Source organism: Nilaparvata lugens, chromosome X, assembly GCF_014356525.2.
Source record: "Nilaparvata lugens isolate BPH chromosome X, ASM1435652v1, whole genome shotgun sequence".
NCBI classification, from domain to species: Eukaryota; Metazoa; Arthropoda; class Insecta; order Hemiptera; family Delphacidae; genus Nilaparvata; species Nilaparvata lugens.
In genome coordinates, this window is record NC_052518.1 from 24,757,874 (window position 1) to 24,902,052 (window position 144,179).

The following is a 144,179-nucleotide window of genomic DNA, read 5'->3' on the forward strand; positions in this document are numbered from 1 at the left end:
CGCCCTTGTACGTGCATACAACAAGCTATAAAAAGACATTCTCATAATAAAAGTGGATAGTGCTGACTGAATGTCTGGTTGTGTACATGTTTTACTACTACTTCTAGTGAACTGTGTATAACAGGTGAGAATTGAGAACAATTTTTATAGAATAACAAAAAAACTATTTATTGAACACTACTGACACATACATATTAACATGTAAAGCATGTTAATGCTAGATGGTCACTGACATAAAAAATGCTAAATGCTAATTTAGCATTTAACAATTTTTATGTCAGTCATAAAAGCATTAACATGCTTTACAAACAGAGATAAGGTTTTGCACTTTAATTTGAAATTTTCAATGTCTTTCGTGCTCAAAATCCGGCTAAATCTTTCTGGAAGATAAACATCTGTTGTACATAGTCCGGGTACCCGGATTTTGAGCACAATTCGCCACCCGTGCTGGTTGGACGCCTCTCTCACATCACATATCGGATATGGCAACCCCTCTTCCAACTCGCGGAGAGGTGTCCATGGCTTCTCGGTGCGGCTATTCAACAATCTCAGGAAGTCCTCATCCTCTGTCTCCACTCCCTCCTCCTCCCTCAAGAGAGGCACGATCGAGCTGTCCTCTTCCGGCACACGTTTCTGTTGAAAAAATATTTCATTAGACTCTTATTTGTTTCAGATTTTTCATCATCAAATCATACGAGAGAGAGAGAGAGAGAACTTGCTCAACAGATTCACTACTCAAAACTGAAAGTAAGTAATAACTCGGAAATTCTACGATTACTTGAACTCAATTCAAATAACAATGTATTATTCAAATCAATATTTCAGTTCATTACATGCACATTTTTATCAACAATAATTTTGTTTCACACGAAATATTATAAACAGTTTATGCATGTGATCGGATTTTTCATAATTCAAATAACAATGTATTATTCGAATCAATATTTCAGTTCATTACATGCTCATTTTTATCAACAATAATTTTGTTTCACACGAAATATTATAAACAGTTTATGCATGTGATCAGATTTTTCATAATTCAAATAACAATGTATTATTTGAATCAATATTTCAGTTCATTACATGCTCATTTTTATCAACAATAATTTTGTTTCACACGAAATATTATTAACAGTTTATGCATGTGATCGGATTTTTCATAATTCAAATAACAATGTATTATTCGAATCAGTAATTTGATATAGTAAGTAATAATAATGATATATAAGTAATAACTCGCAAATTCTCCGATTACTTGAACTCAATTCAAATTGCTAGATAATTGAATTGTTTCAGTATAATCTTTCATGCAACATATTCGAATTTGTTATCGAAATTACTAAAACATGTTTATTTTGAATTTTTATCCAAATTTCAATGCAACCATCATGAAAATTTATCTGTGTTCGGATTGTTTTGATAGCACAATTAGAAGTCAAGCTCAGTCTTGACTTTGCTCACAGTATAAGAATCAGTAATGACTTGTAATGTGCACAAAAGATTTTATCCATTGGAAATTAGTTTTAAAAAAACTAATTCACATTTTATAAAGATTTTGTGCACATTACATGTTAATACAATAATAATAATAATATTTCTTTAAGCTAACCTTTGATTGAGTGAGCACGCCCTCGTCCTCGAAAACTAGCCTCCTCTTCACCAGCTGCTTGCTGGGTTGAGTTGACAGCACCGCTCGTCGCGGCGCCCAGGTAGCCGGTGTAGATTGTGGCAGAGGACTGTCCGGAATCACGATCTCCTCACCCCTCTCTCGTTGAACGAAGATTCCCTGTCTCTTCAGGGGTGAGGCGGAGGAGGAGCCAGCGGAGACAGCAGAGGTGGCAGCCGAGCTGCGAGCTTTCTGCTGCTGCTGCCAGTAGTTGAGCTGCTGCTCTGTTGGTGGGCTGTCTGCTATGATGAAGCTTGAAGATGATGATGAATCCATTGTGTAGATGATGATTAGGGAGAAGTTCACGTAGGGTATATAAGCTCACTTAACTCTTCTCTAACGTAAATGGTGATTTTCCTCTGAGGCAACTGATTTTATACCAAGTCGTTTCTCTGTCTGTTGCAGGCTTGTAAGAGTGAGACAGAGCATACGAGGGGGCGTGTGCAATTGGAGCGTGCTGTACTCAACTCCCCAGAGGTTTACCAGCAGCACAACGCTGACATTTGATTGTATGTAAGTATAATCCGTTACATTCTGATATTTTTGAAATAACACTTACTTATTGATTTCTAATATTTGGTTGCAGTTATTAAATATTTCATTGTTTTTCACAGCATTTTCTCACCTCACAACTCGGTTTCCGCTCTCATAAGCAGTTGTGCTCTCGTGAGGGAAACATACCTGCATCGAGAGAAGCATAGCCAGGGAGCTAGCTAAGCTGAGACAATACCTGAGCTGAGACAACCACAGTCGAGGAGCTACCTGAGCTGAGAGAAGCATAGCCGAGGAGATAGCTGTCATTTCGTCAAATCAACACATGTAAGTTCATTTTTACTTTAATTTTATCCTTCGAGGACAAAAATCCTCCCCTCCGAGGACAAAAACTGTCCTCCGAGGACAAAAATTGCCCTCTGAGGACAATTTTCCTCTTCTCCGAGGACAAAAATTGTCCTTCAAGGACAAAAATTGCCCTCGAGGACAATTTTCCTCTTCTCCGAGGACAAAAATTGTCCTTTGTTCTCCTCCTTTGTCCTCCTCCTCCTCCTTTGTCCTCCTCCTCCCCCACTCGTTTAGCAGGAAAGAAAAAATGAGAGAGGAATGCGGAGAAGGGGGGAGAGGTAAATGTCAACAGTCAATGTCACAATAATTTTCTTTATTTTTAAATTATTATACATACATCAAACCATATCTATGGACAAATCAAATACAGAAAGTAACTCTTTCCTTATTCCTACTGGGTGTATATTTAAAAACATCTAGCTTGATTCTAATTTTATAATTCAAATCAATGTTAGAGCTCTCAAATTCCTCCTCTAACCAATAGTTTGACACATACAATTCTTCCAGATTTTCAAACTGTAGAATATACCGAGTATTGTTTCTATTGTACACTTCTTTTACTGCAATAATGACTAACTCTATACCTTGTGGTAACTCTTCTAATCTTTTACACTGTCCTACTTTTACTTTCCCTTTAATTTCCAGCATTGTGATGTTATTATACTGCTCCACTTCTTTTTGTGTGAAGGGAGTGTCTTCCAAGTTTTTCCATACATCTGACAGAAACTTAAGTGATTCTATTCTAGGAAATGTATGACCATTATAGCTTGTCATACCATTGACTGTAATTACACAAATTTTCTCTTCCCTTGGTAGACAAATAATTTCTTTTTTGTCAGTGTAAGGGATTACAAAATAACCCTCTTTCTTAAGGTCTTCTCTTGCATTGTATGCATTAATAAAAACATTTTTATGGCACCCCTTTACAAAGTAAACATTTTTCGAACCTTCCTTTTCTCCTAAAACACCTACATATGCAAATTTTCCTTTATTATTTACAGTAAATGCAGTCACATTGTACACTCCACTTAGATCAAAATTTCGCCAATGTGAATGGAAATATGGCTCAAGTTCCTCTCTCAAATTTTCTATTTCTCCCTCAAATTCTTCTAGCTGCTTATGCTGTGCCCTAAATGACTGTGTGGCTTCAAAAAACTCAGTTTTCCTCCGTTTTAGATCAATTTCATCCAGTTCTAGCTTACGCTTCTTGGCTGATAGCACTGTGATAGGAGACGAGGGCTGTATCTCTTTAACAGGGTATGGGAGAAGCTTACAAGTTATGTTTGCTCGTTTTCTTAAGACTTGTGGTATCAAGTTACCTGTTGCTACAAGGCCCAACTCATCTAGGTCAACAACTTTGGATATGGTAGAGAAAACTGTGGTTGACTTGGAGAAATATGTCTCGCCACTCTTTGTGCGCTTTTGTGAGAAACTGATATTATTTTTGTTTGATGGATCCTCAAAAATCTCTACATAATTTATAGGTAGTAAATTGAAACTGAATGCAGAAATAACATAAGAAATTATTTTATTTCTATGTTGTGGGTCAGTGGGGAGCTTTACTTGTACTCCAGTCAATTTCTTGGTATTGCTATTACCCCAGTAAACATACTATAGAAGATCATTATAGACCAAACAACAACTATTTTTTAAATTATCTGTCAGTTTTCTCCACATTTTAGCCAAGGACACAGAATAAATTGGGGCATTTTGGAAATAATTTCTACTGTCATTTAAGAGTGACAAGCTATCTTGAATAGGGTCAAAGATTTTGCTATTGTCTCTATTTGTTAAACTATAGTTATAGATTGTAGCTTGCAAACGTGTAATACCATGCATTTTAGCCAAGTCAGAGGTAAAGGTTTCACATAATCTTGTATCTGGACAGGCAATAAAGTCTACAATATGGTTACCTAGCTGCTTATTTACACCAGGGCTTGTCATTTGACAAATAAACTTATTATAAATTTTTACTCTCACATTATTATTAACCCAAGTCAAGCAATCGATCCCAACAGTTTTATTGTTATCTACTATCATATTATAGTCTTCTTTATATTCTCCTTGGAAACAGAAACAATGATTTGTAGTTAGAAAGTCACACATTCCATTCTTGTTGAATATTCCAGCAAAGTCCTGTGTTATGCCCAAGTCTAGTAGATAGAAGTGCTCCTTCCTCAGCTGCTCCAATAATCTCGGTAGTTCTTCTATCAATGTAGCAATTGGGACATCTGCAAGCTCCACTTTGTAAGGTATCCCCACTGGTTCCTGGTATTTTTGTTTCACCTCGTTGTAATCATCTTTACCAAGCACTTGTAGAATCTTTTGAGACATATCACTTCCACTGTCCAATAGGTAAGCCAGCTTTGCTTTGACTCCATGATTAGCTGGCACCATATTAGAGAATTTGGCTCTTAAATATAAGTTGAATGCACCACATATATCCTTTTTTAGAACGAAGCGTCTCTTATCCATTGGCTCACAATCATCCAAAGCACAGATTTTCACAAGCATTATATTGTCACAAAAAGGTTCTGTTATAGGCACAAGATTTGAGTCATCCTGCACTAACAGTTCTTCTCCAGCAGTGTAATCAATATTTCCAATGTCTGTCACAAGGTTGTCATCACACAAGTTTTCTGATAGAAGCCACAAACCAAACCGCTCATTGGTAGGCTTGATTTTATTACCACAGAGCATATGCACATTAAACACCTTAGAAGTATCCATGTTTACTCCACCGTTGACACTATCAAACTGAACGAATGCAGATCAATGCAGTGGTATTTATAGTAAGATAGTTGAGAAATGACGTCATACAGAATTATTGAAACAAGATTTGGATGCTGACAAAGACTGGTCATGTGATATGCTGTGTGATCATGTGAGAGGCGTAGGAGGAGTGGGGGTTGTTGAAATAGCCTTCGTTGAAATCATAGCAAGGTGATTTCTTACCTATATGAAAAAATCTTAGGTAAATTTTATGAACAAGAATTAAAGAAATCAGAGTTAACTTTAGATGAAATGCAAGTTTATCTTGTAGAGAGAATATTAAAAAAAGTTGGAAAGCGTTATCTCGTAAAGTGGCTCGGTTTTAGTGAACCGTCTTGGATAGATAAGAGTCAATTACTAACTAAGTAAATATTTTACAATTGATTATATACGCTGATCATTCCAACTTATAGTTTAATATGTTTTCAGATATGAACTATCGAACGGAATCATTTGATGAATATATAAGCTCAGTATATATTATAAATAGACATTTTAATGAATTACGTAAATATGATTCTGTTTCTTTAGAAAAAATGGCGAGAATACAAAGTTATTGTTTGAACTAACTGAACTATTGGAGACGCATCAGCAATTATTGGACCAGTTAGCAGAAAAAGGATGGACAAATATGAAATATCTAACATTTGTGAGAGACTATGAAAAATTAGGAGTTTGGCATAGTGATAACTATAATCATATTTCAGTTTGTGATTTATACGGTACATCATATGATGCTTACAGGGGAAAAGATTGCGCCGATTCATGGAGATGTGATTGTGCACATCTTAAAGAGTCTATCAATAAAATTAAAAAATGTATAACAGAAAAAAATAAACATTTAACAAAAGAACAATTAAATGAACTTATCTGGAATTTTTTATCTATTTGTTCAGATGAGAGTGGGCTAGAACAAGATTGATAGCATATTATGTTTAATTTCAGATTGGAGATGGATTCAAATTCATTTGATAAGAACTATTTTTCGAATAAAATCAATGAAAAATATAGATGTTGTTATTTCGAACTTATTGACAAAACAATATTAGAGTTGAATAATTTCGGAAAAGAAGGACTAATGTTTGAGGAATATTTAACATTTATAAAACCTGGTAAAAGTGAAGAACAGAAGTCAGAACATATAAGTGTATGTTATATTATAAATAAGAATATAGTTGATAGACATCGAAGATGTGAATTAAAGGAAATTCCTGAATTTTGCTATTGTAATTCATTAGATTGGTTGAATATTCAAATGTATTATTTCATTGATGATAGGTTAACAGATAAAAACATTGATAGTGTAAGATTTACATTTGAAATTATGAAAATGTGTGGCAAATCAGCAATGTTGTACAAACTATAACTTTAACTTTTTTACAGAAATCATGATGAAATCGTTAATTGAGGAGAGAATGAAACTATTAAATACTAAAAGCTTTGAATGTGAAAATTAATTGTAATAATAATAGTAATACTTGTAGAGGTTTAAGGAATAAATGTATTAGTTGTAAGTTACGAATAAATAAATGCAAAATTATTATAACTATTGACAAAAGTTTGAAAAATAAAGACGATATTATACAAATTTTTGATTATTGCATACCATATTTAATGAATGTGAACTATATACTTGAATTATGTAAAGAATTATCAAAAATAAATGCTGTATAATGTTTCTCATTCTATGTTGATTTATTGAATTAAACCAAGCTACTCTAGTTGTAAAGGTATGTGTAAGTTAGAATAATATATGAAGCCGGTTTAGTCTGATTAAGTATGTACACATATAATTGATTGAACAGTAGTAAGGAAGTCTTCATACCAACAACATAGAATATTATGGTAGAAGAGAAAGATATTTCAAAAAATAAAAATGGATTAGCTATTGTCGACTTTGATGAATTGGTTATTAGTTCTTGTTCCACTGAACAGGAAAATAAAAATAAACATGGAAGTTTATTTCCTAGCAATGTTAGAGCATTAATTGTAGGCACATCAGGATGTGGAAAATCGAATCTAGTATTGAATTTAATTTTTAATACTGATGGACTTAGTTTCAGTCATCTATATCTATTCAGTAAAAGTTTGAAACAGGATAAATACATATTTCTGGATAAAGTATTTTCTAAAAACCAAAAAACTGGATAAGCAATCTAGACAGTTTAGTTCGTGATTATAATGCAACAACGCATTCATCCATTAGAATGAAACCTAAAGATGTGAGGAAGAAAGATTGTAATCATGTTTTAATGTCATTGAATTCTGCATTCAATAGACGATATAAATTGAAAAATTCAAAACCAAAATTTGAGCTAGGTGATATCATGCGAATCTCGAAGAAACAATTATTTTTCGATCAATCTTATAACATAAACTGGAGCACAGAGTATTTTGTGATTCACTCTATATTTCCTTCTAAACCTATAACCTACTCACTGAGAGATCTAAACGGTGAAGTAATTAGTGGTCGGTTTTATGCAGAAGAAATTAAAAAAACACAATTAAACAAATCGGAGAGACAAGTGTATTTGATTGAAAAAATATTAAAACGTGATAAAAAAGGATTGTTAGTGAAATGGATTGGATTTTCAACAGCTAGTTATATTAGTAAAGATCAATTATTAGATAAAAAATAATCTTTTGTAATCTATTGTAAATATCATGTACATTTATTGTAAATAATCTATTGTAAATATCATGATGTACATTCGTTGAAAATATAATTGAAGTATTATTATCAAACATTGGTTCTCATTTCAATCCATAGTTTCATTTCGTAATATAAGAATCTTTGCACACTCAATAGCTGATAAGCAGAAAAGAGGGTGAGGAACAGAGAAGGTAGATACATCCATCCTCTGTCTGATGATGATGACAGGAGGTGGAGAGTGATGTCTACATTCCAATCTCTTGATACGCCCCTCTATGCTAATGCATGTGTGCTCAGTCATTGCTCTCATTCATAGCGACACTGATCTAACTTTTGTAAAAATTTTTAGTAGCTTATCAGATCACGTTCTGTACGTTTGTAATCATGAGTCAAATACCAATTGTTAACTTTGATAAATTAATTACAGATAAAGAAAAGCCTGCATTTTGTAAAAATGGAGACTTACTTCCTCATAATGCAAGAATGTTAATTATTTCTCCCAGTGCTGGAGGAAAAACAAATCTCTTATTTAATTTAGTATTTGCTGAAAATGGCTTAAGATTTAAGCACATTTACTTATTTAGCAAGAGCTTATATCAACCAAAATATGTTTTTCTCAAGAAGGTATTTGCAGGTTTGAAAAATATCGGATTTCACATGAAAGAGGATGTGAGCCAAATTCCCCATCCGAACCGTATCCCCGAATATAGCTTAGTAATTTTTGATGACTTACAACTGAGCAATGTGCCACAGATAAGAGAATATTTTACTATGGGACGTCATCGAAATATTGACACAGCATATTTAATTCAGAGTTATGGAGCTACACAGAAACATTTTACTAGAGACAATGCAAATATGATTATAATTTTTAAGATGGATTTATTGAGTCTCAAATTAATTCACAGAGATCATGTTGGAGGAGATATTTCTTATAAAGATTTCAGTAAACTTTGTCATACAGTTTGGAATCGTAAACCGCATAATTTTGTTACAATTTTGAAAGAATGTGATATAAAGGAAGGAAAATATCAGGATTCACTGGACACGGTTCTTTCCGTTCAGTAGAGATTAATTCTTTGTACAGTGATGTTGTCTAAAACATATAGGAGGAGGAGAGGAAGGAACATAGTAAATAACAAGAAGGAGAGTTTAATCGAAAAGATTAAGAAATTGAGAAAAGTAATCAGCGACAAGCATAGAAGCCTGCTTAATTTTGAAAAACGATCGGAGGAATACAATAGGAAAACTCTATCACCATTGATAGAACCTATAATTGAATTGGGAAAAACCAAATCTAGTTTTCACTCTGGTGTAAAAAAAGGAAGAAGTAAAAGAGGAACAAGAGAGTATGGAAATTGGTGATGAACACTCAAGTTATGATAAAAGCTATGAGAGTTCAACAGACAATCTTTTAAGCTCGACTAAATTTGAAAACAGTTTACTTGGTTCTAGCAGAAACGATGAGTTGTTGAACCAATATCTAAAAACATTTCATGCGGAAAAATTGAATAATTCAATCAGTTATGGAATTTCATACAATTCTAAAGATGACATGTATTATATTGGAAATCAGCAAGTAATATTCGATGATGGTTATATAGATATTAATAATGAAAGATTTCGTTTAACACATGGTCTACTTGAGTTATTATTCAGTTCAAGACCGAATTCGAATCTTTATAATCAGAGAGATCTGGATAAGTATAAAAAAATCTTAACACTTACAGGCATACATTTAGATCGAAGAGGGTATGTTAAACGAAATCAGGGAATTAAATCGCAAATGATTCAGAAGTTATTTCCCAGTAAAAAAATTAGTAAAAAGAAGGTATGGGGTTTATTGAAATTTGCAAAAAATAATTCTCATGATAGAATTTATCAATACTTTGATAATTTTGACGAATTAGTGGAAAGATTAAATTTACTCTATTCCTCAAAAGCTTCTGGCAACACTGGACATGATATTGAGATCGCGTCTATAATTGAAGAGCTAAAAGAAGCAAAACTAATTGTTTAGTGTTACGATGACTCTGCATCGATTCGGTTGAATTGATACACCTAGTGCTGGGGCTGCTGTTGCTAATCTTACGTGTGATATTGACTCGATAACGCAGAAGATAATCGAATCGATAAATCAACAAGGAATCAGCAAAGCTGTGGAATTTTATTTAGATTCGCAAATAACCAAACTCGTTTCGGAAAATACAAAGAATATTGGAGTGAGCATAATTGAAAGAGAACATATTCTAAGTACATTAAAAAATTCTAGTGCTAATATTGATAAAGCTATTGGAGAGAGAACTCTAACTTTAGAATCTGCTCTAGGAGAAGTGAAAACTTTAACAGACAGCTTTTCATCCCAGTTGGTGAGTATTAACAACAATAAAGTTGATAAAGCTTATTTAGATGAGAAATTAAAAGCCATATCAAATAAAATTAAGAATTTGGAGGTGCTGGACAGAAACTATCTCAATACTAAATTAAAACAGCTTAGTACAGAAATTTTTACTAAAGTAAATGAAACACAGCCATCGCTAATTGATAAGCAATATTTAGAATCTACTTTGCAGAAATTGACTAGTTCTTCATTAACAAAGGAAGAGTTTGAAAAACGATTATCTGAAATGGTGAGTGCAATAAAAGCTAATATTATGGACGGTATTGAACAATTCATTACAAAAGATGCCATTGCTATTCTGATTAATCAAATTGCAGGAAAGTATGCAACTAAAAATGATATTGGATATTTTATTAAGAGAAACGAGATGGAAGTCGTTGTGAAAAGCATTCGTGATGAAATAGCTGAGGGAATTAAAAATTCGGAAGAGGGTACTGTCATGAGACTGCAGTGTTCGGCTCCATTCATAGATTATCTTAATTTATTCATACACAGGATAGCACATGATATCGTGTCCAGATATGCCTGGGTTAGTTTTCATATGAACTGGATAGAAGCCAAACAACATAACCTTACAGAAAATCAGGTAGCCGAAATAATTACAGAAAAAATGGGGCTAGCACAGTACAAAGGGGTTGTATTGACCCCGAAAACATAAAATCTCAAAAAGACTGGTAAGCGGTGTAACGCGTAGCTGCAAAGTAAAGGATTCACTTCAATCTGTCAGCATAGCAAAAAGGATTCACTAGTACAGTATAGCAAAAAGGATTCACTTCAATCTGTCACCAAGGGAATTTTTCCCTCTCAAAGGGATTTTTTCCCTCATCTAGCATTCACTTCAATCTGTCAGTATAGCATTAGATGTAGAAATATGGATTCACTTTAATTTGACAGTAGAGAATTTATCCCTCACAGGGAAATTATTTTTTTCCCTAACAGGGAAATTATTTTTTCCCTCACAGGGAAATTATTTTTTCCCTCACTGAGAGAGAGAGATCACTCTCTCCTTCTTCATCCCCCTCGTCCTCACTGGGGGGAGGGGAAGATTAGATTAGATTAGATAAGATAAGATTAGATTAGATAAGATAAGATAAGAGAGAGAGAGGGGGAGAGGGAGAAGGAGAAGGAGAGCGAGAGAGAGAGAGAGAGAGAGAGAGGTAGAGGGAGGGAGAGAGGGGGGAAATCTATTTTTAGAACACCCCCCACCCTCCGGGCGGGGGGAAGGGGAGGCGGGATAGACGAGGGGGGAGAGGGGGGAGGGGTTTTTGAGCAAAAAAGCTTCCTTAAAGTCTTAGAATCCCTCTACTAGCGTGACAAAAAATTCTGCTTGGCTAAGAGATGTGGGTGTCCAATGATGTTTGCAGAGTACAAAAGGCTTAGGAATCGTTGTAAGCTGAGGATACGAAATTCAAAATCCCATTACTTTCGAGACTTACTGACAGATAATCGTTCCTCTGCAAGTGTCTGGAGAACCATAAAAAGTATGGGGTTGGGTAAAGAGAAGTGCCTAACATCACTCATAGCCTTGAAGAGCTCAACTCTTTTTTCTGCAATATCCCAGTCAGTGATGAGGGTGCCCGTGCATATGCCGACACTCTCCGAGTAAATGCTCTAGAAAATTAGTTCGAATTTTCTGAAGTTTTGGAACTTCAAGTTTTCCACTGCCTGAACAGGATCAGAAGCAATGTAGTTGGTGAGGACTCTGTTCCTATAAAGTTCATACGAGATACTCTTCCTGTCACTCTTCCTTATATAACACATTTGTATAACTTTTCACTTCTATCTTCCATTTTTCCAACCTACTGGAAATACTCAGCCGTCTTACCCCTCAGTAAAATACCAAATCTCATTTCACCTTCTGACTTCAGGCCCATACATATTCTCTCACCCCTTTCTAAGGGATTAGAGAAGGTAGTGCATCAGCAGGTTAATAATTATCTTACAATGAACAACTCTCTAAGTGATTTTCAATCTGGTTTTAAAAAAGGCCACAGTACCACCACTGCATTGCTTTGTGTGACTGAGGATATTTGTAGAGCGATGGATGGAAGACAGGCTACTCTGCTAGTGCTGATAGATTTCAGTAAAGCTTTTGATTGTGTCTACCACCCTTTCCTGTTGAAGAAATTGAGGAATTTGGGGTTCTCCACTCATGTAGTGGATTGGTTCAGTTCCTACCTGAGTAACAGGTGCCAATCTGTAAAGTACAATGAGTTCTCATCTGGCTATCACATTTTAGGGAGGCGCTTTCCCCAGGGGTCTGTACTTGGGCCTCTTTTGTTCAGTATTTATATAAATGTATCCAATATCTTCAGATTCTCCAAACAGCACCTATATGCCGATGACCTGCAGTTGTACATCCACTTTGACTTGAACGACTTTACTGCTACAGTTGACAATATGAATAGTGAACTTGATACTCTTACGGACTGGACTGTGAAACATGGACTTAGAATTAACGAAACAAAATCCAAGGCAATAATTATTGGCTACACTAAACTCATGACTCACCGAGGTTTCAACTTTGATAATGAACCATACATCAAAATAAACAACAAAAATTTGAATTACAGTGACTGTTACAAATCTGGGACTGACAATAGACAAAACACTTGACTGGACGACACAAATCAACACCACCTGTAATAAGGTATTTGCAGGTATCCACTCGCTCAAGAAGGTTAGTGACTTCATTCCACTTCATGTGGAAGTGATGCTGGTTAAGTCATTGATTTTCCCATACTTCTCTTACGGTGGCATTGTGATCAATGACATGATTGTGGCCTTGTCTGAGTGACTGCAGAGGGGCCAGAACTATTGCATCCGGTTCATCGTCAATCTAAGAAGAGATGATCATATCACCCCATTTTTCCAGCAACTACATGTGCCAAAGCTCAAGCAAATGAGGGAGTATCACATTCTGATGCTGCTTCATGACCTGTTGCATGTAAAAACCCCAGGTTATTTAGCTCATAAATTTTTTTCTATTGGGGATCGTAGTGTGAGAGGTACCAGGCAGGGCTCCCAACTATTGGTTATTCCAAACCATAGAACATCTATGTATAATAAATCATTCCATGTATCAGCTTGCCGGATCTGGAATCTGTGTCCTCCAACTGTGAAGAGTATTGTCGATCGAGCTCTGTTTGGCGTGGCAGTATTGAATTAGCTGGGATATGGTGGCACAGATTAGGCTTGGGTCGGGTTCAGCTCTATTTTTATTGTCTATTTACATTGTATCAATCTACATAAATTTAACTCATTTTTACCTTTTATGCAACTACCGATACAGTATATTTCATCTTATATTGTTTTATGATAATTATTATACTTTGTAAAATCTTTGTTTTGTGTGCATGTGTGAGTGAATGGCAACTTGATTAGATCTTCATTTTCTTCATTTCTGATAGGTTTTCCTATATGATTTATCAGGTGGAATTTGAAATATTGTTTCCAATTGTATTAATAAATTTAGTTTAAAATTCTCTTTTATTATATGTAATTGTATTTTGATTAAGAGTTTTATTTACTTATATTAATCTTATGTAATCTTATTACATTTATGTAATCTTATTACATTTATGTAATCTATTTTTTCTGTTTTCTTATGTGAATTTTTCTTCTATTGTGAAGGGTTGTGTGGTAGAGAGGACCAGGAGTCCTAACTCCGCCCTAATAAAGGCATATAATCAATCAATCAATCTCTCTCTCTTTGACAAGAGTCGAACTGACGATGCATCCATTATGCACTCTCTCATAAAATGACAATGACTTTTATGTCACCTAGATTAAGTAATTTTAGTTTTAATTCATTTTTAAACTTCATCCTTCCTGTCATGCTCTGCCCTTTGTTTGGACTAATTTTGGTCTGCTTCACCAAAATGCTAAGCACTAATAATGAAGCAGCTCGCTTGCTCTCAATCCATAGCAATCTGAACGACCATGTTAATAAATCTAAAATTGACGAGGGTGCCTTGTTATCAGATAAGCTTCAGCCTTACAATAAACTTCTCAAGATCTTAATGTTCAGTCCCTGAGTTGTCACATCGACGAACTCAGAGCATCTCTTCCGTTTTCAGGACTTCAGTATAATAGGTATCTCGGAATCATTCTTGAAACCTAGCATTCCATCCAACCAAGTTGCCCTGCCTGGGTATAATCTTTTCCGTAGTGATAGATTGAATAAAGCTTGTGGGGGTGTAGCAGTGTATGTCAAAGACGGTATAAAAACAAAAATATTACTCACATCAGAGCCAGTATACTCTGCTAGACCTGAATTCATGTTCCTTGAATTAACTTTGTCCAGATCTAATAGATTACTTGTTGGAATTTGCTATCATCTCCCGAAAATTGGTCATTTTACTGATTTTTAAAATGCATTGCTTTCTCTTATGCCATCTTATAACCGTGTCCTTGTCATGGGTGATATAAACACTGACCTCAACATGACTAATCGCAACTTTGACTATTATCAGGTCACTAACATATTCCAGTGCCTCAACTTGACTATTCTACCACTCGATCCAACTCACCATACAAATGAATCTGACACTTTCATTGATTTTCTCATAGTTAGTGATCCCATCGAGGTTGTTCAAACAGGACAAATATCAGTCCCAGCTATTTCTGGACATGACCTGATTTACTGTGTGCTCTCTCATAAGCCACCAAAACCAGCACAGAAATTCATTACTTTTAGAGACTAAACATTTCAATGAGTCCTCTTTTTTGACTGATGTAGCTCAAACTCCATGGCATCACATTGAAGCCTCAACTTCAGTTGATGAAATGGTACAGACTTTTAAGAATTGGACTCTTAACTTATATGACAAACATGTGCCTTATGTTACTCGGAGAATAAATAAAAAACGACGTGTACCGTGGATGACTGACGACATACTGAAAATGATGGGTAGAAGAGACAAAGCTCACTGGAAATTCAGGGAGACATTCGACTTAGACAGTCTAATTGAGTATAGGAGCCTTACAAAAAAGTAAAACAACAGTTACGTAACTCAAAGATAAGGTTCCTGAATTCGTTCATGACTGACAACAAACAAGACTCTTCATCACTATGGCGTGGTATCAAAGAATTCGGTCTTGGCAAACAGAAATCCCAAATCCAAATTGACTTACCTCTAGACGATATAAACAATCATTTCATTTCACATTCAAATCAGCGTGATGAGTCAGCAATACGAAATCATTACAATGACCTTAATGATCAATTAACAAACCTCAACATAGCATTGGAAGATCAATTCCAGTTCCATCCAATTTCAAAAATTAGAAGCTTTCAAAGCAATCCAGCATATTCATAGCAATGCCCCTAGGGCTGACAAAATTCCAATCAAATTTATCAAGAAAATGCTCTTTGCTGTTCTAACAACTATCACATTCATTTTCAATAAGTCTCTTGAGAACTGATCTTTTCCTTAAAGCTGAAAGTTTGAGGGCTGCTCTAGTTCGTCCTTTGAATAAAGTTCCATCTCCAAATAGAGTTGAAGACCTCAGACCTATCAGTATTCTATCTGCACTATCAAAAGTACTTGAAAGACTTGTACATGCACAAGTTACTGAGTTTCATGAGTTTCAGTCTGTTTTTTGTAAATCTCATTCAACAGAAACTGCTCTTCTACGTGTCACTGATATTAGGTTGGCAATGAATCAAAGAAAATGTACAATATTGACTCTTTTTGACTTTTCTAAAGCATTTGATACTGTTGATCACAAAGTTCTTCTCAAAAAATGAGCTATTCTTGGTTTTAGTCATCAATCTATAGTTTGCTTTAATTCATATCTCACAGATAGGAAACAATGTGTCTCTCTTGGAGAGAACAGGTCGAATTGGTTGAATGTTTCAGATGGTGTTCCTCAAGGTTCAATTTTAGGCCCTCTTCTTTTTACTCTGTATGCAAATGACCTCCCCTCTTCTATAAAGTTTTCCAGTTTCCATACATATGCAGATGACCTTAAAATTTATGCAAGTTGTCCCATCACTAAACTAAATGGAACAGTGCAAAAAATGAATCAAGACATAAGTTCGATAGTGGAATGGACAAGACGAAACGGCTTTAGACTCAACCCAACCAAAGCACTACCCATAATTATTGGTTACTCACATTTAGTAAACAATATCGATTTCAACTCGATACATAAAATAACTGTTGATGGTAATGTGATTCCCTACTGCAACTCAGTGGAAAACCTAGGCATCATTATGAATAAAAACCTCGACTGGTCAGAACAAGTCAATGAAACCTGTAGAAAGGTTTTCTCAACAATGCATTCACTTAAAAAATTATAAGATGTCCTTCCTAGAAGTATACGATTACTACTGGCCCAATCTCTTATTTTTCCACATTTCATGTACTGCAACTCTGTCATCAATGACATGCAAGTTACACTCAATGATAAAATGTTATGATTGTACAAAAATCAGTTATGATTGAGACTTTGAGCAGCAAGGACGCTTACTACTGTTGCTCTCGTTATCTTTTGTAGTGCTATTTTCAATAAAAGTGTTCTTGTTACAGTGTGCATCAAAGTTAGTTCTGAAAATCTGTTTCATTCAATGTTAAATATTTTTCATAATATCATGTCTGATAGCTGTAACACCTGTCTGAAATCGCTTAAGGCCGTCAAAGTGAAAGTGTCATGTTGGGACTGCAATAAAAACTTCCATGGAAAGTGCGTTAGCCTATCTGCTGAGGACGTCAATTATTTAATGGAGCAGGGCGACTTGTGGCGATTCAAGCCGTGTTCCCAGCAACATCGAAAGAGTATGGCGCTAGAATCCAAGGGAACTGTAACATTTGATGACGTTATCAAACTTATTGAAGAGCTTAGGGAAGACTTTAAGCGTGTGGAAACTAGTCTCGGCGTTTCAACAGAATTCTGTCTCAATGAAGTTGCAGAAGCTAGGAAGACGGTTGAGGAGCAGAAAGGAGAAATCTCCAAGTTGGTGAAAACGGTGGATGAACTGAGAAGTGAAAATAATATGCTTCAAAGGAGGATAGCTGATCTTGAGCTGAGGATCGAGGATTGTGAGGAGTACTCGCGTCGTAACACAGTAGAAATACATGGAGTGCCGCTGCAGAAAGGAGAAAAAATGTTGTCACAATCGTCAAAGATGTGGGTCGTTCGCTAGGGTATCCAATAGAGGACACGATGATAGACGCATGCCATCGCCTGCGTTCCAAGGGGGGGTCTGACAAGCATCCTGGTATCATTGTAAAAATGGTACGGAGGCTGGATTCAGAAGAGCTACTCCAGAAACGCCGCGTGAAGCGCAAATTCAACATGCATGACATGGGTGGTCTGACCTCAAGACCCGCAGTGCCGATCCTGTCACCCGCCTGTCACCCGTGATGAGAGCCTGTCACCCGCTCGGCGTAGCCTCTACAATGCGGCCCGACAAGTGAAAAAAGATAAGAACTTTGAGTATCTTTGGGTCAGAAGTGGTAAAATTTTTCTAAGAAAGAAACAGGGATCAAATGTGATAACTGTTAGGGAAATTGAAGACCTGAAAGATTTGTAAGTCCTTTTGTTACTTTTATGTTATTCTATTATTTTTTGCATCGTTTTAAATTGATAAGATATATTTTTATTTCCATTTTTATACTCTTGTTTTCGTTACTCTTACTTTTGTTGTCACGGTGAGACCGAAGTACCAATTACTTGTAAGTATTTTTATTAGTTTCTTTATTCAAAGACATATTATTTTAAGAAAATGCTTATCTCTTTCACATTATTCAATCTCTTTATTGTTTTACATTTCTTTTGATCTCACTATTACTAAATTGGAAATAAGATCAGTCTCTGTCTTTATTGCTAGAAGGCAAGCTCACAGAATGAATATAAAAACAAAGTTCTTAGTATCAGTTCATTCTACAATAATAATAAATTTGTCACATTCTTTCAATGTCTGATTCTAATCATGTTCTAGTTTTTATAAATCAGAATATCTGTAGCCTAAGGCAGAATTTTGATTTGTTTTTAGTTGAATTAAATAACTTGGAAATGTCTCCAGACTTTATAATACTAACTGAAGTATGGATATCTACCGATGAGATAAACTTGTTTCGCATTGATGGTTACAATGCTTATGGTTGTTGTAATGATAACTATCGAGCCGGAGGAATAATAGTTTACGCCAAATCACAATACAGATGTAGCATTTTAGGTAGCTCAGATAAGCGGTCAGCCGGCTGTTTGCAGCTTAGTTGTTGTGATGATAACATTGAATTCATTGTTTTGGCAGTTACCGTTTACACAAAATTCCGATAACGGAATTTCTCGATGATATCGATTGCATGATAGCTTCTCTAAAAGGAAAGAATATTATTTTCATCGGAGATATGAATTGTAATTTACTGCATGATGATACAGTAGCCACGGATTAGATTGCCTTATAAATGAGCCTACAAGAATAGTTGGTGATAATCAGAGTTGTTTAGATCATTGTTTCATCCGATTCAATTAAATAAAACAATTAGTTGATTACAATGCTAAAGTACTGCACCTTGGAATTACTGACCATCCAATGGTACGTCTAGAGCTAGATATAAGAAAACGTTATCATGTTAAACATGCCACGGAAAGAAGCAGCTTGGTGATGGATTTCGATAAACTGAAAGTAGAGTTACAAAGTTTGCAATGGGAGAGCGTCTTAGATAAGAACCCCGTCTCAGCTGCTTTCGACTCGTTCACCAAGCTATTATCAGACTCAATACATAAGTGTAAATGCAGTAGACCCAGAAAAAGTGTTTTTATCAATAATAAATCAACTCCATGGATTTCTGACTACTTATTTAGAGGAATCAATAGAAGGAAAAAACTGTACAAACTAACGATTTCAAGACCACATGATTTGAATTTGAAAGAATATTACAGAACATTCAGAAATAAATTAAAATCCGATCTGAGAAAAGAAGAGAGCAGTACTACTTGAAAAAATTGATATTTGCTCAGGTAATTTGAAAACTCAATGGAGAATAGTAAACAGCTTGATAGGAGATCGGGAATCAAAGCATGATAAGCATTATAATATTAGCATTATAGGATTAGAAATCAATTCAGAGACAATCACTGATAAAAAACGTATTGCTACAGAGTGTAATTCATTTTTCATTAAAATACCGCAACAGTTAGGACATTCAATTATTAATGTAGAGAATAATGCAGAATTGAATTCCCGTTTCAAATATGAAAATATTTTGCATTCCTTGTTTTTCATTCCCACTAATGAAACTGAAATTCTTAATATAATAGCCGGTTTGAAAAACAATACAGCTCCCGGGCTTGACAATATAAGCAGTTACATTGTTAAGAGAATTTCCATTCAGATTGCTGGTGTTTTGAGTAGGCTTTTCAATTGGAGCATCATGAGTGGTGGATTTCCTGACTGCTTGAAGGTTGCTATTGTAATCCCACTTTTCAAACAGGGCAGCAGAGAGAAACCAAATTGTTACCGTCTAATATCTCTATTGTCAGTTTTCACCAAGATTTTTGAGAACATTATAAATATTAGATTGATAGGTTTTTTCAAAAAAAGAGATTATTTTAGTAAAAATCAATTTGGTTTTAGAGAGGGCCTGAGTACCAAAGATGCTTTAGTTTCATTTTTTGAGGATATCTATAAGAGTATAAATGAGGATAAAAAATGTTGAGCATTATATCTAGATATCACTAAGGCCTTTGATACAGTGGATCATTCAATTTTATTAAATAAGTTATATGCAGCTGGGGTACGAGGCTTACCATACACGTGGTTTCATAGTTATCTTCGAAACAGAAAGCAGTGTGTGAGGGTAGGGGGTTGCTACAGTAGTTTCAAGAATATAGGATATGGTGTGCCCCAAGGTTCAGTCTTGGGACCTATTCCTATTTCTTGTTTATATAAATGATTTATGTGATGCAAAATTGAATGGAAGGTTGACTGCTTTTGCAGATGATACTGCACTCACATATTCAGATTTAGCATGCAATAAAATATACACAGGAATTCATTACAACCCGGTCGTGTGTTAATGGGAACTATATTCTATGGGTATATTCTTAGAGAATCGAGAATTATTTGTTGAAACACCGCCGATTTATGAAGTTACATCACATTATTATATTATTGTTATTCTAATTGCATTCAATTTTTATTCTCATTGATAAATTATTTATACTGTAAAATTCGTTGAATAACTAGCATAATCGTCATTTAATGTAAATTAGTGTATAAGCCAGTAAATATTGTAACAAACATAAATAAAGAAATCTAATCTAATATAATCTAGTCTCTCTCATTCGACTAGCCCTCATAGTGGCGTCTCCAGGTTACTAATATCTCCTGAGAATCTGATATAGAATTATTAATTTCCTTAATTTTATTAACTAATTAAAATTAATTTCCTTCTTCATTAACAAAATTCTGGATCTTTTTCTCAGCTTTTCTTCTCAACCCTCTTATTGTATTTCAAAAGATCCTTTTTTGGAAACGAAAGTTTTTTCCCAATTCCTTGCCGAATTCCTCCCATCTTTCAGCTTCTACCATTCAGAGTAATCACATTCCATGTGAGAAAACGTATTTTATTGCATGTCCTGTTATTATTCCTTAAATCCAGTTCTGTTCCGAGGGTCGTTATAATTCACTAAAAAAGTCCAACTGGAAAGTGAAAATGCTGAATTGGAAGGATTTTGAATTAAAGCCAAAGATAAGCCCAAGATCGGCGGTTTTTTGCGTTTTCTAGCGTTCTAGACCCTAGTTCAGGCTCTGTATGTTTTCTGGACGGATATGAACGTTACCTATCAATTAGTCATCGAAAAAGTTGATACTCACTCTCCGTGTTCATGATCACTATTATTATGCTATTATTCTATATATTCCCCCCCCAAAAAAAAATTTTTCAACATGAAAAGCTTTGTCATTACATTTGAGATCGTCGTGAGAGCAGTTTGTGTCAAGCGACTCGCACTGCAATATAAGTGAGTGTAGTTTTGTTCTAACCGCAGTCACAGGCAGCATTATCCTGAATGTGTCCCCAGCATATCAGGTTTTATTTACATCTTAATACTCCTTTATTTCGTAGTCGATTTAAATACTTCCAAGTTGTGAAGGGGAGCTCACTACCACAGCTTGCACTGTCTTTCAGTTCCAAGAGAGGATTTTGCAGTTTCTCTTGTCAACCTTCGTTGTTCAGGTATAGTAGTAAGAGGTACTGCTGTTGACTGAATAAAACTCCTGCATAACTTAAGCCTTGATGCTATTGGCTGATGGTGAAACAGAGGATGAATTGGTCACTGATTTGATTTTTGCACTCTACTTCTGCTGCAACGGTTCTACGAATGGGTGGTGGCGCTATTCCTATGATCGGGAAGATTTTTTCAACAGGTGTGGGTTTAAGGCAGCCTAAAATTATACATAATTATGTATAACATAACAGCATAGTTGTGTATTAACAGCATCATGTATATAGTTACTATGTTGTTTTAAAAGTATTTTGGTAATACAATTCCATAATTTGTTACAATGGACGACGAGGAAGAAACTGTAGCCATGTTGTGGAATTTTCTATAATTGTTAGACTCTAAAAGTGATAGAAAGGTTTGGGCTCACCCTATTAACGAAAAAAGAGATATACCTGTCTTCATTACTGAACTTAGGTCGGACCCTGCAAAGTTTTACAACTATTGTCTTATGACAATGTCAACTTTTGACTACATATTGTGTTAAATTAAAGATAAGACCCTGAAGCAAAATACAAAATGGAGAAAAGCCATAACACCAAAGGAGAGACTTCTGATAAGGTTAAGGTGACGTTTTGAAAGAAAACTATATCAATTTTCATATCATCCATCATCTATTAGAGTTGAATGTGGTTGTTCAAATTTCCTCCGTAGCGCATGCGCAGATTAGATTGTCTGACAGCTTTTGCTTTGAAGGCCAAACTTCGGCAGACAGCGTCAGTCATGAAAACACCGTTCGATCGTGTTTTTTGTCTTGTTTTGTCTTTTTCGATGTGGTGTGCTGGCACTCCATATCCCTACATTATAAACTCCTCGCATCAGTCAAAATGTCTTGTCGTGCTCTGTTTTGTTCGATTGAGTGCGTCCGGCCTAAGTCGCTGGCGGAGTCAACTTTTTTGACAGATTTTTAAAAGCAGCTTTTGAGCGAGTGCGTCGATGACAGCTAGCTTGTAAACTAGCAAAGTGTGATCGACCCATATGGAACGCTGAAAAAACTCTACAAAACCGCCGATTTTGGGCGGATCTTTGATGTTATTTCTATACTCCTCCAATACAAAATTTTTAGACTCAGCTGAGCCTTTGTACCAAATTTTAACATATTTTGTCACATCGTTCTTGAAAAATATGAAAAACGCACGAACATTAAGTTTGCTCTCCACTAAAATATTTTTAAATCTCTCAACGCCATCGTTTTGAGCTGATTTAAGCAACTTTTATTTCGTTTTGAGCACCCACCGTTTTCGAGATGTGACGTCTCAAAAATTGGAGAGCCAACTTTAATGCTAGCTCTTCACTTTCCAAAATCGAAAAACTAAACACACCATCGTTTTGGGCTGATTTGAGCAACTTTTATTTCGTTTTGTGCTCCCACCGTTTTCGAGATATGTCGTCTCAAAAATTGGAGAGCCAACTTAATGCTAGTTCTCCACTTTCCAAAATCGAAACTAAACACGCCATCGTTTTTAACTCGTTTTGAGCTGATCTGAACAACTTTTATTTCGTTTTGAGTCCCCACCGTTTTCGATAAATTCCCACTCATAGTTCACGATGGGCCATAATGAATAAAACCAAAGCATAATATGCTTATATAATTATAATTGATAATTATTATATAATAATTAATATAATATTAATAAAGTCCTAACTCCGCCTAGTAAAGAATTTTTTCATTTCATTCCATTTCATTTCATTTCATATATGCTCATGAGCATGATCATGGAGCATAAGGTTTTGCTCATGAGCATTAGGTAGAAGCATAAGCATTTGCTCATTTTTATATGAATAAGCTTTACCTTATACTCTTACCTTATGCTCCTGAACTCTGGAGCAAATGCTCACGTATTTTAAAGGTTTTTCATCAGCTGATTCACCTTTGTGGCCTTACTTTGTTTTGTTTTTATAGCTCACGTAAGCGCTAAATATGCAAGTAGGGAGACACCGCTTGTGTTTGCGACGTCAGCTCTGTTTTCTATTTATGAATATATGAATTGAGTTTTGGGTTAGTTGAGTTTGGAATTTTGAAATAATAGCGTGAAAAAATGTCATCTCTATGATAATCTTCAGCATAATCTTATAATATCAATATACTTCTTATAATCGTCTATACTCTCATCTTCTTAAATGTCTATTTGCTATTTTGTGATGGCTATCTTTATATCAGATAGTTATCTTTTGTATTCATTCTTTTGTAGGAATAATGGTGATATATATCATGGTTGAACCTAAAAAGAGTTTTATAGTTCTCAACTATTGGTTGTGATCGTATCTGGTATAGTTTCCTCTTCCTCATACGAATTAGTTGAGCCATTTTACTATGAGCAAAAGGTGATAAGCTGCTCTAGACTAGACTCACCTTTTTTAAGCATTTGCTTCAAAAGTTGAGCAAATGCTCTTGTTTATTCATGCAATTTTGAGTATAAGCTTTTACTTTTGAGCAAATGCTCAAACTATTTTTTTGATGAGCATGAGCAAAAGGTCTTGCTTACGTTTATTCATAGAAAATGAAGCAAATTCTCCATATTTTAGAAGTATAAGCAAATGCTCAACTTTATTCATATGGCCCCATATGTATTATAGGGAAAATTGGGAGAAAAAACTCCCAATTAGAAGGGCTCGAAACGTGAAAACCTGCATGAGGGTAGAGTACCTACTAAGAAGCTGCTTCCAGCGGAAATTGACATTTTGAGCCATCACAGTTGTTGAGAAATTCCCACTCATAGTAAAAAATACATTAAAATTTGATAATATATTATGATCATGATGCCAAACATAATTATACAAGACATTTGAGGAGATTTTCATGATAGAAGATTACATATAAATTTCCACAGTGTATCCCTCTTTAGTAATTAAACCTGTGCGGATAATGGCTAGCACTATTAACAAGAAATTCATCAAGTATTAATATTCCACGAAGCTGATATTGAATTAAATGAGTTAAATAAGTATGAAAAAAGTAATTGGTAAAATAAAATAAGTAATAATATACGCAAAATAAGTTTATCATGATTTTCATGAACTACAATGCTTGTAATTACAATTTTCACATGAGGAAGCGAAATCTTGCTGAAGGAGGCTCAGTCATGACAGCATCCAGCATTTTGCTGACAGTGGAGACCAAATTCATTTGATATAGACCTTGCAACAAAGGGGTTTATTCAAAATATATTTAAGCACCAGTGGATAAAACTCATTTGATTTCTAGTTAAGAAACTGAAGGAATGTATCAGTAGCTATAAGAATGATATGATCAGTGAATATCTCAGAAACCTTGCTACAGATAAGAACTCAGATTATCCACTCTGGAAAGCTTCAAAGTACTTAAAAAACCCTCAGTTCAAGGAACATCAATCAAAACAATTAATGGTGAGTGGGCAAGGAATAACGAACAGAAAGCAAAGCTGAACGTTTTGCAGAATACCTGGAAAGTGTCTTTCAACCTCATCAATTCCAAGGTGGTGTAGAAGATGATGAGATGAGAATATCACAGGATATGAGAGAGATTCCAGCCTTAACAACAAATGAGCTGATAATTATCATCAAGACAACCAGTTGTAAGAAAACTCCAGGATATTATCTTATTACTGGTGAAGTTCTGAAAAACCTACCAGATAGAGCTTTGAAAAAACTCACAGTTTTCATAAATGCAGCTTTGAGGATGAAGTATTAAGCACCACATGATGTATCATCTTATAGACCCATATCTCAATTACACATAATGGCCAAGATCTTCAAAAAAGTTTTGCTCTCCAGATTGAAACATGTGATAGAGAGTAGACAACTCATTCCTGATTATCAGTTTGGATTTGGAAGAAAACATTCAACAGTTCAGCAAGTCTGTAGAATCACTCATGTAATTAAGAAGACTCTAGAAGAGAAAACATATTGTGCTGCTATCTTTTTAGACGTCGCTCAGGCATTTGATAAAGTGTGGAATGTAGGTCCAATTAAGAAACTACAAGAAGTTTTACCTCAGCATTATGCCTCATTGCTAAAATCTCACCTGTCAGACAGATTCTTCAGAGTGAAACAAGGTGATAGCTACTCAGGACTAACACCAATTAAAGCTGGAGTACCTCAAGGAAGTGTATTGGGCCCTACTCTGTACCTGCTCTACACTATCGATCTTCCTGTGCCAGAAAATGACACTATTGCAACCTTTGCAGATGACAAAGCTGTCTTAGCAGTTGGAGAAACTAATGAGGAAGCTACAAGTAAAGCACAAGAAGCCATCAAGAAAGTTGAGAAATGGACTAGAGCCTGGCGGATTAAGTTGAATGAAAGCAAGTCCACACATGTTGTCTTCACAAATAGGCATTATGTGTACATCCCAATAAGATCAAACAACGAAAAAGTTCCATTTGCAAATGAAGCTAAGTATCTTGGATTGACACTAGATGCAAAACTACGATGGAAGTCACACGTCATGAAAAAGAAAGAAGAATTGGATTCCAAATACTCGAAAATGTACTGGTAATTAGGGAGAAATTCAAGCCTTTCAACCTACAATAAATTACTATTGTATAGACAAATTCTTCGGCCTGTGTGGTTGTATGGCATCCAGCTGTGGGACTGTGCAAGAAAAAGTAACATCAACACCATCCAGAAATTCCAGAACAAGGTTTTGATGAATGCTGTCAATGCTCCATACTTTGTCAGAAACTCGGATCTCCACAGGGACCTGCAGATGGAAGAAGTCGATGTCATGATCACAAAGGTCAGGCCCGGCCCCAGGGGTGGGCGGACCGGGCGGCCGCACAGGGCGGCAGGTTTTGGGGGCGGCAAATTTAAAGGAACGGAAAATTTTAAAATACAAATAAATAATAAATTCATAATTTCAAATGTGAATGATAAAATTATATAAGAAGTTTTTCAACCTCGAGCTAATGAAGACTTTTCTAAGATCAACAATGTCCCAGGAACGTCTGAGTGGTATAGCGAACATAAAATAGTTCAGTCCCCAGATCTTGAAGAATTGGTGAAGGAATTGCAAAGGTCAGACGAGTTCTACTTAATTAAACAGGTGTGTTAAACAAACTTGTAGAAATTGTAGTTCTAATTACTTAGCAAGTTAAGTAGGCCTAATACTATGTTGCAGTCTACGTCTTAAGGCTGTGCAAAGGCTAAAAATAAACTTTCTTGTACTGGTAATATTTTTCAAAGTTTTTCGATTTGTACCGGTATATATCAAAATGAGAAAGTTTTCTTAGGAGAACATTCTCTTCCAATCATTACTTTTTGAGATATGAACGCCTAAAGTTTAAATTTTTGGGACAGGACATTTCAAATTCGGTAAGAGATAAATTCTTCATGGTATTGTTGATTGAATAAAACAAGAAAATTTTGAAACATTTTCTGAAAATATTAATTTTTGAAAAAGTTATTCAATTTACAAAAAAAACTCAACACTATTTTTGGTCATTTTTAGTAAATTGAAAAACGTTCTCAAAAATTGATATTTTCAGAAAATGTTTGTTTTATTAAATCAAGAATACCATGAAGAATTTATCCTTTGAATTTTATGGATTCATCTCGTACCGAATTTGAAATGTTCTGTCCCAAAATTTTAAACTTTAGGCGCTCATGTCTCAGAAAGTAATGATTGAAAAAAGGAAACTTTTTCATTTTGATAGCTTGATCCTTAAGCGATCCTTGATCGTGTCCTCGCGCGCCTCTCCACTAGGAAATACTGAAATGAAGTGCAACTAACGGTTGCTTCTCATAGAACATGATCTCATGAGCTTATATCATTGTGCGAAATATCACTGTGAGGACAATATAGATGGTGATGATGGTTGAAGCTAAAAATGCACAGAGGGATTTTGAATTTTACATCTAGATTGTAATCGGGATATATTGTTGATCAAATACTAAATATGATCAAAATTGATTTTTTCCCTTAAAATATCACTCATATTTGAAAAATCATAGCTCAGTACTCATTGGAGATAGAGAGTTCCGAATGATCTCATTTCATTCAGAATTTTATGATCTTAAAAAAGGCAAGAGCAAATTCTTCTGTCCGATCACTGATTTTGCCGGAAATAGCTGAAAACTGGAAAATGAACCTAAAATACGAACTTTTTGGGCCACTCTGTTTTAGCACAAGGGAATTTTACATGAAGAATTTGGTTCTGAACCTCTCTCATGTATCCAAATAAAATATTAAAAAATCAGAACTACGATATAAATTGCAAGCAAACCCCCATTTTTATGTCTATATTGACTGGACTTTACTGTTCCCCAATATTTATAATTGTCAAATATTTGTTTAAATGTCAATAACTAGTGTTAAACATAACTTTTTAGAGTTTACTGAGACTCTGTGGTGTCGCATCACAGCGGAGACACAATAGTAACGCTGGTTACACACTGGGCGGTTTCTGCCGCGGCGGCGAAACTGCCGTCGCAGCCTCGAAAAAAAGTCAAGCTTACACATTCAGCGGAAAAAATACCGCCAAACATCGAGCGGCAAAATATGATCAGTATGATCGTATGATCAGTAGCCAAAATAATTGTTGTAGTTCTTCATCGCAAATGTGTTGTGACTTCACTGTTTCATGAGTGTTCAGTTAATTGTATTTTGCACATTTTCAAAAGTATATATTATTAAGTGTTTAACTTAAAATGGAAAGCCAACAACTTTTACCACTTTTGTTGTGCCGTCGAAGGAAAAGAAGACAACAGAGAAATCGCCTTGCTTGGATTCATTGAAATGAACGTTTTTATTAAATCGACAGCGATATACAACATATTACAGTTTTTTCTTGTCATCCAGAGTTTCAAAATCCCCCCTAATCTCCATATACACTTCCTTCCACGTATTCCTTGTTGCATCTCGATCCTTAAATATGTCGAGGGTTTTGTCCCACAAAACTGGCCTCTGTTCTACAAATGATATTAACAACTCATTGTCTATTAACTTACTCATTCTCTCACACTCGTCAACCACAAACACTTAAAACAATAAATAAATGTTATAAACAACTTACAAACTCTACAACAAGACACAAATTAAAAGGCTGATTCTCATAGACCTCTGACTTGGAGCAACTGGGAAAGACGACTGATCATCGGCGACGGTAGACAACTGCCAAATGTGTTAACGCCCATTTGGTCACGTACGCCACTGCGTAGACAAGAGCGGCAAAAACACCGCTAGCCGCAGTGGCAGTGGACGACTGCACAGCTGCCGCCAACGGCAATATAGCCGCGCGGCGTTTCTGCCGCCCAGTGTGTAAGCTTCCATTCAAGTTCATAGACTACTGCTCGAACGGCGGCGACGGCGAAATTACCGCCCCGGCAGAAACCGCCCAATGTGTAACCGGCGTTAGGCGATCGCTCAAGGAGGGGTGGAACCCGGGATTAACAATTAAAGACGGGATACTTGCGGGGGGGCGGCAGTTGCCGATCTCGCCCAGGGCGGCAAAGTCCCTAGGGCCGTGCCTGACAAAGGTTGCCAGAAACCATGAAGAGACTCTACATATTCATCAGAACATCCAAGCTCTACACCTCATTGACAACTCTAATACAGTGATAAGACTGAAAATGAAGAAGCCTACAGATCTCGTTTAAATGTAGCAAAAGTGATTCTTAAAGAAACAGTGCATGGGCATTGCTTACTTAGACTATGAAGGAGTGAATACACCCCTTTAATGTCAAACTTAAACGTATTAATTTAAGCTAGAATTGAACTGTTAACTAACCAAATTGTTAGATTCCAGTCAAATTACAATTAAAAAAAAATTCAAAATATTTTGCAAGCAAAATAGCCCTTTTTTACAAATTTGGGTACATATTCCCATTTTTATAATAGATTTTACAATTTCAGACATGTCAGTCTGTTTAGACATAAGATATTCATTATAACTTCCACTGTCACAAGCTGCGTAGCATAGTACTTGACACAAAGAATCGAACATGCAGGTATTTGATGCGATTACTTTCTTTCCGTCCAACATCCAAGACTTCAGCTTGGAATCATCTCCACTTTGTAACTTGTCAATCAGAATAATTTTCCTTTGATCTGAAAGATCTATTATTCCTCATTCAGCAGATGGCTCTAGGTGGGAAGAGCGAGTGCGCTTCCTCACAAGAGGAATATCATCTACTCCCCTCCAATTCTCCTCGCAGTTTAGCTGTTTCTCGAATTCATTGGCTTCATCCAGTGACTGTGTACATACGGTGACTTACCTTGGCTTCATCAGGTGAATAATCTCCAATTTTTTCAAGATTATGATATTTTGTAATTTCTTCACTCACTTTTTGATGATTCAACATCTCACCTATTTCCTCACATTCATTCAAATAATGTTTCCTGTTAATAATGCTTGCTTCATTTCAATTGATTTATGGCATTTCGTTTCTTTGGTGGTGCAGCTCTGTGGTCTCTCTCATCAATTTCAATGAGCCATCCATCAATGAATTTTGTATGGCAAAACAAAAATGTGTCAGCTCTTGTTAGCTACTTATTAGCTTGGAAAACTTTGTTTTTTATTATGGAGAATTGGGTCTCTACTACAGAGTTTTCTTGATGCAGTTGAATCGCCATAACCAAAATGAGGTTGCATCAATGCAGTCCTGTGCAAGTGATATGACATTTGATATTTTCAACAAATCCTCTACCATATTTGGGAGAAATTGTTGATTATTCCTGTCTTCCACATCACTTTCCCTAACCATAACTTTGTTTTTAGTTTCCATTGCAATCTCCCGGAATGTTTTTGATAATTATTTAGAAGGCAGTTGGAAATCAACTAGCCATCCAAAAATTTGTTTCTGCCTTCTCATACGGAATATCTGATGAAGAAATTTTCTTCTGCAAATATATTTTTGCTCACTCAGATTCTGTTGACTACTCAATATATAAGCTTCCTTCAGTCTCATAAAAAGCAACTGTCATGATTGTTCTTAAGACTTTTTTAAAATGACTCAGGTCACTTTCCTGAACAAGAAGGCAAATCAGCTGTTATCCTGATCAGTTAGAATAAAAGCACAATAATTCTTCAAGCAGTCACTTAAGGCTGTGCAAAGGCTAAAAATAAACTTTTTACTCGTGATATTTTTCAGTTTTTTGATTTGTATATCATCAAGCTATAAAAATGAAATAGTTTTCTCAGGAGAACCTTTTTTTCTGATCGTTACTTTTTGAGATATGAGCGCCTAAAGTTTAAATTTTTGGGACAGAACATTTCAAATTCGGTAAGAGACAAATCCATGAAATTTAGAGGATAGATTCTTCATAGTATTGTTAATCTATTAAACCAAAATTTTTCTGAAAATATAAATTTTTAAGATAGTTATTCAATTTACTAAAAAATAACTTTTAGTTGAGTTATTTTTGGTTATTTCTGGTAAATTAAATAACTTTTTCAAAAATGGATATTTTCAGAAAAATTTTTGTTTTACTAGATCAACAATACCATGAAGAATCCATCCTCTAAATCTCATGGATTTATATCGTACCGAATTCGAAATGTTCTGTCCCAAAAATTCAAACTCCAGTCGCTCATATCTCAAAAAGTAATGATCGGAAAAAAAATGTTTTCCTGAGAAAACTTTTTCATTTTGATAGCTTGATGATATACAAATCGAAAAACTTTGAAAAATATCACGAGTAGAAAGTTTATTTTCAGCCTTTGCACAGCCTTAATGATTTAAATTGAATAAACACTTTCATAATGAAGCAGTTATAGTTTAAGACATGTCACAGACCACATAAGGGAGAATTACAGCACCGTGCTTCAGTATTTTGAAGAAAGCAGAGCTCTCTTTACGGAGAGTGAATAATGATTCGTGCCTTTACGAATGAGTTCAACTGCTTTATCCATAATAGTACTTAGTCGATCTACATAGTTTCTATAGTTTTGTAGTTATCGCTTTATGCGATTGTCGATACCTGACAAGGCGTGTCGAACCATAGAGAAACGAAACTATAGAGCATAGTGTCTAGAACTAGATGTTCCCTTACGTCTGGTCGAACTCAGAGGTATTCAATAGTGTTATATGTTTTGTTCCAACTCGTTTGGTTTTAAGATAGGGGTTTATACAATTTCTCAACACATCAATTTTGTTCTGTTTTGAATCCTCCAAACATTGCAAATCAGTACATGCCTTCCAATAGTACCCCCTTCCACTCTTCTCTTATTAGGAGGAAGTGAATGCCTATCCAAACTTAAATCTTAAACAGACTGGGCTTCAAGCAAAGTCTTCTCATTAAATTATGGCAATGCCTTGCCTGTCTGTTATGGAAGTCGTCAAATATATTTATCAATGCTGATTCTATTTTTCATCTGAGGCTCTCTGACCAGTACTGCTCATGTTATTTGCGCATTAAAAGCAAATCCTGCTTTGGACATGAACTGGTTTGCTTTGCAACAAATTTCGCAGCAATGTGCTCTATTAGGAGCATCACCATTGTTGCAGTCTGGACATAATGGAGAACGTGCAGCAGTTGGATGTGTGGATTGTGGAGAAGCTTTATATTTTTCTTCCCTAGCTTCTATCACAACTCCATCTTCTTCTTCTTCTTCTTTTTCATTTCTCCTCCTCCTCCTTCTCCACAATAACCTTCTTGTGTCTTGTGTTTTTTCAACTTTATTGGGTGATTTCGGTAGTTTGCAAGATTCAAGGCTCCATCACTAGTGTCCAACTCGCGAAATTCTAGTTTCTCTTTCGCGAAATTGTCCACACTCATATTATTTCTCCTGAATATTGTGCTATTGAGAATGCCTATTTGAGTTTCCGCTAAAGTGCTAACTGATCATGATAAAGGGCATCTTATTTGGTTAAACTGCACACCATAGAGGGAGAGTGAAAAATAGAATTATCTTAATTTCTTCCTTATGATAATCATTTCAGCCTATCCTCTCTCACAAATTTTGTGAAATTTGCTACATCAATTTGAATGAGACATTTCGGCTTCTTCCACTTACCACCATTCAAAATGAAAAACAGACGCTGTTATGGATTGTAATATTACATTTTTTCTCGATTAAAATCGAATCTTCAATTCGAGATCTATAAAACTTGATAGTAAATATCAGAGTAATCGATATGCGGAAAACTTTTAACTGAGAATTTATCGTAAATAATTGTGTTGCACATTCCATGGTATCACCGAAACAGAGTTAACAGAATTAACAGATAAATAGATCATTATAAATATAGAGGATAAATAAATTTAAAATAACAGTTTTGAAATAAAGTTTTATTGAGAACAAATGTAAAATGTAAATTCTAAACTTGTAATTTATAATTTTTTGGAATTTAATATCGGTGACGTGTTCATAACGTAGTCACTGGTTTGAGGTGTGGCTTTGCTCTTGACTTGTTAGGTTCTCTCTAAAAAATGGTGGCTGGCTATGTGTTCTAATTTTGTGCTCTCTGAATATTTTTCTGTTTAATTGAAATTTATAATGTTTTAAATTGAGTTTTGAACAGTTTTATGGTGTTCTAAGTTTGTATAATTTGTTTTGTGTGTCTACAAGCCTATAGCCATTGTTTTTCAACTATATAAATGGATAAGTATTTAGCTTGTAATGATGCTAGATGTTTAAGTGTGTAAGGTATTGTTTTGTGGATTTGTGTTGTATATTGCCAAAATTCTTATGAAGATTATAAGTTGATTTGCTCTGAAAACTGGATTTCTCATTCATAAGAAATAGATCCATTCATAATTTATCAAGAATCTACTATTTTGGAGCCGATAACTTCCTTTAGGTTAATAGGTGAGAAATGCTATCCAACCTATTTAGGAGAAATTGGTAGCACAGCAGGATGTATCGAGCAGTTGAGGGTTCCTCAGCAAAAACCCTACAACTGCTGATATCAATGCTGATGAATCATCATCAACTAGGCTACCACTTCTTAAGGATTGGTTGCACCAGACCGCACCCATTCAGATGGCCAGTAGGTGATGACACTTGCATTATGTCGTTCTGATTAAATCTGAACAACTGCTACACTGCTGTCTTCACCTGAACATAATATACTGACTACTCCAAGGTAGACAAGAACATGCTCATTATGGCCAGTCCTTGGAGTAGGTGAAAGTACAATATTGAGATGTGTACTAAAGAGCCAATCACAGTGCAGATTGGCACATTTTTCAAAAACTGTATATCCAGAGCGAGTATTCCGAGAAAATTCATTTGATACCACTGTCAGAAAAATTGCTTTACTAGAAGTTAGAATATAAAGTTCTGATTTTTTGACAACCAAACCCTTCCCCCGCCCAACATCGATCAGTTTCTTCAACTCTCCCGGCTTTACAGTCAAGGTGATGAACACATTTTTTGTAAAGTGCATATTCTAAGAGCACATTTTTTTTGGTACTAATTTCAAATAATGTGCTTTACTGGGTGGTGCCAGCTTCACACTTAGCATACCGCTCTAGCCCTCTCACACATCAGCTTTATAAACACTGTCAATTTTCAATGAAATAGATGAGCACATCTTTTTTAAAGTACATATCCTGAGCGCACATTTGAGTCTAATTTTTGCTAGTATTTACAAAGAATGTGCTCGACTTGGTAGTGCCAGCTTTACGGAGCTCCAGAGTTACTGATTTCCAGATTATACAATCAAAGCGCTCCACCTGGCCAAATTACTTTGAGGATTATATGGCGTGGATCGACTTGTTGCAATACCCTTTTAAAGTGAAAACTTCTCCAGATCCATTGACATGAATGACTCTCCTCTGTCGGAATGAATATAAGATGGATGGCCAAACACACTAAAAAGGGACACACTAAAATAGGAGTTGGTGAGAAGCAGTGATTGAGGACGGTCGTGTTTTTCGGGAGCTGTGGTGATAAGATAGCCTATCGGTTTTACTCTTGCCTGCCAGCTAATTCAGTAGTTACAGAATTGTAGTACTAACCTAAAAACTTTCGTTTCACTAATTTTACTAATTTAATAAATCGATCACAATAGTTATATTCTATTAGTAATTCAGTAGAATTTCTCAATTTAATAATCATTTTTAAATAGTTGTAATCTAAATTCTTTCTCGTTGATAAAGTAGCTGAAATAAAAGTACTTTCTCAATTTAATAATTCTTTCTAAATCGTTTTAACCTTGATTTCTTTTTCGTTAAAAATGGTTTGAATAGAGTACCGAGTGATTTCCTGAAGTTGGTTCAATACAGTTAAACTAAATTTCCTAACTCAATAAATCGATTACAATAGATGTAATCCATTCTATTCATATACTATTAAATAATTTACAGTGAACTTTCTCAATTTGATAATTATTCGTGAATTTCTTTCTCGTTAAAAATATCCTAAATAGGAGTCTGTTTCCTGAAATTTGAGTTGAACTTAAATTATTAACGTAAACGTAATTTATTATCTCAAATAACGTAAACGTAATTTATTATCTCAAATAACGTAAACCTAATCAAATAGCCTTGAAATAAGAAAATCTAATAATAAATAGGGAATTTTAATTGAGGTCGAGCGAACTCCTGTGCGTATGCTTTCACTGTGTCGAGTCATTAGGAGTGGAATTAGTTGTAGAGTAAAATAGCTCAATTATACAGGCCGAAACGGTTATTCATTGGCGAGCTGCTTTGTAGGTTTTGTAAACATTGCATCTCGCAACAGTCGCTCGTGGCCCGGGACTGGACGGGGCACGACCGATAGAAATTCGTTTCGTTTCTCTTTTTTCGCCTGTTTGATCCTGTCCACTAAATTAATAAAATTAATTTTGCTTTAATGCAGTAGTGTCTTCTTCTTCCACTGTATTGGCGACATACAGCTCTGCTCTCTCATTTGTGTTTCCTTCCCTGTTGAAGAAAATTTTCTTAAAAACAAATAGCATTGCTCACGGAGTCCTTGACAAAACAGGTTAATATATTCATTTGCATTCTTCAGATCATTTTTAAAACTGTTTAATACGGTTAATATTTAACCACTATAAAGGCAGTCACGCTTGAGGTGAAAATTAGTTATTCAATTCACGTATAATCAAAGCCTGTATTACACCTCAACTAAAATCTTGATGAAGTCTAATCATAAAATAGTTTGAATGTAACTACGAGTATATAGTTGAAATATATTTATTTTTCCAACTTATCGAATTTTACTAAAACGTAGCTTTTGAATTAGTGCATTTCACTTATATCTTAACTTTTATATTATAGCTTTGCGAAGTTATGAAATAGATTAATACGATTAATTAATAGTTTAGATAAATTGATTGGATTAATACGGTTTTTTTTCCTTAGTATTGTAAATGGCATATTGCATGAAGTGACTGTTGGCTGTCTGATAAATAACATTCCGATTAGCATCAGAATTCAAACAGGAATTACAATGAAATTGAAAGAAACCACTACAAGTAGAGGAAATCCTGCAGTTATCTTCGATAACAATAAATTCAGAAAGGATAGGACTTCACCCGATGGTAATATTTTTTGGCGATGTCTTAGTAAGACTTGTAGTATTTCATTGAAAACTGACTCTACGTGCTCTCTTTTGTCCAGTTCAAACTTAAAACATAGTCATCCACCGAACGCCATTAATGGCTCGATTGCTGATAATAGTTCATTATCGTTGAATGGAACGGTTAGCTTGGCCCATGATAACGATGCAGCACTTGACGAATCTATCAACCCAACTCACGTCACAGCCGATATCACAGCCATATCAGCTGTTCCCGAAATCTTTGATCGAACCAACTCGTGTAGTACTCCAATAAGTCTAAACTCTCAAGCTAATTCCATCTCGAACGACTTACTAATTGATCCTGACTTAACTGTTGTATCACTAAGAAGAGAAATTACTGACTTGGTTGATAAAATGGCCACCATCGAACAACAGTTGAAGGATGCTATAAAACACAAGCTTGAATCGGACGAAAAATTAATGGAATATAAATCGCGAATTTGAGAAAGACGGTTTTGAAGTGACCGTAATTGCAAGATCAGGGGCAAATTTTAAAACAGTGACCCATGACATTGACAACTTCACTAAAGGACATGAGATTTTCAACATTGGTATTGGTGATCATATATGCACAATGCTCCAATTGTTAATACAATTGTATTATTACTGTTTTATTTAATTCATATTTTCCCTCTAATATTTCACCTATCGTAGTATTTTATTTCTGAATTTAACTTTTGTTTTTATTTTTTCACTTCACTGGTGTTCAATTTGACTGTTTTTCACTCAACTGTTATAAATTTTATTGGTGACAGAGGTTAATTTTTCATTTCATATATATTTACTGTATAGATGGTTTCTTTGGGGAATAGATGTTTTGTTTGTTTTTATGTGTTTCTACTAATGCTCCATTCATCTTAAGTGAAATTGACAAAGACTTATTTTTTAGTTAATAAAATTGAGGGACTGTCTCATTCGTATGATTATGTACAGTAGGGTAGAGCTTCAACTACAGCTGTTAAGCTGATGTTTTTTGTTCCGTCATGATACTGTTTTATATAATTGTATTATAATAATATTGTAAAATATGTCAGTGTTATAATTAAATTTCAATTTCAATACAAAAAGAAAAGTTTTAAATACACTCCCAGAAGCTCCAAAAAAGCATTTGAGGGGATTATTTCTTTAAATATTTTCTGCGGAGAGTCCCCGTTCTCTGGGGGGTATTCGCCATACAACCCTCAAAACCCCCGGTAGGCTGGTACGCTTTGCCATTGCCCCCCCCCCATGACTGTGATTAGCCGATTGATCACTGTTTCAAGTCAATACTGTTTCAGCCATCCTATAGTCCATCCCATCAAATAGCCATCCCAGACAATACTGTTTCACTGTTTCAGCCATCCACGCTGGTAGGCACTGACCGGTGTTGGGCCTATATGTATCATTCTGTTCTTTTATATTGACGTCGAATGCTGCCAAGTTAGTTGTAGAAAAAATATTGTATGTAATTTGAAATTTGGCGTAAAACTTCTTTATTGGGGAAAGCTTCTGGGGAAATAGCAGACATGTGCATGATCCTCTATTAATTCAGAAAAAAGTTATCAGGATTATTACAAACTCTGACAGATTGGCTCACTGCAAACCATTATTTGTTGAAAAAATAATATTGACCATAATAAACCTCTACATATCTACTGTTCTCATATACACAAAAAACAACCTGTCTAAACATTATCTAAGAATTAATATACACTCTCATTATACTAGGAGAAATAGGCATATCGATGCACCTTTCTGTATACTGGGTAAGTCATAGAAAAGCTGTTTTTATTGGAGTGAAAATGCTTAATAAATTGCCACATGATCTAATAGAAGCGCCATTCCAAGTGTTCAGGAATAAGTTATATGTTGGTTGATTAAAAACCCATTTTATTCAGTAAATGAAGTTTTAGACGTAAGAAATCGTATTCTATGAAATAGAATATTTTAAACCTGATTAGGGAAACCTAAACCACGTTTTTAATGGTTATGGTACATATTAGGATATTATTATGTTATGATTAAGTTATGTCTGTATGTGTATGACTAAGTTATTTTTGTTGACTATGACTATAATTGACTAGCTGATTTGACGTTGTCTATAACTGTTATGTTGAACGACAATAAAATTCTATTGTTATTATTATTGCTGTCTCAAGACAAATTTTACTCAAGCAATAAAATGACACTTTGCAGCGCTCTTAATGCATCAATAGCTACTTGAATTATCTATATCGGAAACAACTAGCATTGAAATCCAGGTTTTCGACTTCAAATTCAGTTTATTACTCATGAATAATTTTCAATCAGGCATCTGGCGATATGGTGAACAGAATAGATATATTTTGCTACAGTTACCTTGAAAAGTGGCCATTCCTGCACTGATTACAGAATGCAAAGAATCACTTTTCCGCTCTAGTGCGCAAAGTATTACTTTGTGTACTCCAGATTTGCAACATGGCAACACAAAATAGTTGGTGGGTTATATGGAGGATTAGTGCACGAGAACAAAAATTCAGTTGGTAACAATGACTGTGGTTAGATTTAGATAAGAATAATTTCAATGGCTACCCTACATTTATGATAAAATATGATCCCAATCTAGAAATCCAAAACAAAAATAATGTTCATCTAAATCATAATTAAATAATCATCATTTATGAGTTCTCATCATTTAATAATAAATAATAGTTATTTTCTATTGATAATTATTATTTCAACTGCAAGCAATGAGAAAAGTAGCAAATATACATTATAAAATTCGAATTTTGAGGTTAAATGATTACCGTTTGATATCCATATAAATAAAAATAATAAAAAACATAAGAATACTACAATAAATATTCTCTGTTGTCTATGTTACTTTTATAAATATTGTTAAGAATACTCGAGAGATAAGAAAGACAGAATTGTTCATGCAGTTCCCCTTCCCCCGCTTCACCCTCATTGCTGTTGGAGAAGAAGGCTTCTCTCTCCACAACCCCAGTCTTCAGCACTCGGCTGACCCATAAACATCTCTCGTAAGTATAGCTGAAAAGCTCTCGTTTTTGTTACTTCACACAGCTCATATCATACATGCTAACCAGTTCTAAATTCTCGGTCCTCCTAGCTCTCATAGAATTACCAAACTTGGTCCTACCAGCGGATTTTCGGTACTAGTGCCTATGGAAAAAAGGAAAAAACTATTCTCTAGTGTATGAACTGGTTCCCTATAGTTTGCGTTTTGTTTTAAAATTCGTTCGCTAGAGCTGTGTGAACGCGTGTGCTCTGTGCTCAGTGTTTGAACTCTCAAAAAGCCAAACACTTTCAATTTATTTCGATTTCCTCAATTTCGTGTTCGTATTGAGTGACGCCATCCGCCATTTTTCGTCGTTTGTTGCATTGTGCTTGACAATCCTACAATCTACAAGTTATAAACTGCATGTTTTATCGCAACCGCAACGGTTCTTCAAGAATTATTCACCTTGAATTCAAACTTCAGTTATTGCGCAGATCTACCACGCAATCTCAACCAGGCAGTCACGTGAAGACCAGTTGGATTTCTACGCACCCAGTCTACGCTAGGCGCAGATCCGCACTCACCCGCCAGCAACGCAACAGGAACCTGTCTGATACAGTATCTTCGTGTTTAAGACCTGTATACGCATTCAGTATCTTGATACAGTATCTAACCTTCACAATAAGTGTATCACAGACTGCTCACCTTACAAACAGCTCTGTCACAGAGGCTCTGTGCTCTCTACACCACTGGGAAGTGGGAACAAATCTTCTCGGCACCATAAATGTAAACAAATGCCATAACCTCAAATATCTCTTATAATATTACAATGTCAAATCACGGTGAGGCTGAGAACTCTCTATCAGAGTCAAGATTGAATGAAACCACTCAACAAGCCACTCATGAAAGTCAAGGCTCCTCTGCTTTGAAAATACTGCTGGTAAAAAGGAAAAGACTTATTGATAAAATATTTCATGCAATCTCAAATCTACCAGGTGTCCCCTCGGATTTTATTATCAAATCATGAGAATATATATTTGCTTGGTGAACAAAAAATTCTAGGTAGAATTGATCATTATTAACAATTAATGGAGTTGCGATAGAGCAGTCGAAGAGAACGGTCGCAAGATTCGGTGCTCCCTTATCGCTCAACGATGATAGATTTAGCAAGTTACCGCGCGCTAATAGGCTCGTTTCGTAATATTCGGTGTTATATTGTGAATAACATAGTGTTGTATAAATTAGAACAGTGCTGCTTTTCATGGTTTATTGTACTTGCATCGTTACTAATTATTGGAGGTGTTGAGTTGAATCCTGGTCCCGAGAACGTTACCCTCGACGATGTGTGGAAAAAGCTCGAAAAACTCGAGAATTTGGACGTTATGATGAAGGATTTGAGTGAGCTAAAAGATTCGTTTACTCAAATTTCGCGTAAAATTTGTGAAGTTCAGAAAGATGCTAAGTTACAAAGTGATAAAATTGCAAACCTTGAAGACGAGAACAGTTTCTTGCGTTATAAAGTGGACAGTCTTGAAAATCATTCCCGGCGTTCTAATTTGTTATTCTTCAACATCAAAGAAGATTATAGGGAGTCACCCGCGCAAACAGAGACAATTATTACAAAAATTATTATGGAAGTGATGAGAGTTAAAATTCACCCTATGGACATTGAAAGAGTGCACAGGCTAGGCAGAAATAAAGGTAGAGATCGTCCTATTATTGTCAAATTTTTGAGCTTCAAGAAAAAGTTGGAGGTCCTTCAGGCAAGGAAAAATTTATTTCGAACAAAAATCAGTATATCGGAGGACTATTCACAGAGAGTGAGGGAGATAAGAGAGAAGCTGAAAATGTATGAGGAGCGGATGAGAAGAGACGGTCACTCTTCCACTATCAGATTTGATAAATTAGTGATTGACGGAAGATATTATACACTCGAAGAAATTGATCGAGAAAACGGTTTAGAGATACCTGCATTTTCCAATAGGAATTATCCAGCATCGCGTCGCCAAAGAATTCGCAATAGTTCACGTTTCAAAATCCAAGAAGCTGATAACATTGATGCAGATGCGAAAAATTCAAGTCGGCTCCCGGGCAGCTCTGGACCACGGGGATTTTCTCAGGAAAGCCAATCGCAGGAGGTTATCGCTGAGTCGAGTTCGTTGTTTTCTCAAGGCAATGAGGGCCAGTCTCAACACGAAGTTTGCACCGATGATGGCCGTTTCCAGCATGGTAATGGCGATAACGGCTCCAGTGTGGTGGCATGCGCTGCGCCACCCGCGGAAAGATGCTCACCCGATGATGAAGTTCAGCCGAGGAAAACGGCAAAGCGAGCAGCAAGCAATGCTTCACCCAATGATGACGGTCAGCTGAGAAAAACTTCGAAGCGAGCGGCAAGCAACGTATCGGGCCCGTTGGCGGGTTGGCTGGAGAGTGGCAGATTACCCAGGCAAGCAGTTTCCAATGAGAAGAATCAGTCCCAGGGAGGTGAGTTGCGGCAATCCTAGCAATCACGTCAAAAATCTCAGAACTTTATTAACTCTAATTCAAGTGATTGTATAAACTTTTTCAATGTTATCTATTGGAACAGTCATGGATTTGGAAATTTCTATAATATGCACAAATCTCAAATTAATCTGTTTAATAATTACTCTGTTATATGCATTAGTGAAACATGGCTTTTAAACTCATTACAATACATAAGAGGTTTTGATGATTATAATATTTTATCAGTTCCGGCTTTGAAATGCGATATTAGAGGTAGGCCAAGTGGAGGACTTGTAATGTTGATAAAGAATAGCTTTAAAACAAAATTGATTACTGCTACTGATTCTCTACTGCTTGTTGAGTTATCTAATGATATGCTTAGCTGTATAGCTGGTCTAATTTACTTAAGGCCAAATGAGATTGAAAAATCATTGAAAGGTTTGCAGGATTGTTTCTATGAAAACGAACAATTATTCTCCACTCTACCGGTTATAATAGGAGGAGACTTTAATTTACGTATAGGTTCTCTCAATCAACATGTAGATAGCGAAGTATTTGATAATTCCTCACTGTGGGCGCGAAGAGTTGTATTAGATGAATGCTTATCGCGCTATGCAGGTAGACTTGTCGATATTATGGAAGAGAATCTGTTTATAATAGTTAACGGTAGGAGTGATAGTGATAGGCCAGCAAAATTCACTTTTCATAACTCGAATGGCAGTAGTACTATCGATCAGATTTGGGTTAATAATCAGGGGCTCGAATGGGTGGAGGATATGATAGTGTCTGATTCTGTCTTGTCTTCCGATCATTTGCCGTTGTTTCTAAAAACTAATCGAAGAATAGCCAAGTCGTTCTTATCAACTGATAACTGTCAGTGGACGAGAGGGTATCGATGGAGAGAGGAATCTGGTGGAGTGTACTCGGCTTCCCTCTCTCTCTCTGAGAGAGTACATTTCCGTAGTGACAGCCCTAGCAGATTGGCTGGTAATTTAATGCAAGCCATCAAAGAAGAGGCCGAATTTTCGCGAATGATTGTTTCTAAATCAAATGCTACGAATTTCAAAAATAAACCTTGGTTTGACCTATACTGTAATAATCTGAAGAGAAATCTACGTACTGCTTACAGAATTGCTAAGGCCAAAAATTTCGATAGGGTTTCATTAAATGTATATATAGCAGCTAAGAATGAATATAAGAGTATGATTAGACAGAAAAAGGTAGATTATTACAAAAATTTGGAAAACAGAAATGAAGTAGCTCTGGCAGCCATGAGTCATCCCCTTCTGGATAGGAAAGTTGATTTTCAGGAATTAGAAGCCATACTAAAAAAAACTAAAAACAAAAAAACTCCTGGCATCGATGGCTTTTCTTACGAATTCTATAAGTCTCTTCCATTTTCCTGGAAAAATTACATGGTAGAATTATTTAATTGCATACTGGATAAGGGTAGAATTCCAACAAGCTGGGCGGAGATGATTTTGTTCCTATTGTTCAAAAAAGGCGATAAACTGAACCCAAAGAATTACAGGGCAATAGCTATTTCAAACTGTCTGTTTAAAATTTTTACAAATTTGTTAACTGTGCGTTTATCAACCTGGGCAGAGTATTTCCATGTACTTGGCGAGAGTCAATCTGGCTTTCGTAGAGGTCGTGGTTGCATGGATAATATCTTTTCACTTTATTCTATTATTTATTACTATCTCGAATTGAAGCATCAACCCATGTATGGAATTTTCGTAGATTATGAAGCCGCGTTTGACTCCATTCCTCATTGTAAGCTGTGGCCCAGATTAAGTAATTTTGGGGTGAGCGGTAAATTTCTTTGTGTTCTTAAAGACATTTATTCCAAAGCTACGGTGGCAGTTGACATAGGTCGTTCCGGTGCCCGTTCAGAGCCAGTTAGGGTTTCAAGGGGCGTATTGCAGGGGGACCCGGCCAGTCCGCTTCTTTTTTCCCTGTACATTGCTGACATGGAGGATTATTTCAGAAAGAAGGGGCTCTCTGGACTTGGAATTGGCAGTGATAACGATATCATTATGCTTCAGTACGCTGATGATGTGGTGATCCTGGCGGATAGTGTACCGGATATACGGAATAAATTAAAATGTCTAGTCGAGTACAGTGAGGAATTGGGTTTGAGGGTGAATTCGGAAAAGACCAAAGTATTACCATTTCACAGGGGCAGATTGAGAGCACTTAGGCCCTTTTTTGTCAATGGATATTGTATAGAGATATGTAAAGAATATAATTATTTAGGAGTCACTTTCCAGTCATCAGGCAAATTTACAGCAATGTGTAGAAATTCCATGAATAAAGCTAAAACTGAGACAGGTGCAATGATGGCGGTTCTAGCAAAGGTGAAATCGGATGATTGGTTAGGAAAAATTAAACTATTCGATTCGGTAATTCTACCATCTGCATTGTATGGAGCTGAAGTCTGGTCCCTAGGTAGAGAGGAGGCTGTCGAGCGTGTTCAATTATTTTTTCTCAAGCGTACACTTTTATTAAATCGCGCCGCTCCCGGGTGGGCAGTCAGGATAGAGACAAACCGCTCCAGTTTGAAACTGTATCTTTTTGAGAGGCAGTTGAACTGGCTGTTGAAAATTCTAAATATGAGTGAATCAAGAATACCTTATGTATGTTACAGGGTTCTTTGCCAATCTAAATATGACAGGAGGGATAATTGGGTGCACTGTATTAGGAGACAGCTGAGGGATATTGGAGTGGAAAGACCAGGGTTTTCAGATGAGTTCGATGGGTTTGATGAGGTGGATTTAAGCAACTCTTATGCTGCTATATTGAATAAATACTCATGGCTGTTGAGAGAGGTGGATAGGCAGAACGCACTGGGTTCTCTTACTTGTCAACGATATTCAAAACTGAATCCAAATTTCATAATAGCAGAGCAATTGACTGTCCCAATGCCAATAAATAGAGTGAGATGTGTTACGCAGTTGCGCATACCAACGATAACCGGTGTGCATTTGTTCTTTAATAATTGTAGAAAGACTAATCTCAATCCGGAGAATGGGTGCTTGGCGTGTGGCTCCGGCTTGGAGACATTGGAGCATTTTTTCATTAATTGTGGAAGATATCATAATTTGAGAATCAAGTATCTGATGAAACACATAAAAAATATTGTTAGTCCTTCAGATCAAGTGTTAGTTTTATTATCAAACCTAAATAGCGAAAAAATAAAAAACGTCTACATGTTCTGTATTGAGGCTATCGAAGAAAGATATAAGGCTATAGATAGTAATTTATCATCTGCTTGAATATATATATGTATGTATTATGCATCTTTGAGAATATTTCTAGATGTACACAGCAATTGTGCTTCTGCTTTGAAAGCACAAAAGCTCCCTGACTTAACTGACTTCATTTTGCTATCCTTGTGTTTGAAACATTTAGACACAAGAACTCGCCTTGAATTTGAGAATAAGGCTATTGACAGTAACCCATCGTATGAAGATTTAATGAAATTTCTTACAGCTAAGTGCCGCACGTACGAACTCGTACATCTTCCATTGCAATTCAAATGAACAGTAAGGTTGAAACTAAAGTTTCTCATTCATATGAAAATAAACCTAAGAGATTTTCATTAGTCGCAAATGATCAGACTCAGTCTAAGATTACTAACCTGAATGTCAAGTCTAAACCACTGTGTATTGTATGTAAATCTATGGATCATAATATCTATGTATGCAAAAAATTCTATAATATGTCTGTTGATGAACGATACAAGTTTGTTCGAGAAAATAACCTATGTCTAGCATGTTTTTCGTTTTCTCACAGAAGAGAGTTCTGCAAATCTAAAAATGTATGTAAAACTTGTTTCTCATCCAAGCATCATACATTATTGCATAATGAAAAGAGGTATTCTAGCTCATCTGAGCCTACTAATGTGCGTTCTCAGAAGGATAGCGCTCCTACATCTGGTGCTGTATGCAATACTTCTAGCCTATCAACCTCAGATACATCCTCTTGTCTGTTGGGTACCGCTAATGTCATAGTATTTGATCATTTCAATCGGCCTCACATTGCCCGAGCCATAATAGATTCAGGCTCACAGATAACAGCTGTCACTAAGGAGTTAGTGAATAAATTGAATTTGAAGACTAGCTACACTGATCGAGAACTCATCGGTATTGGCTCTAAAACTACTAAAACTCATGGTGAAGTTCATCTCACTATATCCTCGAGGCTCAAACCAGAATTTAGATTGAGTACTAAAGCCACTGTCTTATCAGTCATCACATGTAACCAACCCATGGTCTCATTGAACCCTGAAGTATTTGAACATTTTTCAAACTTGAAACTGGCTGATGATAAGTTTCACATCTCTAATAAAATTGACTTGTTATTAGGAGCTGACTCTTTTCTCCAAACGTTATCTGCTCAATCTAATGGAATTACTAAATTATATCCCAATTCGCCTGGAGCATTGAGCACAGTATTTGGGTATATTATCATTGGCAAAGTTGATTCTAATGAAGCTGTCTCAAGTGTCAATAAGACTACAAGCTTGCTCACCTATGTTGAACCAATCAACCAGTTGATTGAAAAATTTTGGGAGACTGAAGAGGTTTCAGTAGAAGTTGTAAAGAATCCTTCTCATGCATATTGCGAAAATCTCTACACAGAAACCACCACTCGGTGGTCGTCTGGTCGCTATGAAGTCGCATTGCCTTTCAAAACTAAAGATGTGTCATTGGGCGACAACCGCACCTCCTCAATTAAGAAATATACCTCACTAGAGAAAAGATTAGCATCAAACGAAAATGTTCATAAACAATATCATGATTTCATGAGACAGTACGTGGAATTAGAACACATGTCCAAAGCTTCACACTCATCTAATTATGTTATCCCGCATCACTGTGTTCAGAAAGAAGACAGTTCAACAATCAAATTAAGAGTAGTCTTTAATGCATCAGCGCCTTGTAATAATGGAACTGTTCTGAACGAATCACTTCATGTTGGGCCTAAATTACAGTATGATCTTACTCACATATTTATGAGTTTTAGAACACACAAAGTAGCCATTACATCCGACATTAAAATGATGTACAGGCAAATTTCAATCAGAAAAGAAGATAGAAAATTTCAGCACATATTCTATCATAGTTCACCCCAAGAAGAGCTGATAGAATTTGAACTCAACACAGTCACGTATGGAATGACGTCAAGCAGCTTTCTAGCTCAAAGAACACTTCTTCAATTAGCCCATGATTATGAAAATGAATTTCCATTAGCTGTCAATGCGATTCGCCAACACACATATGTTGATGATATTGTATCTGGCGCCTCCAGCCTATGTGAAGCGAAATTACTCATATCACAGCTGAATGAACTTATGTCTAAAGGAGAACTCCTATTGAGAAAATGGTCATCTAATATGCAAGAAGTAATTGAAGAATTTCCCGACGAGATGTTGGAAAACCCTCTCGCAATTTCTGATACGACTTAAAAAATAAAAGTTCTTGGTTTTCGTTGGAATCCTGCATCAGATGCTTTCTCTTACACTGTTACACCGTTCGCTGAACTGCCAACAAAACGATCCATACTATCGTATACAGCTAAATTGTTCGACCCGCTTGGACTATTATCTCCTGTAATATTCTCATTCAAATATTTTTTGAAATTACTCTGGCTATCCAACCTTGATTGGGATGAGCCGCTTGATGAAGACTTGACTAGTCAGTGGAATCGTATTTCTAATACAATGCTGATTCTCTCAAATGTTCAAATTCCTCGTCATATTGACACTACATATGTCAATATCTCATTGATAGGATTTGCCGACGCATCTGAAAAGGGTTACAGTGCTGTCTGCTATATTCATATTGCATCAAGTGATCAATTCAAATCGATGAATCTCATTATGTCAAAAACACGAGTCGCTCCTGTGAAAACACATACTATTCCTAGATTGGAATTATGTGGAGCTCTACTACTGTCAAAGTTGTATAAAGTTATTATACCTCTATTTGGAAAAAGTATCTCCAATATAAGACTGTGCTCTGACGCAAAGTTGGTGTTGAACTGGCTGAAAACGCCAGCTTACAAGCTCAAGACTTATATAAGCAATCAAGTTACACAAATACTCGAATTAACCTCTCCAGAAAACTGGTTTCATGTACCTACAGAATCGAACCCAGCTGATTTAGCCTCAAGAGGGCTTGCTGCACAAGATATTGTTGAAAACTCACTCTGGTGGAACGGACCTCCATCTTACCATGTCCAATTCAAGGATTTGCCAATCTCAAGGGTCGACAAAATTGTCGATGAGTCTGAACTGAAGCCACCAGTGTCAATTCTCACTACTACTGTAGTAAATAAACCACACGCTCTTGAATGTTTCGAGAAATACTCCAATATACACAAGGCAACACGTGTATTTGCCTATGTGTTGCGATTCATAGAAAATTGTAAGCTGAAAAAAGTAAGGGAACACAATCTTCGCAGCCATACAGCACTACGCGCTCGCGCTGCTCGCGCTGCTCGCGCTGCTCCACCTCCGCCGTCTGTTGCCGAGTGTCGTTCGGCTCTCTTGTGTATCGTGAGGTTGACACAGGCCTTCTATTTTGCGGAAACATTGAAGCTTCTCAGCAAGGGAGAAACTCCACCACAAGAACTGCTCTCTATTTCGCCTTTCGTCGATTCTTCCGGTCTTCTCAGGGTGGGCGGACGCCTCCGCAACTCCAGCCTTCCGTATGACAGCCGTCATCCACTGTTGTTGCCAAAGTTATCTCATTTAAGCACTCTGATTTGTGATCAGATTCACAGAGATAATCTTCACGTCGGACCTCGCACAACTCAGTCACTAGTGGCTCGCAAATATTGGATTATATCAGCGCGCAACCTCATAAGGAGCAGATTGCATCATTGTGTCTGTTGTACTCGCATGCGAGCTCGAAGTGCGAAGAATACGAAGTGCAGCTCACTCAAAAAACCGAGAGTGTATAAGGGCTATCTTGCATTGTTCATATGCTTAGCGGTGAAAGCTGTTCATTTGGAATATGTATCGGAGCTGACCACTGAATCGTTTCTTGCCGCTTTCGATAGATTCGCATCCCGTAGAGGCCTACCTTCTCACGTATACTCTGACAACGGATTGAGCTTCGTTGGAGCTGCTAAAAAATTATCAGATATCTCGAAATTCTTGGCTGACAGTAAGACTGACATTTTTAATGCTCTTGTACAACGTGAAGTAACCTGGCACTTCAATCCACCTAGCGCACCCAATTTCGGCGGTATTTGGGAAGCAAATATTAAATCAGCGAAAACAGTGTTGAAAATTCAAATTGGTGATAATCCAATGTCAATGGAGGAATATTTCATAGTGTTATCTCGTATTGAATCAATTATGAATAGCCGTCCTCTATTGGAGCGTTCACAGGACCCCAACGAGACTTCACCTCTGCTGACACCCGGTCACTTTCTTATCGGCCGACCGTTGCTACAAGCTGTGGAGATCCCGCTGGATACTACCACCCCCGTACGGCAGCGATGGACTCATCTACGCCGAATTGTGCAGACGTTTTGGAATCGATGGAGTACAGAATATCTACATACGCTTATGCAGCGAAACAAGTGGAAGACCCCCTCAGAATCCTTGAAAGTGGGTCACATAGTGCTTATCAAGAATACGAGTACCGCGCCCACATTGTGGCCTCTAGGCATAGTCGAACAAATATTTCCCGGACAAGACCAAGTAGTAAGAGTGGCATTGATTCGTACCGCCTGCGGCCACCTCACGCGACCTGTAAACAAACTCATAGTGTTGCCAATAGCTTAATTTGGCAACCTCTCTCTGAGAGACATTTTTTGTAAATAGAGACTGAATATTATGTGTTCACCGCTTATGTGTAAAACTCATCGTAATTAATCATGTGCATCGTCTCTTCATCAAGTTTGTGCAATACTTCGTGTGTTACCTCTCATGTGCTACAGTTTCAAAATTATTAAACTCATGCTTCGTTTGGTGGGCGGAATGTTAAGAATACTCGAGAGATAAGAAAGACAGAATTGTTCATGCAGTTCCCCTTCCCCCGCTTCACCCTCATTGCTGTTGGAGAAGGAGGCTTCTCCCTCCACAACCCCAGTCTTCAGCACTCGGCTGACCCATAAACATCTCTCATAATTATAGCTGAAAAGCTCTCGTTTTTGTTACTTCACACAGCTCATATCATACATGCTAACCAGTTCTAAATTCTTGGTCCTCCTAGCTCTCATAGAATTACCAAATATTTTTCAGTTTACTTTGAGCATTTTTCTCGGTAATTTGAGCAAAAGTCTAAATTTCTGAATTCTGTTTCAGTACTTTTTAGCTAGATGAAACAAACTTAGGTACGATTCTTCCTGCTAGGTCGCGCGCTTGTCGGTTCAGTCATCTTGCAGCCATCCCAATCAGTTGTTGGCATGTATTATGAATGCTAATTTTTGTTCTATCTGTATTTTTTCTGATTCTTGAATGAATAAAAATAAGAACTTTGGCAGAGATTTCAACTTCAATTGGATTATTAATTTTTAAATGAATTAAGGTTGTTATTAATAACAGCATCACACACACAAACATTTGATGGATTTCAGCCATCATTTTACCCATAATTACCCACTTTTCATATTCAATGGTAACTGTAGGAAAAATTTAATGTGAAATATGTGTGCAAAGTTCCTCTGCTGCACTCAAGAAGCCATAATAGTATATTTCGCACCTAGGGCCGAAAATGAGACTTTTCCGGCCTCGGACTAGAAAAGATTGAGAACCGGAAAAAACATTTTTGCCCGTGGTGCAAACGCTATTTTTCACCACACAGAGAAATAAACAATATATATATAAGAGAATAATTGTTTATTAAACACTTCCGAAAGCAAAAGTGGAAGGTCATAGCTCTAGCAAATCTACAGTAATCTGAATATCAGGAAATTGTCCAAGTATTTTTATTTTTATTATGATTTGTTTAAATAACCTAAAAGATTATTTTCAATTATGTGGGAGGTTGAGTTTATACTTTTTTATTCTTTCAAATGACAATAAGATGATATTCTTATAAATGTTTTGATTATTGAATAATAAACACAAATGATAAAAATTTTTTGATCAGCTGTTATAGCACACTTGAAATTTGACCAATCTGAATGTCAACGTCTACAATGCTTGTTGTCGTCGACTTTGGAAGTTTAGGTTAGAAGTTCTATCCTATTCTGAAAATCAAATTCGAATAGTTTATAATATTAATCTTATCTCCATTTCATTTATCCAAATGAAATGATAGTATATTATTGCAGAATACTTTATTCAATTCTAGAAGCATTAAACTGATTCCGTTTTTCATAAACTATTTGTTAAAACGTTCAGCACCATGGATATTGCCCGAGTAGTTCCAAAATTATCCACCAGGTTTCGTGTTCGTGATAAACGCAGTACTATGAGGTTTGAGGCGATTCTATTATACTCTGAAAATTAATTTTTTTTTCTTGATTTTTATAGCACCTAGTTAAAGACTAATAAGCTATTCTATTTTGACATAAATTGATAAGAATATTGTTTGTGAAGGTAAAACCCATTGGTTAAGCCTTCTATATTGGTCAAGGATTAAATAAAGATTATTTTTAGCATAAAAGGATACAGTATTCTGCCTTTGCACTTCCAATTGAACACTTTAGCACTGAACTAATTCGTGTGGCTTTCTGCGTTGCAGTCTTCTTACTCCATGCACGTTGAGCAGCTGGATTGCTTCCACGTTCACATGTTGATGAAGTCTTTTCTCATGTTTTTCTGCAAATCTTTGGATTTCACTGATGACTGTCGCCACTCCCAGGTCGCGGTGGAGATCAGAGTTCCTGATGTACCAAGGAGCGTCTACACAACTTCTGAGTACTTTGTTCTGGAAGCGCTGGATGATGTCGATATTGGATGGTCGGGTGCAGCCCCAGAGTTGAATTCCGTAGGTCCACACCGGCTTGAGAATCTGCTTGTAGAGAAGCAATTTGTTATAATTTGACAACTTTGATGTCCTCCCAAGTAGCCAGTACATTTTCTTGAATTTTATGCCAAGTTGTTCTCTTTTCTTCTTCACATGCTCCTTCCATCTAAGCTTGCCATCCAGCGTCATGCCTAGATACTTTGCAGTGTTGGAGTAGGGTACAATATTCCCATTGAGTGTTAAGGGGATATATTGAACTCTTCTGTTTGTAAAGTTGACTTGAACTGATTTTGCTTCATTCAATTTTATAAGCCAGTGTTTTGTCCAAACATTGATTCTGTTGACTGCCACCTGCAATTTCTCTGTAGAAACTTCAACAGTTTCACCAACTGATAAAACTGCTGTGTCATCAGCAAATGTTGCTACTGTTACGTTTTCGGGTTGAGGTATATCAGATGTGTATAGGAGGTACAAGAGGGGACCCAGCACACTTCCTTGAGGAACTCCAGCCCTGATTTCTCTGAGAGATGAAAAAGCATCATCTTGTTTTATCATGAAATAACGGTCTTGAAGATATGATTTCAGTATTAGACTGTATTCTGTTGGTAAGAACTGGTTCATTTTGTAGCACAATCCTGAATGCCATACTTTGTCGAAAGCCTGTGCTACATCAAGGAAAATTGCAGAGCAAATTTTCTTTTCCTCCAATGTATTTTCAATAATATTTGTTATTCTGTGCACCTGATCTATTGTACTATGTTTATCTCGAAATCCGAATTGATGGGTTGGTATTAATCCATTATCGTCCAGATAAGGCTTTAATCTTTTCAGTAGAAGTTTCTCAAATAATTTTGATATTACTGGAAGTAGTGAAATTGGCCTATACGAGGTTTCATCATGTGGTGGCTTTCCAGGTTTTGGTATCATGATGACATCGGCTACCTTCCAGAAACTTGGCACATATTTCAATCGGAATGAAGCGTTGAAGAGATGGCATAGCTTCACAATTGCTTTTCTTGGGAGCTCCTGTAGAATCTCTCCAGTTATTAAGTCGAAACCTGGCGTTTTCTTTCTGCTCAAATTTTTAATCTCATATTCTACCTCCCTTGGCGATGTTGGAGTGATAACTCCTGCTCCAAGATAATGAGGATTCTCATCTATAATTGTTTCCTCATGAGGTGAGAAAACCTTTTCCAGATGATCAGCGAACAAATCGGCTTTCTCTTTATTGCTCCTTGCCCAGCAATCTTGATTCTTCCTTATCGGTGTAACTTGTTCAAGAGGTCTCTTCAGTTTCCTGGTTGATCTCCATAATGAAAAATTTGTAGTAGACTCATTGGTTAACTCTTCTAAGTATTTATTGATATCATGTTGTTTCACATCCTGTATCATCTTTCTCAGTTCATTAGTAATTCTATTAAGTTCTGTTTTAATTCTTGGATTTCTTGTTGATTGCCATGATCTTCTTGTTCTTCTTCTTTTTTCTATCAACTCTCTTACCGCTACAGGATAGCAATTACCTTTGAAAATCCTGCTTTGAAGTAGTGGTGTATTTTCCCAGGCACATTGTTGGATATTGATTACAAACTCCTGGACTTCAGTTTCTAGTTCATCTATAGTTTGCAGAGATGTGTTCAAGTCTATTCTAGAGTCTATCATATTTTTAAAAGTTTCTAAATCTGTGTACCTGTTGATGAGTCTAGGTGGCATTTCTTTTTTAACAGCTGCACTGTGCATTGTCAAAACTATTGGCGAATGGTCAGAGTTGAGATCAAATTTTTCTTCAACTTCAACACAGTTTGGTGAAATATTTTTTGTGATGAAAAAATCTATCAGGTCTGGAATTTTTGTTTTGTCTGTTGGCCAGTAAGTTGGTTTCCTTGTTGAGTGAACATCGCAGTGGTATTCATTAACAGCCAGTAATAGCTCCTTTCCTTTAGTTGTGGTCAGTCGGGACCCCCATTGTGTATTCTTTGAATTGAAGTCTCCTCCGATGATAAATTTCCCTGTGACGTTGCTTAGGAAATCAATATATTCTATCTTCTTCAAATTAAATCGTGGTGGACAGTAGACGGCTCCAATTGTGATCGTACCAGATGGTCTACCGATAAGTTTGACTTTGATTGAAATCGACTGGAACTCCTGCAATTCTATCTTCTTGAACTCGTGATGGTTTAGCTCTTCTCTTACAATAACCGCACTTCCGCCTCTAGCGCTGTTGTTGGGATGTATGGCATGGTACGTTTTGTACCCTCTAATTTTAAAGTAGGATTCTTTGGTGAAATGAGTTTCGGAAATGAGACAGGCATCTATTTTATGCTCAATTAGAATTGCTAATAGATCATCTTTGTGCTGTAGTAATCCATTAGCATTCCAAGTCATAATTTTGAATCTATTTTCCATGCTTCTTGTGAATGACTTCTGGAACTGAAATATTTTCCAGTTTTTCTAACCTACTTAGAATTGATTTATTGAGGCCTTCTTGCACAACTAGTTTCTCAAGAATCAATATAAGTTGAGTTGTAATGCTCAGTTCCAAATCTTTACTCAAGTTGTAATCTTGAAGACTTGACTTTTCGTTACTGTTGATAGGTACTTTATTTTTCAGCTTATCAGCATAACTCTGGTTCTCCTTAACTCTACTGTCATTTATTACAGCTCTCTGTGGCACAATAGGATCGTTTCTTTTGTTGACTGACGAAATAGATTTTATTGCTTTTTTCTTATTTCGAAGTGCCTGCAACTCTTGTGCTACAACACATCCTCTATAATTAGCAGGGTGCTCCATCCCACAATTGTAGCATTTAGGCTTAACTTCTTTACTCTTAGTACAGTTGATAGTGATGTGGGGACCAGCGCATTTCACGCACCTAGGCTCCTTCTGGCAGTATTTTTTAGTGTGTCCCCAGGTTTGACAATTTTTACATTGCGGTAGAAATTTCGATTTTTTCAGGGGGACTACTTCAACCTTCATACCCATAATTACACATATTTCATAAATTCTATTTATGCTCTCTGTGTTTTCAAAAGTTAACATGAATATTGGGAGTGGTTCTTTTGTTTTCCATTTAAGAAATTTAGTCTAGCTAACGCTGATAATCTAGTTTGAAGCTGTTCAAGTTGAATTTTAAGTTCAGAACTTATTTTTTCTGATTGCTGGAATTTCGTATTAGCTTCGTTCCAAGCTTTAAATAAAAATTTTTCGCATTCTGATTGAATTTTATCAGTTCGAACCTTGTAGGAGACAGGTTTATTTTCTTCAGTTATAGTAATAATAGCCGTATTATCGTCACCGTTCATAGTTACGATAGTTCAGTTCTCACAATAGAATTTCCGATTCAGCACTCACCGAAGCAGCAATATCCGAACTCGGCTACAGTCATAGTTGCTGCCAACGCGCGCGCGCACGCACACACACACTCACTCACAATTCGGCAATGCCGTTTTCACTGACACAACAGTTTGATGGTATACTTTTAGAATAATTACATGAATTTCACAAAACACGTCTACTCGCTTCGGCTTCTGAAAGCTGACTGTATTTCATTCATCCAAATAAAATGATAGTATTTCTTAATGCAAAATACTTTATTCAATTCTAGAAGCATAAACTGATTCATAAACTATTTCGTAAACCCTTTCACATCAAATCAGAATCAGCTGACTTCAAGGTTATCTTACAGCCCTAGGGCCGTAAAAATTTTACCGGCCTGGTCAGAAAACAATCACTTTCGGCCTCCATATGATGCATGAAAACCAGCTCATTACATCCAAGTGGGGCGAAAACGTTTCTTTCGGTGCAGCAAACTGTCACTTTGCGCACTAATTGCACAAATAACTATTTTAAATCTTTGAAAACCATCGTTTTTCTGCCTACTGAATCATTCTATCTCCCTCTCAGTATTCCTTTATTAACTTATTGAATTGTTAAATAAACTTTATTGTCGCCAGTTCTATCCTTATCATAATGTAAGTCTAGACTGAAAATTTTGGGCGCATATAACCGGAATCCACATAGCTATATTGATAACATTCTATGAATATCTTAGCTTTGTGAGAGGAGAAAGGAGGTTTGCGCTGAACGTTTTTAGTCTAGATATAATATAATGATCATAAAAGATTACTATCTTGGGAGAGAATTTGTGAAAATAATTTTCTTTTCAAATAAAGCAACAAAATAATTCAAATAATTTATTAAGTACATTTGAACTAATAATTGAGACTGGGTTATTGGATTAATCTATTCTATTCAATGCCGTAGGATAATGCATTACAATCATGAGAAATCTCTCAATAATTGGTGATGATTCAGATTATTTCAAGTTCATTCAACATGTGAATAATAATAATAATAATAATATTATGATAGTGATAGTACAATAAAAATATAAAAGAATTAGGCGTAATAAGAATAAAGTATTACAAAAACAGTTTCAAAATAGCAGAACTAAAAATACTAGCAAAAAGCAGAAGGTAACATGAGAGTAGTAAAAATTTATAGTCAAACGCTCTGTTTGAGAAAATTCTAAAGATGTGAATGAAAATACTATTTGATGTTGAATATTTTATAAAATGATTTCATCAATATGTGGTATACATCTACCAAAGTTACTGATATCTTTTTTCCTGTAATAGATCTATATTTCTTTTATACAATGCATAACAATCAATAACGTTAAAAAGATGTCTCGTATTCCACAAGAGTGAGGCAAGCGTCGTTAGATGGTCTTTTCTACAGAGTGATGTGTGTTGACATCTCATAATAATATATTCACATTTAATTTTTAATATTTCAACTACCTCAACTATCCAAGATAAGAATAACATAAATAAGAGTATGGAGTCGCATTGGTTAGTTAAATCTGCTTACACAGAAACAAACATAAAGATACTAAAGTGGATTAGTCAGGGATAAAAAATAACATGAAATTAATAGTTGAAAGTGGGGAATGCAGTCAGCATCTCAGAATAAAATACCACTCATACTAGCCAGAGCACGGCCTCCTCATCTGCCAGATATCTGTCCCCCTTCCCCTCACAAAGTGCTATCAGTAGCTATCTTGCTTGGATCAGGCACATGCGCTTCATTTTCCACTGCCTGAGAGATCCAGACTATTCCTGCACTGTGCAGTCACAGAACCCAGGCTAGTAGGAAGAAGCCACACTGGTTTCCTTGATTTCAGGTGCAACGCAGTTGGAGAATCTTGTATATCCTCATGCAGTGCTGACATCCCACCTACTGAAAATTACCATCTCCTCAGCTTTGGTGGTGATATGTGGCTGAAAACTGGGAGCCAATTGGTATTTCAGTATGCACTGACAACCAGTGGCCATACGCATTGCACTATTCAGAAATTTATCAATCATATGTGGGTGGCAACTTCTCATCGAGACCCATACTCTGCAGTATTATAGACAAGTGTAAAAGCAACAGTTCAATTGCTCCAGGATGATCGAGATAGCTTCTGCAACAAATTCACCCTGGATATTTTATTTTTGACTTTTGCCGAGTGCTCACAAAAAGTGAGAGTGCTGTCCAGGGTGATCCTCAGGTAGGTTGGATGGAGGATTGCTTGATGTCTGTACCACAGAAATTCACTGTACTTGGGCATTTTGGAGCTGCTTCAAAAATGGAATGATGTGAAGCTTTAATTTGGTTTGAAACTCGAGTAGGTACTGCATATGGTTGTCCTAAATCAACATTAACTTATAAAATTGATTATTTGGAATATCTGATGTGTATATTATCATAGAGAAAAAATTGTATAAGCATAGCTATAGCTTATGCAATCTTTTCTCTATAGTATTTATTATGTTGAACAGCACTGGAATGCCAGTTATAAAATAATCATTATTTTATATGAGACATGACTCTTATCCTACCTTCGGGAACAATTTTCATCAGTAAAAATTCGTAAATAATCTCTAGAAAATTTCTACATAATTCCTAGCTATAATGTGTTACACGTTTCTATTTGAAAATGAAAAAATCTAATTATTGACTGTTAAACTGTAAACCAATAAAAATGTAAGTATCAATCTTATCACAACTGCCGTGTCTGTCGAAATTCACCCAGAATATGTTCTTAATTTGTTGTCAAAAAAATCTGCTACCACTATTAGTATATTTGTAAATATTCATCAGTAATGAAGATATAATTTTATTTGCTCCAGGCAATAGATGGATGGATAATGGATGATTATTGATGATGGATCTTACAATACTGAATAATAACAAACTATAACTGTCTCAAAAACTCGCGAACATGATAAAGACAACATAAATCAGAGACTAACTAGGGATTTGATGAACAATGAATCTAATTCGATATATTACAATTATATTCGACATGGAAACTCAAATTGAATGTTATGAGAACTGAGAAGTAAGGAGTATTATCATAATTATGTCAACACACACGACAGTAAAAATCAGTAAAAGTAAAAAGGCTCAAAGAAATACGTGCTTGAAACGATCCATATAAGGCACCATCTGCAACAAATGCGGTTATTCAAATTTGATGCGATAAGTTTCAATCCAAAAATATTTTTTCGTTAAAAGTGAATTTATTTTATGAGGAAATACCAACTCAGAATAACAGTATGTCTTGAGGCCATTTCACACCACCGTATCGTAGTTTAAAATCAAATCAAATTTATTGCCAAATCAATAGAAATTTACAAAAATGGAAACCATAATTAATTTTCATAAATTGATAAGTTCACAAACAAAATTGCAAAGGCTTTCATTGAAACTGAATAATAATAATAATATAATAATTAATATTGGCGTTGCCGTCGTATCTCCTAATATTAAATGTACGCTACGCCCCTTTTAAATGGACAGAGTGATATGAAATGACATTGGGGAGATACGTCGGCTACGTATTTAAAAAGATGTATTTCAAGCTACGCTACGGCGGTGTGTGATGTCCTTTACAAGTTAAAACCCTCTATGAAAGTAAAAATTGTTGTACACTCAATATATTCATCAGGTACAGTAAGAAAAAAATAATACTGGATTTTCAAACAAATATAGTACACATGAATATAATATGAAACCGAACAAATCTAACTGATACTGGTACAGGTACCAGTCTGTGATATGCATAGCCTGAAAGTCTAAACTATAAAATTTATCTTTAATTTATCTTTATAATTATATTTAAAAATGAAGAGATGGTTCTAATGCCTTCATAATTAGGGTAACCTTGATCTTGTAAAAGTTTGGGAAACTATATTTTTTAATTTGATTATGGAAGGTTATAAAATTGTTATTTTAGATTATGATACTGATAAAATTTAATGATTTAAGATAATTAAGAATTTTTATAACATTGATTCGTTTTGATGAAAATAAATTTCCACAGTACAATCTATAAAAGGTTTTGAAGTATAGAAAATTATGAGATTGCAGTTTATTCTCATGTAATACCAAATCTAGTGTATTGATGCTTCTCTATAAAATACATTAATTTCGTAATCGATCACTAACACCATACAATCAAGTAATATTTAAATGTTATTTATTTTGGTTTCCTGTATCAGTCTAATCAAATTGACATGTTCTACGAGGTATTTTTTTTGTAATTACTAATCGAAAATGTAAAGTTGAAATTCTGATAAATGGTGAAATACAAATGATTAATCTTATTTCAATTGAAGTTCATATATAAACTATAAAAAGTAACTAAAAATAAATAATCAGAAAGATAAATCTAAATAATATTAGGCTCAAAAATAAGTAGTTTTCGCGAACAAAGAATGGAATGTTAAATGATAGTTTTAAATACAAGGAATGTTAAAGATATCCATTCTGAAAATTACCTAACATAATCAATATTCTGTGATTGTTAAACTTTGCTGAACATTTATTATTAAATTGGAACAATGAAAATAGATGAATAGAGTAGCCTCTTACTGATGCAATGAAATACTTTGAATATGCAAGCAAACTCGATGATTTGAAAAAAGAGAAGAAAACTAAAACAAGGGGGTAGGCTGATAAATAACGCACATGCTAGTAAAACTAACTCAGAAAACTACACACATAATTGTTGAAGTATGAGGTTTTGTTCTGGTAAGGTAATATGAACAGAGAATTTAAACAGCGCGCGATTAGTGAATCTTCAGGAACTGCGGTATAGAAACAAAATTATACAATAATTGTCGATAATACATTGTTGTTTTAAGATAACCGATCCCTTACTATGCCACCAGGAGTGCTTCTGAAATTAATTTAGTTCGTATTTCACTAGCATATATTATGCATTATTTATCATCACCTCCTTGTAATAATTACATTGTAAGCAACTCACTAGGCCTATAATGAGATTCATGATATGAAGTCACCACCTGATTTACATTGATGTTGCTATCTTTGTCTATCATTAGACAAATCAGATAGCTCTATCCTTTTCTACCTCTGGACTGTGGCCAGATTTCTTTTAGACCATCTAGAAATATAAGGAATTACCAAAATATTTAATCTCATTTATGAAAATTTATTAGCAAATCATTGAAAGATATATTTTCTTGACAAATAACATATAATTGATAACTATTAGCACAACCAATCAATAGTACAGGGTGTTTGGAGAAGAACTCCCTAGTTTTAATGTGTCATGAAATCTGTAAAAAGTGATATAGAATATTCTAGTTTGTGGTATTTGATTCAGCAACTGTCCAAGTTTTGTGCCCCTGCAGTTGCAGACCCACCAACAAAATGGCGCCCTCCTCATTACAATAACCATGTGCGCGCGGCACGAGACACTTGCTTTCCGGGAAGGTGGATAGGAAGAGCTGGCCCAATTGCTTGGCCACCACGGAGCCCGAACTTAACCCCTCTGGACTTTTCCTTTTGGGGCACATAACAAATGTTGTGTACAGTGGAAAAATGCAAGACATAAACCATTTACGGGAAAGAATCATCACGACGGTTGGGACAGCTACACCTAATATGTTGGTGAATACATGGCGAGAACTTGAATATCGTCTCGACGTGTGCAGGGCAACAAATGGGTCCCATTTTGAAGTGTACTGATGTGAAACAAAACTTGAAGATTCTCTCATTCATTGTATGTACTTGTTGATGTAGTTTTTCATCAATTTACACATTAAATTTATACCTAAAACTAGGGAGTTATTCTTCAAACACCCTGTATATCAGATATCGTAATCAGATACCCACTATAGAAGGCAGAGGTAACGCAGATAATCGGCAACCCTTGTAGTCCTATCATTTCGACTGACTTAATAATGTGAATCCCACAATGTGTCAAGTACTATAGTAATAATAAATATATATGTTTGTGCATAGGTACAAGGGAAATCAGGCACTCCAAATATCAATATCACTTCTAATATAAATTAGGAACTCCTAATAATAATTCTAAACTACTATTGATGTTAAGGCTTTAAGTAATCCTGATTAGTGATGTATCCAAGTTAATCAACGTTAAACCTCATTATTTCAGTATTGAACTATTGAAATCTTTCACTGTTATGTACTAAAATTATTGAATGCTGACCCTGATAATTATTATGTAAGTTTCAATTATTGACTACAGATGTAAGGTTGCCAAACCATCCTTGATAATAAATTTAACGAAACGATTGAACTCTAATTACCAAATCTGTAAGTTTCTTTTAGGGTATTCAATTTCATCAATGGAATCAGCATTTAATCACCTGCAATAATTGAAAATAAATTATTCTTTAGTTGACGGAGGCTAACAAATAGCTCTCCAGAGAATAATGTGATCACATAAATAAATAGAAATAGAATAATTCATAAGGTTCTTAGAAGTAATTCGTTTCAAATTTTTGTATCAAAACCCAATAAATACTGCCACCGTCAATACATGAAACAAATGTTAGTCATAAATATCATGAAAATAATTAATAAATGGTTCTGATATGATCTACGAATAATTCTATAAAAATAGCTACTGTTCACTAACTGGACAAATATTCGAATTGCACTTGCCAAAAATATGTGATACTGTACTGATAATATTACTACAAATATAAATTTGTCATAGGAGCATGTTGCTCTGTATATAATTAGTAGACTAGCTCATATAATACTATAGCAATATTTAAAATTGTAATAAATAAAATAATACCAAAATAACAATACTAGAATTATTCAACAAGCATAAACATTTCAACAGATAACGGTTAGTTAGAATTGCGATGTACTTGGCTGGCTCTTTGGTTTACACATCTTTTCGCTGGATATTTTCCTCCCTTTATTCAGCTCCATGAGAGATGAATGAATCTGGAAATGTAGTCTCGATTCTAACGAATATCCCGTATAATTTTTCCTGTAGAACAATAAAAATACAATTTTCAACTCACTTATTTCGAACACAACCAAACTCATTCGTACATGGTTGAATTTAAGAGTAACCTCGTTATTGTATGGATCCTGACTATCTCTTGGTTTATTAAGATTCGTTTTATTGGGGTTCGACATAAATCAAACTGAGTCGCATAGAGATTTATGTAACGGTTAAAAATTTCAATTGAATAATCCTATAAAATTGAACATATTGATGACTTATTTTCTGAAAAATTAATACAATAGAATACAAACCTAAGTTATTCTCATGATTAAATTCATATGTTGGGCAGTAAAAAAATTTGTTGAGAAAATTTACCCTCTCCACTATGGCAAGCAATGTACTGAAGTAGGTTTAAAATGTTTGTAGGAGGGTTTTTGTTCTTTATAATAATCTCATGAAAGTTTGAAGTCATTAAAGTCTGGTCATTCGTTTTTAATGAGTTTTGTCTGGAACATGAATTCAATTTGTGAAATAAATATCTATGTAGTAGACAAATTTGTTCAAGATTATTTTTTGTGAAATTTATTGTGAACGAATAAAGCGAAGTTTGAAATTCTCCTTATCAAACATTAATTGCAATATGATGACAAATTTATATCCATATTCTGATAATCAAGAATCTAAATTTTTCTTTCTCAGGTTTGGGGGGGGATCCATCTGTTGAAAGCTATCACAATTTTTGGATCTAGATGTCATTTAAGCTCCAACAAATCAAACAGATTTTTTCTCAATTAGCAACACACAAACCAATAAGAGCTTTGGACGTTTCCACTACAGCTCTCCAGGCTTCTCGATCCTCTGCCAGTCTTTAGTGTTTTTAACTACCATTGCTCTCAAAGTGAACTACTATATTTGCAATACTCATATTTTGTTTATTTGACTATGTACTGTAATGCTGTTTAGTGCAATGGGTCTATCACATCATAATAATTTTTTTTTTCAAATTCAAATTCAATTCAATTTATTAAAAACACACAAAACAAGACAAAACAAAATTACAAAGATTTACGAAACAAATAAAACACAATAAAATGTTACAAATATAAAGAAACATGGGCTTAGTGTTTGGGTGTGTTGGAGAAGAGAAAAAAAAGAGAGGAAGATACCTAGCCAACTATGGTTTCCCATGTAATAGGCAGGCAAAGAAGAGAAGAGAAGTAATGAGGAAAAAAGGAAGGGAGAAATGGGGGGAAGGAAGAAAACAGAGGAATAGGTACTCAAAATAAAGGTAAGCGAGTCCACTGAAAAATGAAAAAACTAATGAAAAAAAAAATGCTGGAGCAGAAATCTCGAGTCATATATCTAAATGGAAGAAGAAATTACTGTATGTCCAGTTTTTTATATCCAGTTTAATTTTTCCGCTGATCTTATTGTCCATGAGAAAGTGATTTGGAATGATGTTTATTATTTTAGTACCTATGTAAATTATTTGCCTCCTTATACATTCAATATTAGTGTTATAGGTTACATATTTGTTAGCAGTGGCCCTTAGATTATAATAATTAAGAGTAGAGTTTATTGTGAGAGGAAAATCGGATCTATATTTTATTAAGTACTCAATTACGGTTTTTATGTATAATTGACGTATAGTCATGACCTCAAAATCACTAAAAACCATATCCGTTGGATAGAGCCTGGGTTTGCTTAATATAGTTTTAATTATCAGTTTTTGTGCTACAAATAATTCAGCAATATGACAGTTGAAACAGCCTCCCCAAACAACTATGCCATACTGCAGAATTGACTTGACTAGAGCATGATACATCATTTTCAGGTGGTTCTTATTAAGAATTCTGTTAACTTGGTAAAATTTAAAAGATAAATATCTAATTTTTCTACATATGTATTTAATATGAACATCCCATTTAAGGTTTTCATCAATTATGATTCCCAAATACTTAGTATTATTGATTTTATTAATGGTGGGACAATCACAATTACCCAAGTTTAAATTGCACTGAGAATGGAGTCTCAAATCTTGATTCTCGTTAGGCTGCCCTACTCTATTTGCAGAGAAAGTTATGTAATTAGTTTTTTCAATATTTAAACTTAAGGTATTCTTATCTAACCACTTCTTAATTAAAAGCATATTATTTTCAGCTATAGTATGAACTTCATTCCAAGAATTATCGTGAAAAATAGCTGCAGTATCATCTGCAAAGGATATCACAGTTGAGTTTAGAAGTCTTAAATTTAAAAAGTCATTCACATAGAGTATGAAAAGGATGGGAGAAAGTACAGTACCTTGAGGAAGACCATAAGAAGTTAAGTTAGTTACACTAGATTGATCATTTATGGTTAGGGACTGGGTTCTATTACTCAGATAGCTTTTGAACAATTTAAGCGAGACTCCTCTGAAACCATAGGACTCCAGTTTATTGAACAAAGTATTATGAGGCATTGTATCAAAAGCTTTGCGTATATCCAGGAAGACCGCAATAGTTTTCTTATTGGAGTTTATTTTATCAGATAAAGTATTGATGAATTTTATTAGAGCGTCAGATGTACTTTTACCATTTTGGAAACCGAATTGGTTCTTGTTGATTATTTTGTTAAGATTCAAGAAAGAAACAACTCTTGACTTTATCAGTTTCTCCATTATTTTAGCAAGGTTGCTGATAAGACTGATCGGTCTATAATTACAGGGATTAGTCGGGTCACCTTGTTTGAATAGAGGTTTTATTTTGGCTGATTTGAGGTGCTCGGGAAAATATCCCTCCTCAAAGCATCTATTAAAAATGAAAGCGAGAGGTTGAGATATAAAATTGGCTATTTTCTTCAGCGTAATATTACCTAGACCATCAATACCAGGACTGCAGTTGTTCTTTAGATTTTTAATAGTTGCCTCAACTTTAACTGGGCACGTTGGTCTCATAAAAAACGTGTTATCGATCTGTATTGCAGGAAATCGATCACCAGTATTATCAGGGATATTGATAGTTTGAGCTTGTAATTTATCCACATTTGTGAAATAATTGTTGAGGGAGTGAGCGTCAAGTTCAGTTCTCTTTTCCTTGATACTGGCCTCACCTATAACTTCGTTTATGCACTTCCACAACTTCATGCTGTTGTTATTACACTTTTCAATTTTCCCTTTATAGTAGACTTCCTTTGCATGATTTATGATCCTATTCAAACCATTACGATAAGCCTTATATTCATTCTTTAAGATATTGTTATTAGGATCTCTTCTGAGTCTAGAATGCATTTTGTCCCGCGTGATTATTGATCTTATGATGCCTTCAGATATCCAGGGCTTCAGGGGACAAAGTCTGTTAGGTATCACTTTTACCTTCTTGCATTGATTGATGAGACTGGTCAAACGATCGACAAATTTATCCATAATAGTGGCAATGCTTCCATTCACGGTATAGATTTCTACCCAATCTTCATTCCTTATGCGTTCCAATAGTGCATGATAGTTGGTTCTAGTTAATGTGTTTATCAATACGTTTCTATTATCCTTATTGATAGGAACCTTCACCAAGTTCAGTAGGCTACAACCACGTAGTGGTCAGTTATGGTTGTCCTAAATATAACTCCTTTAATGGACATAGAATGGTTGCCTGAATTTTTATAAAAAAATGTGGTCAATGCAAGAATTTGTTCAATGCAGATAATCTTGAACAGGAACACTAGTTGAATGTGTATTTATATTCATGTCTCCCGCCACACATACATTTATTCCATTAGGAATTTTACTGATTTCATTACTCAGACTATTAAGAAAATTATCAATATTTTGATTACTTGGTGATCTATAAACCCCAATCATCTTCACAATAAAATCATCAATTCTTAAGTCAGCACTAACTACATTGGCATCAGTGATATCGAGTGAAACTTCATTGAATCCTATGCAATCTTTTATGTACATGCATAATCCATCACATTTATTCTGTTTAGTGTACTTATTTATTGCCGTATATCCAGGAATGTTGAAAATGAACGGCATATCTGCAGTCAACCAGGTCTCAGTTAATATTATAATGTGAATATCAGTTTTCAATTCATTGAGGCAGCAAATAAACTGATCGAAATTAGCATTCAAACTACGTATATTCATAGACATAATATTGAAACACTCAGCATCTTTATTTCTGTCCTCGTGAAAGTGATAGTTCAAATAATCGTCGATTACATCTGTTTCATTTTCTGTTTCTAAAATATTAAGAACTTCTTCAGTGTCACTCATAACTTATATCATCAGGTCCACTTCTCTTTTCCTTGTTCCATTTAACAAGCCCCTCACTATCCATGAATTTAAGTTTCTTAATTAGTTTGTCCACAGCATCATCTACCAGACTGGTTGTTAAATACCTGAAAGTTTCAGTGTGTCTAGACAAGGCAACAATCGCATGGGGCATGCTGTTATAGATTTCATTCTCCTTGTACTTAATTCTGATTAGAATAACATTTTTATGAGTTAGCCCTTGTGCTTCGTGGATTGTGTGAAGTGCAACATCCTCTCTCCACTTTATAGTATCACCCACCATAAGTTTTTCCTATTGGGTGAATGTTAATATCAAAGTGTCGGGTTGTATCAGATGGTATTCCCCATTTCTGTAAGTAGGCAGAATTGAGATAGCTCTTTCATTAAGCGTCGTAATATTTTCATAGACAGTGGAAAGGACAAAAACAAACATCGATAGGACATCTACGAATTACCGTTTGTTTTGTAAAAGGTTCGCAGAATTCTGAAATTTTATGCCATCTTGTGGCATAATTACTTCTCTCAATGTAGGGTATTTGGTTTGCGTCACAAACTACAATTATTTCTGAGGCCTTACTCAAGTTAGCAATAAAACCGATGTAACCCGCATGCATAAGTAGAGCTTCATCAATAAAAACTCTATTGTATGTTTTATTCTGATTATGATTTATTATATATGAGCCAACTGTCCTGTAATCAAGCTTAAGACGATTACAATGTTTTCGACCATACCTTTCAATGACAGTTTCACGGATTGCTTTAACACCTGCCCGTGTATGAGTGAGTACTAGATCCTTGCCAGGCTCATGATGCGAGACTATAAAGTAAGATTTACCACAGCCGGGAACACCGTCATACCATTTTATTTTAGGAAGTTTACACTCATGAAGAGTTATTCTATTTATAGTTTTTATTAATTCGCTATTTAGCATAAGTGTAGTATTACGTGTGACTAAAACATATCGTTCTTTAGTAGAGAATTTTAAAGTATCCTCTTGAAATTCTACGTAACTTCCACCCTGCTCCAAGCAATATCCCATTCGGTATTTAGAGTTTGTTTTGAATAGGAATCTTTTCAAATTATTATCATAGATGTTCATATTGTTATTCAGGACGCTTATTAGTTCATCACCTGATATTGACATGTTTCTATGCGTGACCCTAAAAAGAATATTTTTATATATTTTTGCATTTTCGTTATCAGTGTTTTGAAGTAGGGTCCGTAATTCAATCATAGAGTTTATGAATGCTTCACGTTTATTATTACCTTCAAAGAATCCCACAGGGTACTCAACTCCCGGACTATCAGATAGCTTAGGTATATTAAGAAAATTAATTTCACAATAACCTCGATAATAAAAAATAAACTTCAAATCTCTAGCTCCTATGACAGTACTCAAGAGTTCAGTGGCAAGAATATCAAAATAAGTTTCACCCAGATTGTTAAAAGAATCAATTCCTATAATCAAAGGGTAATTGAATTTACTCCAATCATTTATTCTATTCAAAAGATCAATAAGTACCCCATTTTCACCATCATTTAATATGAAAATAGGAATGTTCTTATCAGAAAACAAAACTCTTATACAATTAGAATCCAGTAACACATTCAGGTGATTCCATTCTTCAAGAGAGAAATACTTTTTATTTCTAAGCAGAGAGAGACCTTTGGATGTTTTAATAATATTTCCTATTTTTGTAAAAGATATCATAACATGAACCCTCTCACCAAAATTATAAACCAGACTTATCTTACTTTTATCAGTATTAGTTGTTACGTGGAAACTATCAATTTTGTTAAGGATGTAATTTAAAGTAATCATTTTGTGTTGGGTTGATTGTTTGATTTTACTATCACTATTATTTTTATTTATCCTCAGTATATCAAATATTTTTCTTTCAGATTCCATAATCAGTTCGAACAATTATTTGTTGTAGCGCTTTTTGATAGGAAGGGCACTCTCTGTCACCTACTTTGTGATCGAAAGCTTTTTTATCATTGCGGCAATTTAAACATGAGGGCTTTTTGTCTCTATTAAGGCACTCTTTAACATCATGTCCTGTAGTGGAACAGTGAGCACAGGTGTTTTGTGCTTGAGTGCAATGCTTACTGATATGTCCAATTTTTTGGCACTTGAAGCAACGAGAGACGGCAACATAGTCTCCAACTCGGCACACCCTCCAATCAATACCAATCCGCGATTTGTTAATAAATTCTTTTCTTAATTCACCAGTGCCCTCCACTACCCAGTGCACGGTGTTTTTGTTTTTCGGTCCTATTTTAAAAATCGGCCTGAAGTTTTTCAAGAAATTTTCCCTACTCAATGACGATGACTCGAGATTTCTCTCAAAACATCGTTTGCCAATTCAGCAGCAGTTATATCTGCAGCGACGTGATACAGAATTATTCTTGGCAATTTGGATTGTGGCTCGCTTACCTTTATGTTTGGATGTTGCAGGACCTTATCACCCAAAACATTTTCTTTATTGGCCCTTGGGTGAAGCACTAACAGCACACCCCCACCACGGACATCAACGGCTTTTTTAATGTTCAAATTTTGTTCACGGGTGATGTTCTTCTTTATTGTTTCTCGAATTTTTCCGCTTTGTTCCTTTTCCGTTCCATTTATTTTTGCTGGCTTCAGGATGATCACATTCTCCTTGGGTGACAGCTTCTTGGTCCGGGGCGGAGACTCCCTGGCTGCAGCAGTGGAGGCGGCACTCGATAATGTAGAAGGTGCGGTCCTCTTCTTGGGCAGTTGCACGGCCTCAGCAAATGAGATCGGCTTGTTGTGGCTTTTTGCAACTTCACTTGCTAGTTTATTCACACTCTGCTCCAGAGTGTGAATTTTTCCAAACATTTCCGCGTTGTTTTCTTGAATATTTTGCTTAACGTCTATTCTTTCGATACTGATGTTAAGTTCATTGCACACATTTAAAAACGTATCATAGTCCTCTCTGGATAATTTTTTTTCACGATAATTTCACTCCCCCATTTTAGAAATTTCTCTTGTATATTTTTAAGAGAACGTACCTCGAAACGTATTCCGCTATCGTTTTTACTTTTCGGTGGCAATTCGGGAGGCATATTCATTTCATCCTTTTCCTCCTCTTCCTCGTATTCGAGCTGCGCGGATGGTGGTAGTTTTATTGGCGAATGGATCATCTTAAGGCTGATAGATCCAAAACACCATAATTTATTGATAGTTTGATAATATTGTTTTTTAAAGAAACAGAACCTAATTTTTAAAGAGAGCAACGTTCAAACGAAAAATTTGGTGACACACTTTTCACTCAGAAAAAAAACGTTGAGTAGTTTTCACTATGAAAAACTGCTGAGTAGACTGCTGGTTGTTGTTGTTGACAGCACTTGTTCCACTTTCACTACTAGTACTACTCTACACTAATTATTCGCTACGATCTGCACTCTACGGAGGTCTGATTACGACTGAATTCAACCGATTCACCCTCTAGATCCCTTTTTTTAGAGATCTAGTCTCACTTCATCCTCCAACCCTATTCTTGGTCTTCCTTCAAACTGACTTATTATAATTATATTTCAACTATGATTGCTGCTCTTGGATTAATAATGGTTTACACGGTAAATGCCGTAAATGGGCATGGGGTATCAAAAAGATAACTCGAGAATATCCTATGTGTAGGGTAATTTATACAAAGATAATGTATGGAAAAAATTATATATTCTGACCTTGTATCCTCTAGCAGTTGAATAGCTCTTTCCAGATTATTCTGTTGTTGATAAACCATTGCCAATTCGACTAGTGAGTATGGAACTAGATAATTGTCTTCTTTAATTTTCTTGGCAAGAGCAGACACACCTTTTAGTGCCTCTTCTGCTAGGTATGGCTTGCCCATTTGGTTGAGACAAGCGCCCTTCAGGAGAAGTAGCAATGCTCTGTTATCAGCATCATAAGGATCCTCAGCTTCTGTACAACATGAAAATATGGTACACTTTTTAATGAATAATGAAAGGCTTGAAATGTTTTTCATCCATTAGTCTATCTAATGATAGTTTATTGAATATCTTAATACTCCATTTTCTCTGTGCAGTACCCCAGTGGTTATCCTTATATATTATATTGTCTACCCCTTGTGTTATAATCATACAATACACAGTTATCTATATGGTTGGTTACCTCTATTAGTCGTTTTCAATTTAAATTTACAGATTGACAAAATTTTTGTGTTCCGATTGACTGATAATCAGCTGTTGGTGAGAATTAGTCAATTGAGGGACAATTGTAAGTAGTGTGGAAACTGTTATTTGTTAATTAGGTGAAATATTGGGACACCTACACAGAAGACCAACTGCACTCATTCGAAATAAAAAATTCAATAATAAATTCGAGTTATAATTGAAACTCATCAGTGTTTTCTTGAGGTGGCAATTGAATCTTAGCAGTCGGCAGTGGCCGCTGCGCATGCGTAATAGAACTAGTAGATGCATTTGAACACAATGCACAACAAGACGACCCTTGGCTATCAATTGACAACATTGAAAATCAGGGGCCTTCTCGTTATGCGCTAGCTATAGCTGGACAATTAGATACAAACTTGTTGATTAACAACTATGGCCGACTGTCTACTACCTGCCGTGTGCATAGACCGACAAACAGAACAACCATTCAGTCTGCATCTGTGCAAACGACATTTCTCTGTTCAAATTTCCAACTACAGTATACAGTACCCGCATGTCCAATGGCTTGTTATTCAACATAAATATTAATATATTTCATATTTTTGAAAATAAATTCAAGTTCTTTACGACTCTACCAAAACATAGGAGGGAAATATCTCTAACAATATGTCTCATCACAGACGGAATCAGTGTGCGGTAGCTAATCAATTTTGTTTTTTAATTCAAATTCGTTGACCTGTAATGCTTGATCAAAGCGAAGAAGTATGCACTATTTTCCAGTATAATTCGTTGCTCTACATAGTGTGTGGAGCAAGATCAATTAGTGTATGATCCTAGTTGGACAAATTCATTATGATTTAAAAGCGCATTCAGCTATCAGATCAACATCTGAAATAATTCGACCTTGGTGAAATCGAGATATTTGTTAATTGCTCATTTACGATTAGGACCACATAACATTCTGTTTCCATGTCACTAAGCTCCAGAAAAAATTGGTTGATCTAGCAGCAATATCAATATCTTAATAATTGTCTTACTCAGCAGATTTCTCCTTGGATAAATTTTCTAGCGTCCCAATACTTTTTCAAGTGCAAAACTGAAGCTTCAATTCCAACATGAAAGTGTTCTGGTTGTTATAGAACTGAAGAATAAAAATAACAGAACTATATACTATACATCATATTAGAAGAGAAAATAAAAAACTACAAAGAATGTTCAAGAGAAGAAGAAAAAGAGAAAGGGGTTATCACTTTTTAAGATTTTCCCTTGCCTACATGTACAAAAGATTCCAATAATGTATACAAGTAATGTTTATATAGCATTGTGAAACAGAAAGTACAATTATAAAGCTGGAAAAGTACCTGCATCAAGCTTTCGCATACTTTCATCAATTTCTCTGTACAAAGAATCACAAACTTCCCATTTCTTTCCAATCACTTTGAAAAGATTCCAAACAAGCAGAAGCTCAAAACATGGCAGGACTAGGTTCTTATTTTGAGCAAAGTATCTCTCAGATTTTTTGGCACAGAACTTCTCCATTGGCAAGGATTTCCCGGCAATTCGTTGTCTCCATTTTGGAATATTACTGAAAAGTAAATAATTGTACTTTTTAAAATATATTTGGAACAATAATTATATATTATAAACTGTGAAATTGCGAAAAGTGAGTAAAATGCCTGGAACCGGTTCCAGGATACACAAGTCAAAAAGTAATCGGAATGGAAATCTGCAATCTGAAGCTAATTGGGAAGATATCGGGAATTGTTAATTTTAAAACTGATGCTGATGGGGGTCCCTCCAATTCAAAGACGTTCCACAATAACAATGCAGATACCTTACATTCTTATTGAAAAAACCTTAACATATTTACGCCAAAAACTAATCAATAAAAAACAGTACTTGTAGATGTGATTTTACTAGGGATGTGCAGGGATAAACTTCTTATAGTTTCCATGTTAATGAAAATAGTTCATGAACTATTAGAATGATGTAAACAAAAACATATTGGATATTGCATTTGAAAATGCCTTCGATTTATTGTAGTATATAAAATTTAGAGTACAAAATTCAAATTCAAATTGCGTTTCATTCACAAATTCATTACAAATACATGAATAAAAAAATATAAAACACTTGAAAATTTTTCCCAAATAGACAAGTCTGTGTGTGGGGAAAGATTTCTAATGAAAAATAACTTGGTACGAGCTGATCAGCGGCATCCCACCCGGTTTCAAATAACCACATATTTAAAGATAGTTTGTATATGTTGAGGCTAAGGGGTTCTATTTGCTTGGCGGGTATATTTCTATAAAGAATGTGGCATATGTAATGACTATTAAGTCTGTTGCAATTGCTAGCCAATCTGGGTTGTAAAATTCCAAACATATATCAAAACATGTTTTGTGTTTGATAGGGATGGATATTATTGCATTTGATGGATTATTACATTTTATATTGGATGGTTGAATATTGCATTTTTACTACGGATGAAAATTAAAAGTGATTTTATGTATAGCTGTCGCACATCAAGGACCTGAAATTCTTGATAGACCAGTTCTGTCGGGTAGCGACTATCCTGTTTCACTGTATAGCTGTCGCACATCAAGGACCTGAAATTCTTGATAGACCAGTTCTGTCGGGTAGCGACTATCCTGTTTCACGCAAGTGTTAATAATTGCTCGCTGTGCATTTCTGACAGCTCTCAAAGTAAACAACGAGGATGCTATACCCAGGCCAGGATTCCATAATTTATAATTAATTGAACATAAGCGAAGTATGTCCTTCTCAATTGATAGATTGATAGAATTTCCCTCAACTGCCGAAAGGCATATATCAGTCGACGAATGCGGCATTTGAGGTATTCCATATGAGGAGTCCAACAAAGCCTGCAATCTATGAAGACGCCAAGATATTTGTATTTTTCAACCTGTTCAAGCGTCTCACAATTACAGATGAGTGACAGGTGGTCATTACATGAGTGAAGCTTGAGACACTCTTGAACTGGCATACTATAAGCCAGTAAGTTTATTTTGATCGAGCCACTTCTTCACATGGAAAAGGTCTTTTGAGGCCTCATTGAAAGCGTCCCGCCAAGTTCGTCCACAGGAAACCAATGCGGTATCGTCGGCAAACAGGAACAGTTTGCCATTTAACTGCAATTTACTTGTATTATTTATATAAATTAGGAAGAGTATGGGACCTAGTGTGCTTCCTTGTACAACTCCATAATCAACCTGCATAGAGTCACTACCAATTCCATTTATGTAAACTGACTTTTCCTACTCTGGAAGTAACTCTCAAACCACTTCAATGAACAATCTCGATTCCATAGCACTCCATTTTTCTCAGAAGCCTCAGAGTCAAATGCTTTTGCAAGATCTATAAAGGTGAAAAAACACGCTTTCGATTTTCCACCCTCCGCACGATCTCCTTTGTTATATGAAACAGAGCATGTGATGTATTTTTATCCATTCTAAAATCATATTGATTATCACTTTTTGTGTAGTTGAGAAGTTGATACTGTGGTAATTATTCATATTAAATAAGAAAGACTAAGAAATTGTCAAAAACCACAGATTTATTGATACTTAGAAAGACCGGTTTCAGTTATTACACCATTGTCAATCTCTGATTTTTATCAGTATCTAAGTATCAATAAATCTGTGGTTTTTTGACAATTTATTAGTCTTTTTTATTTAAAACATATTGATTATTTGCTATGATGTTATTTGTTTCTAAATAATCCTGTAATTGGGTTTCACTGCTTTTTCAAGGATTTTTGAAAATATGATTAGCATAGAAATAGGTCTGTAATTACTTACAAGATGTTTAGAACCAGATATAAAAGTAGGAATGACTTTTGCAATTTTAAAAGCACTTGGAAACTGGCCTGTTCGAATACTGACATTAATAATGTAAATACATTAATATGCAGACAATCGTTATCAAGATATTTTTCATGTAAATCATATGAATGATATATAAAATATTTTATATTTATCATATTCCCAATTTTGAACGAATATTAGTAGATTTATATAATTTAGTCGTTGATAAAGAGCTATCAATCAGCTTTTGTAACAGTCAGAGGTTGGAATGGCATGAAAAACATGGTTGTTTGAGATGTATATGGGCATCATCCAGTGAAAAATTTGAAACTTCTAGTCCTCTCAAGCATCTATGATTCTAGTGGAGATTTTACCACAGAATAACTTGAGCGAGAATAAGAAGGAACGAATTAAGAAAAGTTACAAAGTTTTAAATAGACTGCAAAACGTTACAAATATGAATATCTTGAATTAAAATACAAATGAAACAGATCACCCACATTTCAAAATCAAATAAAATAGAAAATAATTTATTTCATTGAAATATTGCGATCATAAAACAAAAAGAAAAAATGTGATTTTTATTCATCAGGGTGATTGATAATAGGCTTAATTGATAATAAGTAAAATAATAATGCAATTTGTTGATAGAGCTGAGGTTGGAGATATAGGTCCTAATATCATGCAAATCCTTCTTTGGGAGAGTGACAAAATAATAAAGAAAATTGAGAATAAATAACATCCCTTCAAACCTTTTCGATTCAATTTTCAATCTGATGAGTTTGTTTTTACAGAAAAATTATTTTGTTTTGTATTACTTTCCTTGTATTTTTTCCTTTCATAGATTTCTATTTTACTAAAAATACAATCTTTTATGTTTAATAATGGAGAACAGCCTTTTATAATGGAAGAATTTTGCAGAACTAATGACAGTCACTGTGACAATCACTGTTATATTTTGCGACTTTATATACAGTTTGCACCAAAACACAGGTTGGCGACCTATATAAGCTAGTGTCCTGGATGTGGTATTTTTATTCAGCGAAAAGAATACTGTGTGTTATTTTTAGAAATTACCTCATGATAGAGTCTATCTCTTGGTGGTCGGCGATTGAAAGGTCACTTTTAACCATCAGCATCAAGCAAACCTTCTGGTATCCATAGATCGATCGGGACCACTTACTTTCAGCCATCAACTTGTTGGCGTAGAAGAGAGCCTCATTCCACTCTTGCCTCACAATATTCGTCCACATCAAATCCCAGAAGCACAAGTGGTGGAACTGAGGCCACACTTGCTGAGACTTCCAAGACTTTACATACCAGTTGTTCGATTCGACAAGATTTCCTTTCATAAACTCTAGACGTCCTTTAAAAAAGAGGAACCAAGCACCATCTGGGAACAACTGAATTCAATCATCATAAGATATTTTTTTTTTATAAATAGGCACAAAGCATATACAGAGTGAGTCATATGTATGGGAGCACCTCAATAAGTTGGAGACTGCTGTATAAATACTGTTATCGGTCAAATACTCTACCTTTTGACGTACAGCTGAATTTCAACCCGTCATAAGGGGGTGACTTAGGGGTTATAACTCGAATATTTTAAATGTAAACACCCATTGTGTAGTACATCATTATAAAGGCCTTTTCAAAACGAGAAAGATGAAATCAATAAAAATGATATATGATACTTTTATCCAAAATGGCGGCTGAGTGAACTTTATCAATTATTTCTTTAAAAACTAAAACTTCAATCAGCCGCAATTTTGGATAAAAGTATCATAGATCATTTTTATTGATGTCATCTTTCACGTTTCGAAAAGGCCTTTATAATGATGTATCACACAATGGGTGTTTACATTCAAAATATTCGAGTTACAACCCCTAAGTCACCCCCTTATGAGGGGTTGAAATTCAGTTGTACGTCAACAGGTAGAGTATTTGACCGATAACTTATCCTTAGAGTTACAGTATTATATCTACAGCAGTTTCCAACTTATTGAGGTGTTCCCATATGACTCACTCTGTATAATAATTTTTCTTCACACAATATAATATAATATGAATAAGATTTTACATTAGATTTAGCCATTTCTAGTCAAAAATGTTGATCAAAACACATATTTATGAAATATTTTGAATTCATTCTGAGCCAAGCACTCTTTGGAGGCCAATAAGAGGAATGGCAGAACATCAAACTTTTACCAACATAAAAACTCAGATTTTAGGATTAGGGTTGGATGAGGTTAGGATAGGTTTAGGGAAATTTAAGGCTTTAAATGGCAATCCCTCTATTAGTATTTACAATTATTTAATAATTTCATCATTTCAAATCAGGAAACAGTTTATTGTAACACAAAACACCCACTTGAAGCTCTGTTTGATACATGGAGCCTCTCGTCCTTTGAGAATTTTAGCAGCCAGACCGTTAAATTTCAATTGTTTCTAAATGCTGTTCGGTTGCAAGTGACTTACTATAGTCCCAATATATACACTATTTATTATCAAGCAAGCCTCTCATACACAATGCACTTCAAAATGTGTGTCGCTTACAGTTAGCTGTTGATTTGAAGCTCAATTATCTAGCAAAATCTGATGAATATATTAATGGATGTAAATAGCTTTACTCGTTACTAGTAATCATAAATACTTGAAAATTAACTAATGTGAACTAACCTTCATTTGCTCCTTGAGTATTTCATCACAGAACTCGAGGTCTCCTTCCGACCGACTAAGAACGTACACCACTATCAAATTATATGTGAGCAAAGTCATAACCGACAAAATATGTCTCAGTCCATGGGGTGATTCGTAGCATGCAACCAGTTCGTCCAATCCTATATCCTGTCAAACATTAAAAGAAACAAATTAGATCATTGATATCACGGGCAAAACTTTTGGGTGTGCTCAGGGGGTATTTCATAACACCAATGATAAGGGGTCCAGGGGTTCCCTCGGAAATATTTGAAATTTAAAAATGCTTAGAAGCATTTTTAGGCCTAGTTTCACCACAAACGGAAACTAGGTTGGGGAGGATCTAATCTGATTTTTGTTGGTTTAGAATTGATTATTTATTGATTCTTCATCACAAATGACAATGTATTGCCAGGTCTTGCAAGACCCATTGCATACTAGCACTACATTATAATGGAAAAAATGAACAATTAACATATTCAGAACAGAAAATAAATATGTAGATGAGAGTACATAACTTTTAGAAACAAAGAGTAGAACCTATTTGTTTACAGAATAGAAATGAGGAATACACATGAAATTCTATCAATACAAAGTAGATGAAATAACTCAAATTAAATTTTCTTAACAGATATATACACACACACACACATACGCGCGCGCGCGCGCTCAAAGAAAACCCAACTCAAAAAAAATGATATAAAATACTGTAGAGAGAAAAAAAAACAAAGAAAAAAAACTACTCGTTGCCCTCCAAAAGTAATTTGAAAAGTCTCCTCTTGAAAACGCTTAGTGAAGCAGAAAAAATGACATGTTCAGGAATAGCATTCCAAAGTCTTGCAGCAGTGACCACAAACGAAGAATTGTATCTTGCAGTGCGATGAATTGGAATCTGCAAGGTATACAAATGAGATCTCGTGTTGCGATCTGGATTGACATCAACAAGCCGGATGAAATCATCTGCTAGATAAGTAGGGCCCTCCCTCATGACCAGAATTTTATATACTTGACAAAGAAGAAAATACTGTCTACGCTTATCCAATTTGAGCCAACCCAACTCCATGAAGAATGGAGTGATTCGCGAGAAACGCCTTGCATCAAATATGAACCTGACTGCATAGTTCAATGAGCGTTGGAGCCGACCATTCAACTCATTTGTTATGTCGTTATAAGGGATGCAGCAATAATCAAAGAATGGCATCATCAAGGACATGACAAGGGTAGTGCGAACAGCTCTGGGCAGAAATCTTCTTATCCTTTTAAGTTGATGCATTCCTCCAAAAACCTTATTACAAACATGAGTAACTTGTTCTCGCCAGCTCAATGAGCAATCAATTAACACTTCCATAAGTCAGGAAAAACACTTGACTGCAGAGAAAAGTTAAAGATGTGGGTGATTGTGGGAAGCAGAATGGGAAGTAGCTTTTTGTAGAAAAGAATTGGAATACCATCCACCCCTTTAGCGTTTTTATTTGCGTTGAGGATAATATGAGATACTTCTGCCGGGTAAACATATGAGAAAAAGAATGGTTCTTCTGGAAGGACATGAAGAAACTGGTTGATTAATTGGTTTTGTGCTATCTCCTCATTATTAATAGGGGTAGTTGGGTTGATGGGTTCAACAAAATAATCATTTAATTCATCTAGTGGGAGATCAATGCTAATATTTTGCTTCTTATTCCGATGAGCACCCAGACAACGGACATTATCCCATAGAAAAGAAGTAGACTTATTACAATTGAATGTATTGTGGTAGAATCGTAATTTTGCATTACGGCATAAAGATTTAACTCTATTTCGCAATGCTTTGAAACTGTTGAAATCAGCCTCACTATTGGACCTTTTGAACTTCCTTTTTGCCCTATCCCTTTCACGCCTTGCTTGTAGAATCTCCCTAGTAATCCATGGCACTGGTTTATGTTTAGTATGAGCAACATGGATTGGTGCATGCTTATCGAAAACATCCACAATCATTTGATTAAATAGTGATACTTTATAATTTATATCATTTAAAAGACCAATTTGATGCCAAGGCATATCAATTGCCTCATTCAATACCCTTTCAATATCAAAGTTCCTGAAATTCCTGTATGTGAAATGTTCCCCAGCAGTTGATTGTACCGATAGGTCATAAATAACAAAAATCAAGTCGTGATGAGAAAAGCAAGGTGCAGGAAACTGACCATAATGAGAAACAAAATTAGGTTCACTAACAAGTACCAGATCCAAAAGTGTTTTAGAATTGGGAAGAAGATAAGTTGGAGTTGATGAATTTATAACCTTAAGATCCAAAGAGTTAATCAAAGTCATAAGTTGATTCTTTTCGAAGCCATCTTTCAATAAATCACAATTGAAATCACCAAGCAATATTATATGCTGATATAAGTGCATATAATTCAGTAAGGCATTCTCAAAAAGAGACAGCCTTCCCGCCTTAGGAGGACGATATACTACACCAATGAGAATCTTACAATCATCCGACGAGATCTCAATGAAGAGAAATTCTGGTGACTTGGAATAGGGTTGCGGAGAAGAATACAACAGTTTCGGTGAAAGCAAAGATCGTATGTATACAGCGACACCCCCTCCACCCTTCCCTAGCCTATCATTACGGAATAATTTGTAATCAGACAATTCGAAGATTGAATCAGGCAAAGAAGGCTTCAACCAAGACTCGCTAATACCAATTACATCAAAACTCAATGATAAAAACATTTCCTTGAAATCATCAAAGTGACCTGGAAGGGACTCAGCATTGATATGACACAGCCTTAATGAATTAGGATAATCGTTGAGTCTTCTTTGAATTTCACACTCATCCATCGTTACAATCACACTCGATAATTATGTACAATAAACATGTAGAATAAATATGTAGAATCAGCTGTCGCTCAAACCTAGTTTTTGTTATGATGAACTCGGGCCTCCTCACCTATCACAGTATTAGTAAACCAGGGAGCAAAATCTCAAAACACAATACGAGTTTTTGGATGCTGAGTAACATTGAGTCTTGACAAATAAAATAAAAACTTGATTTCTAATGAGCTTATAAAATTTGTTCGAAGGATTTTTACTTGAAGTATTTTGAAGACGGTGCATTGTTATTGTTTTATAACAACATTAAGGGCCGGTTTCCGAGCTCGGCATTTCGCTAAGTTCTCGACTTTAAACAGCTGGAGTCAGAAAATTAGCTTTCCAAAACGGGGCGTAGTCGCAGTTTTTATAACAGTAGTCCCAGTTATTATTTTCTCATTTCTATAATTGGAAACGTTTTTCCTTGAGGAAATTAAACATTTCTGGATAATTCAAAATAGCTGAAACTTTACACTATTTTCTATTTATTTTGTTTTGTGTTTAATTTTCTAGTTTTTTGAAATTTAATTCAAACGTGACTACGCCCCGTTTCGGAAAGCCAATTTTCTTATTTCAGCTGTTTAAAGTCTAGAACTTGACCAAATCCCGAGCTCGGAAACCGGCCCTAGAAGTGTAAGCCAATCAACTTAATGTTTAACTTTTAATAGATAGGTCCACTGCCTGTAATGAAACATAGGCCTGCTGAAAACAATTGAAAATATGTTCTCAACTCAAATTTTTCATTGGATAGTTTGCTTGGAATTCAATGTTAGATTCTATGTAAGCCTATTGTTTTTCTTCTGTATTTTTTTTTTTGTCAAAAATCAAGTACGGTACCTTACTTATTGCTGTACTGGAACGGACGGAGACACTGATACTGATAAGTGGGGATCCGCCTTAAATGAACAAGATATATTTATAAATATAGTGGAATAATTTATTAGTTTATGGTTGGGTCTCAAGTTTAAGAATTAGAACTCCAAACTATTGTTATGTTATATTTAACTTTTCGTTAATTTTAATTTAGTTTTTCATCATCTACGTTTATTTGATTGTTTTTCCTCTATGATAAGACGAATTAGTAGATGTATCTCGTGACGGAGATAGTAGTAAGTAGGGTCCTTATTAGCTTGGTTACCTAGTTGCTAAGTGACAAAGTCGTGCTTTCAACTCTAAATTCGATTCAAGTGTCACAAACAATTGTTTGCTATGCTGGGATGGATCATTGTAGATGAAAGTTGATTGGTCGTTTTTCAAGAGTGGTGGTATATATTATCCATTAAAATAATAAATACGGTGTAAGAGCATTCAAACATGCAATTTTTCATGGAATGAACGTTTTGGAATGTTTCTATCAACTTTGAGAAATATTGTATGAATTGTTATCATAGATGTTTAGAAGGTGAAACTTCATATTTGTATGACATTGCATGAGTAAGTACATACATTTATTATTCTTTCCGATATATCTGAATACAAATTAACAATAAAATTATAGAATAACAAATGAAGCGCAAAGGAAAGAAAATCGAAAGAGACATCAAAAAGTGAGAAAGAAAATTGAAGAATAAGGCATTACCAACCTTACTGCCAGAAAATCCAATGAACTCCAATAGTTTAATTATTCTTGATGGTAGAAGAGAAATCATCTAAAAAATAAAATGGAAAGTTGAATAGATAGTCTATTACTTTAAATCTGAAACCAGTGGTGAAAATACAAGAACAAGAGTTAGTTAATTATATACAATTTTAAAAACTTTGAAACTTTTTTTATCAAAATATTTTCTTGGAACCCAATTGTTTTGTGTAGGGTAAACTAGCCCACGTTGGGACACTTCAAGTTGTGGGAAATTAGTGAGTGTGGTTGGCAACAACTGCGTTGTTTTATCAGCTGTTCATAGGCTTATTAACAGACATAATAATTTAAGCTGTAGCACCTGTCGTTATTAAGAAAAACATATTTTTTCAACCTCTTTTTTTTGAGGAGACGAATTTTAATTCCCTAAAAATCCACCATCCAAGGAAAGTCTCACAGCTAATATGCCTTCTGTATTTTTTTATATTTTTACATACAGAACATTATTGAACTCTTATTTTTAATCTAGTTATTCTGTCTAAAACAAAGCCATGACCATCTGCCCACCTTGGAAAAGCCCACATTGGGACATTGCAATCATGATATGCTCATAATATAACGATGAGCATTGCTTCTGAATCTTATTTTACTCAAAGTACCTAGGCTACATATCAATGAAATAAATTATAGATAAAAATGATATATGATTATAGCCTGTAATGTAGCTTCAGAGGTTTCAAACACACTTTGAGATTTGAAAATATTCAAATAATCAAATCAAATTTATTCACCAATTAACAACAGTGTAACAAGAAAAACATTTTTTTTTGTTAAATAATAACCTGATAAATAATAACGTGACTAGAAAAAGAAATCTTGTGCTCTAGCCACGAGTTCAAACATTCCTAATGTATTTATACTATTAATATTTATAATGAAATGTAAATTCAAATATGTTTCTAATAAATTAACAAAAATAATGAATTGCTTATTTTCAATTCAATGTTCAAACCTGGGCAAGGGATGTTCCATTGTGAGCCGATCTTAAGCCCAGGTTGGGATACTCTAAAAAAAAATTGTTTTTGCAATAAAAAATTCAATTAACAATCAATGCAGTTGCCATCCTCAAGGATGAAAGTGAAAGCAAGTACAATAAATATAAAATTTGAAAATAAAGATTTTTTTATTTTTCTCCAAGCTATAACAGTTTGAATTTTGGTGTCCCAACGTGGGCTAGTTTACCTTAGCTAAATTTGAAATTAAAATCGTTCCTGACGGAAAGCTTGCCTGTTATCCCGTATTGTATTTCTGTGTTAATTTCAATTGAATAAATATCATAATATATTAATGAGCAAGTTTCTACAAGTTATGTGATTATTTGTCAAACAATTCAAAAGTATTTATTTGCTAAGTACTAAGTATTATTTCATTGATTCACAATAAGATATAAAAATTACAATTTGAATAAAGTGGAAACCTAATTTTTAATTATTGAAATAAGCATTATTACCAGATTGAATGCTCCAATTCCCATTCGAACTCCACTTTCGAAATGCAATTTGTAGTTGTCATTCACCCAATGTTTGGTGTTCAAAATTATTTGACATTCTCTAAAAAAAACGAAGAAACAGTTCAGAAGTATATACACAAAACATTTGTATGAAAAGAAAGAAAGATATGAGTATTATTCGAATGAATCAGTGAAAAGAAGATTGTTATTGCATTTCGTTGCAAAATAAATAATTATTTCTTATTTGTGGGAGTAAAACTTTTCTCTTTGAGGGGAAACGTTTTGTGGGGAAAGGGGAATTGTTTTCTGAGGGGAAACAATCTCCCCGAGGGAGAAAAAGCAATTTTTACCAGTGACACAACATTCTTCCTCCACCTAAATTTTTTGTGTTTATTATATACAATTATCAACACATTTCAGATAGCATCAACATATCAAATCAAATAGTTTTTTGATCAGCAGCTTTCCTTGATATAGGGCAAGCTTTTGATAAAGTGTGGCATGAAGATCTCCTTTTCAAACTGAAAAAAGTGCTACCAAAGCAATTTACAGATATATTAAAATCCTATCTGACTGACAGATACTTTAGAGTCAGGCATGAAAATTCGTATTCTGATTTGAAGGAAATAAAAGCAGGAGTTCCTCAAGGAATTGTTCTAGGACCATTTCTCTACCTACTCTATACCAGCGATATTCCCAGCCTTGATGAGAATACTACAGCAACATTATTTGCAGACGATACAGCCATATTATCAGTAGACAGTAATATTCATATTGCAACAGAAAAACTACAGAGATCCATCAACAAAATTCAAGATTGGACTAGAAAGTGGAGGATGAAACTAAATGAAGCAAAGTCGATTCACATCAACTTCACCAATAAGAAGGACCTGTCCATACCAATAACAATTAACAACCAAGTTGTACCATATGCCAATGATGCCAAATATCTAGGTATGACCTTGGACGCAAAGCTTCGCTGGAAGGCCCATGTCAAAAAGAAGAGAGAGGAGCTTGGAATCAAATATAAGAAGCTGTATTGGCTGATCGGTAAAAACTCCAACCTACAAATCCAAAACAAAGTACTTCTGTACAAACAGATACTAAAGCCAGTATGGACATATGGTATACAACTTTGGGGGTGTACCAAAGACAGCAACATCAATGTCATACAACGGTTCCAGAACAAGGTGCTGAGGAACATTGTGGATGCTCCTTGATATGTCAGGAACAGCGATCTTCATAGAGACCTGCACGTTGACCTGGTTTCCACCGAGATCCAGAGGCATGCGAAGAGGCACGAGGGGCGACAGCACCAACACGACAACGTTGAGGCAACCAGCTGCTAGACAATGAAGGGTTGGTGCGGAGGCTCAAAAGGAGGAAACCGTATGAACTAGTGTAGTGCTTGTTCAATTAGTGTCCAGTGAAAGAGCAGAGCAGTGATTGAGTGAATCTAGCTTCTATAGTACAGTCATAAGTGTGCATATTAATTAAACAATCAATATCAGTAAGAATATCTAATGAGATATTCGCTGTTAACATTTTCAAGTAGAATGTTAGGGTAGAAAAAAATAGCTCATTAGTCTCCAGACTAGATGGCTATAGTATTGACAATAAAAAAAAGTTTTTTATTCACAAAAACATAAGAATACTACAATAAATATTCTCTGTTGTCTATGTTACTTTTATAAATATTTTTCAGTTTACTTTGAGCATTTTTCTCGGTAAATTGAGCAAAAGTCTAAATTTCTGAATCCTGTTTCAGTACTTTTTAGCTGGATGAAACAAACTTAGGTACGATTCTTCCCGCTAGGTCGCGCGCTTGTTGGTTCAGCCATCCCAATCAGCTGTTGGCGTGTATTTTGTTCTATCTGTATTTTTTCTGATTCTTGAATGAATAAAAATGAGAACTTTGGCTGAGAATTTTCAACTTCAATTGGATTATTAATTTTTAAATGAATTAAGGTTGTTATTAATAACAGCATCACACACACAAACATTTGATGGATTCCAGCCATCATTTTACCCATAATTACCCACTTTTCATATTCAATAGTAACTGTAGGAAAAGTTTAATGTGGAATACGTGAGCAAAGTTCCTCTGCTGCACTCAAGAATCCATTCCGCCCTCACCTACGGCTCGGGTGTAAACGTTTCTTTCGGTGCAGCAAACTGTCACTTTGTGCACTAGTTGCACAAATAACTATTCCATAATTCATTAAAAAAATTGTGATTGAATTTTTTGATATCTCATGATATTTCTACAAACATTTTGGCAACGGTGTGGAGGTGGAAAAGGATAGAGCTATTTGTTTCAATTAAAGATTAGGATAGCAAACCAATGTAAACAGATGCTGACTTTATAATCTGAATTTCACTTTAGAGTAAAAAATGAATACTGAATTGAATAATCGAAGTATACATGATTCAGTGTGGATGGAAGCATTGTGAACTAGTATTTACGAGTGCAGCAATTAACAACTGATTCGAGTCATCACTTTTATACACACACAAGCGCAAACGTTATGTTGTTGATGAACAGACTAAACATATTTATATAATCCAAGAAATATATGACACTTATTCAAAGAATAAGGCTTGTCGCAAATTGAGACGTGACTGGTGCGTATGGCATGACATGACACAGCACAAATTTTTTAAGCTCTTGTAAAAATAATGGATCAACGCCAATCGGCACCACAAGACAGGCGCTTGGCAACGCGTATATTGTAACGAGATCAGCAAGTTTAGTTATGTGCTGCATAGCACGAGTTTTTGTAACTCTTGTAAAAGAATGGATCAGCGTAAATCACACTAATGACAGCAGCTCTATCGTTGCAAGACACGACACGCGTGGTTTTCTGGAATAAGTACAGTTTTTGTGCCACGCGCGCGTTTATTTATGTCATGTGATAATGATTGAAGCACACAAAACTAATAGCAAAAATTATGTTATAATCATGACCGTATGATAGAGATACACGTCTAATAGGAAATATTTCAGCCACAAAACTAAGCTGCTAGTGCGCGATATTGTACTTCTATCATCACCATGTCTGATCACACGTGCCAGCCTCGTCTCAATATGAGCATTATACAGGATTGGTGAAAAGTTTGGAAACTTGTTAAAAATGTTATTCGTATTTAAAAATACCAATAAATCATACAAAAATGAAGTAAATGATTACATGGAGAATCGAAAAACTTTTGTACTGACAGAAAAGACGTTTTTATACAAATATGATCCCTAATGGAAAATATTGTCAAATTATCCTTGTAACATATATTAAGCTATTTCCAAACTTGTCACCAAACCCGTAGAATGATCGTTTGGCAGGCTAGTCTTAGCACTCGCTCATGTTGCGTCTTGTCGTGTCTCAATATGCGCCTAGCCTGAAAAATGAAATTGAATGCTGAATAAAACAAAATCATACTAAACTAGATAGAATGATTAGGTTCAGAGAAGGCATTCATAGTAAAAAAGGTTTATTTGAGAATACTACAAGACTACAATACTCGAAAAAGTAATTAATAATATTCTTACTTGTATGAGTTGAAACAGGATCTGATTTTTAAGCCCGCTCTGATGAAACTAACTAGTGTTTCATCTTCGATGAATGTCAGCAAAGATTTCAAAAGTAAAGCTTCAGCATAGCACAATTCTGCGTGAACCTCTTCTGTAAATGGAACAATGAATACAATAATGTGCCCAATTTGGATGTGATTTAGTTAAGTAGATATGATTTACAACAGAGCTTTTAGAATAATCAACTGTGGACTGTACACACGTTCTACAGACATCTTCAAAGAAACTAATAGTAAAAACTAATATATTCAACAGTTTAGTATTCAATCATTCAATAACGTATTTATTTTAACAAGCATAATAAAAAATAACAACACAGAAACAATAAATAGAATTGTGAAATAAAAGTGAACAACCCTAGGCATGAACTCGTGTGGGATGCAATACTCCTAATAGAACAAAATAGAAATACTCAGTGGAGTATTCTAATAGTCTATTAATAGAATACAATAGAACTAGAAATATCCAACAGAACCATTGAATTGTAAGGCTACTAGTAAACACATTTTATAAAGCTGTAATGATACGGTAAGTGATAATATTATATAATAGTATGACGTTTTTATTAGTGAGGTCCGCTGTCCACTTTATCAAGGACTTTGCAAAACAATACAAATACATCAAAATAACTCGATAAGAAGCAAACAAAATCATCAAGTAATAAACCATAGCATAAAATGAGAATAATTCGAAAATAAAAAGTATTTCAATGATTTGAATCACTGCACTTATAAAATATTTCAAATAAATTGATGATCGCATGAGTAAGAACTGAGCTTTTAAATAATAAATTGATTCGTTGAATCTATCTGGGAGTGGATTTGAAAAGGGGAAAACAGTTGGTATTATTATAATAAGATTTTTGAAGATTAAGAATGTAATTTAATTAGTGAGCATAAATTATTGAATCATTTTATAGGTTAGTAAAATAGCAACGAATAATTCTACTTCTTAAATGGTGTTACATCACAAATTGTTTTATTTACTACACGTTTTACTACATATCAAATATCTTAAATTTCTGGATCACTCCAAAATGTAGAAACATCCTTTTTCAATAAAATGTTCATACCAACGTATAATAATAGTTTTCTAGGTGAGTCAAAATGATTCTTTTTTAAAGAATCTGTAAATGAAAACATATTTTATCAGTTTGATTGTATTTGATTTTGTGAAGCCAAAGAAGGCACATTGATTTCTCCTGCGTAGTAGCCTACTCTACTAAAAGACTCTCTCAGACTTTTGCACATAAAAATTGCTGATTATTAATTCTTCATTCGAAATATCTATACAAATAAATCACCTAATATTTTTGCTCACCCAGTAGAACCATATTTCACGTTACCTTATATTTCAAGAAATCCAAAAGTCCAAGATACTAAAAAAAATAATTGATAACGCTATACAGGGTGTTTACGAACTCCCTTCCAATACTCTAGGGCATTGTTCCTGGGTAACAAACATATCTAAATATCATATTTAAATTGTCCTTAAGTCTTCAGTTACTCACACAGCGGCCATTTTGCTTTTTTCACTCATTATTTTTTCTAAATAATGGTTAAACATACGAAATTGAAACTTTGCACTTATTTATAACTAGACAAAGCTACAAAAAAATTGATAATTTTTCAAATTCATAAAACAAAATGGGGGTCATTTAAAATTGTGTTTCTTAAATAACTCAGAGACCGTTGATATTACAAAATCTTTACAATAATAAGTTCTTCAAGTAAATTCAATTGCCTATCGATTGGTACCAGAGTTTTTAAGATTGAATCAATATCAACTGAGATATGGCAGCTTTAGTGGTTGGTGACCCACCTTTAGAGGGTTATGTAACGTTACTTTATTGTTTGAAATGACCTAAAATCGCTTACTATTAACATGCAATACAAATAGAGATTGTTGCATCATTGAGGAGACTCTATGCCTTGGTTTGCACTGCAACAAGCGTTCAGTGGTCACCTAACACTAAGGCTGCCATATCTCAGTTAATGTTGATCCAATCTTAAAATGTGAAATAAAATCTGGTACCAATCGATAGGCAATCAATTTACGAAAAAAAGCTATTCTTGTAAGGTTTTTGTAAAACCAACGGTTTCTGAGTTATTCAAGAAACAAAATTTTAAATGACCACCATTTTGTTTTATGAATTTGAAAAATTATCATAATTTTTTTCTAGCTTTGTCTAGTTGTTATAAATGATCGTGCAAAGTTTCAATTTCGTATGTTCAACCATTATTTATAAAAAAAATAATAAGCGAAAAAAGCGAAATGGCCGCTGTGTGAGTAACTGAAGACTTCCGGACAGATTATGATATTTAGTTATGTTTTTAGCCAGGAACAATGCCCTAGGCCAAGGCCCTAGAGTATTGGTAGAGAGTTTGTAAACCCCCTGTATATAATTCACGAAAAGAGAGTAAATGAATTACATAAAGAAAGATATGCGCTTAAAAATTACCTGTCGTATAATGATCGTAATTCGTTTTTTTCACATACTTCCCAATGGAGTTGATAGCGTTTCGTTTTTTTCTATAGAAATTGCAAAGTGCAATACTCTGTTTGAGAGCTTCCGAAGTTTTTTGAATACTAGTCTGAAACAATAGAATTAAATGAACAATTATACGTTTATTGGTATTGTTTTAATTGCATGGAAAACACGAAATACAGAAATAACCATCACAATGAGAACGCTACAATAATAGAAGTAGCTAATTATAAATTACTATAATACAACAGTAATATATTGTAAGATATAACATATTTCAATACACACATTTTGAAATGGAAACGTAGAGCATGCAACTCCTCTAAGGACTCCCTTATGACTTGAGCAGTGTGTGTGTAAAGAGCAGTCAGGGTCTAGACCATAATGTCTTCAATACGCTATATTATAAAAATGTTTCTTAGCCTACAACAACAAATAAATTGAAAACAAAGTTACAAATTATAAATTTTATATATTTTAAAAAGTTGAGAGTAGAAAATTATAATGAACAATGAAACTTATGAAAGGATAAAAGAAGCTGAATACTAGAATGATTCAATCGCTAACAACGAGAAAATATAATCATTACAATTTCATTAGTTTATAAATTAAGATAGATTCGAAATAGAATCAATAAGGTGTAATTTTTAAATAAAAATAAACATAAATATTGAAAATTTGGAAAATTATTACAACAAAAACTTACAGGATCGAAAGTTAAGACAGCCTCCATGAAGCAGAAAACTGAATTTCCTATGGTGTGATACATACTGGACCCAACCCTGTCAATCAAAACTCAACAACTTTAGCAAATTAAATTAATATAATACAAAACCTAGATATCTAGATCTAGATAATCCTAGAAGATTCTTACATGAGTCGGTAGAGGGACCGATAGGGTAAAATACGGTTGTGACTTTTTATATTTCATCATTAAATAAATAAATAAACGAATACAATTCATTGGATTAAATTCATGTGATGTTCATGAATAAATGAATATGATCCTTCGCTTCGTATTTGAATTACGAATTTCAAGAATTCATGATTATGAACATTATCTCGAGAAGTATAATAATTTGAAAATGCTTGATGATCTGATTTTACTCAGAAAGGATATGAATTGAACAGGAATATATTTATTATGCAGAAAGTATGAAGGCGATTTCAAGCTAAAGACTAAACTATTATGGGAAAAATTTTGTTTCACATTTCACATGGGTTTGGAAGAGCTGTACGTGACTAAGAATGCTAACATGGAGGAAAATACATCCATGGATTGAGTGGATCAACAATGAAAACCATTTACACCATATATGAAGAAATTCCACAATTTCAGTGTCTAGTGTAAATGGTTTTCATTGTTGATCCACTCAATCCATGGATGTATTTTCCTCTGTTGATACTATCAATGTGGAATGGATAAGATGCTGTCCACACAAATTTTAACTTCATAAAAACGTACGAGGAAAACCATTTAAACTAGACACTGAAATCATAGAGAAACAATAGCGTAAGTAGATATCCCATGGTATAGGGAATTAATGTCGCAACTTTTGCTGTTAACTCAAGCCGATTACTGTCGATTATTGTCAGTTTTTACTGTTTTGTTGGGGTTAGAGTGTATGAACGGCACAATTTGAGAGACTACCAGTGTCACACAGCTGCATGGGAAAAAACTACGTGAACTATCGGCTTGGGATAACAGTAAAAGTTGCGACATAAGCGCCCTATACAATGGGATATCTACTTACGCTATTGTTTCTCTATGCTAAAATGTTGTGGTATTTCTCCATATCGATGTCAAATGGATAAGATGCTCTCCACACAAATTTTAACTTCATAAAAAACATACGAGTAGCTAGCTAAAAAACAGTGAGGTGAAAATCAAGGCAATCTCATTCAATAAAGATAAAAAATGATAAACAACGGACTGTGAAAAACAAAACAGTTGAACAATTTTTCAATACTGATCACATCATTTATTAAGTTTGAGGAAAAGCACACGAATAAATGATAATTTAATGAATAAATTTGGAACTTATTGGTGGATTCACAGAGGATCGGCAGCCTTGATTGTGGGTTGATTTAGTTTGTGCTTTCCTCCCCTTCCCCCTCTCCCAAAGAGGCAAGATAACCTCTCTCCCTCTCCCCTCCTTCATCCTCCCCGTTTATCTTTCTAACCACCACTTCAAGAAGCGTTGTCGAGAAGTCAACATCGTTTTTCGTTTCGTTCCGTGGCGTTCGAGCTGAACGCAATTACCTCGTTTCGTTTCGTGATATATGTGCAATATCATATAGGCCTACGCATAAAGACAGGATATCGTCAGCAGTAACTTCTACACACGAGATACAGTCCACTTCCTCGCCAGTTCCAAGGTTAGTGCAAATTAAAGACTTACTTTTGGGGTTGTCGACGTTTTCTTGAATTAAATCTTAACTGTACCCCAATCCATAGGTTTGGGGACAGGACGGGATTACCACATGGTCCACCAGGCCTGGGATATGTTCTATTTCCAAGAGATTTATTTTAATTTAAATTTCAATTCGTTAATAGTAGAGTTACTTGTTGATACATGCACTGATATCCATGTTAAATCCAGTTACAAAGTTCCTTTCCAAATCTCCTTGTTTATCTAATCAGTTACTTAGTTACAATGGCAAGCCCACAAGCCTTGCTTACTATTCGTTTGAAGAAGAAAGAAACTTTGTTTAGCCGTGTTCAACAAGCCTATGACTTGTTGAAGGACATCAATGATCCTAAAATTCAATCTCAATTTTTGATAAGAAGCATATCTATTGAAAATACTGTGAAAGAATATTCTGCACTCTTAGATGAAATCAATGAATTATCTATTCAAGTTGAACCTACTAAAGAACCTGAATATCAATCACTTACCGTTATTGATAATTTATCCTGTGCAATAATAAATGCTCGTGATAAATTGAATCAAATTAAAAATGAGAAACCGAAGGAGAATAGTGAACCCTCACCTTCAACCTCTCATTCTCCCCGTTTGAACATGATATTACCTCCAACTGAAATAAAACCGTTTGATGGCTCTGATATTTCAGACTGGCCTAGATTCAAAAATATCTTTTCATCATTGATTGTGATAAATATTATTCTCCTGATCATAAATCTCATATTTTACATAATTTGTTGAAAGGCGAAGCAGCCAGAGTAGTGAAATCTTTTCAGATAAGTAGTGATTTTGATTTGGCATGGAAAACTCTATGCAAGCGTTATGAAAGTGATAGGGTGCTAGCTAACTACTACGTAAATGAGATTTTGAAAACTAGTTCTATCCCATTTAAACCTTCGTTACAATCGCTTCAAGATTTTCTTGTTAAAGTAGGTGATAGTATTACCACTCTGAAATCGTTGAAAGTTCCTGATTTGGCTGATTATATCTTGTACTCATTAGCTATTCGTCAATTAGACAAAATATCACGTGAATCGTTTGAGCTCGAGGTAGCTGATAAGAGCTTTCCTTCTTGTCAACAGTTGATTGATTTCGTGAATAAGAGAGTTAGATCTTATCAATTATCTGCATCTGATGTGCCGTCTGTTAATGAACAAAAATCTATCGAAAAGCCGAAAAATAAGTCTTTTCAGAAAAAGGTTGTCTTATCTACTCAGGCTGATAACAGCGTTCGAAATAAAAGCAGCTCAGTTACTTCTGAATTAAATGATAGTGCTGAAACAAAATGCTCATTTTGCAACTCAATGAATCATTCGTTATTCAAATGTCCTGCTTTCTTGAAAAGAGATCCAAAAGCTAGGAATGAATTTATTAAATCATTGAGAGTCTGTTTCAATTGTTTCTCCAAATTTCACGCTGTAAACCAATGCAAGTCTAAATCGTTGTGTTATTGTGGTCGTATGCATAATAAATTACTTCATTATCCTCGTAGTAGTGATAATAGCCGTTCGAATTCTCCTGTTCGTTATCAGAAGTCTACTGATAACATCTCTAAAGTTGCTTTGAAATCGAAACCCGTTGATTCGATCACTCAAACTGACAGCACTATGAATGTTGTTGAGAATTCAAATTCTTCTAAGCATTGTGGTATCACTGATAATGTTATTGATAAGTCATCAATTGTTAGTTTAATTCCTAAAACGAGTGTTGTTCTAGGTACTGCTCAAGCAGTTATTAAAAATTCATCTGGTTCGTTTATTGGTGTTCGTTTAATGATTGATTCTGGTAGTACTGCTAATTTCATCACAAAAGATCTTGTTATGAAACTTGGTTTATCTGTTCATGATTGTCAACAAAATTTCTCTGGTTTGAATTCCTCGAGTGTAGGGAATTCTTCTGGTGTTGTGAAATGTTTGATGAAACCTAAGGGTTCAAATCACCCTCGTTTAGAAGCTGAGGCTTATGTGATTGATAAAATAGTTGGTTCATTGCCCCCTATTTATCTCAGTTCGAAAGTGCAAAATGAGTTGAAAAAATTCAACCTTGCTGATCCTGTGTTCTATGAACAACGTTCCGTTGATCTTCTATTGGGATGTCAGTTATTCAACAAAATATTACGTCATGATAGTCAAGTCTCATCTAGTGAAGAGTGTTCGTTTTGCGTGATTCCTACCGTGTTTGGTGACATTATTTTGGGTGAATTTCCAAATCATTCCGGTCTTCTTAATCAGTCATTGACTGCATTAATGACGTGTCCCACCTCTGAGAACTCGTTGAACAATTTGGTTCATAAGTTTTGGGAAAGTGAAGAAATTCCTAATCATAAATTTCCTAGCCCCGATGATGAGTTTTGTGAGAAACATTTTGCTGAAACTCACACGCGTGATACTGAAGGAAGATATGTTGTTCGTCTCCCTTTCAAAGTTGACACTAATCAACTCAAGTTTCATGAATCTCATGATGTTGCTTTAAATCGTTCTCTGTCGTTGGAGCGTCGTATGCTGCGTGATGCTCGTTTGAAATCTGTTTGCGTATCATTTATGGAAGAGTATCTTCTTTTGGATCATATGAAAGTTGCTAAAAACCAGGTGAATATTTTATTCCTTATTTTTGTGTATTCAATCCGTCATCACCTACAACAAAGGTTCGTGTTGTATTTGATGGGTCTGCTAAAAAGAGTCACATTTCGTTGAATCAAGTTCTTCATTCAGGTCCAAAATTGTAAAATGACATATGTGATGTGTTAACTAGATTCAGACTTCACTCATTCGTATTCACGTGTGATGTTACGAAAATGTATCGTGCTATCCTCGTTGATGAAGAAGATCGTTCTTTCCTTCACATATTGTTTCGTAAAGATCCTTCCGATGATATTGTCGTTTATGAGCTCAAAACAATCACATATGGTTTGAAACCGTCTGGTTTTCTTGCTCAACGTGCTCTCATTCAATTGGCGAAAGATGAAGGAGATAAATTTCCGTTGGCAGCAGCAGCTATTCGTGATGATATATATCACGACGATTTTCTCACAGGTGCTAATTCGTTGGAAGAAATCTGTGAAATAAAATCACAACTTTGTAATCTTCTAAACTGTGCTCATATCAAGTTGAATAAATGGAGCAGTAATTCTCCTGAGTTCTTGGATTTGATTCGTTCTGAAAACACTCAAGTACCACTTCATATCAGTGATGAGCCTAATTCAAATGTGAAAGTTCTTGGCGTAATGTGGAACCCAACTACTGATTGTTTTCATATTAAAGTTTCCGTTCCAGAGTTTCAAAAGAAAAACTCTAAGCGCACTGTTCTGTCCGTTATCGCGCGTCTGTATGACCCTCTCGGTTTTATAGCTCCAGTAATATTCAAAATGAAATGTTTTTTACAAGAGCTGTGGAAGTTGGACATCGATTGGGATACGCCGATTCCTGTTGAATACAACGAATGCTGGAACGAGCTGATGAGAGAGCTTCCTGCTCTAAGTTCAATTTCAATTCCTCGATGCGTTTATGGTGATGCTTTTTCTTGTCAAATACTTGGGTTTTCCGACGCATCGCAGAAAGGAATCTGTGCTTGTATTTACTTGAGAGTTGTGTCGTCAGAATCTACGGTGAAATGCTTCCTGTTGAAAGCTAAAACTAAAGTTGCGTCGTTGAAAACTCTGTCTATTCCTCGATTAGAGCTTCAAGCTGCGTTGTTGCTTTCGCGATTGTATGTTTCAGTCCTTCCTTCACTGGAAAAAATCAATCTTCAATCTACGTTTCTGTTCAGTGATTCAACTATTGTTTTATCTTGGTTGCATATACCTCCTTACAAGTTGCAAACGTTTGTTGCAAATCGTGTTGTGAGAATATTAGAGTTGACTAATATTTCTGATTGGAATCACATTGCTACTGATTTCAATATTGCCAACGTTGGTTCACGAGGCGTTTCTCCCCAAAACTTGTGCAATTCGCAAGATTGGTTCAATGCTCCAACGTGGTGTTCTAATTCGTTGTCATGTTCCACATGCTCCTTTCATGAATGGAATCTGAGTCTAATATTAAAAATGTGAAATTCCATTTGTTTCGTGAAGTGGGAAATTCGGTCCTAACTATTGTTGAGCTTTCCACTCTGTTGGTGAAAATTGAGGCGATACTCAATTCGAGACCGTTGTATGCGCTCTCTTCATCTCCTGATGACTACGAGGCGCTGACTCCCGGACATTTCATTGTTCATCGCCCTCTGTTGGCGGTTCCTGAAATTGACGTGAGTGATGTCAACGAGTACAGACTGTCTCGTTGGGAAAAGGTTAATCGCTTCACTCAGAGATTGTGGAAGAGGTGGGAGAGTGAATACCTCCACACTCTTCAACAGAAGAATAAGTGGTTTGAGAGTGGCACAAACCTTCAGGTAGGGCAGTTAGTATGGATTAAAGAGGACAATTCATCACCCTTATCATACCCGTTAGGTAGAGTCACCCAAATCATAAGTGATGCTAAGGGTGTTGTGCGCTCAGCTCACGTGAAAACTAACTCTGGTGAGTATGTTAGGCCAGTTAGGAAACTTGCCCCCATACTTCCCTATTAGTTTAACCCACACCCTAAGTTTTCCGTTTTCCTTTCCTATTCCTTTTTCCCTTCGTTTTTCCTTTTCTACCGTTCAGTGCATGTTGTTTTGTTTTTCTTTTACTTTTAAATTTTATTTTTTTTTTGAGTTTATGTTCTTGGAAATGGGGCATTCCAAGGCGGGCGGAGATGGTGGATTCACAGAGGATCGGCAGCCTTGATTGTGGGTTGATTTAGTTTGTGCTTTCCTCCCCTTCCCCCTCTCCCAAAGAGGCAAGATAACCTCTCTCCCTCACCCCTCCTTCATCCTCCCCGTTTATCTTTCTAACCACCACTTCAAGAAGCGTTGTCGAGAAGTCAACATCGTTTTTCGTTTCGTTCCGTGGCGTTCGAGCTGAACGCAATTACCTCGTTTCGTTTCGTGATATATGTGCAATATCATATAGGCCTACGCATAAAGACAGGATATCGTCAGCAGTAACTTCTACACACGAGATACAGTCCACTTCCTCGCCAGTTCCAAGGTTAGTGCAAATTAAAGACTTACTTTTGGGGTTGTCGACGTTTTCGTGAATTAAATCTTAACTGTACCCCAATCCATAGGTTTGGGGACAGGACGGGATTACCACTTATAATTGAATTTTCTACTTCTACATTACTTGAATGAGACTGAAAACGCTTGAAAACTAAAAACTTTAGATTTTTAACTGTCATTAGTAGTGATTAAATGACGGTTGAATGCTTCGAGAACCAATCAGACAAGCGGACGAAGTTAGCAATTTACTAATTTGATTGTAATCATCACAGTGCAACCGAGCTTACTAGTTCTGGATAAAAATTGTTTTTTAAATATTATGTTGTTTTCAAGTATCAAGTGTTATCAATGCTTACCATGGTTTGAGCATATCCCAAGCCTCATCAAATTTATTGTTGAAAAAAAGGTGAACTGCAATACGGGCTTCTTGCATGGCCGTGTCAAGGTCCATTTCAGAAGGTCTGCAAAAGTACATTTTTATTAATTGAAAGTAGGATGAAATTATTCAATAATGAGAATGAATTCTTTAATAACTAGTGTATCTTCATAATTATTTCCGGAAATATAAAACGATTGACCTGTTGAAGTGATTGAGCTACATTCAACGGAACTGATATTGTATCACAAGTTTATGTTGTTCTGAAACATCCAATTATTGATCATATTAATTGACTTCAAAGGTTATTTTCCATGGAGAGGGACACGTTTCCGTACATTTAAGATTATGTTACAAATAGAATATGTTTCTTATAACTAGAGTGTTGACAGGCTAGCTCTTCTTTGTAGCACATTTTTTACGAGTACTGATCCACTCGAATAAGTCATCAATATTCATTGTATAAATTGATATTGAGTATAAAAATATGTTTTACCTTGGTATGGTTTCGTAGGCATCCTCGAACTGAAAAATAGATGTATTCATCAGTTATATAAATACCATAATGATTATTAGATGCAACATTGGAGTAAAGTAAATTCGTATGGTTTTTGTCAGTGAGACGACCTTCCCTTGCTGGGAGGTCCCACCTGCCCTGAATGTATATTTCAAGCCGTTAATGGGCCTTACGACTGTCATACTTCGACCGAAACATTATTACAGTAACACTGAATCATAAATCAAATATGTTTTTATAAAATATAAAAAAATAATAATGTAAAAATATCTAAACATAAGTATTTCCAGACGAGCTTTAGAATCGATTTTTACAGGTACTCTGATTATCTTAGTTGAAGTTGAGAAGCCACATAAAATGTTGTTAATGAAGACGTCATAAGCTCATATCAAGTTACTGACTTTCTTTCACTAACAAGCTTAAATATGCAGTGAGCTCTAGTAGGTCTACACTCTACACTCTACACTCTACAGTGTTCTACTAGTGTATCATTGACAGTATCTTAATAAATGATTGCATTTTTTAAACTTAGATTTTCAACTTGAATAATATGAAAAGTTGAATTCGTTGCATAAAATTAGGTAAATTATTTTATGTGATACAGTATAACAATTGCATTGAGTGATTTACTTATTGAACTATTATCAATTTTCTAACTGGGATTAGGTAACTCAGAAATTCAATTCATATTTCCAACTGGAAAATTTTAGTTTAACATTTTTTATAACTTACTTCCATTGAACGTTGTCTGTTAACTAGTTACTCTATAACATAGTCTATAACTAGCGATAACCGAACCTATGCGACCAATTAAAAAAAAGGATATTTGCGACCAACTCAAGGTTTTCTACAGCAAGGTTATTAATAAACAACTTGCATGTTCCTCTTTCCTGGAATGGAGTTTCTAACACCTTCAAGCCGTAGATCAATCTATATAATAAAAAAGTCAGTAGTCTTCTCTTCTCACTATTATTAAAACAATACTATCTATATATATAAAAGCGAAATGGCACTCACTAACTGACTGACTGACTCACTCGCAGAACTAAAAATCTACCGGACCAAAAACGTTCAAATTTGGTAGGTATGTTCAGTTGGCCCTTTAGAGGCGCACTAAGAAATCTTTTGGCAATATTTTAACTCTAAGGGTGGTTTCTAAGGGTTTAAAGTTCGTCTTTTAGCATGTATATTCTTCTTATTCTCTTAATTATGATTGAAAAAAGGCCATACCATATGTTAATATAGAACTATAATCTAGAGAGAGTACCTCTTCGAAACAGTTGTTAACTGGTAACTAAATTGATAATTTTGTCAGGTTGGCATTAAGTTGAGTTGACTTTGTTAGGTTGGCACCAAGTTGAAGATTTAAATGCATTTATCGCGGAAAAAATTGGGCACTGCTACTTCAATCAGAGCTATTCCTGATATTATATAATATTACTAGCCGTCAGGCTCGCTTCGCTCGCCATATCCGTTTAGCCAGACGTTTAGTCTGGACCCCCGACTGGATCGTCCTAACATATGATAAAAATGCTCAAATGAAAAATGCAGGCCTGCTGATCTCATTCTTGGACGATCCTGTCGGGGGTCCAGGGGGCTAGACGGATATGGCGAGCCTGATGGTAAGCTTAAATATGCAGTGAGCTCTAGTAGGTCTACACTCTACAGTGTTCTACTAGTGTATGTAAGCTTATGTAAGCATTCATAATTTCTTCTATCTTTACCAGCATTGTTTTATAAATCACATTATACTTAATTCAATATTGGCTGCATATATTTTCACAATTACATCTATTTGAAACATCAATAACTCTACCACTAAGGGCAGACCACTTAAGCAACCTTGAGAACGTGTAAATTTCAGGCGTGGATTTTAAATAAAGTTCAGGCTTGACTTTAAGAATAGTCTGTAGCATTACTTGATAAATTGCATTGAATCCAGTTAACACCCCAATTTTAACACCATCTTCATCCAAATCATACTTTAAAGAGAAAAAAGGACTTAGTTTGCTAATTACCTCATCATCAAAATCTTCTTCTTCTTCCATCTTAATGACACTAGTGGAATCTGGAACAGAATTAGCGTTCATTTGACACTTAATTATAAGAGTTTGAGCAGTAAGTCATTTGAACTATACAGGAAAATGAATCCTATACATGATACTAGACGTTTTTAATTCATAAACACAAAGCTTTAAATATGTGTCAAGCACATTACGAAAGTGATGTGCATTGACGGATATTGCAATCTATCTACAGCAGTATTAAAACAAAACAAATCATAGTGTGAACAAAAACGTTGAATTATCTTTACTGAACTAATTTTCTATGGTTGCCCAGTTGATACAATTTATCCTTGACTTGACAAAAACCAATTATTAGAAGTTTCCTGTCAAGCAATTGAAAATATTCTCTTGAGGAGGCTGTTAAGTAGGCATAGTAGCTCAGACACCTCTGTCAGCATTTTAAACAGGATTATTTTCTTCTGAGTTTGCCTCTCTACTCGATAAAGTTCCTACGAATTCGTATATCAAACATAAACAAGTTATATTATAATGATTAATTGCTATTAATAAAAGACCGCAAGCAGTCCAGCCAATAGAAGGGTTTGAGTAGTCATTTTTCGAGCTCCACTGCAGTATGAGTGGATTATTCAACAATAATTCTCTAATTATTTTGTATCATTGAAGCGAAGTGGATTGATTATCATCTGTTATTTCCAAAAAGTTATTTTTTAATCTCAAACAATATCGCTGAATTTTTCATAGAATTGATCTTTTTTGTAGCCAGTATAAAATCTAGTCTTAAGGGCGTATTATGGAAGAGATAATGATAATGATGTAGAAGTAATATTTAAACTAGTAGCACACTGGAGACGACGTTTTTGCTCACTGGGAGCGCGCCACGCCACCGCGTACCGGACCTGACTCTCCACCCGTCCACTGCCTCCTTTGGGTTAGTCCAGTTCTTTATGAACTAAAATAAATCTTGTTTTACAATACAAATCATAGATTGAAGTAGTAGAGTAGATAAGTCATTTTTAGAATTTGCCGAGAAAAACATAAATTAGAAGTCACTATCTATAAAATATTTTCTAACTTTAATATTTAAATTTAATATTTATATTTTTATTTAATATTTTCTAACTTTTAATTTAAATTGATTTGTAATTGTTTTATTCCATTCGGGATAGTGTTCTTAAAATAAAAATAATAAACTTACTAGTTTGGAGCAAGTGTGATCCACATGAGGTTCAAAAAGATCAGAATATCTTCTTCTTTCATCTCCTTTATTCACTTCATTTTACAATTTTATGAAAAAAACAAAATAAAAATATTAAAGTGCACTCCTCATTAGGCTAGGTCTGCGTCGGGGAATGGTTCGTCTTATACTAATTAACAAAAACAAAAAAAACATTTTCTTTTAAAAAATATACAATTAAGACTCAACTCAGAACAGTACTAATTACTTCCTCTTCAGATACTGGTGCGAAAAACAAGAGTTACAATTTCGTGAATTTATTCTATATCTGTATATTTTATCTTGATTCAAGTTATTCAGATTCCTATTTGTGATCTCTTTACCGATTGTAGTAAAACATTTACTGAATTCATCAGCCATTTCTTTCTTTTTGCCTGATTTTATTATTTGTTTGCAGTCCATAAATTTGTTTTTATAATAAGTATCTTTTACCACGTGCAAAACTCTCTTTAAAATAGTATTATAATTCTTGAATTTGTTAGAAAAAGCTTCATTGAACGGTTGCCTTCCAAGTTTATCAGTAATTTTGTTTCTCGAACTAAACTTGATGTTATCCAGGGTTTGAGTCGGGAATGTCTTCTGCTAACTTTATGACAAAGGGATTTTGATAATGTAAGGTGTTTTATAATGATATCGAAAAAAATCGTAAAAGCTTTTTTTTAGAATTGCTCTCTGTCAGTATCTCCCCCACCGATTACTTTTTAATTTTAGTCTTAAAAATAAGAAAATCAATTTTTTCTTGAATAATTTGTTGATCATCTACAGCAGTATCCCAATTTCCAGATATTTGATTCTTTCATTAATAGTACCCATTATTGCTTCATTATTATACAATTACAAATGGCGGGATGAATTGTAAAGCAGCGACTTTTTAGAAAATATAAATAAATGAAATATGAATAAAAACTAATATTAGATCAGATTTAATGGGATGCGTACACTCACTGGCTAAATTAAGTGGGTTAAAGAAAGGAGACGGGGCCGCGCTACCTGTAGCCACTCGGCTATTGTGCCAAAAAGGTTCATCCTCCTTCTCTCGACTATCACACTCTATTGTCCTCTGAATCCGCTTCATTACCCTCATTAGTGGCCGGAGTGGCCCCGTCTGCTTTCTTGAAGGCAGTTTTAGCTGGTAGGGACTCATCTATTACTTTCCACCTTACCTGTTACTTGTATTCTCACTTTATTATTGAATCTAGATCAGTGTAAAAGTACTTGTTATTCAATTATTCCTAATGATTCATTTTGATGAAACTCAACTTGCTCATAACCTGCATACAGAATAACTTGAGTTACATACAATTCGTGGTTACACACCACGTGCACTATTCATCAGCTGATGATATGCGTATTATATTTATTTGTATGAGTATAATTATCAAATAATCCAATATATGTTTAGCATGATAATTATAGCATCAGCTTATGGAAAGCGTACGGCGTGTGTTCGTTGCACAGGTCTGTACACAGCTTGATGAATATTATAAGCATTGCAAAATTGAAGAACAAATTAATAAACAAAAACTGTAAATTATTTTTCTTTATTATAAGGTTCCCCCTATAACCTACACTACACTCACTACACTCTCTTGTTCTTGACTTCCGCTATCCATTCAATCAACTAAGAACTTATTCATGATCTATGTTGCCCTAGAAGTTTGAAATTGGACCGGATGTCCAAAAATATATTTCTTGACGATGGATTTTCCCAATCAACTTTCTCACCCTCAACTTCCCCCTTCTCCGAGGATGTCATTTCAGTAAGAATCACTTGCAGTTTGCAGCTCGTCCAAGCAAGTTGACAGATCTTGTAACTACTGTCTCGATCAGTGTCTTACAGTTTACCCGTTCTACATGGAGTAGCCTATACTGGAAGTCTCACTGAGTTTCAAGAACACATATCAAAGACTGGTATGAAACGTTTTTTAATACCACAACCACCAATTTGTACTTTGATAAGTGTTTGTTTGTGTACCGTAATGTCTATGTGATGTATTTAGTCTCATCATGTACACTGAATATAGTAGGACGTGAGGATAAGTAAGTATAAAAGGACGTAAAATAAAAAATAATACGTTCTTCGTTTGACTAAATTTGTACTTATAATCGATAGTAATGTGTGTGTCTATCCAATCAATGTAGGCTACCACTGGTTTACAGCTGAAAATGCCTTTAAGTAATCAGACTGGGCCACTAATTTATTCCTCGGAGTGGAATCCTTAACAATAGACCACGAAAATGTCGAAACTCATTAACAATAGGCGACCACTGAAGGGTCACTACAACTTCTACCTGTTCATCCATTGCTTTTGGCGGCCCCGTCTCCTTTCTTTTACCCAATTAAATTAATTTGAGAGACTTTACAACGCTGTTCTCCTATCTCTCTTCACTGTCATTATAACGTGGAACTCACTATAAAAGATTCCGAGGGTAGCGAATGGGCACCCGAAAGGTGGCGGCGCTCAGAGGAAAGTTCCTCTCCTAGCGCACACTGTGAGCGCGCCTCGCCGCGCAGCCACAGAGGAAAAATTCCGCTCCGTATTCTCCCAAAAGTTCCGGCAGCGGAATAATTCCACGGCGTCCACGGCTGCGCGGTGCGGCGCGCTTCCAGTGTACGTATTCTAACTTGTTTACATGCTAAGTATTCAAACGGAATAGGCTATGTTTCATTTGCGAGGCGCGGCACGCCTCCAGTGTGCTCCGTGCTTAATACTATTACTGTTTAGCTTGAATTATTTAATTAGTATGGGATTTGAATGTTTCACGTAGATAGGCCCACATTTTCAGTATTTATCTGATCCTTGAGGAGTACCTAGTCTAGGGCCCCTCTGCCCACCCCTCTAAAAGACCCAACTGCAGTATAAAAAATACATTAAACGAAATACTAAGTAATAAATTCAAGAGCAATTAAAAATCAAAAAAAGGCAGTTGTGAAATAATAAAAAAGAGGGTTGTTACAAAATGAACTAGAATAAATATGAAGGATGTCATGAAATAAGATTAACATTTATAAAGTTAGAAAATGTCAGACGTGTGGCTTTTTATTAATTTATTTACCTTATTTATCAGCTGATACCTTTATGTTTGAAATCGAAACAAGGAGTAGGCCTATACGAATATTGAATCTACCTCTGGCCATCCATCAAAGCAGATAGAACCCCATTATTCTGTAATAATAGTGAGAAGTTGTGTCTCTGAAATAATTGATTGTGTATAGCTTACATTGAAATCTGGTATTCTTCCCCCGATGGAATCAATAACAGAGAAGGATAGGCTAAATTTTTAATAGACCCCCCTGGCACTTGAAAAACTTATTTTTAAAAAAATGTGGTTTCACAGTTAGTTTGAACAGACTAAGATAAATTGTTGCAAAACTGTAGACTTCACACTCAACACAAAAACTGCTGCAATAATCAGGAATTGCATAGCATTGTGGAATTAATACTTCAAATCGAAAAGATTTAATTAATTCTCTATAGCCTACTCTGCTATATGCTCTCAACTTATATGCTCATAATCAGCACGGAATGTTATTATAAATCGTTGAAGCCAAAACAGCAAAACAGTTTTTTTAAATATCACAAATTTTATAACCGATTTTTTGGAAGTGGAGGATACAAAAATAAATTTTCAGATTAAGCTTGAGTAATGATACAGAACGGATGCAGCAGGTGTTTGAAAAGAAAACACCCTATTCCTTATAAAACTTTAGGATTTTATTATCTGATGATATTTTGCCTGACTTTCATCAACAATTTATCATTGAATTTGAAATATTAATATAAGTGGTAAATTTGAATTTTTTCACTCATTAAGGTTATGTTTATGTTTCTAAGGAAAATCTCTCATGACATCAATATTCTCTCTAGTCAATCATATGTGGTTCCCCAGGTCAAAATGATTGTAAATTGACAGATTTAGATTATAACAGCAGAATACACCAAGCTTAATCAACAAAGTATGTTTAAAATAGAATTTTATTTACAAAACTGGTGAACAATGAAAGTTGAGGATGGAATGTGACGGATGTAGATTAAAATAGTGCTAGGATGAGTGAGAAAGAAGTTGTTGATCTTATGTTAAATCATAACATTATTCAAAGTTCTACGAAGAGTAAAAGGTGTAGGGAAGTGTGTAATTTGGCCAAAAAATAACTCTTTTATCAAGTTGAGGCAGGAGAGTCAGAAACATGAACAGCAGCCATAAAGCAAAAGCTTGAGGTTTTCACGCTTCAGCCACGGTGGGATCCTTCTTTGAGAAATCGAAATTGATCCAATAATTATGAGAGGATATTTCTTCAAGGCGGCAGCGGAACTGTATGCCCCACACTGTAGTATAACAACATATGTTTTGAATTTGTTATTACTGTTACTAAGTCTCCAAACAAACTCATTCCAATTCGAAACCTGTATAGTTCAAGTTATTAAAAACCTTTCTTAAGGTATTAAATACTTATGTCGTGTTTACTCTCATTCCTATTACACACACATTAGAAAGGTTTTCAAGGTTTGGTTAGGGTTATGCGCGCATGAAGGTTTGGTTAATTTAGATTTCGTTAGATTAGCTTTTCCTTATGCAAATTCACAATGGACGTTCAAGTGTTGAACAGTGACCTGACAGTTGTCTTTTTGGATAGATTGGAAAAATCGAGTAAAAATTCTAGCTGCGTCCGCCTGTATAATTATCAGCTTCATAAACTTCATATGTGAGTTTTTATGCCTGTTAAAATATAATATATTTGAAATTGAAATACAATAAGTGTTCTTACATTGCGTCTTTTAAAGTCTCTTACCCAATTCTAAAGCCACCCCAATTGGAGAGGATTTTAGATAAAATTTGTAGCTCAAATAATTCACAATAACCCATCATGATTAGTTGACTTATAAGACGACAATTTATTTAGTCTTGTATATAATTATTGTAGGCTATACAAGAATACAAGACTAAATAAATTTACGTAAAACGCAATGAAAGGTAAGAAATGAAATACAATATTTATTAAACAGTAAAACAACCTATAACTTGGACTATTTAGCTAGATACCTATTGTGGCAAAGATATGTTACTATATACTAGTAACAAAACACTAATAAAAACAGACTTACTCCAGAAGTACGAAGAGAATAAGGCTTCCTACAACTGAATCGAATATTAGTTGAACGTTGAACAGTTCTCCTGAACGGTTTGGATCAATAAAACCTACCAATATCCAATAAAAGGGATTTAAAAACTTAGAGAAAGTAGACCACAATTCAAGGTTATGTTCTCAATGAATGAATAATCAAAGAAGCTTCCAGTATCAGCACCAACTTACCTTTGAAAATAAACAAGACGTTTCAGGGTGAGCAAGTATTGTCATATCTATCTGTACTTCACGTACATGATGGTGTTCTATCACATCCCTGAATAATTAAGAAATCTGAAAAGACCATGAAATCCATATCATATAGAGATATCTACAATCTACGTGCATGAGATTGAGAAATGAGATCCGGATTCAGTTTTCTGTTGGCTTGGAAGTGTTATCAGCAGCTATTCTTCTGTCAAAAGTATCAGCTGCTAATAACAGGTGAGTCTCGCTGTAGAACTGCTCCTTTCAACTGCGCAAGACAAACCATTCTCAGTCTCAGACAGCACCGTATCGCACATGCGTTAGCAACGGGTTTTTCCCGTTCCATTCAGTCAGCTCTTTGAATGTATCGTTCTTTGTGATAATGGTTACCGAGCACTGTAACTGGAGCCAATCGTCATTCTATTTGATGAAGATATTATTATCCAATGATGATTTATCATTAAATCCAATATAATAATCAATTTATTATCATTCTATTTAATAAAAGGAAGAGTACTTTTGAAAAATATAACAGTTGCTATTTAACTGATGTTAAAAAACACTATAACTAAGTCAGCATATTGTCATTTCAAAACAAAAACCGAACCCTCAACCTCCCCTTCTACATTTAAAACAGCAATAAACATAACTATTTGAAAAACCTCTAATCCCTTCCAGCATATTACAATTTCAAAGCAAAATCCTAACCTATCTTTCCACCTTTGAAATATCAAAAAGCATAATTCTACCTGGACCCTAGCCCTTTTTCTAGCATATTGCAATTTTTAAGCAAAAACCTAACCTAACCTTTTGAAACATTATTGAATATAATCCAAAAAACCCCTAACCACTAACCCCTAACCCCTTCACATTTAATAATTTAGATTTCAAAGCAAAATCCTAACCCCCTAACCTATCCTTTCACATTTGAAACATCAAAAAACATAACTCTAACTGCACCCTAGCTCCTTCTAGCATATTGCAATTTCAAAGCAAAAACCTAACCTATCCTAATAACACATTATTAAATATAACCTAAATAAAACCTAACCTCTAACCCTTTCACATTAAATACTTTGGATTTATTCGTCATCTTTAGAACAAAACATAAACATGTGGTTCATTCCATGAACATGTTCACAAACATGTTGTTCATTTCATGAACATGTGGTTCAAAGCAAAATCCTAACCCCCTAACCAATCCTTTTACCTTTGAAACATCAAAAAGCATAACTCTATCTAGACCCTAGCCCCTTCTAGCATATTGCAATTTTAAAGCAAAAACCTAACCTATCCTAATGAAACATTATTATTATTATTATTATTATTAATATTAAAACTGGTCAGCTTTTATCCCAATTATGTAACTATATAAATAATAAATTAAATAAGAATTACCATGTTTTAATATTATTTCTAGATTTCAAGAAAGCGTTTGACACTTTATCTTTTCATAAAATTGTACAGTCCATGAGTGAAATTGGTTTGTCAAGACGAGGTATTAACTGGTTAATAGATTATTTGAATAACCGAAAGGTTACTGTTAAAGTAGGAAAATCCTACAGTTGCCATGAATTTGTCACCTCTGGTGTGCCACAAGGTTCCAATCTTGGACCATTGCTTTATCTGGTGTCAGTAATCGCAATGGTTGGTGTTTCAAAGGAAACTAAAATATTTCAGTATGCTGATGACACAGTTATGGTAGCCAGCCACACAAGTTTTGATGAAGCAAGAATATTGCTACAAAGAGACTTTGATAGAATGCAAAGATGGATCCATGATAATGGCTTGACTTTGAATTTTAAAAAAACCACTTGTATGCATATGAGACTGCCACGTCAAACCTCAAAGTCCACTAATATTACTATGCATTCCTTAAATTGTCTACATGAGAATAACTTTGGAACTCCTTGTACTTGTAATGAAAAGGTCAAACAAGTTACAATTCAAAAGTATCTTGGTATTTTCATTGATGATTGTTTAAAGTGGGGTCCTCACATTGATAGTGTATGCCAGCGTCTTCGCTCATGTCTATTTGGTTTATATAACTTACAGCGATCTGTCTCAAAGAAGACATTGATAGTTGTTTATAAAGCCCTAGCTGAATCCGTAGTAAGATACGGTGTCAATGTTTGGGGTAATGCAAGTGGATATGAAATTGATAGAGTTAAGAGATTACTAAATTCCTTGCTGAAAATAGTTCATTCAAAACAAGAGAGTTACACTAAGCCAAATTTGTTTAAAAAATATAGCATTCTTCCTGTAAACGAGCTTTTCAGATATGATATCTTATTAAATAATTATTTTTCTAATAACTATAAAATGTCAAGTAGAATTTTGCATGAGCGAAGACAAGGTGCTGCTTATAAGAGGTTTATTGTGCCCGAAAACAATAATTATCATGGTAAATGTGAACTTAGTTATGTTGTACCAACTATTTTCAATGAGTTGCCAGATGATTTAATTGGTCTGGATAGAATTTCAATTGTTAAGAATAAGATGAAACACTTTCTGTTAAATAATTTGAGTGAATTTGAATGATCTTCATAAATTCTTTCTTTTTTTTATATATTTTTTCTTGTATATTATTGTTTGTGATAAGCAACAACTGAAATCCCATTGTTTTATTATTTTATTGCTACACAATACAAATTAAATGAATTATTATCAATGTATCAATTAATTTTTTTCTACCCAAGATTGACAACTATTTCTCTTTTGATATGATTTAAATTGGAAATTATTATTCTGGGATCACTGATTGCTTATATCAATGTACTATTTCTATGTTTTTTTTTAATATGATGTAAAACTTGACTCCTCCAGTCAAACCTTCTTTAGAAGGTTTTGGAGAATTTATAATTCGTCTGGTTTATAATATTTGAAATGTTCTACTGAAAGGGAATCTTCTTATCTTTTGTCATTCTTGCTTTTTTTATTATTCTTCATTTGTTTTGTTTGTAAGATTTCTTTTTATAAGTGTATTTTTCATTTTTGTTTGTTATATTTTCTATAATAAACTCCCTTCTTCTGGGGGTACCAGGACAAAGGAAAAAAAGGAAAGGAAAGGATTATTAGTCATAGAGCTCCCGAAGTGGAAGACACTGAGTAAAATCATGGTCATCGATTTTTATTAGACTTGGCGGTTTTCTTGTTCGCCCACCAGCTTTTCATTCTCTGAGAAAATGCAGCTTTTCTTTCTTCACTCCATCTTGTGCCAACTCTTGGTGCTTTTATCTCTGGAATGATTTCCCATTTGTTCACTTTTGTTTTGAAATTATTTATATTTTTAATTTCATCATCAGTAATTCCTGCCAAAACTAGATCTTTCTTAACATTCCTAATCCATTCTCCTCCATAGGCAAGCAAAGCTACATATTTTACTATTTTTTTTTTTGTGATTATATGGTCAGGGAGCCTCATGATATGACCATAGAATTTTAGACATCTTTTTCTCATGTCTGTTACAATATTTGAATGTTGCTCAACTGTGCTATTTTTCTGTAATTTATAACCATTCTCAGTTAATCTCGGACCTAGAATTTTTCTAATTATTCTCCTTTCTTCTTTCTTCAAATTTTCTAGATCAGCTTTCCTGTTGAGATTTAGGGTCTCACTGGCATATAGCATTGATGGCTTTATTACTGTATTATAATGTCTCATTTTAGTGTGAAGAGACAAGCATTTTGTATTGTAAATGGATTGCACCAGCCCTAGGCCTTTACGAGCTTTCTTTATTCTATCCTGCTGTGATAATCTCTCCGAAATAACCTCTCCTAAATATTTAAAGCCTGGAACCCTGTTGATTGTTCCATATTTAGTTTGTAGTCTGGTAACTTCTAGGTTTGTGGTTGTGAACACTGTTTTTTCTAAGGATATTTGTAAGCCAACTTTTTCCGCACATTCTTTCAAAGTTTCTATATGTTTTATTGTAACTTCGCCCGAGTCTGCCATTATTGCAAGATCATCCGCAAAAGCCAAAAAAGGTATTTGTAAATTATTTTTCTTGGTCCCAAGCGCGATTGGCTCCCAAAGGTTTCTTTCTTTGAGTTGCTTCTCCCACTCTTCCATTACTCTATCCAGAAGTATGTTGAATAGCAAGGGAGACAATCCATCACCTTGTCTGACACCAGTCTTTATCTCAAACGGTTTTGACAGTTTTCCCATGAACTTTACTTTGGATATTGTATTAGTTAATGTTTTTTCTATCATTTTCCGAGTTTTCTGATCTAGTCCTTTTTCTTCAAGAATTTTGAAAAGTGTGGGTCTGTGGATTGAGTTGTAAGCCTTTTTGAAATCGACAAATACGTAGACTGTTGGTTTTCCATGCATTTTCCTCAACTTTGTAATCAATTTCAAATTTAGTATCTGTTCTGAACATGATCTGTTTGGCCTGAAGCCAGCTTGCAAATCAGAAATTTTGGGTTTCAATTGGTTTTGCGATCTTTCAAGAATACAGGCTGATAGAACCTTATATGATACAGCAAGTAGGGAAATTCCTCTAAAATTATTTACATTTGTTCTGTCCCCTTTTTTGTGCAATGGATGAATCAGAGCACATTTCCAATCAACTGGTACTTCTTCAGTGAGCCAAATATTCTGTATAATTTTGGCTAGCTCTTTTCTTGAATTGGGCCCTAGGTTTTTCAGAAACTCAGCTACAATACCATCTTCACCTGATGCTTTGTTGTTTTTTAAATGAAACATTGAAAAAATATTATTTTTTAATGATGAAACATTATTAAATATAACCTAAATAAAACCTAACCCCTAACTCTTTCACATTTGTTGAACGATAGACAAGGATAGCAACACCATTGCAAATCGTATACTACCATTATAACGTGGACCTCACTATAGATACTCAAAGAATACTTTTGATTAACTATGTTATAACTGTGACTGTTGCTGGCCGTTACTCTGTTTCTGAGACAAAGAGAAGCTGCTCGCAAGAGTAGTATCTGTTTGAGTAACTTCGAAAAATAACTGTTACTTCGTTTTCGTGAACCAGTGAACGAATGACAGAGCTGCTCTAATAAAATTTTTCAATACTGTGTCGGCAAGTTTAGACGCCTCCCAGCAGATATGTGGAGTGCTATGCGATCTGCCAAAAGCATTCGATTGCGTGAATCATTATATTCTTGTTGAAAAGTTGAGAAAATATGGCATTCGGGGAAGGGAGCTGTGGTGGTTCAATTCGTTTTTGAAAGAGAGGATGCAGGCCACCCTAATAAACCATGACAATAAAAATTATCAATCAAAATGGGCTGTAATCAATGCTGGTGTACCACAGGGCTCCATTCTTGGTCCCACATTATTTGTTATATACGTAAATGATCTGTCATCTTGCTCTACTAAGCATGCCAATGACACATCTTCTATTATTACTAATTAAAGTTTGAGAGCTGTAGTCACCCAAACACAGGAAGAGCTACTGAATATCAAGAGATGGTTTGCTGCAAATGGTCTGTCTATGAACTCAAGTAAGACAAAGTTCATTACCTTCCAACCCCCCCATTTTGCAGCCAGAAACTTTAATGAGTTGGCCGATTTGAGTGTACCCCAGCAGTGCGTTGCTGTTGATCTTCTAGGAGTAACACTAGATAGTAGATTGGACTGGTCAGTACACACTCAAAAAATATGCTCCAGGGTTAACTTGGCTATTTTCTCTCTGCGAGTGCTTAAAAACACATTGAGCTTCAAAGCCCTAATGGTGGTATATTACAGTTATCTTTTTCCTTTCCTCAAGTATGGCATAACCCTTTGGGGAAGATCAAAATTCTTCATCCAAGTATTTAGATCTCGGAAAAAAGCATTAAGAGTTATTTTTGGTAAGAGGTATTTTTGGATATCCCTGTTGAGAACTATTCCTGAGTAGCAGGATACTTACACTGCCGTCACTGTATATCTTGGAGATCTGTTCATATGTTCACAAAAACCTACCAAACTTCACCCGCAATAATGAAATCCACAGTTACAATACAAGGCACTCAGCCTCCCTATCAGTGGCTGCTCATAGAACCGCCATGTTTGAAAAATCTCCGCAATATATGGGCTCAAAAATATATAATAGATTACCTCAGGATATTAGAGATATGGCGGACTTACGAAGATTCAGAGGAATGTTGAAAAAGCTGTTGCTTGAAAGGCAATACTATTCTGTGGATGAGTTTCTGCAGGAGTGATATATATCACTCTGTACTCATACTATCATACACTATCACACTATAGTGATAGTGTTCCTTGTCTTTGATTTTTTCCCAGGTCCTTGTACATAGGTACTCTTGACTAACTGCGTTTTTATATATACTGAAACGTTATGGAGCTTGTATATAGATATTTCATGTGATTTCATGTGACTATTGTATAATTACAGTATTTTATTAATGTATTATGATATGTGTTGAGAACCTCCTTTAGGTTGCTCTTCTTGACTTATCCTCAGTCTGATTATTCGGATGTTTGGGATGCAATGAAAATAATAATAATAATAATGAGCAGGTACATTTAAGCCATGTTTTCGTAACGGGCAGACGACAGAATTCTCTTTAAATTAACATTGGTTCTTATGGGAGTGTTCACCCATCAGCAGAAAGTTGAGCAGAAAAAAAGAACTGTTCAAATCAGAGACGAACTGTCATTCATTTTGCCGTTCTTTTTAAGGCCTGTCAACACAATGCTATTTTGCTTCAACCGATCACTGCTCCTGAACCGTTTTGTAGAAAAAGAACTAATTTCGGGATTCTGTTGACGGGAACAGACAGCTTCAAATTATTTTTTCCTACAGGTACCTTGGAAAGTGACCATTTCTGCACTGATTGTAGGCCGCAAAGAATCACTTTTCCGCTCTAGTGTGCAAAGTATTACTTTGCATACTCTTAATACTTTGCACATTATCTTGAAGCCATCCCAATCAGCTGTTGACATTGTTGGTGTGTATTTTGAATGCAAATTTGTTTGATCTATATTTTTTCTGATTTTCAAATAAATAAAAATGAGAACTCATTAAATTATACATTTTGAATATTATTAATTATTCATTATTTCAAATAATATTTTTTCATTCATAAATTGATTGGTTGGAAAATTATTTAGAAATAGATTTACTCAAAATTATTCAAATTTTCAAATTGATTGGATTCATTTAACTTATTTGAATAAATCATCGATTACTATTTTCAATTGGATTATCAAGTTTAAAATAAATTAAAGTTGCTATTAATAACAAAATTACACAGACAAACATTTGATGGATTTCAGCCATCATTTTATCCATAATCAACCACTTTTCATATCCATGGTAACTGTAGGAAAAATTTAATGTAAAATACGTGTGCAAAGTTCCTCTGCTGCACTCAAGAAACCATTCCGCCCTCGCCTACGGCTTGTGCATAAACGTTTCTTTTGATGCAGCAAACTGTCACTTTGTGCACTAGTTGCACAAATAACTAACTATTCTGCTCTGATCACGTGACACCGGCAGAATAATCAGCAGCTTCTCTTTGTCGCAGAAACAGAGTAACGGCCAGCAACAGTCACAGTTATAACATAGCTATTCAAAAGTATTCTTTGAGTATCTATAGTGAGGTCCACGTTATAATGGTAGTGTACGATTTGCTATGGTGTTGCTATCCTTGTCTATCGTTCAACAAATGTGAAAGAGTTAGGTTTTTATTTAATAATGTTTTATTAAAATAGGTTAGGTTTTTGCTTTGAAATTGCAATATGCTAGAAGGGGCTAGGGTCTAGGTAGAGTTATGTTTTTTGATGTTTCAAAGGTAAAAGGATAGGTTAGGGGGTTAGGATTTTGCTTTGAACCACATGTTTGTGAACATGTTCATGAAATGAACCACATGTTTATGTTTTGTTCTAAAGATGACGAATAAATCTAAAGTATTTAATGTGAAAGGGTTAGAGGTTAGGTTTTATTTAGGTTATATTTAATAATGTGTTATTAGGATAGGTTAGGTTTTTGCTTTGAAATTGCAATATGCTAGAAGGAGCTAGGGTGCAGTTAGAGTTATGTTTTTTGATGTTTCAAATGTGAAAGGATAGGTTAGGGGGTTAGGATTTTGCTTTGAAATCTAAATTATTAAATGTGAAGGGGTTAGGGGTTAGTGGTTAGGGGTTTTTTGGATTATATTCAATAATGTTTCAAAAGGTTAGGTTAGGTTTTTGCTTAAAAATTGCAATATGCTAGAAAAAGGGCTAGGGTCCAGGTAGAATTATGCTTTTTGATATTTCAAAGGTGGAAAGATAGGTTAGGATTTTGCTTTGAAATTGTAATATGCTGGAAGGGATTAGAGGTTTTTCAAATAGTTATGTTTATTGCTGTTTTAAATGTAGAAGGGGAGGTTGAGGGTTCGGTTTTTGTTTTGAAATGACAATATGCTGACTTAGTTATAGTGTTTTTTAACATCAGTTAAATAGCAACTGTTATATTTTTCAAAAGTACTCTTCCTTTTATTAAATAGAATGATAATAAATTGATTATTATATTGGATTTAATGATAAATCATCATTGGATAATAATATCTTCATCAAATAGAATGACGATTGGCTCCAGTTACAGTGCTCGGTAACCATCATCACAAAGAACGATACATTCAAAGAGCTGACTGAATGGAACGGGAAAAACCCGTTGCTAACGCATGTGCGATACGGTGCTGTCTGAGACTGAGAATGGTTTGTCTTGCGCAGTTGAAAGGAGCAGTTCTACAGCGAGACTCACCTGTTATTAGCAGCTGATACTTTTGACAGAAGAATAGCTGCTGATAACACTTCCAAGCCAACAGAAAACTGAATCTAGGACTAGGAACACAAAGAAAGTGAGGCAGCTAGTAAAGATAGGCAACCCGCATTGCTGTGGGATTCGTCATTTTGTAAAACATTGGCTCTTATGGGAAAATGCATTGCACAGTTTCAATTTCTATTTTATTTCTATATTGTATATCTTATTCCATGGAAGCGTTATTTTTCATTTATTAAGCAGTTCATAGTTAACTTTTTGAGAGCAAAAATAATGAAATAGGTTGAATATGAATAAAGAAAATATTTTTTCATTTGTGACTGCAGTAGTTTTAGTACTGTATTGTCAACTTTTCACAAGCAAGGGAATAACTTTGGGCCAGATTTCAGAGAAGCATATCATTTATTTATTTTTATTTATTTTACAAGGACAAATAGAAACTGTCATGAAATGATTGGGAATGAAAAAACAGGCTCATAGTCCTTATTATTCCAATCCCGAGTTTTGTTCTTACACAGTCCAAAGGAGGGCTGTGTTTAATTGAAACTATTAAACACAGTCTTATGTTTATTTCAATAAAGGATATACTATTGTTTTTTGGATTATATGATTTACTGTTATTGTTAAAGGAAAGATTTATGATTTATTGTTTAGGAAAATATCTCAATTTAATAATATAGGCCTACTTACAGCAGGCTATGAATGTAGAATTATGTAGGTGTGCATTGGTGTAATTTCAAATCATGTAAGAGTGGGAGTTTCAGAAATGAAGCAAATAACGAATAACGAAGAAACATTTTATTATATGACTATGATAAGCAAACAGTAAAATATGCTACATAATTACCAGAGTAAAATGAACAATTTGAAATTAAAAGGTTTCAAAAATTAATTACAATTCAGCTGATAACAATCTCATATTTTTTACAATAAAAGTAGGTAAATAAAATGAATTATGTGGACTCATGATGATTCAATAACACAAGATTATTAAATATGATTGCAATGATAGCAATATACTGGGTATTCTGATAATATTTCCAATCATGTAAGTGTGGGAGTTTCAGAAATGATGCAAAGTAATCTATGAACGAACATTTATATTAATTGTATTATAATTATGACCATATTATAAGCAAACAGTAGAATATGCTAAATAATTATTATAATATTGTAAATTGAACGATTATTTATTTGAAACTGTAAGGTTTCAAAAATTAATCACAATTCAGCTGAAAGCAATATCATATTTTTCAAAATAAAAGTAGGTACCTGAAATAAATTATGTCATCTCATGATCATAAAACAAAATTATTAATCATTTGTATTTATTCTTTTCTGAATAAGGATTAATTTGTTCTTCAACTATGTTTCTTTATTTTAGATGCTATAAAGTAGGCCTAAATTTTCAATTACCTTAGAAACTATCACCTTATACTAGGAATATAACCAAATTTGTTGTTTTATTTTTGGTCAAATAGACTGATCAATATAGAAAAAAGTATTGGAAATGTATGTAAAACAGAAAGGTTTCTTCAAATTAATTTATAGACTAAAAATGTTTGACTTACCTGTGAAATGGTATTTCATTTCCTTTAACATGCCCATTCTTGCATCCAAATGCAACACAATACATCACCATTTCTCGGTCGTATTTTTATTCAATTCTATGCATTTTACGACAAATACATCACAATATTCAAGAGAAAAGGTTGTGTTCTAATACTGATAGCCCTAATACTCATTCAAATCCGTTTTTCAACTTTAAAAATGAAAAATGAAAAATCGTACTCAAGACCTGCAACAACCTGCTTAAATGTATGAGTACGAGAGAGAAAGGAATCCCACACGGTAGGCCTATCTCACTCACTCCGCCTTACACACTTTTGGCTGTAGCTTAGCATTGGACAGCCCGTTCCAGTTTGTATAGAGTTCACTGGGGTGCAGTTGGAGTTATGTTTTTTGATGTTTCAAATGTGAAAGGATAGGTTAGAGGGTTGGGATTCTGCTTTGAAATCTAAATTATTAAATGTGAAGGGGTTAGGGGTTAGTGGTTAGGTTTTTTTGGATTATATTAATAATGTTCCATGAGGTTAGGTTAGGTTTTTGCATTAAAATTGCAATTTGATAGAAAGGGCTAGGGTCCAGGTAGAATTATGCTTTTTGATATTTCAAAGGTGAAAAGATAGGTTAGGATTTTGCTTTGAAATTGCAATATGCTGGAAGGGATTAGAGGTTTTTCAAATAGTTATGTTTATTGATGTTTTAAATGTAAAAGGGGAGGTTGAGGTTTCGGTTTTTGTTTTGAAATGACAATATATGCTGACTTGGTTATAGTGTTTTTTAACATCAGTTAAATAACAACTGTTATATTTTATTAATTATTATATTTTTCAAAAGTACTCTTTCTTTTGTTAAATAAAATGATAATATATTGATTATTATATTGAATTTAATGATAAATCATCATTGGATAATAATATCTTCATCAAATAGAATGACGATTGGCTCCAGTTACAGTGCTCGGTAACCATCATCACAAAGAACGTTACATTGATTGTGTTCATGGGAGGTTGCGGTGCATGTACGGCTTCGGCGAAGTGAGCAGTAACCAGAAACCACGTGACTGGTGCACCACTACTTGCTCCCACCGAACGAAAATCGAATTCTGGTTCACCGTTTTTGGCGCGTACTTTTGAAATTGATCGTTTACAGATTGGTGTTGACAAAATAATAAAGGTGTTATCAATTATGAACATTTCAGCTATTATTTATTATTATTGAATCAATAATAATTATTAATTTATAATTTGAAAAAAATATATATTTTCAAATTTATTATACAAGCTTGTCCAAGCCAATATTATCTTTTATGTAGGTTGCGACAGACCTTATCAAAAATGTAATGTTGGCCACATCAGGTGAATACTACTATTTTAGACCTATGTTATCTTATCACAACAAAGCTGGAGTATTGATTAGTTCTTATAGAAGCACTAGGCTAATCATGTTTTTCCATATCAAGTTTTTTTTAATAATTAATGATGGCTCGTTCTGTCATCAATGAAAATTTGACTACTTTTTCTATGCAATTGGTGTTAATGAATGAAACGTGTTATAGAATATTGGCAAAATGTTAATAATTGAAGTTTCTTGATTTATGTCTACTATCCAGACATTTATCTGGATAGATCCTGACCTAGGAATGAATCAACAAAATATAGTATTCGGACTAATAGATAACATAAACACATAAGTATCAGTTTAGTAGAATAGTTGATAAAGCTAAAAAATAATAAACTTTCCAGCCAATAAATAATGAATGAATTTCTTGCTTTTCGACTATCCTGTAATTAATTCCATCAATGGAATAAAATACTTTGTATGCCTCATCCTTTTTTAGTCTATAGATTCTGGATGTGAAGACATAACCTAACAAAACAGCACACAACCAACGCTTCAACTCTCGACCAATAAGAAGCGTTGATCCCGGTACCGATTTTGTGGAACATACTTTTTGAGCGGTGCAAGTGAGCATGTACGTGGTGCAAGTGAGCATGCACCATTCCACTCTGTTCCAAGATGGCGACCGGTACCTGAACTGTCAAAAGCTCCCACCGAACACATTTTTGTGTCCTTGGTCGAAATCGTACATGTACCGCAACCTCCCATGAACACAGTCATTCAAAGATCTGACTGAATGGAACGGGAAAAACCCGTTGCAAACGCATGCGCGATACGGTGCTTTCTGAGACAGAGAGTGGTTTGTGAATAATCTTTCTCTGGATCAGACGCCATGTTCTTTTTAACCTCAATCTTCTATTGTTGGATGGTTTGTTTTGATATTATTTTGCTGTTGGTTGTCAGATTTCGGATTGCTACTATTATACTGTGAAATTAATTTGCAGTAGAAAATTGAGGTATAAAATAGTTTCATTGGTTTCTTTATTCTTATAATTTTTACAAGAGAAATTGAAAATGGATTTACAACAGAAAGGCGTGAAATTCATTATAAATGCAACAGTTCAAAGTTTTGTACTTTCCAGACCTGCACAACGAATTACCTATTTGAAAAATAGTATATGGTTAAAAATTGCTGATGTGATAGAGGATTCAAGTAAGTAGAAATTTCTCATAATGAAGTAGGCTAGATCTACCGTACACAATTTGATATAATTTATATACCAGCATGTTTACAATTTTTATTCAGGTAGCCTACTGTAGTAGGCCTTTAATAACCTAGTCTCTAGGTCTAAATTGCTATATTTTTCATTTTTCAAGAAGTTAGAAGTTGACAAAAGTTTATTTATTTATTTAAAGTATAATCTCTAGTATTTAATAATAATGTAAAGCCTATACTAGCCAGTTTGTGTATGGTAGAGAATTATCACAAGGAAGAGAGAAATCTAATCAACTATTTAGATTTAAACTCATTCAAGCTTGATTGATTAGATTTAAATTAAATGATCAGATTCAAAACATTATTCAACCAAGATAACATTTTGCATTTCATGATAAGATAAGATAGCATTTCATGCTAACAATCTTTTACACTTTCATTGAGTTGGCCTAATCACAAAATACATTTCTTATAATGCAGCTAGTAGTTTTCACAAACAGATTTATTGAAAATAACATCATCATTTGACTTTGAAGTATTTCATTACATTTTAAGTCCTAAACTTCCATTATCCTTGTTGCACCTCAAAATATTGTAAACCCATAGTTTATCAATACAATAACAAAACTAACCTGACTATTAGAACATTTACTTTGTCTTTGGTACTGGTCCGGCCAGAGAATTCAAATTGTAGCGCCAAATCCCAGACCGCAGTTCTGCCAATAGCAGGCTTGTTGGCACCAGGGCCGACCGTCCAGCTGATTTGGCTTGTCAAGAAAAAAAGCCTCAGTCATTCTTGTTCAGTCAGTTTGTTTGTCTTGTATTGTCAGCCCGTCATCTTGTGCAAGATCAAGTTTGTATTTTTTGTCATGTAATTTCGTTCGGAAATTTCTTGTAATTGATTGTTTGAGTGTAGTGTGTGTGAATTGAGTATAACAGCGTAAATAGTGTTAAATTGAATTAATTTGAATCGGATTTGAATTTATAAAGAATCCAGTTTGAGCTTTGTTCAAAATACAATACAGAGCCTGCAAGTTGAACACGGAAAAACAGCCTGGAAGCGAAAACCTGTCTTTTTCCCAGATTTCTTCCCACCTTGAATCTGACCAAAACACCTAATAAAGGCTTCGAAGGGCAAGTAGACACAATTGGATTAAATCTGGTGAGTTTTTGCTCTTTTTTATTGTTCATTAATGCAGAGTTTAACTGTACAAATAACCTGGCTCAAATTGAAGATTAAATTTTGCCCCTCGTTTGTATTTGATTATTTGAATAGTAAATTACAGTCCTCTGGTAGCTCTAGCCTGAGCTTTGTTCAGAACATTTCTGATCCTCCGAACCGTGATGAATTTAAATTTGTAATTTATTGATTAATTCACACACATTGGATTTAAGCAGCTTCGTATTTGTCCAATGTTGGCATGTTGAGAATGGTCTGATCTATGCTCAACTTAGTTTGTTGTAGCCTTGTTCTAAGAGCAAGGTTTCTTGTCAATTTGTATTTGTCTGAAATTAACTTTATTTCAGTTAAAATTGTAATTTTCCTGAAACTAGGCTCATTGTGCTCTTTTTCGGGAATTTGTTTGTTGGAATTTGTATTGTCCATTTTGTTATACATGTTAGTGAAGGTTAATCACAGCATGAATTTGTTTGTTCAATTCAACAAGTTATCATTTGTTTGTGAGTTGTTGGAAGAACATTATCCAATCATATAGTTTTGTCTTCAGCAGTAACTTATCTTGTGAATTGATAATCAAAGTTTAACTTTGATAACTTACTAGTCGTGATTCTTCCTTCCATTTAGTTTTGAACTCATTCTTGTTTTTTTTGTCTGTTGTTTTTTATTGTCGGGGCTGAATTGTTTGTGTGTATGAGTTCAAGATGGAGGAAAAATTACAGAAACAAATCAGGGTTCATCGCACAAAACTGGAACAATTGAATGCCAGATTGCAAAGGATTTATGAACTGTCTAAAAATGTCTCTGATCCAAAAGTTGCTGAGCAATTTTTAGTGTTGTATCCTGATGGGTTTTGCAGTTCAATCAATGCAGTGAAGAGATTGTGCCTCACTGATTTGTCAGACTCGATATTCCTCTATCATGGCTTGAGATTGCTGGATCCAAGTTCTCGTAGAAATTTTGAATCGGCCGTCCGTGACATGGCTATGCCAACTTATACCGATTATGTCAAGTTCATTGAAAAGCAAATTAAGACTCTTCCTTCTGATGAGAAACAGACTGAATCGTTTAATATGAGGCACAAAAAGGATAATAAATCAAAGGTGTTTGTGGTTCAATCTAATGATTCATCTAACGATGCATCTAGTAAAAAGCCCAATTGTCTGAAGTGCTCAAAACCGGGTCATCAGTTAGTAGATTGTGCAAGTTTCTTGAAAATGACTCCTTGGGATCATTATTGTTTGATTAAAGGAAAGTTTTGTTGTTTTTGTTGTCTTGATGTGGATCATTTGAGTAGAGATTGTCGTAGTAAAACCATAGATGAAGGATAAGTAAGGAGATAACCCATGGTATAGGGGGAATAGGTCTCAATTTTGCTGTTACCCGGAGCCGAAGCTCCACGTAGTTCCTGCCGTCCCAAGCTAGATGGCGCTGCCTGTCTTTCTTCAGCTTGCCGCTCAAAATTCAAAGTTCTCACACACACACTCTCCCATTCACAGCTTTCGTACGAACATCCACTTACGTCTCCCAGACTTTGCTCAAGGCCACGCGCTCTACTCGGCTGCGTATCCAGCAAAAAGTGCTACATCAACAGATGCATTGTTTGAAATTGTTTAGTTGCTCCATGCAAGGAAAAATCATTTCAGATTTCCAAGCAAATTGCCTTCTATTCAACAATAAAAAAATACTCAATTACTTGTGATTGCAGGATTGTTCTCAAACAAATGATTATTCAATTGATGATGCAATTGATTATTCAATTGATGATGCAGAATGTGAAATGGATACACTCTAGCTTATGAGAAAGGTTCTTTTAGAATGATTATAACACTTCTGAAAAGAATTTTCAAATCCATTTATACAGTTTCTTAAAAGTACAATAATATTCCTATAATACCTATATAATTTCTAAGAAATTCTCTTGGAAATGTATGAGTTTGCATTAATTTGTAGAAGGTATAATAACTATTTATGAAAAATTAAGAAATGGATAGGAGAATAATAATAATAATAATAATAATAATAATAATAATAATTATTGTATTTTTAAATTGAAACTTCATAAGTAACAAATTATTTCTATATACATGAATGAATCGTACACAATTTAACAATATGATAAATGAAAACTCTACAGCATTCTTGTATGAATAGGCATATTAACAATTTATGGCCAATACATTTATTCTGACGGAACAACCGAACTGAGGGGTTCCTTTCAAATCTGTAAATGTCAAATGTCTTTAGTCAATGTTTGATACTGATGCTGGTTCATTTGAAAAATTATGCAAACTGGAAATAATCAGCAAATATATCAATCATTCTATTTATCACTTGAATCTTTTCAGATTAAAAAAAAAATCTTTTAAGTTAGAACCCATCTTTCCTCATATGTTCATATAGTGCTGGAAATTTGTATCTGCAAGATTACAAAATTCGATTACAATACAACACTTTATGAACATGTCATAACCAAACCTGTTTGTGTAACTGGAGCTATAATTATTGACCTTATTTGCGAGTCAGATGCGCTTGCGCTTACAAAAAAGTTGTGAATCAATTATTTAATCCAATAAAGATAATAATAATTGATAGTTCTGCGAAAAGGAGGAAGGAGAAGAAGAAGAAGAAGAAGAAGAAGTATAGGCAGAATTTCGCGATTTCCTCAAGATAATATAATAAAGATAATATAATGATAATAAAGATAATAATAATTAATAGTTCTGCGAAGAAGAGAGAATGGAGAACAATAGGAAGAAGAAGAAGATGATGAAGAAGAAGAAGAAGAAGAAGAAAAAGAAGAAGAAGAAAAAGAAGAAGAAGAAGGGGAAGATGAAAAGGAGGAAGGAGGAGGAGAAGAAGAAGAAGAATTTCACGATTTTCTCAAAAACGGCTCCAATGATGTTGATCCAATTTATACCTATATACAAATAGTCATTGATAAGCTCTATCAACTGCCACAAGTCCCACATCTGTAAAAATTTCAGGAGCTCAACCTCATCCATGCAAAGTTTGATTTTAGATTTCCAATTAACAGGCTTCAGATACAATTCGAACGAAAAATTTTAAGTAGAAAAGTTTAAGCTTGGAAATCTCTACAAATTAATGTCCAGTATCATTTTCATCTTAAATTGAAAATAAGCTCGAAATTCGAGAAAATGTGATTATTCAAATAATGCAAACTTAATGAGAGAGGCAACTTTTGGTTCCAATGTACCTAGAATGTATTCTAGGTAACTTGGTTGATTCTATTAAATTAAATCATTCAGTGGAAGAGATAGCAGAATTGATCTCGTCAGCTGATTGATTTTAAGAATATATTGGAAATTTTCATAACGGCAAGGACAGATGTGTGAGTGCGCCACACCAGATGTTTCCCTATTTCAATTATCATCGATTTCATCCTATTATGGAAACACTTACCTCATAGCTAGAGCTTGTGTCTTTTCACCTTCTGTCCATGTACTATTTTTTTTATCTGCATGTGACAGTTGCACACAAAATCCGACACCTTCTCAGGTGTCGGAATATTTTTTTGACAGCTTCCATGATAATATTATTGTTAATCGCCCTTGGTTTGCTTGCAATATTTCTCAGTTTTTGTTGAAGCTGCTGGTTCAGCTTTCTCGCTGACAATAGCTTCATTTGCAATCTCTTTTTTGCAGGTGTAAGTATTTTTGATTCCCTAAATGGAGTCAACTTACGACCTTTAATACTCCTGAGAGTATTTTTTTATCGGGGGTTGGGAACAATGCCCTACAAGAAATGCTTTCTGTTGTATATAGATAGTTGATAGATAGATAGATGACCCCTCAAGCAAAGTATCACAATCTGGGAACTTGACGTAGTGGAAATGTTTATTGTCCACTTGACAAACTGAAAACTTGATGGGTACTGAAATCGTGAAGAACTGAAACAGGCCTATGACCATCTTTGATGAGCTGAGATCCTATATGGAAAATGTCAAGTTAAGTAGTTCAGAAGTGATGACACGTGATTCATGAATATTTTTTTCCCATATATGTATAAGCCAATTCTTTTCATCATAATATTACAGATAACGGAGAGAATGTCTACTTCCTATTGGTATTTTAATTAATAATTATCTTTATCAATGTCAAGATATTCAGAGCAGAACACCCAATAAAATGATATTCAAGAGAAAAACTGATTTTTGCAATGTTTTCAATTTCATAGAAAAAAATCCTTTTTATTCTTCAATTCTAAATTTTTCTCAGCACTACCTGAATATCAAGGATGATATTCTACAAGCAGTTATGTGGTTCAATTGAAAACTTATAACTTATATACAATATATATATATATATATATATATATATATATATATATATTATATATATATATATAATGTTATTTCCATTCAAAGTCATAGAATTAAATTCTGGCTCATAATTCTATATAGCATCCTAAAAGTAGTAATTTTGTGGAGCTTGTAACAAATTTGAAGGTTTGTAATTCATATTACTGTAATATACAGTATTTCATCATATTGACAGTCCATCTTTGGAGAGTTTACAAAGAAAAAATGTTGTCAATTTTGTTGAGTGAGCCTCTACAATAATTAATATTGGATTGAATAATTCTAATTACCAACATCTTATTACTCATAGCAATAGAAGGTTATCAATAGTTTTTTTTTTCAATAATTAATATTATTTTAAATTGAATAATAATTCTCATTACTAGCACCTTAGAACTCAAAGAGAATAGAAAATGAAACATGTGATGGCAATAGGTTATCAATTTGATATTTTTTCCAAATAGCAATGTTAACTTAATTTGTTCGTAAATAAATATTATAAACACGTTTACTTATCAAGAATAGAAAAGAGGTATACAACGGACGGTGACAGAAGTTAAATAATCTCAAATCTTTCAATCAGTATGAAATAGAATAACGCGCGCACACTGAAACACTGCTGGTTTACTCGGAGCACAGACTCTGGTCTGTGTTTTGAAAAAAATGATTGGTGCCGGCAGAAATGAAATATGACCGAGCAATAAAACAACAATTCATTCTCAGCGGTAGTGCTGAGAAAGCATAAAGTTTTCTCACTCTCTCCCTACTCAGACACAAAAACCCTGACCAACCTCACAACGCTTAAAAACCAGTTGCTATTTCCCAAGTACACAACTTTTCCGCTACAAACGCCACTAACTAGCCAGAGTAATAATTCAATTCACATAAGGCTCCGACAGATCTCGCTAGCAAAATTTACAACCAGAAATTACCATTGCATGGTATGTCTCCTATATTATTCTTGTCTCTGGTAAAACTCAGTGTGCTCAATGTCGAGAATCTCATCATTCTTTATTGCACTTTTCCAGATCAAGTTCCAATGAAGGTGTTGCGTCCTCGTCGAACTCTAAGGCAGGTGGCACATCACCTATTAGTTGTTGTTCTACATCCAACGATGTAGAAAATTCGACTGTTGTGTTGTCGACCGTCACTGCACATATTCGAGATTGTAATGATCAGCTTTGTGATGTTTGTTTCTTGATTGACACCGGGAGTCAGTGTCATTTTGTTACAGCTAAATTGTGTCGGCGTTTGAGACTACCATTCCAGCCCATGAAAACCGTTGTTCGTGGATTCGGTGGTGGTACTAGTGAAGTTTGAGGTCGTACTTGTGTGTCGATTCAGTCGAAGTTGGATCCTACCGTCAAGTTTTCGATGGATGCCACAGTGGTAGATAAAATCATCGACAAGTTGCCTTCTTGTGAAATCGACAGATCCAAACTTCATCATCTTGAAAATCTCACACTGGCTGACAACAAATTCTACCTTCCTAGTAGAATAGATGGCATCATTGGTGCGGAGTTAGTTCCTCACTTGCTACGTGGGAGTCCTAGTATAGGTGAATTGCACGAATTGATGACTGTTAATAGTGTCTTTGGTCACATTCTGATGGGGAGAGCGCCGATTCTCACTTCAACAACGAATGTGTCGAATTGTTTTACAGCCATCTGTAGTCCATTCATTAGTAGTCCATCGTTGGATAGTTTTGTGGAACGTTTTTGGGAGTTGGAATCGTGCCCTGCACCAAGCTGTCAACTGGAGCCGGAAGAGTTGGAGTGTGAGGTAAATTTTAGGAAGTCTGTACATCGTGTGAATTCTGGTCGTTTTGTTGTTGTCTTGTCATTTGCGGAGCCGCCCAGCAGCTTGGGAGATTCGTATGCTGTCGCCGAACGCAGACTGCTGACTTTGGAGAGACGACTAGAGCTTGACAGCAATACTCATATTTCATATCATGAAATATCGATTGATTACCTACGTCAGGGTCACATGTCGTTTGTAGCAGATTAGACAGACTGAGGTGGTTACTACATACCGCATCACGCCATCATGAAAGCAAGCAGCACTACCACGCCCATCCGAATTGTATTTGATGCTGGTTCCAGAACATCATCGGGTTTGTCATTGAACCAGGTTCTTCATGCTGGTCCCAAATTGCAGACTGACATTTTTGTTTTGTTAGTTAATTTTCGTTTGTTCCCAATCGCACTAACTGCTGACATTAAACAAATGTATCGACAGATATTAGTGGAGGATTCCTGCTGTCGTTATCAGCGTGTATTGTGGAGATTTTCGCCGGAGGATCCGATCGAAATTTATCAGCTCAATTGTGTTGTTTTTGGTGTTTCAAGCTCTCCATATTTGGCGCTTCGCACCGTCCACCAGCTTGTAGAGGAGGATGGAAATCGTTTTCCAGCAGCCAAGGCGAGAATACCAAGAGACATGTTCATGGACGACTTAGTCACATCTGTCGCCACAGAGTCAGAGGCTGCGGAGCTGTATCGTCAGTCCAAGCAGCTGTTTGAGGGAGGAGGTTTCTCGCTCACAAAGTGGACTTCAAATTCACCATCAATGTTGGAGAAATTCTCGGAGGAGGAGAAATCGTTTTCGTACAAGGATTTCGAAGCAGACAACTCCTTGGCTATCTTGGGATTGAATTGGCAACCTAGTACTGATCTGTTTCAGTTTTCAGTCAAGAGTGGTGAGGTCATCGCTACTAAGCGTTCTATTCTGTCGGTGATGGCTCGTATCTATGATCCACTTGGTCTCTTGTCACCGTTTACATTATTTCTCAAATGTCTTGTCCAGAAACTGTGGAAATTAGGAGTGGATTGGGACGAGAAGCCGCCTGAGTCTATCTGCACTCTTTGGGAGAATTGTCAAAAAGAGTTGCCTCTATTGTTGAAATTTGCTGTTCCACGTCACGTTGGTTTGTTTCAGGATTCTCACATCAGTTTGATTGGTTTTTGTGATGCATCATTGTCTGGTTATGGTGCAGTTATCTATGTGAAGTTGCAGAAGGAGAGCGAAGAGTCAAGAGTTGTATTATTGTGTTCAAAGTCCAAGGTAGCACCATCTAAAGTTGTTTCAATACCTCGTTTGGAGTTGTGTGCGGCACTCTTGTTGGCAGAACTCATGAATTCAGTAGTCACTATTATTAGTGAACGTTGTCATGTATCTCGTATTGTCACACTCTCTGATTTGACAGTCACCTTGTGTTGGATTAATGCTCCATCCGCGAAATGGCAAACTTTTGTTGGTAATCGCGTCACAAAAATACAGGATTCTTGTATACAGGAGTGGATGCATGTCGCCAGAATTGAAAATCCCGCTGATTGTTTGTCTAGAGGTTTATCACTAGTTGAGCTTGTGAACTTTCCGTTGTGGCTCTCAGGTCCATCATGGATAGCAGAGGACAAATGTGATTGGCCCGTCCGAACTCAAATGGAAGAGATAGTGGATCCACCGGAGGCGAAAAAACCGTCAGTGTTGACAGTCACAAAAGCTCCTGATTGTAACAGCAATGCAATATATTATGTGATTGGTCATTGTTCGGATTATGGTCGTCTTTTGAGAATTGTAATTCTTGTTCTCAAATTCTTACGAATCTTACCCCAATCAGAAGAATCAGATTTCGATGTTGCTGAGAGGTATCTATGTAAAGTGGTACAGAAGATACATTTTTCATCTGAATTTGTGCAATTGGAGAAGGGAGAAGATTGTTCTATGCGCCTACGTCGCCTGTCTCCATTCATTGATAAAGGTGTGATTCGCGTCGGCGGTCGTTTGTCTCATGCTGGACTGGAATTTGAGACTTGTCATCAGATGATCTTACCAAAATCCGACGCTTTCGTATCAATGTTAATTGATTATCATCACAAGAAGAATTGTCATGCTGGACCTTCGTTATTGTTGTCCTTGATCAGACAGAAATTCTGGATACTGTCTGCTCGCTCTATTATTCATATTTGTGTTTTTAAGTGTAATCGTTGTTTCCATGTTCGACCTAGTAATAATGAAATTATATCCACTCCCAACTCAATAGTTGTGGTGATTGTTGCATTTTTTCTTTTGTGTTGTTTTTTGGTGTTGGTGTTTTGTTCTTTTTGTCATGTCTGGATTTTTCCCTTCCTTGATTTTTTCAGTTTTGTAACTTGGCTGAAAAATAGTTTTTCAGAGGCGGGGGTATGGTCCGGCCAGAGAATTCAAATTGTAGCACCAAATCCCAGACCGCAGTTCTGCCAATAGCAGGCTTGTATGCACCAGTGCCGACCGTCCAGCTGATTTGGCTTGTCGAGAAAAAAAGCCTCAGTCATTCTTGTTCAGTCGGTTTGTTTGTCTTGTATTGTCAGCCCGTCGTCTTGTGCAAGATCAAGTTTGTATTTTTTGTCATGTAATTTCGTTCGGAAATTTCTTGTAATTGATTGTTTGAGTGTAGTGTGTGTGAATTGAGTATAACAGCGTAAATAGTGTTAAATTGAATTAATTTGAATCAGATTTGAATTTATAAAGAATCCAGTTTGAGCTTTGTTCAAAATACAATACAGAGCCTGCAAGTTGAACACGGAAAAACAGCCTGGAAGCAAAAACCTGTCTTTTTCCCAGATTTCTTCCCACCTTGAATCTGACCAAAACACCTAATAAAGGCTTCGAAGGGCAAGTAGACACAATTGGATTAAATCTGGTGAGTTTTTGCTCTTTTTTATTGTTCATTAATGCAGAGTTTAACTGTACAAATAACCTGGCTCAAATTGAAGATTAAATTTTGCCCCTCGTTTGTATTTGATTATTTGAATAGTAAATTACAGTCCTCTGGTAGCTCTAGCCTGAGCTTTGTTCAGAACAGGTACCTATCTATGAATTAATTTAAATTCACTTGGAAACAAAATTACATAGATTGTTATAGTAATAACTTGATCAGAGTCAGTGTAATTGAATATTGAAAGACTGCCATTGAAAAAATAGGTACTATTTTTCTGGTTGACCATTGCTACCAAACTCATTTAAAACTAAAATAGTAATGTATTTGAAAAACTTATTCATGCTCTATTGATCGATATATTGCATGATGCCAGGTATATCAATGTAAATAGTATAGATTAAAACAGGAGACACACAACATAGATGGATTAAAAACACTGAAAAACTTACATTATAATCAGAAATTTTCGAGGAACTGTGTCCCTTTTCTTGACCGAGCATTTTAATCTATGTCGTATGTCTCCTGTTTTAATTCATATTATAAAACTTTAAAGTGTTTTCTGTTATGTGCTACGAATGTAAGTAGGCTATAAAAACTATGTATTATCATTGATGATTAACTTCACTTTATCTCCAAAATGGATATATGTTGAAAGATTGAATAAGTTTCTTTTTTCAGGTACCATTTACAAACAAAATATTGAAGAGAATGTGCTCAAAAGGAAATGTATATGAATTCGTTTTTGTTGACCAGGATGGAAAAATTCTTTGGAACCCATAGTTAGAATAAGTAAGTTAGGTAAGATAAAACTCCACTTTTTTAAAACTTCATATAGGCGATGTCATTTTATACAGTTTCCCATTTTTTCAAAAAGTTTATCCACTTCCATGTTTTATTATCGATTTGATGATAGATATTCAAATAGTAAGACATAACTATGGTATGAGACTAAAATAATTGAAAAACTGACTGAATTTTGAAATCATTAATAGCTTACAGTATACAATATTTCGAAACAACGTGAAACCACATGAGATCAAGATGGACAGTTGAGAAGAGTGTTTAAAAGACAATGTATTCACTTATCATTAAGGGAATAGAGCTGTTCACAATATTTGGGATTCCTTCCATAAAGAAATAATTTATGTAACAGAATCTAATAATGTGATAACATTAAATAAATAATTCGATGTTAAAATGTTATCACATTATTAGATTTTGTTACATAAATTATTTCTTTATGGAAGGAATCCCAAATATTATGAACAGCTCTATTCCCTGAATGATAAGGTAATACATTGTTTTTAAAACAATCTTCTCAACTGTCCATCTTGATCTTGAGTGAATGTTGAACTTTATGAATGACCATACATTAGAACTATGAATAGATGACTTCAAAATTCACTCAGCAAGTGCTGGTAGAAAACACTGAATAATAGCTTTAATGACAGTGATTCCACCTTTTAAAATTTATGATTGAATTCATCGATGAAATACCTGCATTATTTTGAGATTTATGTATTTACAGTTTGGTATTTATTTTCAAATCACTTAGTTCTACTTATAATGTTGTAGATAATCATCATTTCAGATTAAGCAATTAATTGATTATATTTCCATTTGTTTCATTAAACTTGTTTCTCTAAATATAGAACCAATAATTACTTTATGCAGTACATTTTGGAAGAGTTAAGTAAACCAAACGGTCGAGAAGTAGGCCTACCGACCACAGAAATGAATTAATTGTTCATGGTATCCAAAAATATGTTGTTCACCAACAAGTTATTTTGACCTTGGGGCACACTGATTAATCCCAATTCGTGCATGGAGATTGATGCCAATAATAATTCAACTGATTGTTGGAATTTATTGGAATTTCTCATATAATATTACTTTTCCATTATTGGGGGGGTTCCTTGCCAAGAAATATAATTGAAAACTTATACAGATTACAAACAGAATTCACTTTGCAAAGTTTTTTTTTTATAATGAATAATAAGCAATTAATTGATTATATTTCCATTTGTTTCATTAAACTTGTTTCTCTAAATATAGAACCAATAATTACTTTATGCAGTACATTTTGGAAGAGTTAAGTAAACCAAACGGTCGAGAAGTAGGCCTACTGACCACAGAAATGAATTAATTGCTCATGGTATCTAAAAATATGTTGTTCACCAACAAGTTATTTTGACCTTGGGGCACACTGATTAATCCCAATTCGTGCATGGAGATTGATGCCAATAATAATTCAACTGATTGTTGGAATTTATTGGAATTCTCATATAATATTACTTTTCCATTATTGGGGGGGTTCCTTGCCAAGAAATATAATTGAAAACTTATACAGATTACAAACAGAATTCACTTTGCAAAGTTTTTTTTTTATAATGAATAATAAGCAATTAATTGATTATATTTCCATTTGTTTCATTAAACTTGTTTCTCTAAATATAGAACCAATAATTACTTTATGCAGTACATTTTGGAAGAGTTAAGTAAACCAAACGGTCGAGAAGTAGGCCTACTGACCACAGAAATGAATTAATTGCTCATGGTATCTAAAAATATGTTGTTCACCAACAAGTTATTTTGACCTTGGGGCACACTGATTAATCCCAATTCGTGCATGGAGATTGATGCCAATAATAATTCAACTGATTGTTGGAATTTATTGGAATTTCTCATATAATATTACTTTTCCATTATTGGGGGGGGGGGTTCCTTGCAAAGAAATATAATTGAAAACTTATACAGATACAAACAGGATTCACTTTGCAAAGTTTTTTTTTATAATGAATAATAAATAATTATCAATAACTTTTTGACTTCAGGCCTAGTGGTGTACCAGCCAGAAGTAGAGGATGACAAAGAAAATCAACTATGAATAATATTCCATGATTCATGTATGATGTAGTAGCCTACAGAAGAAAGAGATGGACTAATCTAAGAAATATATCAATTTTTTCAGTAAATCTTGATGTGGTTATTTCATGTTATTCATAATAATATCCTCTTTTTTGGGGGGGGGGGGTGGTTAGGGGGGCGATCGCTCCTGCTAACTGCTTCAATTCAGGTAGTTTTGAAGAAAACTGCAAGTGACATGAAGATAATAAAATTAGCTATGATGGTTTATACTTGAGGGATTTTTAGAACTATATTCAACCCAACAGCATCGAACTCTTATAAACAACTTTATTGGTTCTGTATGGCTTCTGTTTTTTTTATATAATAAAATTATGTAACATTGGTGACTGAAAAATGCTATAGGTAACTCATGTAGTTAATTAATAGACTTGAATAGGATATAAAATAGGGTAGGCTATCACAATATTATGTACCGGTATTGCATTAAGAATTAAGTAATAGTACTTATGTACTGCATTGAAGGGGTAGCTATATTTCCAAGGTTTTGATTAAAATTGATAAGCTTTTAGAACATTATAGTAAATAAGGAGTTTGAATGGCTACTCTAATTCTAATGAATATCTAATAAAGTATTCATTTTAATAGGGCAACTTTGATGTTTAATTATGAAAAATAACTAGTAGGCCTACCCTAATATATTCAAAATAAGCATGACCAGTTTCTAATTATGTCATTGTCAAGAGAGTCCTTATTGAAAATGTCGAAACTAATCATGTTTCATTTTGGAATATCACAAGGGTACTAGTTACCTTCTATAGTTAATAGATATTTATCCATTTTAAAATAGGCTATGTGTTATTTAAAGTACCATAACAGAACCTGTTTATTCTAGCAAGATATACTATATCGTAGTTATCTACTAGTAGTTATCTCAACAATAATTATTAGAATTAGTACGCCTGTTTGAATACACTTTGTACATGTCATATGTGTTACAGTAATATTGAGAAGGCATATTGATTCAATAGGCCTCACAATTCTTATTTAAGTATATCAGCCGGGACCGTACCTATCCAATGATCAAAAAGGGGACTGTTAAAATAAAATTGCCTAAAAAACGTTTACTATATTTATTTCTCTTGGTGTAATATAACCCGTAGATTCCAAAAATGCCAAAAGTAAAGCACTTATTTATTAATTTGAATTTTTTTCGATAGAGCTTCAATAGGCCTTTGAAGTTGAATACGGTACTCATAGTAGGTAGGCCTACCTATACATGATGTGATTCAAAGAACATGCATCTAGGGCTATTCCTCCATGTAGGAAGTGAGGAAGTTCCTACACTTTGATACAGAATAATAATAATGTCTTCATAGTGTATCTATAGGTTATAGAAGCATGCGAATACATATCAAAATATTATAGATAATACGGAATTGAAAGATACGGAGCAGTAAGGTTTTGCAACATAAGAAGGCTTGTAGTGTTGTAGGAAGTCTAATCTATTCCTACAATTCGACACTAGCGCTGTGCTGCATGCTAAGTGGACGCGGAAGGAACTACTCGTATATGAATGATTGAATAAGGTCCTTCGTAAGTAGCTCCTCAACCACATGGATTATCGAAACGAAATAATCGATATTTGATCCAATCGATTGACTTGCCGACAATGTTTCTACTTTCTGCAAGACCTAATGAAGTCTCCATACGGACACGGACAATATTTCAATGTAAATAGTTTGGAGGCTGAGTTGTTGTGATTTACTCCTCTTCTTCCTTCATTAACTGCATTTCTAAATTGAATGACAATTTAGTGGACAATTATTTAACAGGGACATTCATTGAAAAAGCAGGAGTCTAGTGAATAGAGTGCTTGCGTAGCAGCACAGAGATCCCGGGTTCAATCCCTCTCATAACCAAAAGTTTTTTAACCAGATCACTCCCGTGTTATTGGATGGGTACGTTAAACTGTCGGTCCCGGCTGAAGTATGACAGTCGTAAGGCCCATTGACGGCTTAAATTATATATTCAGGCAGTGGGACCTTCCCGCAAGGGACTCCCCACCAACAAAAGCCATACGAATTTACCTTTTTTTTATTGAAAAAGCAGACTAATTCATCTAGTGCTCACTATCCCAGCTACAAAGTGCTTCTGCCGAACGTACCTTTTCGGCTCTTAAACGCATAAAAAAAACACTAGGAATTCAACCATCAAAATTGACTCAATGGACTAGCTTCCCTGTGTATTGAAAAACAGTATTTCAAGAAATTGATGATGGAAGCAAAATTCTACGACTCTGTCACCAAAATGTTTGCTTCAAAGAAGGATCGACGAATTGAATTAAATTATAAGTAGACCATGATGTGAGTAACTTATCATTTTGAGTTGTGAACTTGCATGTTGTGTTTATGTAGGCCTAGAGGTGCGTACAGATATACGCGCCGCGAACATGAGCAATAGCTTTTAATCAGCTGATGCCAAGCTTTTTATAACTTATATCTTACAATTTCTGTAAAAATACAGATATAATCAGCTGATTAAAAGTGAATTGCTCATGTTCGCGGCACGTATATTTGTACGCACCTTTATATGCCAGCATCCATACATTTGAATTTGTCTATGGCAGAAAAAGTCAATGTGATCTTTTCCATTGCGACTATACTGGGGAGGGGGGTTGTAGCCCTACTTATACTTTTTGACTCCTACAAGTTCAAAAATCCACGAAGCGCCACTGACATGCATTGCCTCTGAAGGCAATTGATTCTAGTTAATAAAATAATTATAATAATATATTATTAATAATGGAATGCTTCTAGTTGATAAAATAATATCTTATTAATAATGAAATACAATCAGTTACTTCAAATAATTTACCTTTACAAATTTCAAGCATAGGAAATGAAAAGTTAACTCTTTGATTGACATGCCTATAAAGCATACAATTTAGCATAATTGAAGTAACTAATAATTGTGGAAAAGTTATCTGAGTTATAAAAAGCAATTACGAGGGCTATTTTTTTTTCAACTTCTGATCCTGCCGCTAGATGGCAATGCGAGCGGCATTGGCCAACAATGCGCGGCAGCTGACTATGCACATCTCATACTATAACCTCACTCGTTCTCGGCCATCTGTCGTCATTACCAGTTCATATAGCGACACATAAACATGACTAATATGATAGAATCTCCCGCCGAGTGTGAGTTGCGAAGTGTAATTCGTTTTTTGCAAGCTGAAGGGTTATCCGCAGCAGAAATTCACCATAGAATGAAACGAGTATATGGTGAAAGCTTTATGAGTGACAGTGCAGTGCATGATTGGTGTAGAAAATTTAAAGATGGACGAGTTGACATTCATGATGAAGGGGGCCAAGGGTGACAACACCCGTCCTTACAGTGCTGCTGTGACGAAGCATCTTCTTGACGGGTTTAAATGGGACGTTTTTGACCATCCGGCGTACAGCCCAGACTTAGCACCAAGCGACTATCACCTTTTCCCGCAACTGAAGAAAAGCTAGGAGGGCAGAGCTTCCAATGCTCTGAAAAACCATCTTAAATCACTGGTGGCTAACTTCTATGAACAAGGTATTAAGAAGCTTGTACCCAGGTATGAAAAATGCCTCAATCTGAATAGTTACTATGTTGAGAAGTAACTAATAATGTAAATAACTTTTGATAATAAATTCATTCAATTACTCTCACTAGTTTCTTTTTTATACCACATCGGAAGTTGAAAAAAAAATAGCCCTCGTAATTCACTTTATTGAATTAAATATCCAATAATGTTACCGCCAACCAGTTGTGGTAAGTAACCACTACAAGCGCTGCTTCTAGTTCCTACAGAGCTATTTGAACTATCGTTCACCGAGGAACCGTTCTTCTTTGAAGGAGTCGTTCTCCAGTCATTGTTCACTCAGTTCACTGTAAAAAGTCGATCCCGCTTCCTGCTACATATCATGTTGTTTTCCCTCTCCAAGTTACATTCATGTCGATTCTCTACAAGATTAATCCGTTCCAAGTGTTTTATTACTGTGATACCGCTTCAATATCAACTTGAGAATTATTATTGTTGAGCATAATTCATAAAGACAGTATAGAACTAAGCAAGTTGTGCTTCCGCCTCGTGTAGTGAGATTCCCTCCTTTGTATGAAAGACTTTGTTTTACACCGCTTTGTTGTATTGAACTTGATTTACTTGTTTGAGTAATTCATTTGATCAACTTATTGTTGGTCTGGTCCTCCAACTATTTATAAAAGTATATTCGTTTTAATTTGTGTTCACTCAGTCCAACCTGGCTCCACCAGTAGAAGCTACTATGTAATAATTTGTTATTGCGCCCACCTCAACTTGAGAATTATTATTGTTGAGCATAATTCATAAAGACAGTATAGAACTAAGCAAGTTGTGCTTCCGCCTCGTGTAGTGAGATTCCCTCCTTTGTATGAAAGACTTTGTTTTACACCGCTTTGTTGTATTGAACTTGATTTACTTGTTTGAGTAATTCATTTGATCAACTTATTGTTGGTCTGGTCCTCCAACTATTTATAAAAGTATATTCGTTTCAATTTGTGTTCACTCAGTCCAACCTGGCTCCACCAGTAGAAGCTACTATGTAATAATTTGTTATTGCGCCCACCTCGGTGGCCGTAACAAAAATCCTGGTCCTCCGGGCCAGATAAAAGTGAACCTAGAGACCTATGGATAAATGTAAAAAGACTATGAGTATAAAAACTATGCACTAAGTTGAAAAAGTTTGAGGTTAGATATCGATTTGAACAACGAATATCGACTATCAATTATTCACAGAGTATCAATATTGTAACTATCGAATGAACTTGCTATCGACATCAGAGTATCAATTGTGACTATTGAATGAACTAGCTATTGACATCGTCAATTGTCAGTACATCAACATAACCTATTTTTTGAAGTGTTACTGCAAGTATATACATATTTTATCAACATGAAAATCTGTACACAGCTCAAACTGAGAAGATTGAATCAATCCATTTTATCACTTTCAGAAAAATATCAGGATAATGTGCCAATGAAATTATGTGATTTATACTTGGATTACAATCAAAAGTTTAGCAAGCTGATTGATGAATTTGAACAAATTGACCAAAACAATTTGATACCAGCACAAGTTTTAGAATTCACTGAGTTGACCGCACAGTTTCAAGAAATATTTGACCAAATTAAATTAGTGGAAGCCAAGACCGCTCAAGTAAGTACCGCTACAAGTTTTTCTGCTATCAATGCATTTGTAAAGCCTTAATTGCAAATTCCCAGGTTTGCTGGAGAACCCAATGAGTGGAATTCTTTTAAGAATGTTTTTGATGCAGTAGTGCATTCAAGCCAAGAGTACTCTGATGAGGCTAAATATCATTTGTTGACATCCTACCTAACTGGGGATGCACTTATGCTTGTTTAAAATCTAGCCAACACTGAAAATTGCATTCAAGCTGCCTATGATAGCTTGCATAACCGCTACAACAATGCTAGGTATCAGGCCTACTGCTTGTATAATACAATTAATTCATTCAAGCCATCCACATTGCTTACCAAGACATTGAAGAAATTTTCAATTGAACTAGGATCACCCAAAAGATCCTTATTTAATATGAAGATTGATCAAGCTGATTTTCTGATTACAATGCTCTGTCTACCTAAATTACTGCTGAATATTTGAGCTGAGTTTGAAGCTTCCATTCCTAATGATCAATTGCCTACATTTGATGGATTAATGAGTTTTGTTGCCAATCAAGAAAAATGTCTGGAGGTAACTAACCTCACTAGCAATGAGGAGCAGATTATCAATGCCAGTATTCGGTATGTGCAACCTTCTGCTGTGAAATCAGAACCTGCTTGTTCTAGTTATGCTATGAAGAGTCAACCTGGCAATTTCCAGAGTCATACCCGCATCAGTGGTAGCAATTGTGTGATATACACGGCCAATCATCAACTATACAAATGTGACCAGTTTAAACAAGAAACAGCTGTTGCAAAGCATCTACTAATTGTGAGGTGAAACAAAAGATGTTTTGTGTGTTTGGGATTGCATCTAAAAGCTAATTGCAATTCGACCATCTGTTGCAAAAATTGTAGATCTATGCATCATCACACGCTGCTCTGTAATAATGCTAATTCAAATTCAAATTCTTTATTTGCCATTATTACAAACAAACAAACAAAATATTCATTAAATCACAATAGTTTTGGCGTGACTGGAAGAAGAAGCCTTGAGCTCCAGCCACGAGACCTTAATAATCCTCATTCATTATTAGCCACAGAGAAATGGAACACCCGCTCTGATTACAACTGCACTGCTTCATTGATGTCACCACCTGCCTCATTGAAGCCACTGTCAGGTTGTCCAGTATTCTCAAGCTGTCACTGTCAACCGCCAACTGGAACTGCTATGCAAAAGCCGTTGGCTGCTTATGGTTCGCCGTCTGCCCCCACTCCTGGTAATGTGCAATCAACCAATGCTGTAAGTAATTACAATCACACCTCTTCTATTGTTACACCGCCCTCGGCTGCTGTCTCTTCGGTGATATCTACTAGCTACATTCCGCCTGCTGCATCACCACCTGTGACCAATAATATTGCTGCACCTGTCAGGCCGCCGCCAGTCTCAACCAGCGCCTTTATGACTCCTGTGTCCTCTGCCACCGCTCCAGACGTTTTCAGTGGCTGTGCTCAAGTTAAGGCGATTCATGTCTCTGCCCTGTTAGGCACAGCTATAGTTGCTGTCATTAACCAGTACAATCAACAACATTTCCTGCGCGCCGTTCTAGATTGTGGCTCCATGAGATCCATCATCACCGCAAAAGCTGCCAAGCAGCTTGGATTGAAAGTTACACCCGCACAAATTCGGCTCAATGGCATCTCTGAGCAAGGAACTGCTGTAAAAGGCAACAATCACATGACACTACTGTCTAGACCACAATTTAAAACTGCCCTTGAAACTGATGCTCTAGTATTGGAACAAATAGCTGGAGATTTGCCCGCATTTTGTATCAACAGTGAGCTTAAAAATTCCCTCTCTCATTTGGACCTTGCTGACCCCACTTTTGACCAACCCGCCAGAATAGATATGTTAAATGTAGCTGACATATATCCCAATGGTTTCCTGACATCAGGACGTTGTATTATACCTGGAAATCCTACCGCATTTCCAACCATATTTGGTTATGTGTTAAGTTGGAGACTAAATGTTGCAGATTCACCCACACCACTCAAAGAAATGCAATTGATATTCACCATGTTTGCACAAGAAGAACCACTCTCTACTGTTATGAACAAATTCTGGGAGACCAAAGATGTCTGCTCAGATGTGAAAATTTCATTGCCTGTTGATGAACTATGTGAAAGATTGTATAAAGCCACCACATACCGCAATGATGAAGGAAGATATGTAGTCGCACATCCATTCAAACATGAAGCACCCCCTCTTGTCTCAAACCGCAAACAGGCTTACCGAAGTCATCTTGGTCTGTTAAAGCGTCTGGATAAATACTCAAAGCTAGAGGAGAAATACTCCAATTTCATGCATGAATATCAAGAACTTGGGCACTTAGCACTTTCCAATTCTGCTGTCAACTATGTAATTCCGCATCACACCATCTTCAAAAACAATGATCTCAGCCAGAAAATTCATGTTGTCTGCAATGCTTCCAGTAAGGATGAAAACAATTGTAAGCAGATGTACCACCAGATTCTGTCAAGATCTAAAGAATACTGCTATGCAGCTTTGTCAATACTTCTAATACTTCTAATCTGCACACCTCTACTAGAAATAATGGCACCTGCGCTTTGAATGCTCCTGTCTTTGAGTCACCGCCACCTCCGCACCTCTGGGTTAATGTACAGCCTCTCACTGCCTGCCATTGACATCTTGCTGGGTCACCACTTGCTGCTCATTATTGTCGCCACTCTGGTTCACCGCTCGCTGAATGATGACCACACCGCTGTTGCCATACTGCTCTACTTCACTGCATCATTGAGCTATTTTGATTGCCACTACCGCCTGCACTGTTTTATTGCCGCCTGTAATGATGAGTGATGACCGCACTGCCATAGCCATGCTGCCCTACTTCACCGCTCGCTGCCCGCTCTTGCTGCACTGCTGATTCACTTGCCTCCAGTGTTGAGATCACCGCCAATCATTGCCTGCTTACCCCTAGGTGGATTGAAAACTGTCCATTTTCGGGGGGGGGGGGGAGTATGTTACCACCAACCAGTTGCAGTAAGTAACCGCTATGAGCGCTGCCTCTAGTTCCTACAGAGCTATTTGAACTAACATTCGCCGAGGGTATAATGTTTGAATATTATAATGTAATTATCTAATAATGTTTGTCAGTAATAATGTTTGAATATTTGGCCTGCCAGAGACTAAAGGAGAAAATATCACCGAAATTGTCACAAAACTATGTAGTGAAAGATTAAACATTGCAGTGGATGCAGCACAGATCAACCGCTGCCACAGAGTGGGATGTCTTCCAGGAACTGGAGTGACTCAGACGAGACCATGAGCTGTTATCATCAAATTTGTGAGCTACCAGACCCGGCGCTCGGTGTTATCGGCGAGGAGGCAGCTCAAGGGTTCTGATGTCACCATAAGAGAGGACCTTACTAGACAAAGACATGCTAACTTCCGCGAGGTGGCTGTCAGAGTGGGTATCTGGAATGCATGGACGGTCGACAGCAGAGTGATGTGGCGTTAGGGTGACAGAATCCATTCCAGTGAGCCGTGAGCAACAATATTGTATCTATTCTGTTAGCATTTCAGCTTGGACTAAAACTCTGAATAGAGAATGTCCTGTAAGAACAATTTTTTATATAATTTTTCTTTTAATTTATTATACAGTACAGTTAATCATTTCACCCAATTGACAGTTCAATATTATTATTGCAGTTAATTATATTTAGTAAATTATTGCTTACTTCAGCATATTATTACAGTTAATTCAGATCACTTCTATGCTTCCATTTAACTGATAGGATTCATTCATCCACTTAATTTCATTCAATGAATCATTAATTATTTTTTATTTTATAATTCTTCTAACTCTTTTAATTCTCTTCATTATCAGTCAGCTGGTTGGATGAAATCTGAGTTGGAATGACATTTCTTATCAGCAAAACCTTCCATTCAATCAAATCCATAATATATATTGTCTTGACGCTGCTTTTGCATTATGTGTGTATTTCTGTGTGTGAATGAAGAGTAGAATCTCACGTGTTCAAGTGATTGTGATCTGGATGTCTTTCTCATCCCGTTATCTTGACTATGCCTCACTTATATGTTGCCTCTGTTCTCTGTTCTAATTCTTCCTAATTGGTAGGGTTTATCACTTTGTCAAGATAAAGTTACATGATAACATTATATCTTTTCCTATTATTATTGACTACTTACTCCTTTTATTATTATTCTCATTTTTCTGTGTCACAATGTAAATAAGTTATCACTCATACCTATATTTATCAGCATGCAGTTATAATTTTGCCTTATATAATTTTTTTTTCTCTAATTCTCTACCTAATTACAGTATCTTGATTGAGTTCAGCCTTCTGCTTCTTTTCTTCTATCAATATTCGCTATTATTGTAGTATTTATATATGCATTAACTGCATTAGTATGTTTATAATTGTCAATTGAGCCGAACCGCCTAGGCCATTTAATATAGTGTTATCTTATTGTTTCATAGCGCTCGACTTCTTCAATTGATTATTATTTTCTTCTTCTATCTCTTATGATTTCTATATTTCTTCTATCATTTCCTTCTTTGTGTGTGTGTGTCAGTATGAATGTGATAAGTGTCTTTTTTGTAGCTTCTCGTTGTTTTGCCAATTCACCCCTCTCTTCCCCCTTCCTGCTTCATTGCATCCATCTTGTCTATACGACAGGATGATGGTGCAGCAGCGCTGAGTGTTGGCGATTCCCTCAAGCGGGCATTCTCTCCTTTCCCTGACTTAAAGTCGCTCATGTTAATGCGCAATCTCTTCTCTGTCATATAGATGAATTTAGGCACACTTTCGAGGGCAAAGATTGTGACATCATTCTTATATCCGAGACCTGGCTGAAACCGACAATCCCTAATCAACTTGTTGCACTTGAGGATCATGTGCTCATTCGGAATGACCGGTTACACAAGAATGGGGGAGGGGTTGCCACGTTTGTCAAGCATTCTCTGCTGCCTGTTCATAAGTTTTCCTCTTATACCTCCCGTGCAGCTAGACCTGAATACATGTTTTTGAGGTTAAGTGTAATGGTGTTAAAATGTTAATAGCAGTTTGCTACAGGCCGCCTCATATTGGGTATATGTCAGAATATTTAAGGAAGTACTACTTGAGCTGATGGTGCCCTATGAACATGTGGCTATCATGGGTGACTTCAATACTGACTTACTTGGACCTGATACTCATGACAAAATACAACTGACCACTATGTTTTTTGCGAATGGTATGACCTTGCTGCCTCTCCAAGCTAAGCACCATACATCCACTTTGGACACATTGCTTGATCTTATTGCAGTTGCCGATGTGAGAGCAGCTGTGTGCCATGGGCAGATCCCCTTTCCAGGCCTTTCTGCACATGATATGATATTCCTAGTTTATAATATTAAGAGGCCTAAACCTAAACCAAAAATAATCACTTACAGAGATTATAAGAATATCAACTACCACAATTTGTTCAATGATGCAATTAACCTTGACTGGTTACAGATATTCCAAACTAACAATGTTAATGTTATGTTGAACATTCTTAACCACAATATAGTTTCTCTTTTTAAAAAACATGTTTCTTTAAAAAATCGCAGAGTAACCAGAGATCCTGCTCCATGGCTCACAGATGAGATATGCCGGCTAATGAGGGATCGAGATTATTGGTGCAAAATTGCAAGAGTGTCAAAAAGCCCCAATGATTTCAACCATTATAAGCGTTTGAGAAACTCTTGCAAGCAGACAATTAGAAATGCAAAAGCTACATTCTATCGTAACTTGATCTCCTCAAAGCGATCATCAACTTCATCTCTTTGGCATGCTCTGAGGGAGATTGGGGCTGGCAAGGAGAGGCAGGTACCGACTGTTGCTCACTTGCTGGATGATCTCAATGAATTCTTTACTGACATCCCTGTAAGTTTGGAACAAGCTCGTGCTCACTTTGACTCTCTGCCTGATTTTTTTCCCAATTAGGACTTCTACTTCTCCAATGTCATGAAGCAAGAGGTCTTCTTGTTCATCAAGTGAAGAGTAACACTGTTGGTGCAGATGGTATCCCGATCAAGTTCATCAAAATTATCCTTCCTTTTATTCTCCCATTTCCCACCCACTTGATCAATACCTCACTTTTAATGTCCGTTTTTCCTAATGACTGGAAGCAATCCATAGTGATTCCCTTGAACAAGATCCCTAACCCTCTCTCGCCATCTGATTACAGGCCTATAAGCTTATTGTCCATTTTGTCCAAGGTTCTGGAAATTATCGTTCACTCCCAATTATGCTCATTTATCCATGGTTCTGGATTGATTGGTGACTTTCAATTGGGGTTCCATAGTGGTCATAGCACCACCTCTGCACTCCTGAGAGTCACTGACGACATTTGTAGGGCTATGAATGGTAGAGAGTTAACAGTTCTAGTCCTAATAGATTTTAGTAAGGCATTCAATAGCATTTTCCATCCTACTTTACTCTATAAACTCAGAAACTCAGGTTTTTCCAACTCCACTGTGGCATGGGTGAGGTCCTATCTTCAGGGTCGGTGTCAGTGTGTGAGAGTTGGGGATGCATCTTGATGGTGGCGTGAAGTGAACAGAGGAGTTCCTCAGGGTTCGGTATTGGGTCCTCTGCTGTTCAGCATCTACATAAATGATGTGACAAGCACTCTACTTATGACCAGACATCACCTGTATGCCGATGACTTGCAAGTATACCGGCATTCCAAAAAAAATGACTTCGACATCACAGTTGATGAAGTCAATGATCACTTGACTCATTTGGTACAATGGACTGAGAATAATGGACTGAAAATTAACAAGACTAAATCAAAATCAATAGTGATAGGTTATTCAAGACTTTTAAACACCCTTGACTTAACTAATGGACCATTTATAAAATTGAATAACATACAATTGCAATACAGTTCTGACGTGAAAAATCTAGGACTTACAATGACAAGGATTCTTGACTGGACCAGCCACATGACTCAGACTTGTAACAGGGTCATTGGGGGGATCATGACATTGAAGATGATCTCTGACTTCATTCCCTTTTCAACAAAGGTTATGTTGGTAAAGACTCTGATCTTCCCGATCTTCAACTACTGTGACATTGTGACTCTTGACATGACAGTTCAACTTCTGCAGAGGATGCAGTGTGCACATAATTGCTGTGTTTGCTTTATCTTTAACCTGAGATGTGACGACCATGTAACTGAATACTTTAACAGACTTGAACTTATGAAGCTGCGTGAGAGTAGATCACATCATGCTTTGTGCTTCCTCTATAAGATATTGAAAACTGAAACCCCTAAGTAAGTAAGTGATTTTGGTCGTGGAGGAACGCGGCATGGATCCC

General features: G+C 35.1%; 3 protein-coding genes and 1 long non-coding RNA gene across 7 annotated transcripts; 2 read left to right on the forward strand and 2 right to left on the reverse strand.

The window, feature by feature from the left end:
- Positions 1 to 90: 90 nt before the first annotated feature.
- LOC120354923 lies at positions 91 to 2,927 on the reverse strand. Its single transcript, XM_039443056.1, has 2 exons — positions 1,610 to 2,927; positions 91 to 633 (listed from the first exon to the last, which is right to left on the reverse strand). Exons 1-2 carry the CDS (start codon positions 1,940 to 1,942, stop codon positions 256 to 258), a joined length of 711 nt encoding a protein of 236 aa, XP_039298990.1. The 5' UTR covers positions 1,943 to 2,927; the 3' UTR covers positions 91 to 255.
- A 44,441-nt stretch (positions 2,928 to 47,368) lies between these two features.
- Positions 47,369 to 49,285, forward strand: LOC111046453. Its single transcript, XM_022332008.2, has one exon. It carries the CDS (start codon positions 47,369 to 47,371, stop codon positions 49,283 to 49,285), a length of 1,917 nt encoding a protein of 638 aa, XP_022187700.2.
- Positions 49,286 to 55,594: 6,309 nt separating this feature from the next.
- Positions 55,595 to 105,887, reverse strand: LOC111046456 (tetratricopeptide repeat protein 39B). 3 transcript variants are annotated; one of them, XM_039443057.1, is made up of 15 exons: positions 105,648 to 105,805; positions 103,391 to 103,500; positions 99,091 to 99,140; positions 97,052 to 97,080; positions 96,536 to 96,640; positions 89,384 to 89,459; positions 88,651 to 88,783; positions 86,148 to 86,280; positions 82,601 to 82,700; positions 81,098 to 81,163; positions 76,644 to 76,811; positions 75,042 to 75,367; positions 71,499 to 71,722; positions 69,688 to 69,925; positions 55,595 to 61,744 (listed from the first exon to the last, which is right to left on the reverse strand). In XM_039443057.1, exons 3-15 carry the CDS (start codon positions 99,118 to 99,120, stop codon positions 61,603 to 61,605), a joined length of 1,770 nt encoding a protein of 589 aa, XP_039298991.1. In that variant the 5' UTR covers positions 99,121 to 99,140; positions 103,391 to 103,500; positions 105,648 to 105,805; the 3' UTR covers positions 55,595 to 61,602. The 3 variants fall into 3 exon arrangements, with proteins under 3 accessions (XP_039298991.1, XP_022187702.1, XP_022187704.1); XM_022332010.2 differs by lacking the exon at positions 103,391 to 103,500 and having other exon boundaries at positions 105,648 to 105,887; XM_022332012.2 differs by lacking the exons at positions 103,391 to 103,500; positions 105,648 to 105,805 and adding an exon at positions 105,439 to 105,596.
- Positions 105,888 to 119,044: 13,157 nt separating this feature from the next.
- LOC111046451 lies at positions 119,045 to 131,706 on the forward strand. 2 transcript variants are annotated; one of them, XR_005573305.1, is made up of 3 exons: positions 119,045 to 119,196; positions 128,876 to 129,529; positions 131,566 to 131,706. It is a non-coding gene; the product is annotated as an uncharacterized LOC111046451 (long non-coding RNA). The 2 variants fall into 2 exon arrangements; XR_002605774.2 differs by lacking the exon at positions 119,045 to 119,196 and having other exon boundaries at positions 128,781 to 129,529.
- The last annotated feature ends 12,473 nt before the right edge of the window (positions 131,707 to 144,179 follow it).

Coding starts and splice junctions, on each gene's coding strand:
- LOC111046453 (XM_022332008.2), top strand. CDS start 47,369: ATGTCAAAAACACGAGTCGCTCCTGTGAAAACACATACTATTCCTAGA.
- LOC120354923 (XM_039443056.1), bottom strand. CDS start 1,942: ATGGATTCATCATCATCTTCAAGCTTCATCATAGCAGACAGCCCACCA. Junction 634..1,609: donor GCGTGCTCACTCAATCAAAG/GTTAGCTTAAAG, acceptor TTTTTTCAACAG/AAACGTGTGCCGGAAGAGGA.
- LOC111046456 (XM_022332010.2), bottom strand. CDS start 99,120: ATGGAAGAAGAAGAAGATTTTGATGATGAG. Junction 82,701..86,147: donor TCCTGTTTCAACTCATACAA/GTAAGAATATTA, acceptor CGTTTTTTTTAG/AGAATGTCAAATAATTTTGA. Junction 71,723..75,041: donor GAGATAGACTCTATCATGAG/GTAATTTCTAAA, acceptor TTTACTTTTCAG/TAATATTCCAAAATGGAGAC.